Genomic DNA, 144,179 nt, shown 5'->3' on the forward strand with positions numbered 1-144,179 from the left:
CGACGCCGGCTCGCCGGACCCGCGGAACCGGAACGACACCGTGCTGGACGTCCGGCCGGCCCTGGACTCGCTCGGGGCCGTCTGGGACCGCATGAGGGTGGCCTGGTGGAGGTGGACACATTAACCCCCTTGACCTTTCACCTCTATTGTACATCCGCAATAACATGTAGGAATTCTGAATCGGGTGGGAAACGAGGCCTGGGGTCGAATCACTTTCAGATCAATCCGCTCCATATGTAAATAGAAACTGTAATTCATCTCTTAGTGACCAAGTGTTCTTTATTATTTCATCATAAGACAGATATGACAGCTGTTTCAGGTTTCCAGTATTCCTGCCATAGGAATCAGCAATGTCCCAGTAGTTCCCAAAGCTTCTCTGTAAAATTGTTAAATAAGATAAATATGAACTGGCAAAATAAACTCCAGCCAATACGCATTCTTCGGTAATATTGAGTAAAATTGGATCCAGAAGGTAAAAAAAAAAAGGTAACACTTTATAATAACCATCATTAATAAATGGTAAATTGATAGTTAATTAAACTGTAGTTAATAGTTATTTTACTGTTAACAAACAATGAAATGATCATTAATAATGTTTACTAATTATTAGTAATGCTATAATTTATGTTATTTTATCATTAGTTTGTGTAATATAAAATTTGTTTATAAATGATATATTGTATCATAGCTGATGAGACGGTAAAAAGGGTAAAAAGCTATGATACAATATATAATTTATAAACAAATGATTTTATATTACACAGATGAAAGATAAAATAACATAAATTATAGCATTACTAATAATTAGTAAACATTATTAATGATCATTTCATTGTTTGTTAACAGTAAAATAACTATTAACTAAAGTTTATTTAACTATCAATTTACCATTTATTAGTGATGGTTATTATAAAGTGTTACCCAAAAAAAAGAAAGCGATGGGATAGGTGGGAATGAAGGAGGACCTGCACACACACACACACACACACACACACACACACACACACACACACACACACACACACACACACAGAGCTGCTTTTAGTGTCAGATTGCACATTCTTCTTTACTGTAAAGAGTCTTGTTAACTATGATAGTGATGCTATGATGCTTCCAGTGATTAAATATATTTATTTTGGCGTCTCTGGTGTCTGAGTGGTTTATTTACTTTGGAGCAGTGGTTCTCAACGTGGGGTCCGGGGACCACAAGAGGTCCTTGAGGGGGTTCCAGGCGGTCCCCAGCAAATTGATGAATTGTTAAACTTCAGCATTATTTCATTTACAAGAAGTTAACACAATTAAAGAATGTAGAAGAATGACTGTTTTGATCATAGTTACTCTGTTATCTCTCTACCTACAATACAGATAGTCATGGGATTCTGGACAAAATCATATCTAACAATAAAAATATTCTCAGATTTGGATCCGAGTGACAAAATCTCATCAAACGGGGGTCTGTGGCTCTAATGTGGACTAAATTAGGGGACCTTGATATGAAAAAGTTTGAGAATCACTGCTCTGGAGCATACATTCTCGATTATTTCTTACTATGAATTAAATGGCAACACTTGAATAAAACCCACTCACTGAATTGACGGATTTTAACTTCTGTCTTAGTTGTAGTAGTCTCTTGAGTTTCTATACACAGTTCAGAAAAGCATATCTGTGTATTTCAAGGGTGAGGCAGATCGATAGCAAAGTTATCATTGAATAGATGTTTTTTTTTCAAGATTGTTTTAATTCTGTCTTTCGCTATATCATCTGAGATCAGGTTTCTATAATACATTTCACGGTGTTGATGAGCTGAATTTTGCCTCAGAAATTGTTTTTTATTTGATTAATATAATAATATTTGGCCACTCTTCTGATTTTACTATGGAAGATAATGGATAAATTAGGCAGCAAACCACTGGAAAGCACAGGCTCTATATTTCCACATAGAGTAGAGCAGTGGTTACTTAATGTGGGGTCCGGGGACCACCAGGGGTCCTTGAGGGGGTTCCAGGGGGTCTCCAGCAAATTGACGAATTGTTAAACTTCAACATTATTTCATTTACAAGAAGTTAACACAATTAGAGAATGTAGAAGAATGATTGTTTTGATCATAGTGTCACTGTTAACTGGAGTAGAGGAATAAAAAAGAGGAGGAACTGTCGAGCGGAACTAATGTGCCAGACGCGAAGCTAGTCGGACGTGTCAACGACAGCACACGTTGGTAATGAAATGCAGTAATGACAGAAAGTTGAAAGAAGTGAAATGTCACTTGTTTAAAGCTCCAGTAGAGTGGGTAACAGTATAATGTTGGTTCATACAGAATGTCTGAAGCGGCTTTAGAGGAGGTTTCAGTTTTATCCTCCATTTACTGCGGAGAGGGAGAGTTCCAGCTGATACAACAGTCCGGTAGGAAGGTTTTATTTTTTTTTATTATTCGCTACCATTGTGGCAAAGACTCATAAACGTACAGCGAATTGTGTGAACATAAATATAAGCTTTATAAACCATTAGTCACAACTGACAAGAAACTTTTCGCTCTCGTGTGCTAGTTGCTTCGATATGTGCAGTTATTGTATGGGGAGAGGATTGCACCGAATTCCATTAAAAATCTGGCAGTGTAATGATTCCTTTCTAATTGCAAAACGTTACATAATTAATAAAAAATGACTTAAGACTTTTACTGTCTCTATAGTTGCCACTCTTCAATTCGGCATACATTTGATCCACTAAGCAGTACTATTTTCAGTCAGATTTCACCGTTTAGGTTTGGTTCCCACATCATCTTCTCCCACAGAAATGAAGTGGAAGGTAATAGAGCGGTGTGAATCAATAGTTGAAATTTCATTGTAATAAGCGCTGCGTTGAGGATCAGATGTATGCCGAATTTACTGGTAGATCTTAACGATTCAATCGATGTCTTTAGTCATGTTTTTACGAGCTGTGTAGCTCTTCTCGATCAAGGAATCACTAAATTGACACATTTTTGAATGACGTTTGGCTACGACGTCACATTTTAGAACGACCAGCGGCTCGCTGAAGCTTTTGGTGCGTTTGATCTATAACCTAGGTCCGCCCGGGTGGGAGTAGAGTTTACTACACTTCTGTGACTAATGTTACAATGAATATATGTTTATTTTGCCTGTAAAGTGAATATTAAGTTCAATATATCTTTGCACTATAGTCCAGTATCTAATGCTGTCCAAAATTATTAGCAGTATTACAGTCAGTCTATATTGGGAGGACTGGTGTGTCCACATCCATACCACATACTGTCTGTAAATGCCATAGGACTGGACTGTTGTAACATCAGCCTGTTTGCCTTGCAGCTGAGGATGGCTTAGTGGTCCAGATCAAGACCGCCGTAGGAGGAGACAGAGGGGTGGAGGTCAGCCTGTTGTTCCGCCTGCCCCCCGGCTACCCCTCCTGCCCCCCCGACATCTCCGTCTCCTCCCCCGGTCTCTCCAGAGGTCGGTGTCACGGCATCAGGCTGAAGCTGCTGGAGCAAGCTGCGGCCTTACAACAGGAACCCATGGTGCATCAGCTGGTTGCCTGGTTACAGGTAAATAACTGACTGACTAGAGCTAGCTTGAGTGACAGGTGTTGGGGCGGGAGCTCGGCCAGCTGAGGGGGAAGAGGGCGGGGACTACCGATACACTTCCTGTGTAAAATGAATGAAAAGTATGGAAACTATTTCGGAATATAAAGATAAACAAGTATGTGAATTTATATACATAATGACTGTGCAGAATGTGTTTTCTTATTCATAATAGGAGTCTGGGGAGGTGACAGAGGAGGAGGAGGAGGTGAAGGAGGGAGGAGAGGAGGAGGAGGAGGAGGGGGAGGAGTGGACCGCAGTGCTGCTGTTGGACCACATCAGATCCAGAAACCGCTACGTCAAGCTGCTGGAGCGCTGGACCCAGCAGCTGCAGCTCACTGGGAGGTTACTACTGGGACGGCCCATACTGGTTCTCCTCCAGGGGGCCAGACCTAACATCAAGGTATACGGGCCTGTGTGTGTGTATGACACTGCTTCACAGGAAATAATTCCGCTAGTGTTCTTTTTTTTTTAAGATTTTATGATATTTTATTTCATAATGTTTTTCGGGTTGTCCGTCCGTCCCATTCTCATGAACGCGATATCTCAGGAACGCCTTGAGGGAATTTCTTCAAATTTGGCACAAACGTCCACTTGGACTCAAGGATGAATTTGGTGGTCAAAGGTCAAAGGTCAAGGTCACTGTGACCTCACAAAAGACGTTTTTTGGCCATAACTCAAGAATTCATACGCTAATTATGACAAGATTTCACACAAATGTCTAATAGGATAAAATGATGAAGTGATGACATTTTTATATCCAAAAGTTCAAAGGTCAGCTTCACTGTGACATCATAATGTTTTGCTTACCACTGTAGCTGAGAAAACGATCTTGGGTCATTCTACAAAAACAGTGGAAGTGCTGTCACTTACTTTTAACAGCAAAATCCTTTAAGTTGACCTAATAATCACATTAATTATATATGTTCAATAAATAAAGACTGTCCTTGCAATGATAAAACAAAGTTTATTGGTGGAGGCATACAACCGCGAAGCGGTTATTTCTAGTTGTATTTAAATTTAAGATTATTGAGGTTTTTCACCATATAGTGACAGGTTGGGACGAGTTTGTAGCGTTTGAATGAGGCCACGAAAATATCCTGAAAACAACAGATCCTGCTTTTAAGACAACAAAGCAGTGATTGGTCGGTCGTCATGTTGCATTTCTATTCTTGCTTTACACTAAAATTAGTATTTAAAAATAAAAGTAGATCCGGTCACCCAAACAGGAACTATCTCTCCTAAATGGTATCCCTCCGCTATGTTCTCTTCTATCAAGAAAAATGATAATTTTTATGTTTTATGTTCTCAAACGTTGGACCCACAGTCAGTTGAAAACCACAGCAGCAGGATCTGTTGTTGAATCTGTTCACCAACGTGTTAAATGTCAGTTCTCAGGCTATTAGCTTGGTCTCATTCAAATGAATGGGAAGTAAAAACCTGAACGCTACAAACTCATCCAGCTGCATCTGATCTTGGTGAATAGTTTATATTCTGGTTTTCATGGCGGTCAAGTGCCTGGGTCAAGGATTTTTTAGCTGACCGCCCACAAAGAGTCAGTATTAAAGAAGTACTTTCTGACGAGTTTTATCTCCAGTACTATTCTCTGTGTACACCAATGAAATGACACTATACAACAGCAATTTCAAGCTATTTCAAGCTATAGTGGGTCTTTTCCATAAAAATGATGATGCCTCTGATTATTTTGCTCAGGTTTCCAGGTTTGAACAGTGGTGTAAGTCCAGCTCATTGTTAACGAATGTTGGAAAAACAAAGGAACTTATTCTAAGCAAAGCAGATCCACTCTCATCACTGATACTGTGTGACCAAACTTCTTCTATCCCAAATGCAATTAATGTGGTCAACAAACTACAGTAAACTTAAATACGGGAGTGTAGGCTGTACACCAAGGGTATGAGCGCACTGTTGTCATACAGTTGAGAGATCTTTGTTCTGTTAATGTGATGTTTTGTTGATGTTTTTATCTTGTGGACATGTTTGTGTTTATATTTTCCTATTCTATTCTATTCTATTCTATAAGCCCCATGTTAAAACTAAGTGGAATATTCCTTTAACTTTAATTTCTTGGTGTCCCTTTTCTTGTTCTGCCCATTCACAACTTTCTGTTCTGTTCTAGTTCTGTTATGCTCAACCAGAAACGGGCTGGTTCGGACAGCTTTGTTTATTCACATCGATTTCAAATCTCTCTCAGTTCTTAAAAAACTAGATATCAATGCGTCATCTCATAACTGTAGTACATATTTCTGCCTGTAGTGGGTGCTGATTCTTCTCCCTCTAATAATGTCTCTGGTCAGGAGTTCTGCCACCTCCTGAAGACAGTGAAGGTGGATGTTGATTCTTCAGGCAGGAAGTGCAAAGAGAGGATGATGAAGATTCTCAGTGAAACCCCTTCATCATCATCCTCCTCTAAACATTGGTATGGATCACAGACACATGATGCTGAGTAGATGTAGCAGAAAAACAGATTTAACGGTAACACTTTACAATAAGGGTACACCAAGTTAAGGGTTAGTTAATGCTTAATGAGGGTTAGTTAATGCTTGATAAGAGTTAGTTAATGCTTAATGAGGGTTAGTTAATGCTTAAAAAGGGTTAGTATATGCTTAATAAGAGTTAATGCTTAAGGAGGGTACGTTAATGCTTAATAAGAGTTAGTTAATGCTTAATGAGGGTTAGTTAATGCTTAATAAGAGTTAGTTAATGCTTAATGAGGGTTAGTTAATGCTTAAGGGTTAGTTAATGCTTAATAAGAGTTAGTTAATGCTTAATGAGGGTTAGTTAATGCTTAATAAGGGTTAGTTAATGCTTAATGAGGTTTAGTTAATGCTTAATAAGAGTTAGTTAATTCTTAATAAGCATTAACTAACCCTTAATTAACAGTTAACTAATGTGTAATTTACTAATGGTGTTCATATTAACGAAGGTATTAATTTATACATTATTTAATAGTTTATAAAGATGACTATTAAATAATGTATAAATTAATACCTTAGTTAGCATGAACACCATTAGTAAATGATTACCAGACACATTAGTTAACTGTTAATTAAGGGTTAGTTAATGCTTATTAAGCATTAACTAACCCTTAATTAATGTACCCTTATTGTAAAGTGTTACTGATTTTACTTCAGTATTCTGAACCTGTTTTAATCATCAATCTTGGATCGCACTATGATAATACTGCATTTCTTATGGTCCCTCTCTCTCTCCCTCTCTCTCTCTCTCTCTCTCTCTCTCTCTCTCTCTCTCTCTCTCTCTCTCTCTCTCTCTCTCTCTCTCTCTCTCTCTCTCTCTATCTCTATCTCCTCATGTCTCCCTGTCAGTCCACCAGGTTTCCTAGTGAAGGAGTACCAGTCGGTATCAGAGCTGAAAGCAGCCTTCCAGGACATCAACATGACTGAGCTTTACCAGGAGATACTGCCGTCGCTGACCGACTGACAGACTGGTCTACTGACGGGGCTGAAGTAAAGCTTTTCAGGAGCTATTGCTGCTATCTGTATCTACAAGTATCTATCTGTAACGGTGCGTTCATGTCCTACGAAAAAAAAAAACCCCGTCGGAAAGATCGGACGGTTCAACTGCGACGACTCGGGAAGCGTCGACGTGTTTGAACTCGTTTTGAGTTTGTCACGATGCCACGACTGATTTATATCACTTAGTTTATGACTTAGTGAGTGATACATTTGAGTTTGTGTTTTTCAGCAGAACAGACATGGCGACAAACCAAGCCTCCAGCAAGCTTGGGTCCTGTCACGGCATTTGTGATGACTTATGGGATGAAAATCGTTCGGTCTTGCACATGCGTAGGCTGTACCGGGGCTGGATTTGAACACTCACACACACACTACGCACACACACCAATAGAAGGGCTGGAATGGGCTGTCGTGAAAGCGGAAGTGAAACTTAACATTCTTCAGTTCGCTCCAAACAGTAACTTGACACTGTTTATTTGGAGATGTGTACAACTGCCCGACACGTAACTTGAACAAAAACTGGCATATTGCCCCTGTTCACCAGCTGGATTCCACCAGACACACTGCTGCCAATGTAGGTAAGGACAAGTAAGTGTTACATTTGTAACTTCAGTCTTCTGAGACAGAGGGTTTCATCCACCCTCTGTAATGTAGGCTGCTGTAAAGAAGTAAGTTGTCAGCCTGCGGGAAACACTGTTGTTCATTTGGTTGGCTTTATTCCAAATGAATATATCCCTACACTTGATCTGATTCTTGATCCTACTTACTGTAATACTTTGCATGGATTGGTGCCAGTTTACACTGCAGATCTCTCAGCTCCTTGTGAGCAAAGGCGTTGCCTAAGATCGACAGAAGGAAGTTTTATTATCCATTGGAATCTAGATTAGAAAGCAGAAGTGATCGGACCTTTGCAATCAAAGCCCTGACACTCTGGAATATCCTGCCAATTGATATTAGACAGGCAGACTCATTTCATAAAATGTTTACACTGTAAATGTGCATTTGATGGGTATTGATGTGCATCTAAACTGTTACATATCTTGTTCATATCATGTGTACAACACTTACTGTGTATTTTCTTTGCTGCTTATTATTGTTTCTCAGTTCTTGGTAACGCCTTACGAGAGTTAGGGTTAAGATACTGTACATTTCTAAGGGTTAGGGTTAAGATACTGTACATTTCTAAGGGTTAGGGTTAAGATACTGTACATTTCTAAGGGTTAGGGTTAAGATACTGTACATTTCTAAGGGTTAGGGTTAAGATAATGTACATTTCTAAGGGTTAGGGTTAAGATACTGTACATTTCTAAGGGTTAGGGTTAAGATACTGTACATTTCTAAGGGTTAGGGTTAAGATAATGTACATTTCTAAGGGTTAGGGTTAAGATACTGTACATTTCTAAGGGTTAGGGTTAAGATAATGTACATTTCTAAGGGTTAGGGTTAAGATACTGTACATTTCTAAGGGTTAGGGTTAAGATACTGTACATTTCTAAGGGTTAGGGTTAAGATACTGTACATTTCTAAGGGTTAGGGTTAGGGTTTTCTGAGTTTAGAGTTAAGAGTTTTCTGGAAAGAACTGCAAAACTATAAACTACTAAACTTATAATAATCAGAGGTCAATTTGGTAACCCATGTCATTATTCCTATAATTATATATATATAGTGTTAAATTCCTTCCTCTAATTTCTAATTATCTATATAACTACTACATCATTTCATGGTGCTGTCTTGAAATCCACCATCTACCATTGAAATCATTCATTTTCCCAATAATTAGTACATAATGTAATGGTTCTTTTCAGGAAACTCCCTAAGAAATTAAGTTCCTCACTAGGAAATTATTAGTAATTGCAGATCCAGAAAACAAAACATTACCCAGTTCTTTTGTTATTTTTTTCTTTTAATAATTTGAGTGTATCAATGACTGTGTGTAGCAGTTTGCAACATTATAGCACTTTGTAACTTAATTTTGAAAAGTGTTCTACAAGTAAGTTATTATTAGCTACAAGTGTTTTGTTGTTGACGACAGAATTCGGGAAGTAGGACACTAATAATTCATGCTAAAATACAGGAAATCACACCAAGCAGTGTGTATGTTGGATTTGTACACAGCTGTTTTACTATTGCTTCATATTATATTGAAATGTTTAATATTGATCGTATAAAAACTTTTAAAAGGTGCTGACAAAGTTAAGATAAATGTGAATCCAAAGGTGTGAATTGCGTGAAAGGACCTTAAAGTTGAAATGAAAAGGTTTTTGTTTTTCTTCTTTTTTTCTCAAACACTTGAGTAGCCGGCTAAACTATAATACTTTAATCATTAATCATGCAGCTACAGTCAAGTCTTATATTCTATTTTATTCTTTTATTTTATTTTTTGAAAATGCACAATATTTTTTTTGGGGGTATTTTCTGTGTTTATTAGCAGGGGAAGTGAAATAGATTTATATCAGTGGTGACAATTCTGTGCATGTGTGTGTGTGTTTGCTTTCTGTTTGTGTGTGTGTGTGTGTTTGCTTTCTGCGGACTGCAATCACAGCTCCTGCACGTGGCCTTACACAACTGGCCTTCAGTCACACACACACTGACAAAAACACATACTGTACATTTGCCTCCATATCCTACAGTATGATGATAATAGACAGTGGGTTAGATGATGATGAGAACGTATAGACAAAGATGTAATGTTGCCCACCTTTCTAAGCCTGACATAAGTCTTTATGAGGTAAATTCATAGTCTACATCAGTAGTATCAAAGTGATGTAAGTTATGCAAGGATAGGGTCTTTTAAGCAGGAAATAAAATATATATTTTTATGAAATGATTTTTGTTCATGTTGGTGGCTGTTTGCCTTAATCATCACCAACAGGTCGTAGTTTACCTCCATTTTTATTTACGGCCTATAGCAGTGATTCTCAACCTTTTTCATATCAAGGACCCCTAATTTAGTCCACATTAGACCCCCGTTTGATAAGATTTTGTCTCTCGGACCCAAATCTGAGAATATTTTTATTGTTAGATATGATTTTGTCCGGAATTCCATGACTGTCTGTATTGTAGGTAGAGAGAAATCAAACAAACTATAATCAAAACAGTCATTCTTCTACATTCTTTAATTATGTTAACTTCTTCTAAATGAAATAATGGTGAAGTTTACAATTCATCAGTTTGCTGGGGACCCCCTGGAACCCCCTCAGGGACCCCTGGTGGTCCCCGGACCCCACGTTGAGAACCACTGGCCTATAGCACTATACTACAAAACTGTCATACAATGCTTTAAAGCAATGAGCAAAAGTCTTCAAAGCAGTAGAAGATAGACTTTAAGTTAAAAAAAAAAAAAAAAAATTAATCTCCACTGAAAGTAACATTAATTCTTGCAAAGATCAAGAAACATTTGCTAGGAGCCTGATTGGAAGCAGTATCTAAAACATATCAGGGAGCATTCAGGGCCAGTGTTCCCTCTAAATGGTCCATTGGTAACACTTTACAATAAGGGTCACTAAGTTAAGGGTTAGTAATGCTTAATAAGCATTAACTAACCCTTAATTAAAAATGAACTAATGTGTCTGGTAATCATTTACTAATGGTGTTCATGTTAACTAAGGTATTAATTTATACATTATTTAATAGTCATCTTTATAAACTATTAAATAATGTATAAATTAATACCTTAGTTAACATTAACACCATTAGTAAATTACACATTAGGTAACTGTTAATTAACAGAGAGATAACAGAGAAACTATGATCAAAACAGTCATTCTTCTACATTCTCTAATTATGTTAACTTCTTGTAAATGAACCACTGGCCTATAGCACTATACTACAAAACTGTCATACAATGCTTTAATCAAGAAGCAAAAGTCTTCAAAGCAGTAGAAGATAGACTTTAAGTTTAAAAAAAAAACAAAAAAAACAATCTCCACTGCAAGTAACATTAATTCTTGCAAAGATCAAGATAAATTTGCTAGGAGCCTGATTGGAAGCAGTATCTAAAACATATCAGGGAGCATTCAGGGCCAGTGTTCCCTCTATTAAGCATTAACTAACCCTTAACTTAGTGTACCCTTATTGTAAAGTGTTACCGGTCCATCTATCAAATTGACCAAATAGTAGTATCTGCTGCTGGGTTTAGTGAATTAACTCCCCTTTAGAATTCTTGGTGTATCAGCCCCCCTTGGGTAAAATCTGTCCATGGAGTGGAGTTTGGACCTAAAAGTTAACCACGGTCAGTGTTTGATTCACCCAGAGGTGAAGTGCAATGCCCCAACGCCAGTGAACTTCAACCCTCAAACAGCACTATCAGCTCGCTCTGTCTGCATATCTTACCGACAGATAACAGTCAGAGAGAGACGAGAGAACCGGTCGGCCCGGGCCTCATAAGATCGGTCAGCTGTCGGCCTGATATTTCCACTTGGGTGCGGAGCCGTCCCGGACAGTGCTTCGGACCTCCTGATCCAGAAAACCTACTTTGAAGTTGCAGAAGCTCATCGGGAACTGTCTGAAAACCTTTTACCCTGCAGAACCATGTTGAGTAAAGATCTTCCTGACATCGAGGTAACCTTTTGTATTTCCTGTCTTACTTTTAGCAGGACAGCCAACTGTCTTAGTAAGTTACCCTACAATGTATCTACAGGTAACTAAGACGCCTATAGGAAGGGAAGTATCTGATGGTTCTGATGGTAATGCAGTTATTTAGTTTACCTTTAGTTAGTTTAGTCACCTCAAAGCTGCCATTACGAAAGTTACATCTCATCAGCTGTTAGTTTAAAGTTGGAGTTAAAATTTAACTCCAGGTTAACTTAAAGGAGGTTTAAGTGAATCTAGGTTTGAAGTACAAACTAAACGGGCATGTAAAAGAAGGTTTATATTTAAACTAGTTTATCCTTCAACTAGGTTTAACGATTGGTGCAACAAAATGTATTGCTGATTATTGCAGGCTTAGAGCCAGTCTTGGTAATCTGTTTAATTTTCTGTTGAGATGTTCTCACAGATGTTACCCACAGATATGGTTCAATAGGTGTAAAGTACTTGCCTATAAACTACCAATGGGAAAGCTGCTGTTTTTACTTGGCCATATGAGCTTATTCTCTGTGGGTTTAATTTAGGGCTTGAATGAATTCACTTTAGGGCTGGGCAATAATTCAATATTATCGTTTATCATCTTTCAGTGGAATCATATCGTGATGATATGAAGATATTTTAATATCGTGACACACATTTCTGCTGTCTGAATTGATGATGACAAGCAAATTTTACTTAAAAACTCTCATAAAATGAGGTATGGTAGGAATATTATTTGAATATTTCTGTTTTGTTTGACATCACACCTAACATTACCATTCGGTTCAATGAGATGAACATGAATTTGATTATTTAACGTGATTTTGCATACATGAACCGTATCGTGATATATACTGATATCAAGATATATCCTTATGATTATCATGATATTGATTTCAACCATATCGCCCAGCCCTAATTCACTTTCACTCTAATCAATCCAGGAAGTGTTTTTTCTTTCATATACAAATACTGAAGAGGCACCAGACTCTCATCAGACACTTTTGAAGTAGTAATCACAGGTTAATGTAACAATATTATGTTATTTATTACTATTTAGTAACTTTTTTTACATTTTCAGTGGATTTAAAGGGACATTTCTATCAGTCATCGTTACATTTCCTGCAGATACAACATTATCTTACATTATCTTTTTTTTTTACACAAGTGAAGTAGTTGTAAGTTTCTTCCACCACTGATATGTTTTCATACTACAGGTCACATCAGCTCAGCACATTGACCTGGCAGCCGGTCGGTATCTTATCACCTTGACCCCCAACCACAAACAACCGCACTTCCTAGAATGTTCCATAACATCATAGCATGTTTTTGTCAGCAGACCCCTATGTGTGTGTGTGTGTGTGTGTGTATGCTATACTGTATGTTATAGAGAGAGAGATAACAGTTAACCTGTTGGAACCTGTTACCGGTGAAAAGCAACAGGTTCCTCTAGGGATGGGACAATATGCTTATCTGATTCACAATTCGATACAACCGCAATAACAACAAAATTATGTTTATTTCTGAGCCACCAATCTTTCTAGCAATTTGGACAGAGAGCTTAATTCTGCCCCACGATACGTATTGTCACATTTTTGTATTGCGATATATTGAATTTCACTTATTAGCACTGGTCAGATGAGCCCCTAGTCCCCTAGTGGTATATCTAATTTTTGTTCTGTCCTGTCCTATCCCCCTGTCCTGTACTGTTCTATCTTATACTGTCCCGATCTGTCTTGTCCTGTCCTATACTCAGTGGTGGAAGAAGTACTGAGATCTTTTACTTCAGTAAAAGTAGCAATACAACAATGTAAAGATACTCCATTACAAGTAAAAGTCCTGCATTCAAAATCTTACTTAAGTAAAAGTACATAAGTATCAGCAGCAAAATGTACTTAGAGTATCAAAGTAAACGTACTCATTATGCAAACTGTCCCCATTTAGAGTTATATTTTTCATAAATTATTGGAATATTAATACTGATTTATTGACATACATGTACATGTAAGCAGCATTTTAAAGTTGTCAACGTGAAGCTAATCTTAACAATTTAGCTATACTTTTGGGTAGTCTAATCTATAACAATGCTATTTTATAGTTATTTTATAAAGATGATCAACTGTTTTAAATATAAAATATTGATCTGAAAAGTAACTAGTAACTATAGCTGTGAAATAAATGTAATGGAGTAAAAAGTACAATATTTCCCTCTAAAATGTAGTGGAGTATAAGTACAAAGTAGCATAAAATGGAAATACTCAAATAAAGTACAAGTACCTCAAAATTGTACTTTAGTGCAATACTTGAGTAAATGTACTTAGTTACTTTCCACCACTGCCTATACTGTCCTGTTCTGTTGTTATTTATCTGCTAATCTATTTCCCTTCATTTTCATATAGAGCATCCTGGCTCTAAATCCCAGAGTGAAGACTCACGCCCAGATCGTCTCCACAGCAGCCAAGAAGAAAGAGAAAAAACACTGGAAGAGGAACCCCGAGAAGGGCTGTGACGTAAGACACGCAACACACACACACACACACACACACACACACTTGGCTTTTGTCAAGTTAGAGCGTTCAGCTATTCAATTCTCCTTTACACCATCCTCATCTCCCCCTGTTTCCCTTCCTGTCCTCTTCCCTTCCTGTTTCCCTTCATCTCTGCCTCATCTGCCTCTTCATCCTTCTCCTCCCTCCTCTATCTCTTTCTTTCAGTCTTGTGTGAAGTTGGAGAACAACTTTGACGACATCAAACACACGACGCTGAGCGAGCGCGGAGCTCTACGAGAATCGCTGAGGTGAGAGAGAGAATGAACAGTGCACACTATTGTGGATATTTTTATTTTTTTTTACCTTAATACCACATCCTGGATAGTATCTTGAAACATAATTCACTATAATCAAACCGTGTGCCATTATGCTGCCCCCTGGTGGAGGCTTGACCTCTCTATAGGGCATTACATTAGAAATATGGCATCCATGTAGCAGCATGATTTCCATATAAAAACTATGTTCATGAATTGTAATTACATATGGGCTGCTTAAGAAAAAATTGACTTTTCACAAAGTTTTATTGCAACAAATTTTTATTAAGGATATAGTTTGTAACCTTATCTATTAAAACATGCTTGTTCTAGTAAAGTTCATGCGGTTAATTATTCATCAGAAATTATTTTGCATTCTGTCTCCATTGACCAAAAGATTATTTAATATAACAATAAAACACAGTATTATGATTGCAATGATTTAGAACTTTGACTACTGCTTTCTGAGTACGCAATTCAATTATGTGACTTTTTATGTGATTTTAATCGTGGTTTTGCTTTTGTACGCTGTTGGATTTTTCATTTCAATGGCTGTGCTTGTGTCAAACCATCAAACGAATGTTACATTTACAATAAAATCTGTGCCCAGGTGTCTAAAATGTGCCGATGCTCCCTGCCAGAAGAGCTGTCCCACTAACCTGGATATCAAGTCATTCATTACTAGTATCTCCAGTAAGGTACTGTAAAATATACACACACACATACACCGAATGCCAGTGTTGTGAGGCTGTTTTAGAAAAGTTCTGTACTGCAATAAATCACACATCACATTCAGTGAATTGTAAAGCTAGGTAACATACACAGGGGCGGACTTAGTGATTTGGGGGCCCTGGGCAAAGGCAAACATGGGGCCCCCTGAATCCCAACATTCCCCCTTTTTTTTTTTATAATTTATTCTCTCCTCTTATACACTTTACAGTATTATCTGTTTAATCGTTTTTTAATTTATTATCCTGTATTTCTTATCTAATGTCTTATATACCTTCTATTTTCCACCACTTGCTAAGTTCTTTGCATCTCGCAGAAAATGGTGCAGTGGCAAAGCAAAATAAGGTTAAAGTCAAGAGGCAATATTGCGCTAGAAGTTAAGTGGAATAGCCCATTACCACTATAACCTGACATAAGATTAAAACATTTTTATTGTAATGAAAAGAGGGGTTCTTTTTAGTGTGTCTGTTTCTTTTAAACTGATGAGAAATATGTTTATTTAAGTTGTATTCTAGTATATTGTGGGGCCCTCTGGCTGCTGGGGCCTAAGGTAGTCGCCTACCTTTGCCTAATGGTAAGACCTCTGAACAGCTAGTACACAATGCATTCTCTTCTATGTGTGTGTGTGTGTGTTAACCAGAACTACTATGGGGCAGCGCGGGCCATCCTATCTGACAACCCCCTGGGTCTGACCTGTGGAATGGTTTGCCCCACCTCAGAGCTGTGTGTAGGGGGCTGCAACCTGTACGCCTCTGAGGAAGGACCCATTAACATAGGGGGGTTACAACAGTTTGCCACCGAGGTACAGTATTTATCTGTCCATCTGTCTAGTAGTCTACCAGACACATATAACACACAGGGAAATGGCACTGACATGGTCTTATTTGAGCATTTGTGTAGAAAAGCGAAAGTTTCTAATATATATAAAGCAGAGTTTATAATCCACCAGCCAACCCACAGTACTCAGTTACAGGTAGGGATGGGACGATACAATACACTTATCTCATGATACAATTCGATACGCGATATTGAGTTCACGATTCAATACAATCACTATATGATGTAATAAATAAACGTTCAATGACAACAAAGCATGACTGTGCAGAATTATGTTTGTTTCTGAGACACAAATCTTTCTAGCGATGACATTGGCTCACTCGAATGTAAACAACAATTTCAAAATGTCATTACAAAGAGCAAATAATATAATTTGATTGGAGAGCTTGTGAAATTTTGATGGGTATGCCGTCTCATTTGCGATTAATACAGCAGAATAAAACGGAGCTAATATTGCAATTTTCTGCCCCACGATACGTATTGTCACATTTTTGTATTGCCATAAGGCCTATTGAATTTCAATATGCCGTCCCATCTCTGTTGAGTGATAGTACACTCCATGCTAACGCTTTAGCATACACTATTGTGAGTGATACTAGGCTCCATGCTAACGCTTTAGCATACACTATTCTGAATGATACTAGGCTCCATGCTAACGCTTTAGCATACACTATTCTGAGTGATAGTACGCTCCAGGCTAACACTAAGTATACACTATGTTGAGCGACAGTATGCTCCAGGCTAACACTTTAGCATACACTATTCTGAGTGATAGGCTAGTAGGCTCCAGGCTAACAAAAGCATACACTATTTTTGTGCTATTAAGCCACTAGCATTATCCAAAGTATTAGGACTATGACCTTGTGGAAATAAAAAGTTGAGTTTTTTTATTATATGGCCTGTAGATTCAGAAATTGTAGAAATATATCACTGACTCAATATAGCTGATGTAGCCAGGTTTATTTTTACAATTTCAGGTGAGCAACCATGAATTCAGCCACTGCACAGTGATTCTGTAGTTGTACACAGTCACCCATCGCTCACCACCTTTATTTCCTATAGAAACAGGAAAAGTAGCCCAGGTAGTTCAAAGCAGTAAATTTGACCAGTCTCCAACACAAAGCAGCCAGACTTAGCTGCATACCATGTCAGGTTGCTTACTGTTTAGCTTTAGAACTTCTACAAATGATCATTTTCTTCTTTTGACATAATGCTAGTGTCCTAATATCACTTAACATAGTTTATGCACATAGTGTATGCATACAGTATCTATGTTCTCATCACTTAACGGCTAAGTTGACCAATGGGACAGTGTGCCAGAAACTTGGTATAGTTCCTTAAAGGTTAGTTTAGGATTAGGATGGGTTTAGGGTTAAGATTAGAATTAGGATAAAGTTTAGTTTAGGTTAAGGGTTAAGGTTAGGCATGTAGTTAGGTTAGGGTAGGCGTTAGGAAATGAATGTACTCAATAAAAGGTCTTCACAAGTATAGTAATTCAAATGTGTATGTTTCTTTCTCAGGTGTTTGGTAAGATGGGCATCCCTCAGATCAGGAACCCTGAGCTCCCACCAGCCAATGAGATGCCAGAGTCTTACCATGCCCCTATTGCTCTGATTGGCTGCGGCCCTGCGTCAATCAGCTGCGCTTCTTTCCTGGCCCGCCTCGGATACGATGACATCACCATCTTTGAGAAACAGAAGTACATTGGAGGGCTGAGGTAATATTTTTTTTAATTTACTGGTATAATGTCAGTAACAGTGGGTTATCATATATCATATATTGTATTGCACTGTATCATATTGTATTGTATCATACTGTACCATAATGTGTTATACACCGTATCATATCATATTGTATCAAATCATAATCATATCATATCGTGACATATTGCATTATATTGTATTGCATTGAATCATATTGATACATACTGTATCGTAGCGTATTGTATCGTATCGTATTGTATCATATTGTATCGCATCGTATGGTAGTGTATTGCATCGGAATGTATTGTATCGTATCGTATCGTATCGTATAGTAGTGCATTGCATCGGAATGTATCGTATTCTATTGTATTGTATTGTATTGTATCGTATCTTATCTTATCTTATCTTATCTTATCTTATCGTATTGTATCGTATCGTATCGTATTGCATCGGAATGTATTGTATCGTATCGTATCGTATCGCATTGTATAGTAGTGCATTGCATCGGAATGTATCGTATTGCATTGTATTGTATCGTATCTTATCGTATCGGATTGTATCGTATCGTAGTGTATTGCATCGGAATGTATTGTATTGTATCGTATCGTAGTGCATTGCATCGGAATGTATCGTATTGTATTGTATTGTATCGTATCGTAGTGCATTGCATCGGAATGTATCGTATTGTATCGTATCGTAGTGCATTGCATCGGAATGTATCGTATTGTATCGTATCGTGTTATATCATATCGTATCGTATCGTATAGTAGTGTATTGCATCGGAATGTATTGTATCGTATTGTATCGTATCGCATCGCATTGTATAGTAGTGCATTGCATCGGAATGTATCGTATTGCATTGTATTGTATCGTATCTTATCGTATCGGATTGTATCGTATCGTAGTGTATTGCATCGGAATGTATTGTATTGTATCGTATCGTAGTGCATTGCATCGGAATGTATCGTATTGTATTGTATTGTATCGTATCATAGTGTATTGCATCTGAATGTATTGTATTGTATCGTATCATAGTGCATTGCATCGGAATGTATCGTATTGTATTGTATTGTATCGTATTGTAGTGCATTGCATCGGAATGTATCGTATTGTATCGTATCGTAGTGCATTGCATCGGAATGTATTGTATTGTATTGTATCGTATCGTATCGTATCATCGTACATTGCATCGGAATGTATCGTATTGTATCGTATCGTATCGTAGTGCATTGCATCGGAATGTATCGTATTGTATTGTATCGTATCGTATCGTATAGTGTAGTAGTGTATTGCATCGGTATGTATCGTATTGTATTGTATCGTATTGTATAGTGGTATATTGCATCAGAATGTATTGTGTTGTATTGCATCGAATCATATTGTATCATATCGTATCGTAGTATATTGTATTGTATTGCAGTGCATCACATCACGTGATCATACTGTATCATATATCATATCATATATTGTGTAGTATCATATTGTATCAAATCATGTCATATCATATATCACATCATATTATTTATCTCATCATGTCATATCATATTGTATAATATCATATCCTATCTAAATGTTTTGATAATGATGCTCATAATATTGCCCATACCTTTGTGTTGATACCATTTCTAAGGCAGTGTTTTACTCATCTGCTTCCCTGCAGCACATCAGAAATCCCTCAGTTCCGGCTTCCCCATGAGGTCGTCCAGTTCGAAACCAACCTTATGAAGGACCTGGGAGTCAAGGTAATGGCTGTAGCAACTCATAATGTCACAGCAGAGCATATTTTATTAAAAACAAAAACTTAATGAAAAAATGTAATGAAGTGTCCATAATGTTGTAATGCTGGAATACATTACATAATAATCTTCTGGCGGATAACGTATACATTATTACGTTTTATGTTGGTTATTTTTATATTATTGCATTCTTTTGGTGACAAATGGTAGTACCAGCCTAATGGGTACCTGTCAGATTTATTTTGAGTTCCATATTTGAGGGACATTTTTTCATTAATTGTTTAGATTATAGACCGATGTTACACCAAAATTAATAGCAAATATTGAACAGGTGATTAAAAGTTTTCCACCAAAACAAGTAAATATATCCTGCTAAATGCCCTTGAATTTTATTTAGAAATTAATTTGTGGCTTTTTACTAATATGTTTATTGATTCAGGAATTATTAACATAGCTTTTCATTGTGATCGAATGAAAGAAAATCAGAAAAGGAAGAATCATAGTATTGCAGTGTTGTTTCATCATATTGAGGATATTGCAGAATAATAAGAATCACAATAATATTATATTAAGAGCTCACCTACACTGTCCTGTTTAAACATGCTTTCCGTGTGTGTGTGTGTGTGTGTGTGTGTGTGTGTGTGTGTGTGAGCCAGGTGGTGTGTGAGAAGGGTCTAGGCGTTAACGACATGACAATGAAGTCCCTGAAAGAAGATGGATTCAAGGCTGTCTTCATCGGGATTGGTCAGTGCCACTTGTCAATCAAAAGTGAAAAACACTTGCATCTCCAACATGTCAAACTTTGTGTGTCAGGCCCATTTTTTTTATCCTAGTTAACCACTGGGGTTTCATTGGCACCAAGGATCATTGAATTTTCTCCAACCATGGAGGAATGATGTAATCCTTCAGTTAAAACATGAAAAACACCAAAAATTAGAGTTACTAGGTTTCCACACGACAACAGCTTTGAGGTTTTTCTCTCTCTAACTCCCTATCTTTCTTCTATCTTTCTTCTCAAACTGAGTCAAAATGGATTTACCCTCCACTACATCCCTGCTTAGAGGTCTAATGCAATGCAAAAAGGCTGGGAAGGACTTGACAATACAATGTCAACAGTCTAATGATCTTTATGGGTTTCAAATTTTTAGAAGGCATTGTACATAATGCATTTGACAGCATACAACAGAAGACTGCTCAATGAATAATCATAATCTGTCCAAATAATTGTAGAACTCCCTTTCTCTCATCTCTCTCTCTCTCTTTTGTGTGTGTGTGTGTGTGTGTATCCAGGTCTCCCTCAGGCCAACAGAGCTAAAATCTTCAAGGGTTTAACCATGGAACAAGGCTTCTATACCTCCAAAGACTTTCTGCCCATGGTGGCGGCTGCCAGCAAACCAGGTAATACTCACACACACACACGCACACACACACACACACACACAAATATGTACCCATAAACTCTAACAACTTTCTACCTAAACGTGGTTGGTTTTTGAAAAATTGTAAGAAAATAATTACATTTTGTAAATTGCTTTGGAAATATTGTCTCTGATAAACAGTAATGTAATAATGTAACTAAGTTGATACACACATACACATACACAACTGTTTTTAAAGGTGCATTCACATAATTTCTCCCAATTACAGGTAGAAAATCAGAGAATGGCAAAAATTCCCCAACCTGCCACCCTCAGTCAAATCACTCTCCCTCTCTCTCTGTCTCTCTCTCTCTCCCTCTCTCTCTCTCTCTCTCTCTCCCTCTCTCTCCCCAGGTATGTGCCGGTGTCGTTCGTCCCTGCCCGTGCTGAGTGGGGTGGTGATCGTGCTGGGGGCCGGCGACACCGCGTTCGACTGCGCCACCTCGGCCCTTCGCTGCGGAGCCAGGAGAGTCTTCGTCTGCTTCAGGAAGGGGTTCACCAACATCAGGGCCGTTCCCGAGGAGGTACGGAGGGAGGGAGGGGTGGCTGGATGGATGGGTATATAGAAAGACGGATGGATAGGTAAATCGATCGTTTTTCCCTCTGTCAGATGGAGCTGGCTAAGGAGGAGCAGTGCGAGTTCCTGCCCTTCTTGTCTCCTCGTGAGGTCATCATGAAGAACGGCCGCATCGCCGCCTTACAGTTCTGTCGCACCGAGCAGACCGAGGAAGGGGATTGGCTGGAAGACAATGAGCAAATCGTCAGGCTGAAGGCCGATTACATCATCAGCGCCTTTGGTTCCATGCTTAACGAGCCGCAAGGTAATTAACTAATCAACTGACTAGCGGGCTAACGTACTAACAATCTACCCGTCTAGCTGTCTGTTGGGGTTCACCTGGTATGACGTACGTACATCCGTCCGTCCGTCCCATTCACGTGAACACGATTATCTCAGGAACGCCTCGAGGGAACTTCTTCAAATTTGGCACAAACGTCCACTCGGACTCAAGGATGAACTGATTCGATTTTGGTGGTCAAAGGTCAAAGGTCAAGGTCACTGTGACCTCACGTCCATCCCATTCTCGTGAACGCGATATCTCAGGAACGCCTGGAGGGAATTTCATTACGTCTGGTACAAACGTCCACTTGGACTCAGGGATGAACTGATTAGAATTTGGTGGTCAAAGGTCAAAGGTCAAGGTCACTGTGACCTCACAAAAGACGTTTTTGGCCATAACTCAAGAATTTATACGCTAATTATGACAAAATTTCACACAAATGTCTAATAGGATAAAATGATGAAGTGATGACATTTTATATCCAAAAGTTCAAAGGTCAACGTCACTGTGACATCATAAAGTTTTCCTTTAAATTGACCTAATAATCACATTAATTATATATGTTCAATAAATAAAGACTGTCCTTGCAATGATAAAACAAAGTTTATTGGCGGAGGCATATAACCGCGAGGCGGTTATTTCTAGTTTTTTTCTTGTCAGGAAAAGCCAGTCAGTGTCCACTCATTTGTTTGTCTGTCTCTCATGTGATATCTCAGATACCACTGATGAGCTTTTGATTAAACTTGGGGAAATTATGCATCTACCACTGCATTCTGACATTTTTGGTTCACATATCCAGCTATCCTTGCTCTACAAATTGCCCATATAACCATCAATGCACGCCATATTGGATTTTCCACTATTTTTAGTTTCTTGAAAATAGGGGGCTCCACAATTGCCAAAAAGAAAGGATGGGCAGACAATGCAAACTGCTGTACAAAATGTATTTGCATGGTTACCTAACAGACTTGAAACTTTTTCACGTTTGTAGGACGGTATTGATTGACCCAGAGGGTGACTGCATTGTTGGTGTGGGACAACATGTTTACTACTGCCTTGTATTTCTAACTTCTTCTTTCTAATTAACTTTAATCTGATCCACGTGTTGTCTGTTTATAGTGACTCAGGCCATGGCTCCTATAAAGCTGACCCGCTGGGGTACTCCAGAAGTGAACACAGACACCATGCAGACCAGTGAACCCTGGGTGTTTGCAGGGGGAGACATTGCTGGTCTGGCTAACACCACTGTGGAATCAGTTAATGATGGCAAACAGGCCTCCTGGCATATTCACAGATACATACAGGTAAATCTGGATAGCCAAAGTTTTGGGACATTGAACGAAAGTGGGTCTTTATAATGCTTGAGTACTGCAACAATGAGTTAAAGTTGGTCTTTTTAAAGCTTAAGTATTGGGTCAGTGAGCTAAAACGTATAGCATTTTAACATCAAAAAGCATTTTCCTTTTGAGATATTAGTATAATTACTATGAACAAGCAAAACCAATGACAAGAAGATTTGTGTGCCACTGGGTCAAATTTGGAGGGAAATCTGCTGGATTGCTTTACGGCACAAGACAGGAAGAGGGCGCTGTTCTTCCAGAGCAAACAGAGCTAAAGCTTTCAGAGTTTCTGGCAACGGCAAAAATCACGTCCAACATGTTTATTCTCTTCAGTAAAGACAAAGAGAAAAGCTTTGACCGAAGAAGCAACATCTTTTTTGCTAGCTAGTTAGCTAGCTAGTCGGCCGACTTCCTTCCTCACTCTCTGACGGATCATCTGGTGTAAAGTTAGGGGGTAAAGGGGATATGACGCCATTGACAGGCGACCAAATGAAACGCACTGTAACCTTGAATAAAATTACAGATTTCTCTGGGTTTGAACATTGTTGGAAACATTTGGGATAATGTTAAGTACACTATTCAACAAAATATATAACATAGGTCTAGTCGTTTTTAGATATTTTAATGCGGGAATGTTACATATTATACCTTTAAAGAAACTCCGTAAGTTCAATATCTGTCCCCTCCTCTTTCCTCCTCTAGTCCCTGTATGGCCAGACGGTGGACTCGGTTCCCAAGCTGCCCTTGTTTTACAGTGCTATAGATCAGGTGGACATCAGCGTCGAGGTTTGTGGGATAAAGTTTCCCAACCCGTTTGGCCTGGCGTCCGCCCCTCCCACCACCAGCACGGCTATGATCAGAAGAGCATTTGAACAGGGATGGGGCTTTGCTCTGACCAAGACATTTGGACTGGACAAGGTACACACACACACACACACACATGCAGGCTTACCTAGGCATGCCTATGCACACATACATACACCTGTTTGCACAAATGTGGAAACAAGTGGGGGATTTGCACTGGTCAGGCTGTTTACATTGGTCACACGGGCGTCAGTTGGGTATGGTAAGGTGTGGCCCTGATGGAGTCATTCCCATGTTCCCAGGGTCCTATGTTCCCAGGGTCCTATGTTCCCCAGATTTATATGGCACGTAATGGGAACATGACAAAGGGTCCTATGTTCCTAGGGTCCTATGTTCCCCAGTTCTAGGGTTTAGGGTTAGGGTTAGAGACCTTCAAAATCAAATAAAATGATAACCATTGGTTTTGTTGTGTTTATATGGCTGATTTGAAGCCTTGTTCCAATGAAAAAAAACTGGATAATATTTATGAAATATTTTAACGGTTCAAATTTGACACGAACACAATAGGAGGGTTAATGTGTGTTAACAGAATATTGAACTGGGGAACATAGGACCCTGGGAACATAGGACCCTGGGAACTTAGGACCTTGGGAACAAAGGACCCTGGGAACATAGGACCCTGGGAACTTAGGATCCTGGGAACATAGGACCCTGGGAACATAGGACCCTGGGAACTTAAGACCTTGGGAACATAGGACCCTGGGAACTATGGGGTCGGATACAGTTTCTTCTTCTTCTTTCTTATTATTTTAACATGCAACTGCTATCCGCTACTCGCTAGTAGCTACGTATCGTTAGCTAGTGTGCAAATCAGATATGTTTACAACAAGAGTGTGGGCTGACCAGATACTATGGTTAGCTAGCTAACAAGCTGACATTGTCTAAATACAACAATGATCCTATATATTTATTTCCAGTCAAAAACAGCACAGACGTTTACTATTTATATTCCATACTGTTCCAAGTCAAAAGCCAAGTCATGAGGTTAGAAAAGCACTCAGCTGTTCACAGCCATTGTTGGCGAGAGTTGTTGACCTCCAATATGGCCGCCAGAGAGCATGCCACATCACCTGAAAGCCCTCTATACATCTGTCTCTCCGCAGGACCTGGTGACCAATGTGTCTCCTCGTATTGTGCGCGGCACCACCTCAGGTCACGTGTTCGGACCGGGCCAGGGCTCCTTCCTCAACATTGAACTCATCAGTGAGAAAACGGCGGCCTACTGGTGTCAGTCGGTCGCCGAGCTCAAGAAGGACTTCCCCAACAATGTAAGTTATACATCTGGGGCCGGATTCACCAATGTGTTCTTAAGATAGATCTTAAGAAATGACATAAGAGGAAATTTTAGGAAGTTCTTAAGAAGGCTCTTAAGTGCAATTCCTCAATATTTTCTTAGTAACAGTCTCATTTCTTACACATTTCTTGAATTTTCCTACTTAAGAACTTCTCAAAATAGGGCCTGAATTAATTCTGGTTAATAAACTAGGCTTACTGCCATTGAGGCTAGGAGACAAGGCTAGGAGGCTAGGAGACAAGGCTAGGAGGCTAGGAGACAAGGCTAGGAGGCAACCCAAAGTGCTTCCATCTACAAAGCAATTGGGGAAAAACCTATTTAGAGCAACTAGAGCAAAGATTTAAACATTGGTTGCTGTTGGTAACTGTAAAATTTGCAGCTTATTTTCAATAAACATGAGACAGAGGCCTACCTGGCCCTACACCAAATAAAGCTTTACAATAAATGTTCATCTTAATGTTAGGTGTAGGGGAACCTATGAAGACTTTGAACTATAACCTACTTGTCTAAAATGTGTTTAAATATATGATATTAGAGGCTTACCTTTTCACTGTAGGAGTTTTAAGACAGGTGAAGGGCTGTCTTAAAGTTAAGAAAAAAATAAAGAACAAATTTGAGAACTTTCATTTCAAGAATACCATTCATTCGTAAGTTTTTTCTTAGGAAGAAACATAAGAATAAAGTTAAGAAAATATATAAGAACTGTTTTTGAGAATAGCATTTTTCCCTATTTTTTTTCTTAAGACTAAAGTTAAGAGAAAAAAAAAAGGGTTTTGTGAATCGGGCCCCTGGTCTATTCTGGTCTGGTCCGGTCTAACATGAAAAAGCGGGTCAGACGCTGTACTCAGCTGTCGACGGTATGCAACATTTTATTCCCATTGCAAAAAGACGATGTAAATGTAGGTTTCATAAATGATCAATAGATACATTTACCACTGTTTTGGGTTTGTGGCAGAGAAGACTGGTTTTGTTTGGTCCACCTTGCAGCCGCTGGCCATTATCATTAATGATAAACAAGGCAATAGTAAACATGTTGACCTCCGCCAATGATACAGTCCCCTTTTGGGCCAATCAGTAACCAGTTCAACAAATGTGAAAGGGGTCAAAGACTCTTTCTCAATGTACATTCTTGCTTCTCTGTGCTTGTGTTCATGAGAAGTTTGTTTTTGGTATTTGTGGCGCCCCCTGTTGGTTGGTTGTACAAATTATGCAGTCCTCCCCCCCCCCGGGCCGATCGCTAAATAAATGAAAAAGCCTTGTGTGAGATGTGGCTGGTTATTAAATTCCAGTCCAGTGTAATGTTGGAAATGCTGGAACCCAGTGGTGAGATGCATCATTCTCCCAAGTTTTGTTAAAATCTATATTGTCTGAGATATTATTTGTGATGGATGAGGGACGGGTGGAGACCAATCCATCATCCCACCTCTTGCTTTCCTTCCATTAACCTTAATGCCCCCCCCCCCCCGTCTATCTGTCAGGTGGTGATCTCCAGTATAATGTGTGCTTACAACATGGCTGACTGGACAGAACTGGCCAAGATGGCTGAGGTGAGAACGTGTTAAGCAGCTTTTAACATTCCAACAACCGTACACACACACTTCATAACCATCACTGGTGATATAACCTCATACATACAGAGGTTAAAAATTCTGCTTTTTGGGGAAGAAATAATGGGAAAAAAAAAACGTGTGTGTTTAGGAATCGGGAGCAGATGCATTGGAGCTGAATCTGTCTTGTCCCCATGGGATGGGGGAGAGAGGCATGGGACTGGCCTGTGGACAGGTACACACACACACACACACACACACAGATACATAAATACATCCATATACATGCACAGAGGTAACATGTACAGTATACTGGCAGAGGTTAATATCTTGGAAAACTACTCTCAGTTGGAACCTTATTACAGTCTCATAAAAGTACACAATTTAATATGCTAAATGTTGTGTGTGTGTGTGTGTGTGTGTGTGTGTGTGTGTGTGTGTGTCATTAGGACCCAGAGTTGGTGCGTAACATCTGTCGCTGGGTGCGGGCAGCCACCTCCATCCCGTTCTTTGCCAAGCTGACACCAAACGTCACCAACATCGTCGACATCGCCACGGCTGCTTATGAAGGTAAACCCACTTCCTCTTGACGTTTTCTTTCCCTTTTCCTCTCCATCAATTCTATCGTTTTTCATTATCTGTGGTTGTTGTTGTTGTTGTTGTTGTCTTGTATTGTAGGCGGGGCAGACGGAGTAACGGCCACCAACACGGTGTCAGGCATGATGGGACTGAAGGCCGACGGCTCCCCCTGGCCGGGCGTGGGGAAGGGCAAACGCACCACGTACGGAGGGGTGTCTGGTCGGTACACACACACACACACACACACACACACACACACACACACTTAATTTACTGGAGAATTCACCCAATCCTCATTCTAAGAGCCATTTGTAACAAGTCAGAAATCAAAGCAAAATGACTTGATTATCCAACTTGTTCTGTGATTGATTTTCATTTCGGGCCCCAAGGCAATAAAAAGTACACATTTTTAAAGGTTGTGTAGCCTTTTGTTATGCACTGTGCATCTGTGCATCCCCACTATCCATCCATCCCGTCAGTTAATTGCAGTCAATTGTATTCACCTGGGATGCCACGTGAATACATTATGTGCTATATAGAGCTGGGGAACATAGGACCCTGGGAACATAGGACCCTGGTAACATAGGACCCTGGTAACATAGGACCCTGGGAGAGCACATATGTAGAACTGGGGAACATAGGACCCTTTGTCATGTTCCCATTATGTGCCATATAAATCTGGGGAACATAGGACCCTGGGAACATAGGATCCTGGGAACATAGGATCCTGGGAACATAGGATCCTGGGAACATAGGATCCTGGGAACATAGGAATGACTCCTTGATTTTACGTTGATTTTAATGGGAAAGACCGTTCAATCGATTCAAGTTTTGTGCTGCTACTACTACTTCTTCCATACTAGTGATAAAAATAACAGCATTATTTATCTATGCAGGTAATGCCATCAGACCCATTGCTCTTAAAGCAGTGTCGGCCATCGGCAGAGCGCTGCCTGGTTTTCCTATTCTGGCCACTGGGGGCATCGACTCAGCAGAGACCGGACTACAGTTCCTCCATGCCGGAGCCTCGGTTTTACAGGTGACAAAAATACTACTGTTACTACTAAAAATGCTACTATTACAAATGATTAGGGCCAGACTGATGTAATGGTTGGCCGATATATGGGGCCATTCTTCGCCTTTGGTTAAAAATCAGATATCAGCCAGTCAGTGTTGATATGATGCATTTATTACATACCGTATTTCCTCTAATATTGGCCCGGGCCTTTATTTACCTCAACTGCAGAGGGTACCAGGCCTTTATTGGAAGCAGACTTATATTAGAGACAGGCCTTTATGTCTAATTCCCTCTGTTTGATAAGTATATTTGCTCATATTTTAGTACGAAGCCTCCTTGTTTTCTGATCTGCTTCTGTTGGGGTTCGTTAGGTAGACGTTTTTTTGTTACTGCAATGCATTACCGATAATTATGGTAATCGACAACAGCATGCTCCAGAGAATGTAGCTACTGCCATCTTGTGGCACTTGTACGTTACTACAAACTACAGTTACATTATATAACAGGCACCAGGAGTTTACCGGTATCCACCGTTGTTTTTTCCTTTGTTTTTTTCCCCGGCCTGTATTTGGGGCCGGCCTTTATTTGTTCGTGTCGACCACGGCCCCGGACATTATCAGAGACCCGGCTTTTAATTGACTATCGGCCACTATTAGAGGAAATATGGTATTCTATAATTGTTCGATACCACTGTGAAGCCCTTTACCTGAATTGATTCTAACGAGACATTTTGAGTGGATTCCACTCCAGTAGTAGAATATGCTTTATTATAATTAGTAGTAGTAGTAACATTCTGGGGGGAAAAATACAATTCTGTTGGAAACACTGAATACTTGTAATTTACCAAAAAAATTGGAATCAAAATGGTCAAATTTCAAGATATTGAGTATTGGCTCAAAAATATTGGCTATTGGCTGCTTCAAAACAAAAATATCGCCATTCATATCATCCTTCAAAGACCCATATCACATCAGTCAAACCCTAATTACTACTACTAGTACTACATTGTTATGGTTCAGTTGAAGTCAATCAGTGTGACAGGGTAAAGAAGACCAAAGAAGGGGTTCTGATTACCAGAGACTTGAACACGGCTAGAATAAATAAGAATTATGCCATTATGTCAAACATCATTCATTCATCCATTAAATGGAAATTTGAACCATCAGAGGCAGCGACAAGCTGAGATTTTGGACAAAAATATACAGCAATTTAGTCATATCTGCACAATGATGTCAGGGTTTTGAACAAGTCTGATGTCTTTCATTGATTGGTGTTGATTCTGTCTCTGTGTCTCTCTACTTTAGGTGTGTAGTGCGGTGCAGAACCAGGACTTCACAGTGATTGAGGATTACTGCGTGGGTATGTGTCTCTCAATGTGTGTTTCTACAAACCCAAGTCGAAATCAATGACTGTCGGTCCAGTCATCACAAAACTTTGTAGATAGATTTAAGAAAAGGGATGAACCATGTCTTTTTTACATTGACCAATAAAACGCGTGAACACAGCGGTGAGATGCATCATTCCCACAAGTTTGGGCAAAATTCAATCAGTAGACTATACAATGCACACTAAAGTTAACAGACTACTAACTATCAACCTGCTCAGCTAAACAGGCCTTTCTAACCCTCCCTATCTATCTACATCTTAAAGGAATAGTTCACCCAAAAATGAAGATTCTGTCATCATCTACTCCCCCTCATGCCAAATGAAACACAGGTGAAATTTGTTAGTCCATATAACACACAGGGAGGTTGCCAGCACAACTTGGTAGCAGCCTTCTCCAAAACAACTGAAGTCAGTGGGGACCTGTTCTTTAGAGTTCCAAAACAAAAACAGCCAAACAATCACACTGTGAATAGAAAGACCTATACACCATTATTTGTTGCAAAATCAATCAGCTGTAGTTAAGATTTGCACTAAATGATGGTGTAAATATACTGTAGGTCTTTTTGGAACTCTGAAGAACTGGTCCCCACTGACTTCAGTTGTTTTGGAGAAGGCTGCTATGGAGTTGTGCTGGCATCCTCCCTGTGTGTTATATGGACAAACTTCACCTGTGTTTCAGCTGGCATGAGGGGGAGTAGATGATGACAGAATTTTCATTTTTGGGTGAACTATTCCTTTAAGTCATTATTGGAACCCATTCTCCATGCCCTAAACCCTGCATAAACCCTAACCCAAACCTTAAACCCAACCCTACACCTAACCCTAACCCAAAAATCAGCCGGTGAGCCCAGACCTTAAAGCTTTGTTCTGTTTAAAGAGCTTGCAAGGGTAACACGATGGATAATATCATTGATATATACAATGATAATGTCATTATGAATAGTTTAATCATGTATCTATCTGTTCAGGTCTGAAGGCCTTGTTGTATCTGAAGAGCCTGGAGTTGAACGGCTGGGATGGCCAGTCTCCTCCAACAGAGAAACATCAGAAAGGAAAACCAGTTCCCAGACTGGCGGAACTAGTGGGAAAGGTACTGCTACTACTACTACTACTAATGCTAATACTACTAATACTAATGCTACTACTGCTACTATGACTACTACTATTTTTTATCACCGAAAACAACATTCAATTCAATGTTTTAACTTTGAATTCCTTTTGTGCAACTGCTAAAATATGAATTTGTGTGCACTAATGCGTTTATGTATGTATGTGCATGTGTGTGTATGTGTGTGTGTGTGTGTGTGTAGAGCCTACCTAGCTTCGGCCCCTTCCTCCAGGAGAAGACGGAGGCCATCGCCAAGTACAAGAAACGCCTGAGAGACACCGGTGGCAACGATATCACGGAAGCCAACGGCACCAGGGTCGCCACATCCAAGAAACCTGTTCCAGCCGTCAAGGTGTGGCAGACACACACACACAGACACACACAGACACACACACACACACAGATTCATATAGTGTCATTGTTCCAAAGGCCACATGATGCATCTTTACTTACGACTTAAGTAAATGTGTTTTCCTGTGTGTGTAGGAAGTGATAGCCAGAGCGCTGCGCCACATTGGAGCGTACCAGGACCTTGACAACAAGGAGCAGGTACACATGGCTTTCTCTCTTTTTTTTTGCATTTTTATTATTTTGGAGCCTAAAAGTCATAGAAGCAGACTTCTAAGTGTCCAGTACTGTGACGTCTTTTTCCTTGGATTTTGTGTTAATGAGTTTCTCTTTTCTTTGTCTGTTCAGCCATGGTGGCTATCACTGCTCATGCTAACTACCCAGTTCTTCTTCTATTTGTTCCAAACGGGAAACATAAAACGCATCACTTTCTGTGCGCCAGAGGATTTTTCCCAGGAAAGAGCGACCAGACACCGGCTGCTTAGAACAGCAAATGGAAAAGCTTTCATGAACTGACTATAGGTTGAATCGCTATTGTGTTATAGCAATCAGATAAAGTAGAAAACTGGATATTTAATTATATGAAAATGTCACAGACTGTTACTTTAAAATTCAATAAACTTAAATCGATTCTAACCTTGGCCTTCCTCTGTGTTCTCAGGTCCAGGCTCTGATAGATGAGGAGATGTGTATCAACTGTGGTAAATGTTACATGACCTGTAATGACTCTGGATACCAGGTACATCTATCTATCTATACATCTATCTATCTATCTATCTATCTATCTATCTATCTATTTATCTATATCTGTCTGCGGCTTCATTAGTGTGACAACATAGACCATAGCAGACTATCAGCAGCCTCAGTCAAAAAAAATGTTGGTATCAGCCTTATCCTTTTATGTTGTGGTCCCTTTACATTTTTGATGATGATCTGAGCATATTTTTATTGTTAGATATGACTTTGTCCAGAATTCCATGACTATCTGTATTGTAGGTAGAGCGATAACAGAGAAACTATGATCAAAACAGTCATACTTCTACATTCTCTAACTGTGTTAACTTCTTGTAAATGAAATAATGGTGAAATTTAACAATTCATCAATTCGCTGGGGACCCCCTGGAACCCCTTCAAGGACCCCTGGTGGTCCCCGGACCCCACGTTGAGAACCACTGCTCTAATGTGACTTGGTCTCTGTCCTTTTCCAGGCTATAACTTTCGATCCAGAGACCCACCTTCCTTTAGTGACTGACAGCTGCACCGGCTGCACCCTGTGCCTCAGTGTCTGTCCAATCATCGACTGCATCACGATGGTTACCAGGACGACGGCCTATAAACCCAAGAGGGGCGTGCCCATCAGCCCCGTCTGCTAGAGGCAACCGTCCAATCGAAACCCTTCACCTGTTGAAGTTACATGTTAGTCCAGATTAACGCTGCGTTATCGTTTACCTCAGCTTCCAGATGCTAAATATTACCCAAATCTGGGTCAGATCAGAGACGGTTTAGAAACAAGATGGTGCAACTGCGAGTCACTTCCTGTATCTGTGTCACGTGGGTTTCTCCACTGCCCCGCCCCCTTTAGGAGACCAGCGGCAGGTCCTGAGTCTGTTCACTCCAATGGGAGAAGTGAACGTGAGCACAGATTATGACCGATTCTTTCGCCCCATAGTCACCGAAGTAAATATTGGACCCATTTTTCACAAGCCGCGTATCTTCCGAACATTCTGACACTAAAATGGCATTTTTCAGTCGGAGAAAATTAACTTTGTTCGAGACCTGTCTCTGTCTCAGCAACACACTCTCGCGAGATCTGGCGACATCATCATATAGAGCATCTTTGTCTAGCGTTAAAATGTGTTAAAACGTTAAGCTAACGTCAACGAACGTTCGCAAACGCCCTAGCTAACTAATTTTCGTAATGCTAAATATGGCTGTTGGCTGTGTAAATATCTAATGTTAGCGAAAGAAAATATAAATACATTATGCAAATATAACCTAGATACATATAAATTCCGACATTTACTTACTTGTAAGCCCATAACATTAACCCAATCACTTACGAGACAGGAAGTGTATACCATTTCATACCATTGGCGCAGCTTGTAATGTGTCATCTTGTGTGTATAGAGCATCTTTGGTCAGATTTGGAGGGAAATCTGCTGGATTGCTTTATGGCACAAAACAGGAAGAGGGCGCTGTTCTTCCAGAGCAAACTGTGTGAAATGTTTTTTTTACTTTGCCAGGACGACACAAACTGTCTCCCAGTTCCACTCTTCTAACTGCAGAGTTTCAACTTCATGTCCTTCATCTTGCGGAGCGACGCCAGGGAGGTGGAGCGGCAGGGTTTATGGGAAATGTAGTCTTAATTTTGAGAAACACACGCTACACACAGCGCTTTTAATCTCCGATAGAGCAGATCGTAGATGCTCGTTTGGCTCTGCGATAAAAGTAACGTTGATTGATGCGATCGCTGAAACAAGTTTCCGGAATTGTGAAGGTTAGATAATGGTTAGATAATGGTTTTGAACAGCTGTGATTAGTGTTACTAATCAGAGTGCCATATTTGCCGCAAACTAGCAAACTTTAGCACTACATATTCCCAGAAGTTTGCCCCTTTTTGTCACTAGGAGCAAAATCTACAACAAATGTGGTAGTAGCGTAATGGCTGGAATGGGAAGCTCAACAAAAGATTAAGACAAAATTAAAGTCACATGTAAAAATTAATTGCTGCAAAAAAAAATTAGCAGACTTTTCTCCGAGAGCTGTAAGTGTAGGTCTGATTCACATTGGGATTTTAATTGTGGATTGTGCCTTGTTCTCACTCTGTACACGATTTACATTTAATATGAATGATAGGCTACATATTCTTCAAATGGAATATATGTTTTACGTTGGACTGATTATTGTGAAAGACAAAGCGTCTCTATGGTCTGTGATTTAAATAAAGGTTTTCTGATGCAGCAAGCCTTGTGTGTCCTTTACACTGGAAGACAAATGGACTGACATGTGATTCCTGTAATAATCGGATATAAAATATAAAGATATAAAATAAAAACTAAATAATATCTAATACCATGCCACTCTTAAATGGACGTGGATCCAGATTATGTTAATGAGGAAAGGTTGCATGACTTAGTTATGGCAAAAGATTAATTTCTGGACATCCAAACATAGACTTAGACTCTAAGATCACCTTTCTAAATTGACTAAAAGCAAAAATATAGCTATTTCCTGGTTTCAGCCTAATTATTACATAATTTATGCAAATTATGCTAATGAAGATAAGTTGCATGATTTAGTTATGGCAAGAGATGAATTTCTGGACATCAAAACATAGACTTAGACTCTAAGATCATCTTTCTAAGTTGACTAAAAGCGAAAAATATAGCCATTTCCTGATTTTGACCAAATTTCTACATAATTTATGCAAATTATGCTAATGAGGAAAGGTTGCATGACTGCACCATGGTAATAGATTAATTTCTGGACATCACAAACATGGACTTAGACTCTTAGATCACCTTTCTAAGTTAACTAGAGGCAAAATTATAGCCATTTCCAGTTTTTGGCGATTAATTAGCTCATTATGCTAATTGCTCAAATTGCCCAACATGCAACTCTTAGCAACCAAGCTTAATCTCATTCTGCTAAGCCTATAGATGACATTTTAATCATAAAAGTTCATAGGAAACAACATTGCTGGGTTTCATATAGGCCATATAGGGGTTTCCAGCAGACTAATACAGTAACGAGTTTCCCAAGCAATGAACCAGGAAAAAAAACTGCTCCAAAATGCAATAATAACAGGCGGAGCAGCAAAAATTTAATCAAATCTAATCTACAGGTTAATGTGAACATGTTATTAAAAGATGAAAGATGTCTCAGAGAAAGGAATGATGACAGCAGAGTGGAGTGAACGTGGTGTTAAATGAATTTTACCCACTAACTACTAAATTTAGATTTTTTAAGATTTTTTTCTGTTAGAGGTAAAAACACACAATTTGCAGAGAGAACTGTCAAGGCATGTGGCTATACATACCAAAATCAAAAATTTTGATTTCACATATTCTTCATGCCTTTACAGACAAATTTAGATTTCTTTTTAGAAATGCAAAAAAATCTCAAAAATTAGTTTAACATTAATTTAACATACTAAATATCAGATTTATACAAAGCACATATTCTTGAAGTTGAAATTCAACTTGTTCTGAATCCAACGGTATAGCATTTGATAAAACTCCTTGTAGTTCTTTAGATACAGCCATTTCTGTATCATACTATTTTTAGTAGTTAGTCACAAGGGGTCTCTGATTTTATCAGTTTTCACAAAAAACTAGTGTAAATATAGGTTCCCATGATCACATGTTCAAGATTTGTTTTGCACGTAGGGGCCAAATGGACTCAAATAAAAATCAATTATAAAAATGATTCTCCAATGTGTTTTCAGGGAGAAATGATGAGAAAACTAGCTCAATACCCATGCGTTTGATTTGTGTGAAATGGCATGATTTTTTTTAAATTTTCAATACAAAACACCTCTTGAAAAATAGGTTAGGAATTTCAGATCTTAATAATTTTTTCTACACACATGATCTGGGCTCTGGCAATATAGATTCACACACACAAAGTGTTAGAGATGTTGAGTTGGGGTGAAAAGGTGGAGATTTAAAATAGACATTTTATTGATTTTGGAATTCCCATAGGAATACTATATAAATGGCCCTAAAGTCTGATCAATCTCAATACTGTACCAAGATAAAGCAACAGATAATTTCAAATCTTCATCATTTTTTCTACACACATGATCTGGGCTCTGACAATATAGATTCCACAAGAAAAAACAATTATCTGTTGCTTTATAATGGTAGGCTACAGTATTAGCTTGGCTATTACTTTAAGTGCTGCAAAGGAAATTTTAAATTTCCACCGCGGACATTAATGGGTTAAGTTAAATAACATTTTGGAATCAATTGTCAGTGGATGTTGTCAAGGATTTTTGTTTTATTTAATGTAAGAAACAGCTTATGCAGGTAGCCCATCGTCTACGGTTCACACTCCGAAGCAGTAGGTGGCGCTATTGCATGTTAACGTTGGATTCCAGGTGGAAGAAAACGACACGAAAAGTGGTTCCGCCCATTTTGCTCAGACTGTCGAGGCGAACTGTGCTCAAATAACAACAGACAGAAGTGGACAAAGAGTTGCAATGGACGGGTAAATTCTATTTTATTATGCTGCTGGGTGCATTTGGCAGAATTATGCCTGTTAAATAATCAGGCTTTTGCTAACAGACCTCGTTTGACCGGCTGCCGTGCTCATCATTGATTCACGCTAGCCCCAATGAGGTCCTTGTAATGGAGAGAAGATAACGTCAAACTCCATTCAGAAATCTGGCAGTGAAAGGGTTGACTTGCTTGTCTATAAACGCACATACCTGGCAGAACATGTCTTAAGGCATTGTACGAATCGTTAGGGTCTTCTGCTAAGTGCGGCATCATAATAATGCACCATGCAATATTATGAACTGGTTCACATTGCATGCTACCACCCTCCACGGTGTATTTTGGTCGAAGACGATTGTAGGGTTGACGGGAGGACCAATTCTCAAAGTTGAACTTTTCTTGAAATAAACGCTGCTTGGTGTATTTGCTGTATGCCGAATTTAAGAGTTACAGTTAACGATTCATTAAAGGTCTTACGTTTTGTTCCACGACGTGTAAGTTTGTAGAAATAGGAGGCAACATTAAATTGTAGGTTTTTTTTTGGCGTAACCTTCTCACCATACGCTCGAATAGAGCATACCCGGGTTGTTGACACTGCGTTTGCGTGAGCTAGCAAACGTTAGCTGCAGCCAGGTTGCTGTCCGGCAGGCTTTCAGGCAGGCTTTCAATTCAGATTAATTTAGCCGAGTGCTTGTATAATAAAATGACGTCGATTATTGAATAGCTTACTAAACCTGTCCTACGAGTTGCCGTTGCCAGCCGGGTAACCAAGCCTTTATCCACAGCCCATCTGTCACCTCTTTTGTTAATGCCATTGCTAACTGTTGCAAGGTTCTTTTGTCTGACTCGGAAGCTACATGCTACCCCTGTCGGCCGGCCTGCTATAACGCACTCATTTTTTTAGCTTCCATGCTATCGTGAGCACAGCTGCCAGATGACTTTACCGGTTATTTAAGTTAAATAATACACGGCGTACGAAAATGCGCAAACGGCGAAGTGAACGGGGTAAACGTACTGTTGAAAACGGAGCAGCCAGCTTTAGCTAGCTAACGGAGGATACGTTCTGTAGTCTCGTATGGGAAGACAGTCGAGTCCAACGTCTCTCCAGGTGGTGCCAATCATTTAGTGACTGTATTCAACCCAGTCACTAAATAATTGGCACTACAAATAATTCATAATAATGATAATGCATTGTATTTATGGGCGCCTTTCAAAGCACTCAAGGACACCGTACAAGACACAGTTAAAAACAAGCAACAATGTATCATGACATCATAAAATCAAAATGTATCAAAATTACAGAAGGCGAAAGGAGCCCATTCAGAACCAAAGAAAGTTTGAAATATTTTCGAATTAATTCATTAATTCATCTTAATTGATGCACTCATTTGCATAACTGGTCATTGTTTAATATATTATTGTGATTATGGCAGCTCAAGTGCCTCTTGTTTTTATCTCAATTCTATAAATGTTAAGATTAGGGCTGGGCGATAATTCAATATTATCGTTTAATCGTCTTTCAGTGGAATCATATCGTGATGATATGAAGATATTTTGATATCGTGACACACATTTCTGCTGTCTGAATTGATGATGACAAGCAAATTTTACTTAAAAACTCATAAAATGAGGTATGGTAGGAATATTATTTGAATATTTCAGTTTTGTTTGACATCACACCTAACATCACCATTCGGTTCAATGAGAAGAACGTTCATTCGATTATTTAACGTGATTTTGCATACATGAACCATATCGTGATTATGATATCGAGAAAAATCCTTATGATTATCATGATATTGATTTCAACCATGTCGCCCAGCCCTATGATATAGCCTACAGTATTTAATGATCCATTCTAACTCCTGGGACCCCCCCCCCCCCCCACTCCCTTGCTGATGCTTGTCCTGAATACATAACAGAATCTGCTGTATGAACGTGAATAAGAATAATGCATAAGCCAGCTGTTCAGTTGGTCGCAGCAACAATTGCCCCTATGCAGTAATGGATTTACAAAATAAATGCTGACTTAGTATGGTGTACCTCACATGATTTGCAACATTTAGGCTCAATTCTGTACAGTACCAGAATACTTTTACATCGGAGTAAAATAATGGCAGTTCCTTGCAATTTGGAATTTGCAGTAGGCAGTATTGCAATTTCAATTTTTGTCCCAATTGTAAGTTGCTTTGGATAATAATTTCCTTTTGTTTTCCTTGTCTTTCCTCTCTTTCCTCCATTCTTTCCATTGGCAGCGATGTTGCGGTCGGTGTGAAGGTAAGCAGTCTTAACTTCTACCTGGCAATAGTAAAATACCAGTATGATAGTAGGAACAATACGGTAGGTGTTGGATGTAAGTGGCACAACATATTGGTGAAATATGTGAACTAAAAGTGAGCTCATAAAAGTGATTTAAAATGAGTTTCCAGGTGTTTTGCCTTGCTGTGTTGTGAAGCCATATACGGGTTCATAGGTGTTTGGTAGTAAAATGTCAGTGTAATTGTTGATTTTTTTTGAAAAATGAGGAGAAGTGAATGAAAGAATTGAATGTCTTGTCCCTTTTCAGAGAGGCTCAGATGAGCTCAACATGTACGGCAGCAGCCCCAACTCCATGACTGGTGAGTTCAGCTTTACACTGGATGGGATTGTCAAGTAGAACACACTCAGAGAAAAATGAATGGAAAAATGTCAAAATCGGGCACCGTATGTTAATATATGAAGATAAATTAAAATCTAAAGATACTTATGATCTGTATGAAATGAGAAAATACGCGAATATTTTAAAAAAATTGAATTTACAGCATGTATACAGGATTTTCAATATGTGCGTCATATTCAGAAGGTTTACAGAAGGCCATACATATGTATACATACATACATATACACATATATATATACACATTTTTAAGATGGGAGGCAAACATTTCAGTCACGCCATAAAAATTTGAATTTGAATCTAAGTTTCTTAAATTTATTTTGGAAAAAATAATTGCTACAAACCATTACAAAGTAGCACAACACAATATGAAATGGGGAAAAAAATTTGCTATAATGAAGAGTGGGACTATATAAAACACTATATACGCTCTACCTGTCATATGTATATTTCAGTTTCCAAATGTACTGGTACTGTCAATCTAATTATTTGAATTACTGAAGGGATCCTATTATTTTTATTTCGTCTTTTTTTATTTTTATTTACTTTTTTACTACTTTTTTTTTTCCTTTTCTTTTTTTTGTAAGGATATATTGTCATGTCATCATATTGTCGTGTGTGTTATGTGTATTATTTGCCTGTAATTAAAAAAAAAAAAAATCTTAAGATACTGATGAAATGAGAAAATATGTGAAAAAAAATATGAATTTACAGCATGTATACAGAATTTTCAATATGTGCGTCATATTCAGAAGGGCCATACATATGTACAGAAAGTGACATGCATTGTTAAAAAATATTCACCTCTGCAAATTTCTCTCCGATTTACAGATGTAGTGACGAGTAGTTTAATTTTTAAGATGGGAAACATTTCACAGTCACGCCATAAACATATGAGCTGTTGAGTGGGAATTTCAAGCTCTGGTTTTTTAATGTGTGTGTGTGTGTGTGTGTGTGTGTGTGTGTTCAGCGAACGGCAGCGACAGCAAGAAACAGCGCCTGGACGAGTCCCCCCCCTCCAGAGTCCTGCACATCCGGAAGCTTCCCAACGAAGTGTCAGAGACCGAAGTCATCGCCCTGGGGCTGCCCTTCGGAAAAGTCACCAACATACTGATGCTGAAGGGGAAGAACCAGGTAAACAGTTTAAAAAAAAAAAAAAAAAAAAAAAAAGACTCTGCTTCTGGGCCAGCCGACATGCTGGAGCGAAAGTCTGAGAAAGTCTTCAAAGATCTAAATTGAAGAAAAAGAGGGATGAAGGGATGAATAGAGAGAATTTGAAATCTTGAATATATTGTGTTTCAGGCGTTTCTGGAGTTGGGCACGGAGGAAGCAGCCATCACTATGGTGAACTACTACACAGCTGTCACACCCCAGGTTCGAAAACAACCCCGGTTTCATGTTCCGTGTTTCATATTATGCATTCTACATATTCGCATGTTTGTTAAATATGACAGGAAACAAACACGTGTCTCAACCCTCAGGTCAGAAACACTCCTGTCTTCATCCAGTACTCGAACCATAAGGAACTGAAGACTGACTCCGCTCTGAACCAGGTATATTCACAGATACACCAAACATTATACTTCACCCCACACTAGGACCAGACTAATATGGGTTTTTGAAGGCCAAAAAAAAATCAAGTATTCAGTGTTTCACCCAGAATTTTACTATTGCAACGGTGGAAAAGCCTCTGAAACAGCATCTAGATTATGGGACTAAGGTTTTCCCCATTGAGAGTAATTTACAACTGAATTTTGTCCATATTTGCCCCTTCCCATGATCCATTCGGTGCGTTTGCTCTCCCCCCCCCCCAGAGGGCCCAGGCAGTGCTGCAGGCGGTGTCGGCGGTCCAGGACGGAAGCTCTCCCTCCTCCGACCCCGGAGTCCTGGACCTAGCGCCGCCCCCCAGCCCCGTCTTGCGCATTATAATCGACAACATGTTCTATCCCGTGACACTGGACGTGCTACAACAGGTAAAACTCGGAACGCCTCATTTGAATCCACCGATTCAGATTGGTAGGTTCAAGTAGTCCCACAGTCGAGTCAGACAGTCCGCTACGTCCTGACCTGGATCCCAGTCCACCTAAACTGGTTGAGAAACTGGTACCGAGAGCCAAATATGGAACTGATTCACTTACAGAGCTGACAAAGACTACAAATCAATATAAACACTGTGTAACAGTTGTAAGATGTGCAAGTCAATGCATTAACACAAGTGGCTGTTCTTCTGTGGCATTGCTTGATGTTTTTCCTTGTTTGCAGTAGTAGTATTGAATTTTTAGTATTGGTCAAAATTAGGGCTGAACGATTTTGAAAAAAAAATATCGAATTGCAATTATTTTGACTGATACTGCAATTGCGATATGATTTGCGATATAAGAGAGAATGATAATTTTTACATCATTATTCTCATTTTCATTGAAAAACGTATTAAAATGATTAAGGTGTGATTTTTGTGGGGATCTGTACCAAACAAAGATGTTTTCTTAAGTCTGTAGAATATGATGTGTAGGCCGGGACATCTCTGCAGCACCACAATATTTACTTTAAAATGCTATTTTGACACATTTCACCTTTAACAAATATTGCGCCTCCTGCGATTTGAAAATTGCAGTAGGCCATATTGCCTATAAAATTTCGTTCATTATCATTATGCTCTACTGTGTCACATTGTGTATATACTATAACAGTGTTATACATATTAAAACAAACAAAACTGTAGATTTTGGGCAAGCTTGGCATCCGTCATCATCACCTCTCTGCGTAGCCATGTCTTAAGATGTTAAAGTTAGGATTGGTGAACTATATTTGGTTTTGACTAATATGTTTCAATCTCTTTCTGTCCCTATTCACCAAACCCCACAGATCTTCAGTAAGTTCGGGACGGTGATGAAGATTATCACCTTCACCAAGAACAACCAGTTTCAGGCTCTGCTGCAGTTCAGCGACCCCGTCAATGCACAGCAAGCTAAACTGGTAGGATCACATACGTCTGAAATGTATTAAAACCGAGCCCTTTCCCCTTTAAATTAAAAACATCATTTTGATTCTCTCCCTCTTTCCCGCCCCTTCCTCCCCAGTCGCTGGATGGGCAGAACATCTATAATTCGTGCTGTACTCTGCGGATAGACTTTAGTAAACTGGTCAGCCTCAACGTCAAGTACAACAACGATAAGAGCCGAGATTACACCAGACCTGACCTGCCAGCTGGAGACGGAGACTCGGCCAACAAGGATCATTCTTCTTTACTGGGTAAATATGCAGTTATCTGTCTACCCAGCGCTCTATCCATTCCTCCCTCCAGGGTATCTGCAGTACCTTGACAAGCTGAAAAAGTGTTTCATTTTGAAATAATTACAAATGTTTGAATAATTGAAAAAGTATGGAAATGTCTTAAATACAGTTTTTAGACATCTTAATTTTTTCATCTTGTAATGACTGGTTTATTTTTTTCATTTTTATCTTGATGCAAATGTGAAATTAGATCAATATATCTAGTCAAAGCAGGGATGAAAAATAAGGCAAAAGAAAAAAGGCAAATGTCATGTAGTTTCACCAAAAGATGTGAATAGTGAGATATAGAATCAGAAATAGGTTGATTTGCCAGCTGAAAGGATAAGGCTGGTGTTTTTTAATGCATTGCTTACCGTCAACAAATCCTATGAAAATAACAAAATCAGCAATGATTTTGTTTTGCCGGTGCCCAATGCAGCCATGTCCCAGCAGCCATAGAACTCCATTGTATTAAAAAAACGATTAAAAACACGTCACAGAGCCATGCTGCTGCTCTGGGCAGCATATTTCATCATCACAATGCACCGGGTCAGCCGACTTTTTCCTCAAACAACTTAATAAGCCGACTGTAAACACGTTTGCGATCTCAGGAAAGTAGTTCCGTAGCACCGAAAATAGTCCCCGGCGTAATGAAGAATTTGTCCCCATTTGAATTTGATTTGGTAATAACTACAACAGCCTGACTTTTCGTGGTAACAGTTAGCGCTTTTTAAAATGTAAACTATGTCTTTGTGAGCTGTATTTCAAGGTTTTTAGCTTACAATTGGAGCCAATGACTTCCGGGTTGACGGCTAAAAACGGTACGTGGGAAGTCAGAAAGTAACGGGAGTAGAGCAAACACATTGTTGATTTTGTTATTTTCATAGGATTTGTTGACGGTAAGAAATGCATTAAAAAACACCAGCCTTATCCTTTAAGCTTTAAGTGTCTTAAATTTAATTACAGGTAGCATGAAGATCTTACAAAGTCTTAAATTTGGCTTTCTGAATCCTGCAGATACCCTACACCGTCACTTGGTCAGTAAGCAGTAAGGTTGCACAGATTTCAGTAATGTTATATTATGTAAGGCGTAATGTACAGCGAGACAAAATAAGCTCTTACCGGGTGATTCAAGAACCTGAATCCAGGTAAACTAGTTGCAAAAGTTACATCATCCGGCTTGTTACACAGATACTTACCAAACTCACAAAATATTGATTTAAAATGATTTTATTAGAAGCTGAAGTAATTTAAAATTTCTTCCAAACTAGTCCAGCAGGACTGTCTGCACTAACCAACTAATAACAATGTTTTGGCGCAAGGTGTCACCAGTTAATTTGCTTAGAAATCAAAGAAATGGACCGGACTTCTTGACTGCTGATTGATATGATTAGATGCACAGAACTTGAATGGATACAACGGTCATTCCCATTCAAATCAATGTTCCTGGATAGTCGGCGCAGTGGCCATTTTTATGTGAACCATTGGGCTAGCTTCTGTATAAACCGACTGCTGGCACGTTGCTGAGGCGAGAGGTTTTGCAGCAAGGAACAAAGTAGCTTCTGTCTCCTTGCTGCCATGGATTGCTAATACCGTATTTCCTCTAATAGTGGCCAGTAGTCAATTAAAAGCCGGGTCTCTGATAATGGCCGGGTCCGTGGTCGACACAAACAAATAAAGGCCCCAAATACAGGCCGGGGAAAAAAACGAAGGAAAAAACAACGGTGGATACCGGTAAACTCCTGGTGCCTGTTATATAATGTAACTGTAGTTTGTAGTAACGTACAAGTCCCACAAGATGGCAGTATGCCACAAGACGGCTCGGCCGGCGGAAGTCTCTAGAGCGTGCCGTCGTCGATTACCGTAATTATCATAATGCATTGCAGTAACAAAAAAACAGCTACCTAATGAACCCCAACAGAAGCAGATCAGAAAACAAGGAGGCTTCGTACTAAAATATGAGCAAATATACTTATCAAACAGAGGGAATTAGAAATCAAGGCCTGTCTCTAATATAAGCCTGCTTCCAATAAAGGCCTGGTACCCTCTGCAGTTGAGGTAAATAAAGGCCGGGGCCAATATTAGAGGAAATACAGTATGCTAATGTTGACAAGAAGAGCTAGCGAGAGAAGTCCAATCTCTGATAATGCTACGTTAACCTCGTCGCTAACGTCAGCTTCAGTTGAGTTTTGACAGTTTGCTAAGCACTCAGACTCATCTGCACAGTTCTCAAGCAAGTGTGACACACTTTACGGCCTTCATGCTCAGACTTGCATTGTCACCATAGCAACTAACCCTTAATATAACAGTCGCATTTTATGCTGTACTAGCCAAATTACCATGGCAAACTGTGAGGACCGTTCTATCCATTCAAGTTCTGTGATTAAATGTGAAACAGCGGTCGATTATTCAGAATTAACAGACCACACAATGCCTTCATTGGCCAATCAGAATTGAGGAATCAAAGCTGTGTAATAAAATAAGGGCAGACATTACACAAAACCTGATTTACCAGCCTGAGATAGAGACACTGGCAACAACAGCTATTCTCCTTTTATTAGCTAAATATAACTCTTGTCTATTCTTTTATCCCTCCATTCTTCCCTTGCTTCCTCTCTATCCCTCTCTTCCCTCCTCCACTGGGTCAGTTAGCAGTAAGTTAGTACTGGGTTAATTAGTCTAGACCTCAATAAACTGGTTAGTCATAATGTGAAGCATAATGTAATGGTATAATAGAAAAAAAGATAAGAACCAGGCCAGATTAACCAGCTGGAAATCGAGGCAAAGGCAAGGAGGATCATTTGTTTTTTATGGGGTACTATTCCTCTATTCATCCCTTCATCCCTCTTCTCTCTCTCTTCCCTACCTACTAGCTACCTCTACATCCCTTCATCTCTATCTACCTGTGTTTCCATGTTTTTTCTCTTCTTTATTTCCCTGTTCACAGTACAGAAATGAACCAAACCAATCTAGACTGGACTGGCCTGGCCTCTATTAGGCCTGTTTTCCCTATGGCTACAGAACAGAACCAAGTGTTTTGCATGGGTTCCTCCTGTGAAAGCATGGCAGTGGTATATTTCTGCCTTTAGCTCATTACTAACATCAGTTTACACAGGTAGAAAAGCATCGGTGACTTTGATCATACTGTCTTTGTTTCTGCACGTCTTCCATCGTTGCTTCCCATTATATTTCTCGCAGCATCAAAAACGACTGGCAGAGATGAACAGCTTGCTTGAAAGGCGTGATCCATGGTGGGCAAAGAAGAAGCAGAGAATGAATCTCTCAAACATTGTTTTAGAATGCTAATATTAGCTCTTCCATTGGGACTACTACTATTCTGGTGGCTGAGAGTAGGCAAAACAAAACTTTAAGGTGCTATCAAGAAATCATTACAACATTAATTTTGAGACATTAGTATAATTAGCGTAAACAATGTGGACAATCACTGAGAAGATCGGCAGCCTTTACCAGCCTCAACACCGCATTTTACATTATGTGCCACCAGGTCGGATTTGGTGGGAAATTTGTCGGATTGCTTTACGGCACAAAACGGGGCATGGGCAAGCAAATGTGGCGCAAATGTAGATATAAAGTTTCTTGCAATGCCCGATGGAAGTGTTGGATCTTTACATGGCCATGCTGAGGCAGTGAACACCAGCTTGCCTAGATTCACTGTGCAATTTTTGTGGAGGTAACATGGCTTCCACCTAAAACTGAAATGGACTGTTTTCTGTTCTATCTCTGGCCAAGTCCCACCCCAGTCCAGTCCAGTCCAGTCCAGTCCAGATCACTTCTTTCAGGTTTGGGGTCAGTAGTGTGAACAGGTTGTGGGTTCCTCCTCACATTGAAGCCACACCTTTTTATTCTAGTTAAATAGTCCAGTACCTGGTTTCTTAAACTGTGTGTCGGGAATCAATATGGATCATGGGTCTCCACATGACAACACTTAACGTTTTCATTAGATTTGGTCCCATTAGGGCATTTATGTCCAATTATCACCTAGTTTTACTCGTTACATAGTCTAATCCGATAAGTTGCTTGTAGTTAGTAGAGAGTCAGTTGGTTAGTTGAACTCGGTATAAATGAGTGTCTCTCTGCTACCCAGTCTATAACACCAGCTTCATACATAAGTGTAGTTTAGACTGATATTTGAAGTATTGACAGTATTTAGTCCCATCTTGATTGCGAGCATCATACTGTTTAAGTTTTAACATTCAGTCTGGTTTGGTTTCCTGTGACACTTGTGCTTTTCGGAGCTAGTTCAGATTAGCATTCTGTGGTATAAATCTAGTTGTTATATTGTCTTATAGGTACCCCGTCCGGAGCGCTAGCTTCCTACTCTAGTGGAGGAGGTTACTCGTCTTCTCTCTCCCTCTCGCAGGGTGGAGGTACCTATCCTTTCCTTTTTCTTGTTTCTTTTTGTCCCTTCACTCTGTCTCTGCCTTTTTTCTGTCCTGCTGCTGTCCTGTCTCTTGTCTTGTCCTGATATGGCTGTTATCTGAATGCACCAGGGCTAGAAACTAACTTTCCATCACCCAGCCTCAGAGGTTGGTTGATACTACGGTTAGTCAATATATTGTGCTGATATTACTTTACGACATACTTTCATTAATAATCGACCAGTCAGTGTCGCCCATCTCCGATAGGATGGATATAACGCAGTTTGTTTGATTACATATTTATTATATAGGTGATCAATATTGCACTGGTTGTCTATGGGAAGCCGTTCACCTGGATTGATTCTAATTAAACATTTTGATCGGATTCCACAAGTACGCTTCAATCTGTTGCATACCGTGAGTCATATTAACGTCAGTATGTCCCATGGTCTAAACACAGAGGCTTTTCCATCCTGACAAGACTCAAATTCTTGGAAACACTGAATACTTGAATTTTAGGATTGTTTTTGGCATGAAATCGATCAAATTCATGAATATTCAGTGCCTGCATAGGCCTTGAAATAGCCTGTAAACCAGTTGGTTTCTTGAGTGTATAAATTTACCAGCCACAATCAAACATTTCCCAACATTTGGTTGGTGGCTGGTGGTAATTTCCCCCAGTACAGGCACTCCAGGTTTGCCTTGGGAGTTTGGGATTGTTGTGGCCACACACACTTGTTTTAGCCATAGCTTCAATGAAACAATTTGCTGTGTTTTCTGTGCAAAGTTGCATGAAATGTATAATTATCTCAATGAGATAAATGAGTTTAGCCTACTTCTTTGGAAGTGCTTTGATTAAAGTGGTAATCATATTGCAATTAGTTAGTCCAGAACAGTAGTTGATCAAATTTGCAAGCCTTGAAAAAGACAACAACTGGTGATTGCAAAAACTCAGATCTCCAGGAGGAGAGCAGTAGGCAGTGAATGAGTGTTTTCTATGTGAATGGGAAGTTATTGTTGGTTGTATTAATGTTTATTGCCTTGGTTTTGTTGTTTGAGCATGGCCACTCCTTTAACATCAGACTTATTTATTAGTAATTAGGGATGGGACGATATATCAAAATTCAATATTTTGCAATATAAAAATGTGACAATACGTTTGGGGGGCAGACAAATGAATCGCAATATTAGCAATATTTTATTCTGCTGTACTAAGGAATAGAGTCCCGCACACTGTCTATACTTGCATGTTAATTTAATACGAGGTTTCTGTCATCGGACCATTCATTGTCCCCCACATTGTATGATAACTTTAACTGTATGACCTGCTTTACCACTGAGTCCCCATTCATTGTCAATACCGCCCCCTAGCGGCACAAAGTCAACATTACAGTGTGACTAACAAACTAACGAACGAACGAACGGACGGAGACCGATCCATAGTCCCCCCTTTGGTGGGGGACAATTACTCTGAGGCAGTATAGGGTGCATGGTTTGGATATATGAGAAGAAGTTAACAAGAGTTTGATTTGTCAGTCCAGTTCTGAACTATCACGCTCAAGCTGCTGAGCCCTAAGGAGTGGCTTGTACATTATTGTGTGACATTTTCATTACTGGAGCGACTTCTGGATCCCTGTTTGTTGACACTATCAGTATATATACGTCTTTTTCAACATTGTGTCTGTAAACGGTAATTTGTGTGTTAATGAAGTCACAATAGCTTAGGGTTTCCTTGCAAAATGATGCCGAAAAGCTAGCCAACTCTCTAGCTAGTTGGCTACCCTAGCTTGAATAACACTTGCCATACTACTATGGTGTCAAGCACATCAGCTTGCGTGATTGGGAGGATTTTTTTTTGTGTGGGTGTGTGTGTTCGAGTTTTCATGCACGCCAGTTCCTGCTGTGATTAACGGTATTTAATGTACTTGAGGATTTGAGGTACTAATTGCTTCTCGAGGTCTTTGAGAGGAAGATAATATCGGTTGATCGTAAAATACCTTATAATAACAAGAAGCACCACAATTAACTTTATGATCGGCATCTTGAATATGGGCCTTCCAACGAGTTAAGCGTGAACACTTGTAAGTTGTAGCAACAAGATCCTGTTCTTCCTCATCTTTTGATATGACTTGAACGCGGCATGAGTCAGAGTTTTTTTTTTCTTCTTCTTCTTACACACTTGGGATTGGGCTTGGTGCAGCAATGTTGAATATGTAGGGATAAGGGATAATGCCCGACGAGGTGTCCTTTATCAGGAATTAATGGACGACGGGGAGGCCAGAACCGTCCGACGCGCAGTGGAGGACGGTTGTCTCCGGAGTCCATTGGTATAATCGGGATAATGCCTCGAAGGGCATTATCCCAATTATACCATGGTCACTGAAGACCATTAATTTATATTTTCATGCGTTTTATAATCAAAATCTTAAGTTTTTCACAAGCCATAACTCAGTTTCCCTGGTAACACCTGAAGGTTTGACTAATACCTGGAACAATCATTACCATAAGGTTCTTATGCAATGGAAACGTTGTTCACAACTATCCAGCGATGTCATTGTCCCCAAATCAATATCAAGATTTTCACAAACAAATGAACAGAGTAAATGGAGGCTTTGACTGCGTCCCTGTTGCTATGGTTACTCATTTTTGATACAAGCTGATACTATGTAGCCAGCGCATTAATTTAGAACGGTGAACAGACAGTTTCACTGGAACTACTTAGGTGTCCATTATCAGGAATTAATGGACACCCTGCAGCCAGTCAGAATCGAGTATTCACCCAGGCCATGGTATAAGCAAAACTAATCAATTTATGTAATCAGTGATGTTGATGAATTGTCGCAGCCCTAATGACATTGATACAAAAGCCATCAGTCCTGAGTGTTGTGCTTGTAAACTAATCTAGATTTATGTTGTGGTATTTTTTATTTGATCCTGATGTATTTATTATCTTATGCTTTCTTAACAGGAGCCATCAGTCCTCTGAGTGCGGCGGCGGCAGCGGCGGCGGCTGCTGGTCGTGTCGCTCTGTCTGGGTCCGGAGTGTCAGGAGTCCTGCTGGCATCCAACCTTAACGACGAGGTACACTAACCCGACTATGACTAGAACCAAAAACCCTTAACCATAACCTAGCTGTGTGTGAGTGTCTCAGGGCTTGGCTCCGCTCACTTCCATTCACTCAGTTCAAATAAGTAAGTAGAAACTGTGCTTCATTTGAATTTATTGAATGGAAAGTGAAGTAAGTGAATCCCTGACGCGGGTGTGTGTGTGTGTGTTTAGTCTTTACACCTGGCATTATCATGCATCTCACATCCAGATGGTGTCTCAATGTAAAATGTAGCCGGATAAAATGTACAGGGCATCTAAGACCAAGCTGTATCTAAGGCTTTAAGAAATATGAAATGTCTTAAATATGGCTATTAGGTCTTATTTTTCACCATGTGATGACAGGTTTCTTTTCCCTGCATGTCCACTCTTAGATTACTACAGAACAGGATTAGTAGTACAATATGCATCTTATCTGCTAAATTCACTAAACTCAATTGGAGTCCTTCCTGGTGTCCTTTTCCTTATACTGCCCATTTATATTTTAACAACTTTCATTAGCTAAATTCGATCAGACAAAGGCTGGTTTTGACAGCTTTGTTTCTTTCTTTGGTTTTTTAAATTGGTCTTGAATTCAACTCCAGGTACCAAATTTAAACCATTTAAAAAAGTCTTCAATTTGACTTTCTGAAATGTACCCTGACCCTTTTATCAAAATGCATCTCCCTCATCCACATTGAAATCAGATTGTTCTTTTTGTCATAAAACGCAGATTTCCACGCAGCACATCACTTCCCTTCGGATTACTTGCATCCTATAGAAAGATGGCAAGCACGTGCAAAATTGCCTTGTTAGATGTGCTTTTTATTTTTCCATACGGTGGAAGCGATTCTGAACACCTGGGGATGCATGATAGAGCCAGGGGGATGTAGGGTGTGTGTGGTCAGGACTGGTTTCAGCTTTCAATTCAGCGACTGTCTTTTCTTCAAAACTGAAATTCTGAATAGTCAGATATAACTGAGATTGATTGCTCTGTCATTTGCGAATGAATGTCACCATTTTGAATTGTCCTGTCCTTGTGTGTGTGTGTGTGTGTAGATGCTCCTTCTGTTGTCCATGGACTGTCACAGGTCCTAAACTCTGCTGTTTTAATCTCTGTTCTACATCTTTCTGTTGGAGCACATTATATGTCTATGTTGGATCTAAATTCCCAGACCTGTATGTATTCTGTCATGTGTATTTGTAGACTTGTGTTTTTCTACATACGGTCTTCTGTTTCTACACCTTTTTACCTTAGATCTCTGAATCTGTGTATATTCTGTCGTCTTTCTATTTAATCTATATTTGTCAAATCTATTCTATCGTCTGTATTTCTAGACCTATCTGTAGTCTGTTTCTATTTCTGTTTAATCTCCATCTCTCTATCAGCGCCCCTCTCTCTCTCTCTCTCTCTCCCTCTCCCTCTCTTTTTGAGATGGGCTCCATCGTGTAGTGGTGGTTTTCACGGCTCTGTCCCCTTGTGGTGATCTCTTGCTGCTACAGCTGAATCCTGGCTGCCACATAATAACACACAGCAGTCCCCTCCATCTCCTTGGGAGGATGCTCAGTATCATCCAGTGGCTGGCAAGCCAGACACATAGAGCTTAGTTCTGGCAGAAAAAGTGTATCCACTCTTCCCATACAAAAAGTAAAAAGCCTTTATTATTTATTGGCTAAAACACCTACAAAAAGTATTGATGTTTGTGTATTGTACTCATCTCCAACTCCGTTCTCGTGTCTCAAGTTGCTAATCGGACTGTAAACAATGACCGGCGCACGGAAGAGGAAGTCTTGGCCCAGATGTCCGCTGGCTACACCGGAAACCCCCGAAATATTGGCCGTCACCCCCAGAGTCTAATCGTTGTCAGACCGATAGACGATGGGTTCTGAGATTGCTCACGTCCTAAAAGGGTGTCGGTTTGCCTTCCAGTCTGAGGGAAGTTTTGTTTTTTATTGTCACTCTGGAACCTAGCCTGGTTCCAGATTCCTGAATCGTGTCCCGCCCACTAACAATCGAGCCAATATGCTTGAACCGTTCGTGCAACAGTTTTTCATTGCCGTTTCAGCAGAGTAGATTTGTTGAAATCACCCCTTAACCAACATACCGTATTTCCTCTAATAGTGGCCGGTAGTTAATTAAAAGCCGGGTCTCCGATAATGGCCGGGGGCCGTGGTCGACACGAACAAATAAAGGCCGGCCCCAAATACAGGCCGGGGAAAAAAACAAAGGAAAAAACAACGGTGGATACCGGTAAACTCCTGGTGCCTGTTATATAATGTAACTGTAGTTTGTAGTAACATACAAGTGCCACAAGATGGCAGTATGCCACAAGATGTCTCGGCCGGCGGAAGTCTCTGGAGCGTGCCGTCGTCGATTACCGTAATTATCAGTAATGCATTGCAGTAACAAAAAGAACAGCTACCTAACGAACCCCAACAGAAGCAGATTAGAAAACAAGGAGGCTTCGTACTAAAATATGAGCAAATATACTTGGGTGGAATTTTACCTTTAAATAACCGGTACAGTCAGTGTCGTCCAGCTCTGATATAATGGATATATATTGCAGTTTGTTTGATTATATATTTATTGTAGAATTGATCAATACTACACTGGTTGTCTAGCCTGAATTGCTTTTAGTGTAACGTTTTGATTGGATTCCGAATGAAGATATGATCTGGGGCTTTGAGTTTTAGTGTCTCATGAAGGTCTAAATTCTGTTTCAGAGGCTTTTCCACCCTGACAAGAATAAAAATCTTGTAAATTTTTCGGAATTAAAGCAGTCAAATTTCAAGTCCAGGCCCCTGTTAGGTTCTTGTTTAAATACAGCGCCTCAGTATCTGTATCCATAAGTCTGACTGGCCTATTACTGAGTGGTCATTTTGGCACCAGTTATCTCACCTGACCATAAACTGTCTCTAACCCAGCGCCTGCTATCATTTTCTCGGGGCTGAAGCTACATCTGATCTGATTGGCCATCTGCTGCATGGTACCACCCCTTCTGGTTTGAGGTTGATTACCACTCACTCTTTTATTCACTCAATTATTTCCTGCTTTTTTTTTTTTTTTTTTTTTTTTACTCTGTCATTCTTTAGATTTTTCTTTTCTACCCACCTCCCATCCTTCCCTCATTGATAAATGCATCCAGCAGGGAGTGTGTGTGTGTGTTAACAGGACTGGAGGAGGTGTGTGTGTGTGTGTGTGTGTGTGTGTGTGTGTTGGGGGAATCGAACCAACGATCATTCAGACTCCGTTAATGTTCCACTGATGCTCTGTTTACTGACCTCTGCTTTGGTTTTTGTCCTCCTTTCTCCCTTCCTTCCCTCCTCTGCTCCTCCCTTCTCCCATTTATTTCCTTTCCATCTGTCAATCTCCATTACTACTCCTCCCTCCCTTCCCCTATACAATCCTTTAATGTCGGTACACCTTTCCCAATATCATCCAACCCTCCTCTACCTCTCCCCTCCTTGCTCCTTTCCTCTTTTCTCTCCTCTCCTTCCCTTCTCTGTAACGTGATTGGTCTAACCTGACTTTGGCTTTGCCGTTTTGACCCCTCCCTACCCCCACCCCCCACCCTCCATCTTTGCTCCATCCCTCCATCGTCATGGAAACCACCACCTCCCCTCTCCGTCGCTGGCCGGTCTGATCTCTACCTCCGTCTCTCCTCCTCTTCCTCCTCTGCTCCTCCTCCTCTTCCTGTCCTCCTCTGCTCTGCGGTCTCTCTCTCTAAAGATGGTCACGCCTCAAAGTCTCTTTACCCTCTTCGGTATGTTCAACCTCTACTATTCTATCTATTTACCTCTATCTGTCTATCCAGCTCTCTTCAGTGTCGTCGACCTCTCAGTACCTCTATTTCTTTCTCTCTCAGTCTATCTCTATGCCTCTCTCTATCATGGTTTACACCTCTACCTACCTCTGTCTCTACCTTAAAAGAATACATTGAGTTTTTGGTAGATTGTCCAGTTGGTGAACTTGGCCATCAAGTGATGAGGACATAGACACCAAAATTATCCAGGTGTCCCTGCTAGATCGTTGGCTCTGTTGGTCCATGCTAAGACTTTAGCATACACTATGTTGAGTGGTAGTAGGCTCCATGCTAAAACTTTAGCATACACTATGTTGAGTGACAGTAGGCCCCATGCTAACACTTTAGCATACACTATGTTGAGTGATAGTAGGCTCCATGCTAACACTTTAGCATACACTATGTTGAGTGACACCAGGCTCCATGCTAATACTTTAGCATACACTATGTTGAGTGACACCAGACTCCATGCTAACACTTTAGCATACACTATGTTGAGTTATAGTACGCTCCATGCTAACACTTTAGCATACACTATGTTGAGTGATAGTAGGCTCCATGCTAACACTTTAGCATACACTATGTTGAGTGACACCAGGCTCCATGCTAACACTTTAGCATACACTATGTTGAGTGACACCAGGCTCCATGCTAACACTTTAGCATACACTATGTTGAGTGATAGTGGGCCACTAGCATTATCCAAAGTATGAAGACCGAGCTTTTAGTAATAAAAAGTTGTCGGTGGTTTTTATTATATGGCCTGCAGATTCATGTTTTTTACATGAAATGTCAAGTCAGTATCAGTGATATAGCCAACTTTGTTTTTGGAATTATTTCATATGAGCAGCGTATTCATCCACTGCACAATGATTTTTAGCTGTACACAGTCTCCCATGGCCCACCACCTTCACTTCCTATGGATGCAGTAGTCCCTGGTAGTTCAAAACAGTACATTATTCTTATATCATATTTTGTGTAAATTTTACCAATCTCCCACACAAAACAGCCAGACTTAGTTGCCTATCATTAAGATCACTTTGACTTCAGAGCTGCTACAAGTTCCCATTTTCTCACTGTTTAGATGGTGCTAGTGGCCTACTACCATTTGACATAATGTATGCTAAAGCGTTAGCATTAATCACTGGATCTACTAGGGACACATGGATGATTTTGGTGTCTACATTGTCATTACTTAACAGCAATGTTTGCCAACAGGACAATCTACCAAAAACTCAGTGAATTCTGTTAAAAACTCACTCTAGCTCTCTATATATCTCTCTACAGCTTCTCTTTCTCCTCCTATCTCTCTCTCTCTAGACTTGTAAATATCCAGTACAGCCAAAGTGCACCTATTCACTTTATAGACGAGTTCAAATGGTTAGATATTTACAGTTTGGGTTACTTGCCTCTCAGTCATTCAACAAACTAGTCAGGTCAGCAAGAGTCAAATCAGATGGTCAGCCAGTCATTTAGTCCGTTTTTTAGTCATTTAGTGGACCAGTCGGATTGTTAAGCAGTCCAGGGTATCCATGGATCCTTGAAAAAGTAGTATAATATGCATCTTATCTGCTTTACTAAACTCATTTGGACTTCATGTCCCTTAACAATTAATTTCCTGGTATCCCTTTTTATTATTCTGTGCAACCAGAATTAGAAATCGTTTATTTATTTTGGTTTTGGAACTGGTTTTGAATTAATTTCTTGGTAGTGTTAAAAAAAAAGTCTTAAATTTGGCTTTCTGAAATGCCGTGCAGTCAAAACACCAACCGTTCAGCCAGACAGGCGTTCAGTTTGTCAGTAGGTCAGTCAGTTTGAGGTGTCAGCTAAAGCTAGGGTGTCTGAAAATTTCTCACAACACAAAGCTACTCGGCCACATAGAAGAACCTGATTTAGTTTCTAGTAAAAGTACCATGGGAAGGTTCCATCTTTTCTTTTCGTTTGTCTCTCCAGCACTAACTTTGTTCCTTCCATCCTTCACACCTCTCCTTTTTTTTCTTCGTCGGCTCCATCTCTCCTGCTCTGTCTGTCCTGTCCTCCTCCTCATCTCCTCCTCCACCCTGCTCTGCCTCTCTCTCTCTCTCTCTCTCTCTCTCTCTCTCTCTCTCTCTCTCTCTCTCTTGCTCTCGCTCTCTCCCTGTCTCTGTCTATCTTCAGGAGTCTATGGTGATGTCCAGAGGGTGAAGATCCTCTACAACAAGAAGGACAGCGCTCTGATCCAGTTGTCAGACGGCAACCAGGCTCAGCTGGGTGAGTTATGACGGTATCTGGGCGATAAAACGATAATATCATGATAAAATTTCCCACATTGACATTCCCACATTGAAGATGATAAACGATTATTTTCGCAAAAATAATTTTCTGCGTCTGTTTTTTCTCAATCTACTCAATCTAGACAAACATAAAAGAAAAAACATGTAAAAAGTAAGCTTGCATGTTGCTGAGGTTCACACCCACTCACTGTAACAGCACCATACAGAGTGACCTCGCTTGTTGAGTTACCGGAGAAGATAATATAATAAGTGGTGATAAGTAGATCTACACATAAAAATTAGTGGACCGGAGAAGAAAAGCAACAGTGATAGCGACCACAACAGAGTAGTAGCATACACAACCTCTATCATATGGAAATGGTTTGGCTATCTCAAGTCTGACAAACCACAGAGCAACAGTCTATGCTAAATATTAGGGGTGAGACGCTACACTCACGATATTCTCACTATATCGTACTCCTTTTTAGAAAAATGATGTTGGATTAAGAACAAGCAATACATATATACATAAACACATAATTGGACATTTATTTTTAATAGTTGCCCTAAGAGTTGGAGAGCCATTCAAATGGAATTTTTTTTTTTTTTTGAGTTTTCCAGTTCCTAGTTGTCATGAACGTAGCATGATACGGCACTTGCTATCCTAGAAACAGTAGCTATAAAGAAGAACAGTGCCGTGTGTGTACAATGAGCAATGAAAAGTAGGCTACTAAATCAAGTCAGCATTGTTCATATGATCCAAAAAAAAAAGCCTGACCTGTAGAGCTGCAACGATTAATCGATTAATCGATTAATCGATTAGTTGTCAACTATTAAATTAATCGCCAACTATTTTGATAATCGATTAATCGGTTTGAGTAATTTTTTAAGAATAATAAGTCAAAATTCTCTGATTCCAGCTTCTTAAATGTGAATATTTTCTAGTTTCTTTACTCCTCTATGACAGTAAACTGAATATCTTTGGGTTGTGGACAAAACAAGACATTTGAGGACGTCATCTTGGGCTTTGGGAAACACTGATCCACATTTTTCACCATTTTCTGACATTTTATAGATAAACAACTAATCGATTAATCGAGAAAATAATCGACAGATTAATCAACAATGAAAATAATCGTTTGTTTCAGCCCTACTGACCTGGTTATCTGCTATTGGCTGGTCTTTGGTGACAGGTGATGTCACCTTCAGGTGATGACATCACCTGGCACCAAAGACCAGCCAATAGCAGAAGGCCAGTTCAGTACCCTACTTTTCACCATTAGGCGTCAGGCTTCACCACAAATTTGGGTTTGGGGTTCAGTTACTCTTTAAATCTCAGTCACATGGTAATTTAATTGTGCGATACAGGGTCACGAGTCAATTCGATACAATATGCATGCATACGCATGTTTACAGGATCAAGAAATCAATTCAACTTCAAATTTAAATGACAGGAATGATGTCTTTGGGTGTAACTGTCTTCAATGTTCTACTCCAACAAACATAAGAGAGGTAGATATATCGGCAATGCAATAAATCAGTCTAACCTTAAGTATATAATTTATAATAGTGTAGTTATAAATTCAAGAACAAAAAATCCAGTTTTTGTGACAGTGGAAAGGTTGTTGGGCTTGTAGACTTCTGACCTGCCATTACCTCCCTCTCTCTCTCTCTCATCTCTAGCTATGAGCCATCTGAATGGTCAGAAGGTGTTTGGGAAAGTGATGAGAGTGACGCTGTCTAAACACCAAACTGTTGCTCTGCCTAGAGAAGGACTGGATGACCAGCTTCTCACTAAAGGTAAGCCGGGATTTGTTATATAACCTAGTACTATAAAGGCTTCTATAATATTGTGTAAAAGCTTTTATGAAATTTCATAAATGTCCGGACAAGTGCCTGCCTAAAGGTAACTACTCGGTATCTTTGAAATCACTTATGATGCACTGAAGTTTAGATGTTGCCTGTTAGATTGTTATGTTAATGATTTACAGTATTTGAAAGGCAAGACCAGAGTATCCTTAAAAAAATCTTATCCTATATAGGGCCTTAAAAAGTATTAAAATATCTGCTTTGCTAAACACAGTTGGACTTCATGTCCCTTAACAATTAATTTCCTGTTGTCCTTTTTCTAATACTGACCATTTATAATTTCACAGCTTTCATCAGAAATATTTTTTACCAGCTTTGTTTCTTTATTTTGGTTGTACATGGAAATTCAATTCCATGTAGCACTGAAAAGGTCTTAAAGTCTTGAATTTGGCTTTTTCAAACCTGCAAAATCATATTAAAGCATGTTCATGAATGTTAGCACTAAAATAATTTGATCTAGCACATGCTCACTTTTATTTGTTGAAATCACCTTGTTAATCACTTTCACAAATTTGCGTTAATACTATGGTTTGAAGATGCTACAGTATGGAATTTGCTCTTGTTATTATTGGATAGATTTCTCTGGCTCACCACTCCATCGCTTCAAGAAGCCAGGATCCAAGAACTTTCAGAACATCTTTCCTCCCTCAGCAACGCTTCACCTCTCTAATGTACCGTAAGTCACACATTCTCTGTATTATACAAATAAAGTCTCTTCTTTTCTTCTCTCAGTCAAGCATATTGTTTTATTAGTGTAGAGATTTCTCCGGCTCCCTGCTGCTTTGCTTCAAGCCAATACTAATAGTTTGTCTTTGGATGTCCAGGGAGGGAGTAACGGAGGAGGATCTCCGTCTTCTCTTCTCTAACAACGGAGGAACCGTCAAGGCCTTCAAGTTCTTCCAGTAAGAAAGACTTTGCTTTCTGTATATATGACTGTTAATCCGTTCTCCGTGACTCCAAGGTGTCTGCAGGTCCTGAAAAGTCTTAAAATGTCTTTGTCACTTTGACATTAAACGCAATTCCTTAACTGACCTTGAACCCGTTTAATGTAGGGTTGAGACAGAGAAGAGCGTCCCATCCCCAGTAATTGAGACACTATAGATTCACCCCGATTGACCAAATAAATTTCTGTTGCCAGTATGGACACTAGTAAGAAGTCTTCTCCACACAGGAAGTGATGAATCAAAACTTAAAGCTAGAGAGGGGTACCTTCTATGGATTTGCATTTATTTAGAAATAATAAAAGCAAATCGCCACGTTTGGCGTCCAAAGACGAGCAGGATAATATGTCAGAATCTCAGAAACAGAAACTCTGTTGTTCTCATTTCAAAAGTGAAATGTGTGGAAACCCATCCGACCAATGAGAAGAAGTCTGAGGCAGGAGGCGTGACTCCGTCCTGCCAATCACTGCTCCTGTCACTCACTAGGAGGAGTAGGACAAATAGGACAATCACAAAACAATCATGACAGCATAAGAGATACTGCTCGTCTGCAACTATAATTGAAAATGCAAAAAAACAAACAAAAGAAACACTACACTTGCAAAGGTGTTTGTTTTTTAGGTGCATTTTTCTGTTGTTTTTAGTACCAAGGTCTTAACAAGTCTGAAATCTAACTGGATGAAACTTGCAGACACCTTGGACTTGATTATTTTGTGCAAAATATCTTGGGATAACTTGGATGTATGAAAGAATCTTGCCATTTGATTTCTCTCAAATCTACCTCATTTAGAGTGTTTGGCTAAAAATGTTTTTTTCAGTTTTGGGAGTAAAAGTAATGTTTTTTGTTTTTTACGGAAGAGGATTAGGGCCACGTGAAAAATGTATTTGAGTTCTGAGATTAAAGTCAGAATTCTGAGTTTGTCAGAATTCTGACTTCAATCTCAAAATTCAGATTTTAAACTCAGATCTCAAATGAATTTTTCACGTGGCCATAATCCTCTTCCGCAGTTTTTACTGAGGGAAGTGATAGCTCATCAATTATCAACGAGGCCAACCAGTACTTTGTCTTGATGCTAAGATAAGTCTCTTTGTTCTAATACATAATGCATGTTTGAGACAAGACGGCCATGTCAAATAAATCTGTAAGTTCTCAAATGAGTCAGATTATTATGAGAAATGCCCCATGAATAGACAGATGCTTCACTGTTAAATTGCTGCATATAATTAGGTCGACAAGTAGAAAATGGTTCTTTGAAGTGAACACAACTGTAGAGGTATTTTTTTTTTTTGTCCTACAAATTGATTGCCTAAAAACGTTTTTAAGAGGCAGAGATTACTTTGGGAAAATTTAGGAAATCTGGCAAATCCCTGTAATAAAATACATAAAATAGCAGGGGTTGGAAATAAAATTAGCTGGGGGGGGGGGGGAAAGCTCAAAGCAAATCACAGGTAATAGACACTTGATCTACAACATTAAACTGCTGTGTTTCTTGAATCCAGAGTATAACCAATCAACTTTTTCTCCCTCCTCTTCCCTCCACCAGAGACCACAAGATGGCGCTGATCCAGATGTCGTCAGTAGAGGAAGCGATCCAGGGCCTAATCGATCTTCACAACTACGACATGGGAGGGAATCACCATCTTAAAGTTTCCTTTTCCAAGTCTACCATCTAACCCTCACGCCCAACTTCTAACCCTGAAAATCTACAACGTGGGAGGATATGACTACCTTTTCTAAATCTACCATTTTCTTCCATAACCCCTAGTGTATCCCCCTCACCTTAAGTTAATACTGTAGTGTCCAAAACAGCCATATTTTATTACCGAAACTTGCGTCAGTGTCTGAACATTTAAATTGAAAGTACAAAATTCAGATTTTGGTTTTGCAAATTCAAATATTACAAAAAGAAAATCCTAATTCCCCAGAATCCTAAATGACCCATATGACTCTCTTAAAGTAGTAATCCGTGAGATTCTTCATTTTTTTCATTTTGTCTCCATTTTTGATGCTGAGTGGTCATTGCTGTGGTGGTGTTTTTTTGTTTTTTGTTTTTTTTAATTAGTCTCCATCTTTTGGTGCTCAGCGCTCATTGCTGTGGTGTTTCTGCACTGCACTTCCCAGAGATCACCTGTCAATCAAACAGTGTGGGCGGAGCTTGGATTTTCTGTCGATGAAGTTTGTGTTTCTCTTTTCTTTGTCTGTTCAGCCGTGGTGGCTATCACTGCTCATGCGAACTACCCAGTTCTTCTTCTGTTTGTTCTTAACAAACCGCTGTTGCTGCTGCCTGAAATGGAAAACGCATCACTTCCTGTGCGCCAGAGAATTTTTCCCATGTTTAGTACAGCAAATGTAAAGGCTTTCATGAACTGGCTATAGCTTGAATCACTATTGTGTTATAGCAATCATATAGAGAGGAGCAAAATGGACATTTATTTATATGAAAATGTTGCGGATTATTACTTTAAATCCAAGGAAGTCCAATTAACTTTTTAACTCTCCAAACACCCTCCAAAATGTCATGTTGATTTACCTTTGTGGGCTCTCTTGATTAGTAGCAGTCATATTCTCAGTTGTTTTATGACCTTTTGTGTCTCTTCTAGAAAACGACATTCTTTCAAAACTGGTGGAGGAAAAATGGAAATGTTATTACTTGGGACACAGATTCCAGGCTCAGTTACAATTCACATTTGACACAAAACCCCATAGGAACTCCTAATCTTTCCAAAATGACACCCTGAATCAAGGTAGCAGCCATCAAGCCTCTAGAAAGTGTTTTCTTGTGCTGATGCATAATGAAGAGTATTAAGTGCGGCAAGGGAGAAAACCAGGCTGTTAATTCTCCTGGAGAGCCACCATTTAACCCCCTCCAACGACCTGTCTCTCCTCATAATCACCCTTATCACCACCGTCATCACTTACGCGACCCCGTCTTTCCTTTAGAGCCTTTCGATAGGCAGTCATCGACCGCCCTCATTTGACGACATCTGTCGGACGGTGCGACATAGGCCCCGCCCTCTGTTTCGCTGTGTTGATTCTAGGGCTGCAACTAACGATTACTTTCAGTCGATTAATCTGTTGATGATTTTCTCGATTAATCCATTAGTTGTTTGGTCTATAAAATGTCAGAAAACGGTGAAAAATGTGGATCAGTGTTTCCCAAAGCCCAAGATGACGTCCTCAAATGTCTTGTTTTGTCCACAACCCAAAGATATTCAGTTTACTGTCATAGAGGAGGAAAGAAACCAGAAAATATTCACATTTAAGAAGCTGGAATCAGAGAATTTTGACTTTTTTTCTTAAAATACTCAAACCGATTAATCGATTATCAAAATAGCTGGCGATTAATTTAATAGTTGACAACTAATCGATCAATCGTTGCAGCTCTAGTCGATTCACTCCCTCGTCGTCACTTCTCGTTAAGCGGAGCGCGACGGCGCGTTCGAGAACGCTCTGAACTTGGACGTTCCTTACCTCCAAGCTACAAGGATAAAGACGGTCAGAACGTGCCTCGCTCCTCGGCCCCCGGCACAAGGCAGGGCCGAGGCACACTCTGTCACTGTCGATACCGTTTATGTTCCATGTTGTATTCTGGTGTTTATCACTCTGTGGAGCAGTGGTGGTCAGACTTTTCCCGGGAACCCACATTTTCAACGATACTCGCTGACATTTGTGCAGGTTAGGTAACGGAATATCCCGTTTTTTTTTTAGATTACTAACCTACCAGCGTATGTTACTTTGCAGGGTTTTTTTTTTTTCTTTGCACAACCTAACAGCTGGTACCAATTTAAAGCGGCACAAGGCAACTTGGCATGTCAGCAGCCCCACATGGCAGCAGAGGTAACTAATTTTGAAGACTTCCATTACCCAGAAAATCCTGTAAAGTGACACCAGTAAACTAAATGTCATCTTCTTAGGGCGTGGCGGGGGTGGAGGTGGTGAAGAGGTTCAGCTGTCGTCGGTGAGTCCAGCTTTCCTGCTCACTGCTCTTTAGGAAACACTTTTGGATTTTACTCTTTAAGTTTCATTTCGCCACTTCACATGTGGAGAAGATTTCCCACCAGTGAACATAACCAACGCCAAACTTTCATTTGGATAAACAGGGTGAATCTACAGCATGTCAGCTCCTGGGAATGGGACACTCTTCACTGTTGCAGCCCCACTATGTGATTTAGGAGGGCTGAATTTTCACCTAAAAATATTACCTAGTGCAGCTTTAATGAAAAAATACACCCCCAAAACACCCTAAAATAGCTATTGGTGAGGCACCTTGCATTTCTGTGTCCATTTTGTTATTTGATGGCGTATTGTTCTTTATTCCTGTAGGTAACTGGTCAAATGTAGATGATGTAATGTCAAGTAAAGATATTTCCAGCAGTTTACAATGGAGTCTAATGGTAGAAAAAACATTTCAGCGGTAAACGTCAGGTTTTGGTGTCAGTCCCTCAGAATCAAAGAGCGAGGGCGTCTTTCTAGAGCCGCCATTTTGCACCAAGAGACGTTCAACAATCATACAGGGAGAAACAGAAGAGGCAGAGACCAATTTCTGCATCAACAGCAGCAATAGACCATAATGCAACGCAGCCACAAAACGGCGCTTTTTTTTTTGTCACGCTTTCTTGCTCTTCCAATGCTAATGCTCTCTCTACCTACACCTATAACCCACAGCTGAATGATCACACTTTCAACCTTTTGATTTAAAGCAAACGAGTTCACGCTCCTTCTCTTTGTCGAAAGGCATTGTGGGAAACATAGGAAATCACTAACTGAGCTAGAAGAGAGACAGGTTGAGGGGGAAAGTGGGTACACCAAAAAAGTAAATTACATCACAAAATAACTCCTGGAATGCTTTGAACATCACAGATTGATGATGTACATCGGTGTAAGAGTATACGAGGTGGGGGTTCCTTTTAAGAAAATATGTAGGCGGTGCTCCTATGATTCACATTTGCATCCCTACCCAGTCTTTGAAAACCACTGCTCTCACAAACGTGCGCAAACACACACACACACACACACAGAATGCATGCTAATGACGTATGTTTGGACAAGGTTTGAACATGTGATTATGGTCTTGGTATCTGATTGGCTTAGAGAGGAGACCTGTTGGGACCAAAGTACATGTGCCTTTAGTCTATAGTCTGATTTTACTATTGAATTTTTTTTTTCTACACTTTATTTTACTGGCATCTCCTCATGTAGAATGCAGCATTTTAACCCCGTAGAAACAGATTATTTTGCTATTTCTGAACTTTTTTTTTTTTTTTTTTTATTATTGATATGATCCGGTTCACCCCAGTCCTCTGTTTCTCTAATAAAATAAGCTCATTTACCAAGTACAGATGCACAGAAAACTGGGTTGCTGTTTCAAACAGAGGACAACTGCAAACAGGTTTTTATTTTTACACACGTCTGGTTCTTACTGCAGCTACAGAGATTGATTTTTTTCTTTTGGGACATTGTTGTATATTTTCTATTTGATTTCAGTTTCTTTTGTGACAAGAGTTCAGATTGGCACAAATTAAAAATGTCTTTTCTACCGACAAGTCCATGTTTGATGGTTTCTGTGTGTGTGTGTGTGTGTGTGTGTATTGTCAGACCTCTGCTCTCATCTGTATCTGTCTTTCAATAAACTTCTCTATCACTCTGTTCACTCCTCTCTCTGCTCTCGCTTCTTTCTTTCTCTCCACTCCCCTCCTTTAGCTTTTCTGTTCTTTACTCTTCATTCCTGCTGTCGTTCTGCTGTCCTCTCTGATGAGACATGAAAGCAGACGAGACATTCAGACCATACAGACAGGATCACAAGCCAGTTGTTTTAACCTTGTTGCAGAACTGATCTTCAAATGATCATTGTGAGAACGCAGTGTGTTGCTTCCCGTTTAAACAGACACAAGATGAATTTGTACAGCCTCCAAAAAATATTTTTTACTTATCTCTTGCTGTCTTCGGGTGCTCCTCGTAAACCCCTACTTCCAAGTTCAGAAGTTTTAAATGCATCTTGTTCCGCCTTCAAGTGGTTTTAGTCATAAATGGCAAAATGGATTCTGTAAAAAAAAATTAGCTTTGTTTTTAGTGGCACAGCTATTTTGTACTGCAGCAGCAGAATGAAGAGAACATTAAACATCATGTAATTGATGTTTGATTGATGTGTTTTAATCTGTCAAAGATTGTAATGTATGTAAATTAAAAGTTCAACAGTGAAAATAGAAACATACTAGACTGTGTAACCTACATGGTATGATAAACAATGACATAATAAAATATAGCCACAAGCGGCAATTGCGGCGTCCAAGCACAATTTGAAAAGACAGACAAAACATTACAGAAGGTAGAAAGACACACAAATAGACAAGTTGTGAAGATCGGACACGCAGTCTATTAGTTATGGCTTAGTATATGCTTTTGTGTTGGACGGTGACTTCTGTCAAGTTCATCATTTCATTGCAACCACATTGTTGAAGTTTTTCACAGTGGCCAAACTTATTAGAAAACATGCCCCTTGTTCTTGATGACTAATGACTTCAGAAAGGACAAGCCTGGATTTGAATCCACAATCTACCACATGAAAAGCTGATATTTTACCTACTGAGCCAAACACCTGTTATGGAGTAGAAACTAAAGTATGAAGTATTGTGATACTGCAGCCTATGATTCACAGTGCTAATCACTTTATAGAACATTGTAGTGCTCTCCATTAACTAATAAAATAATACTAAGTCACATGGGCCAGAAAACTGCTGCTGCACTGCTCTCGATGGGTTGAAACGTTTGACCACACCCCACGATGCCAATCAAGTGTTTTGCCATTGACAGATGATGCCAAACACCTGCTTTGAGTTTTCTGCACTGTGTGATTTAGGCCCAGCCAACCCAACCTTCAACCCATTTTGAAAGCCTCAGAAAGAATATTAGAACTGTATTAGTGCCCCACATTAATCAATTTACACATTTGTCTTTAGTTTGATTGATCAAACTATCTTGAACATATCACATTGTATCAATGTATCTATTTGCAGCTGCACATTTCAATCTACCGTACACCCAGTTTTCAAGATATAACATTTTTTTGGCTGTTTACTAATTAAGGTATGATGATTTTAAAAAATCATGTGTTTTTTTCCTGTAACGTACGGTTTAGGAGAACCTAGAAGATTGAAAGTAGCTAATGGACTAATGGACTACCCATTGTTGAAAGTCACGCAAGAAGTGATGTCAAGACCTGCACAGTTATGGTGGCATACGTGATATCGCGTTGTTTGCACTGTGAAGGCTCATTCACCCCTAGAGCGACAACTATAAAGATAACTTCAATGCTCCAGCATTCACACAACAATATTGACGGTGCTGAATATTCAGAGAAAGTATGGAGCATGATGACTTAATGACTTTATGATGACTTTTTTAGCATGATGACGAATCACTAAGGGGCCGTGTCCACCAAGCGACCTCTTGAGCGCTTGAAGCACTGGTGCTGAGCGCTTTGGCAGGTGAGCGCTGGAGCGGGGAGCGTTAAGACGATTTCTCCGGGTGGTGTTGCTATGATAAACGTTAGCCTAGCTAACGTTAGCTACAAAACGACAGGATACCAGCTCTTGGTCCCGCCCCTACTTCATCCGCATTGGTTGGTAGAACTCTGAAGTGACATTGATGAGCGGTGCGCTTCAGACAAAGTTGAAATCCAGTGCTCACAGTCGCTGTTGCTATAAACAGAGGGGGGGGGGGCAACTTCAGAATCGGGGGTAGGTACCGGTTTACGAAAGATTTATCTCACTGCAACTGATATGTCCTGAAAATTTAAGCTCTCTAGGATATACGGCAGATTGTAATTTGACTTTAATATCTATGAAGATTTGGTTATTATGCAATAAGCCATGCCCACTTTCATCAATCATGACCAAATTTCATGGATCGACTTGGACATCATCCTAGAACATGTACAAAATTTCATAAAAATCTATGCAGTCAATTATGAGATAGTAACATTTTGCATTTGTAGCCAAAACATAAAGTTGCTTGTTGTAGCGCCACCATCTGGCCAATGTGTGTGGGCTGCCTTGCCTGAGTAGTGGGGGGGCATAGGAGCCCACCTGCCAAATATGGTTTCTGTAGGACTTGCGGTTTCTGAGCTGCAGACACTTATCGCAAAGGAAGAAGAAATATAGCCACATACAGCAATTGGCGGGGTCCAAGCACAATATGGTAATTTATCCAAAAATGAGAAACCTAAGACCTTATGATTAGTTACAAGTGCATGGCTTGAAAAGCTGATGCATTTTAGAGATCTTTGTTGGTCTAATGTCCAAGAATATCTTTTGCCCCTGAATCTGCTTGAACAGAGGAGGCCATGAAGAAGCTTTACAATTAAATTGAACTCATTTTGTCAAAATGGTAACCTGCAATACTATTTTCTGGTAACTGATTTATAACTATCTACGGCAAACTTACAAACTCCATACAGAGAAGACCAGAGAGAGAGTTACTGTGAGGATCCAGGGTTACACATGGGATTTGAACTCACAATCTTTTGCACTGCAGACCTATTCATTAACCACTAAGCTACTGAGTCTACTGGGTGGTAATGGAGGGAACACAAAGAAATAGGGCCAAGTTATGGGATTGTCCAACCTATATTTAAAGCCTTAGAAAGAGTATTTTAACTGTATTAGTGCACTCCATTAATCAATTCAAACACAGCTCTACCGATATCATCTGCAGACCACAGTATACCACAGTATCTCCTTGTATCCCCCTGATGTCAGAATTAAAATTGAATTTTTCTATTTTGATTTTAGGTCATTAAGCCTCATTAAGCCCTCGTCTTTGCCTAAATTCAAACTTTGATGATTTTTTAAAAATGTTTCCCTATTTCTTCTAGACTCTAAGCTCTAGTGAAGTGTTATGGTTTCTAATTAATGGTTTTTCATTTCAATATTAGCTCATTAAGCCACATTAAGCCCCCTTTTTTGGCCATTTTTTCACTATATTTGTAGGAGCCTAAATACAGTTCATTGATGTTTGACTAATTAGGATGCAATAATTTAAGTTCATATGTAAAACAGCAGTAATTTACATGGTTCACTGATATATAAGGAATTGGAAGAAATATTTACAGTATTTACAGGTTGATGTATTTTGCGGCCATATGAGAAAAAGGACATTGTTCGGCTGAATGACGAAGTGGAACGCATTTTATGTGTAAAGCTCAATCTACGGTGCTTTGACATTTTTACTAATCAAGTGTGGAAAATTTATCTTGCTATGGATGAACAAGACAGTGAAAAACGAACAGTAAAAAAAAAACTAGCATGGTAAAGCAAATTGAGCAATTAATGGAAGACGATGCAAATGTCGACATTGTTAAAAATAAGTTGCGTGTTGACTGTAGTTGTCTGCATCAAGAATTTTTCCGACCTAAATTCTTGTTTGCAATGATTCATGGCTGAGGACAAATTTTTGGATAATCAAAAGAATTGGTATGATCATAAAAATAAATCAATGAACGATTTCTAATGGAAATGTGAGGAATGGATGAAAGAGGTCATGAAACTCTCTGAGGAGGAACACTGAAGAGTGTGATAGACAAGCAATGCACACAGATAGTAGGTCTACATCATCAAAATCGACCACTAAACGCCCAAGTAGACCCGGATCACAATGTGGAAGCGTATTGTCGTCATCTTCCTCAGTTAGAATAAAGGCAGAAATGGAGCGCGCATCATTAAAGAGTAACTAAACCCCACCCAAATCTTTAGTGAAGCCTGACACCTAATGGTGAAAAGTAGGGTACTGCACTGGCCGTCTGCTATTGGCTGGTGTTTGTGCCAGGTGATGTCACCTTCCATCGAGTACAACAGGTGGTGACATCACCTGACACAAAGACCAGCCAATAACAGATGAGCAGTGTAGTACCCTACTTTTCACCATTAGGTGCAGCTTTAAGGGAGAAGTTGGCCATAGAAAAGGAAGAAGCAGAATGTCATGCAGAAAAAAGATGCAGGGAGGCTCAACTGCAAGCGGAAGAGAAACGGCGAGAGGCGGAGTTTGAGGCTGAGCAAAAAAGAATAGAAGCTGCAATAAACGCAAGAAAGGAAAATGCATGCAATGCAGACTGCTTTTGCTGAGTCGGATGCAAAAATGGAAGTTTTGCAATAATATCAATACTGTAATAAACCTTACTGGATATAAGAGCAGCTAACTGCTGCCACCACCTGGGAGGAACCGGTATGGTTTAGTGTCAGAGGCTTTAAATAATCCCACAAAGGAAACAGGAAATAAATACAAAATCCACTTTATTTAAATATTCAACTCATAAGGAACGGGGATCAAGATGAGGAGGTGCTACCAGGAGGGCAGGTATGGCCTATCGGGCCCGAGAACAGCAGGATCTCCCTGAAAGTTATGGACACCACTACAAAAGAGCTAGATATGAATTCGACTAGCTTAACCACTGCCACACAGCACGCTAATGCACAGCACACCACTGCACTACAAACTTCACTGCAAGCTTAAAGCCCGTGAGCTAAATAGGAAGAAACCACACACCCTCCACCGCAGGTTTTCCCCTACAGGCTCCCCACGCAACCTAAAACCGCTAAAAACTGATCTGAGAAACAATAAGACAGAGACAGGACCATACGAACAACAAACATAGAACGTGTATGAAGTACTCAACTCACCCGATTGGCGAGACTAGAATCACGGCTTCGTCAGGCAGCGCAGGACAGGATTACAGGACCAGAGGACCACAAGTCAACAGCATACAGTGACGTGCCGCTGCTGGAAACAAAGCTGGATAGCGGCGGCCGGTACACTCCTAAGCCCCAGCCCTCACTAGCTAAAGGAGGCAACAGACCTCCCCTCCTAGTACCGGAACCAGCTTCCCCCCTACCTAGCTGTCTTCGTCACTGGCAGCTCTAAACAGCTGCGAACGACCACCTCCCCTCCCAAGAGAGTACCAAGCCGCACGGACATACAAAACGCTCCCACAGCCAACCTCGCTGCCCAAGACCGTCTCTCTTTCTCTCACCCTGCTTGTCATCCATCGCAGCTGTAGGCAATAGTCTCTGATTAATCTGCCCATTGCAGGGAGACAGCACCCCCTGCTGCCTCACTACAATACACACAAGCGGACATGAGCATCATTGAAGGTGATGAACAGGTTGGCGAAACAGAGGTGAAAACTACCTTTCAACCACCATCACAGCACGCCTCACCTACACCCAATGTTAAACACAATGTTCAGCCAGCAATGCCTCAAAAAGCCTTGCCTGCGCCGAACATGGAATTCAATGATGGATCAGTGCTTGATAATCTATGCAAGGCCATCTCTCAGCAAGCCAACGTCACAGAGTACCTTGTGAAGAATCATAAAGCACCATTCCTGATCTCACCATTCCAACATTCAAGGGTGACCCGATTGAATATAAATCCTTTATCAGATCTATTGAACATGGAGTTGAATGCCGCACTGGTGACAATCGTGATCGCCTAAAATTTTTTCTGCAGTACACAAGTGGACACTCGCATGAATTGGTTAAGAGCTGCATCCACATGGAACCTTCAGCAGGTTATGCTAAAGCAAAACAAATGCTAAAGGAGTTTTTCGGCGATGACTACAAGATAGCAGAAGCCTACATAAAGGAAGCTTTGGATTGGCAGACAATCAAACCAGAACATGGCGCTGTGCTACAGTCCTTCACATTATTCCTCACAGGCTGCTCCAACACAATGACATATATTAGCTACATGGAAGACTTGGACAACACAGCTAACATAAAGGCACTGGCTAACAAGCTTCCATACAAACCTACAAGTAAAAACAAAGGCTGAAATTCAAGGATTTTGTCGACTTTGTCAACAAGCAAGTTAGGTATATATTACACCCGCTCTCTGGAAACATAAAAGAAACCACCACAAGCACAGGAGACCTAGTCCGACAGAAACCAAAACCACAGTATGCAGAGACACAAATCAAAGAAAGTATTCACAACAGCCATTGTCCTCCCCAGAACCGAAAACAAGGTTGAGACGGAAAACGACAAACAAGCAACATCAAAACACAAACTGTGAATGCAAACAGCAAGCCTTGTGTTTATTGCAAAGGAGAGCAACACAGCCTCACAGCCTGCAGAAAACTCGAGAGCAAGCCACACAAAGAAAAGATTGACTTCCTGAGAAGCAAAGGTCTGTGTTTTGCATGTTTGAAACATGGTCACATGAGTAGCAGCTGCAAAAAGAAAGTTCAATGTCAAAAATGCTTTCGACTGCATCCCACGCTGCTGCACATGAACACTAAAGACTCGCGAGAAAAAACAGCAAAAGAAAGTTGTGAACAACTATCCGTATCAAGTGCCTTTATACAAACGACAGAAACTTTTGGCATCACTGGGGCCGGTAAGGAAGATTGTGTTCTTTCTATTGTTCCAGTGTGTGTCAAGGCACAAAAGGGAACCAAGGTAGTGACAACGTATGCATTTTTGGATCCCGGTAGCTCAGCTACTTTCGCTACAGAGTCACTGATAAACCAACTTAACATGAATGGACGAAATACTAGCATCTCGTTGCGAACAACAGGAAATGAATCTGTTGTGAACACCCGCATGGTGATTGGACTGGAAGTCAGTAGCCTGGATGGCAACCAGTTTATCGAACTTTCAGAGGTGCATTCACAAAAAACCATCCCTGTAACCAAAGATAATATCCCCTGCCAAGAGGATGCTAACAGTTGGCCTCACCTAAAGGAGGTGAAACTTCCCACTATCCAAGCAGAGGTTGGATTACTCATAGGAGCAAATGTTCCCAAGGCGATGGAGCCACTACAAGTGGTCAGCAGCGTTGACGATGGACCATACGCCATGAGAACAATATTAGGCTGGGCGGTAAATGGACCACTCAGAGGGGGAACCGATATAATGGAGACAAACAAATTGACAGAAGTCATTGCAAATCTAATCTCAGTAGCCAAGCTAGAAGAGCTCTGGCAACTGCAGTTCAAGCAGGACTTTCCTGATGCTGGACAAAATGAAGACATCGAAATGTCCAAGGATGATCACCAGTTCATTACCATGGTGTCTCAATCCTCAAAACTTGCGGGTGGTCATTACAGTGTTTGCCTTCCGGTGAGGAACAAGTCATTGCGCTACATCATCGCCAAGTGTTGCAACCTTTGCGCTTCAGAAATGTGCAATTTTTGACGATTTTTGAAGATGAATTCGGTCAAGAAGCTGCTAAAACAGTCAAGAAAAATTTTTATGTAGACGACTGTCTTAAGTCAACTACTGATGAAGACACAGCAATCACCCTTTGCGCTGACTTGAAGAGCATGTTGGCGAAAGGTGGATTTCGACTAACAAAATGGTCGAGCAACAGCCGGAAGTTGCTCAACTCAATTTCTGAAGAGGAAAGAGCACAAAGGTTTCAAGATCTGGACTTGGATGAAGACAACTTGCCAATGGAGAGAGCATTGGGAATCCAGTGGTGTGCTGAATCAGATCAGTTCAAGTTCAAGATCAACCTCAAAGATCGACCACACACTAGGAGAGGCCTGCTTTCCCTCATCAGTTCCATCTTTGATCCGTTGGGCTTTCTCCCTCCAGTAGTACTGTCAGCCAAAAGAATCCTGCAAGATTTATGCCGGCAGAAGTATAGCTGGGACGAAGACCTGCCAGACAATGTCGTTAAGAGGTGGAAAAAGTGGATCTCAGGTCAGCAACAGCTTGAGAATTTTGGAGTTGACAGATGCGTCAAGACACAGCAGTTTGGTGCACCAGTCTTCACACAGCTACATCACTTCGCCGACACGAGCGAAGACACCTACGGAACAACAAGCTACCTACTGCTGTGCACTGCAACTGGTGAAGCTCAATCTACCCTGATAATGGCAAAGGCAAGGGTTACGCCCTTGAAGTCTCCAACCATACCAAGAATGGAACTGACCGCGGCCACAGTTGCAATCAAGATGGACAAGCTTCTGAAGAAAGAGCTTGAACTGGAACTTTGCAATTCAATCTTTTGGATGGATAGCACGGATGTGCTAAAGTACTTGAACAGTGAAAGCACAAGGTTCAAGACTTCAGTTGCGAACAGAATCTCTGCAATCCTGGAGCACTCTCAGACTTCACAGTGGACATATGTCAATACCACTTTGAATCCCGCTGATCATGTCTCGAAAGGACAGACTGTCGAAGCATTCTTGAAAAGCGGAAGCTGGCTTTCAGGACCAGGTTTCTTGCTCTGTGCTCAAGACCAGTGACCCAAGAATCCAGATCCTGGAATTCTGGACATCGACGACCCAGAGGTCAAAAGAGTACCTCAAATGAATGTCATCCAGGTGCAAGAGCCCAAAGATACAATGGACCAGTGGATGATCCACTACTCATCCTGGACAAAGCTAAAACGTGCTGTTGCCTGGTTTCTGAAATTGAAAGATTTGCTTAAGGAACTGAAAGCAAAGAGAAAGGAACCAAACACATTAAGCGTAGAAAGCAGAATGAATCAGTTCAAGAAAGCTTTCAAAGGAACACACCTAATCTGTGAAGGTTTGACCAAAGCAGAAACAGAAATTGTGCAGTACTGTCAAAAACAAAGATTCAAAGAAGACTTGGCAATGCTAAAGGAACATCAAAGGGTGAAGAAAAGTAGCTCACTCTATAAGCTGAATCCAGTACTTCAAGACGGAGTCATGAGTGTTGGAGGAAGGTTGAGCTGAGTGGCTATGCCAGATGATTCTAAGCAGCAAGCCATCTTGCCAAAAGATTCGCACATCACAAAGCTCGTGCTGAGGCACATTTATGATTTCACAGCTCACGCCGGAAGGAATCACATGTTGGCTCAACTGCGTCAAAGATTCTGGATCCCTGGAGCGAACGGAGCCATCAGAAAGTTCTCATGGCGGATCTACCAAAATGCAGGGTCCTGTCTGACGATCCGCCATTCACAAGAGTTGGCGTTGACTACTTCGGCCCATTCCTGGTGAAAAGAGGAAGAGGGCAAGCGAAGAGATACGGTGTCATCTTTACGTGTCTTGCCATACGAGCCGTACATCTAGAAGTCGCCTCTTCACTTGACACTGATGGGTGCCTCAACGCAATTAGAAGATTCTTTGGCAGAAGAGGACAAGTCAAAGAGCTGTACTCAGATAATGGAACCAACTTCCGGTCGGCTGACAGTGAGTTGAAGAAATCAATCAAAGAATGGACCACCAGCAAGATCGCAAAAAACTTGCAACAGAGGGGTGTCCAATGGCACTTCAATCCTCCAGCAGGTTCTCACCATGGAGGAAACTGGGAATGGCTGATCCGCTCAGTGAGAAAAATTCTGAACATCACAGTGAAGGAACAACTTTTGGATGAAGGAGGTCTCCATACCTTGCTGTGTGAAGCTGAGTCCGTCATAAACAGCAGGCCCATCACAAAGGCATCTTCAGACCTCAATAATTTAGAGGCCTTAACGCCCAACCACCTGTTGTTACTCAAGGTCAAGCCCGAGTTACCACCAGGAGTATTCAACAAGGATGACCAGTACGCTATCCGCAGATGGAGACAAATCCAGTACCTCGTGGACGTCTTCTGGAAACGCTGGTGCAAAGAATACCTCACGCAGCTCCAAGAACGTCAACAATGGTCCACGCCTGGAAGAAACTTCCGTGTCGGTGAGGTGGTGCTGATTGTGGACGACACGTCACCCAGAAATCCATGGCCGCTTGGAAGAATTGTGGAGACTTTTCCTGACAAGAAAGGCCTTGTTCGTCAGGTGAAAGTCAAGACCAAGACCAATGAGCTTTGGTCACCCAGTAACAAAGCTATGTCTTCTTCAAGAATCTGAGGATAATTGATGAACTGTTCTGATCATTTGGGATGGGGAGAAGACAATGATGGACTAAATCCGGAGGCCAGTACCCGTTTCGGACGGACGGGGCGAAGAACGAGAAGATGATTTCTCTAGATAGTTGAACTTAAACTAAGTAACATAGCATGTAGGCTCCTTTAATTTAAGTTAAAAAATTTTTTGAGGTAATCGGACATTCAAGGACATTGATAACAATTAGGGGCCGGTAATGTAGGAGCCTAAATGCAGTTTATTGATGTTTACAATTTACAATTTCTCATTTGGCAGATGCTTTTATCCAAAGCGACGTACACATGAGATTTTAATACAACACAAGGAAGGTTCTAGTCAGGAGAGAACAACGAGAGTAAGTGCCATAAAGCTAAGTTCTGGTCCAACAGGACATAGGTGCTACGAGGCAGTGCTATGAGGCAATGCATAGAGTGCATAGAAGCAGATGAAGAGGTTTGTTTTTTGTTTTTTTTGGTTACACAGTCCATTAGGTGAGTTTGTGTGTGTTTGACTAATTAGCATGCAATAATTTAAGTTCATATGTAAAACAGCCGATTTTTTTTGATGTGGATAAGGACGAGGGGAATCGTTGGAGCGTAAAGCTAAGGCTTCCTTCATTGCCTACAATATTCATAAAAAATCTAATTGATGTAAATTTTCTTTTTCTTTTCACCATTGCTAGTTCTTATGTTGCTGTATACCTGGGAAAAAATCTAATTTTTTCATCAATGTTAAATATTTTTTTGCCTCGTTAAGCCTTTTTCACATTAAGCCTTTTAGAATGTCCCCGATTTGGTTCCCTAGTCACTAACTAGTCCATTATTGTATTCGTCAGGCACTTTTGCTTAGTCTCCGATTGCACAGTGAAAATTCTTGATGTTTATTTCAATGTGATTTGTTCTTCCATTAGAAGAAGAAAACTACAAGCAATGACATCATGGCAGTATCAGATTTCCATCAGATTTTCAACCTGCAAAAAGATGTATGAGGTATGTTCAGCATTGTCCACTAGATGTCGCATTAATCCCAATAAATGTATCAAGCAAAGCTGATGTAGTGATGCTTTACAGTTGATCACAACTCAGCCACAGGATCAGCTTTATAGTAACAGTAAACAGTTAAAGTTACCTGATTGATAAAGAGTCACTGATTGTACTGTTATAAAACTTACTGTTCGTCATACTCCACGTCAGTGGGCCAACAGATCATAGTGCAGCAATCTCTGTGTCTGCCTTGAGGCATTTTTTCATTCGTTCATTATTCCCAGCTATACTCTAAGAGGAGTCATCTTTGAGAAAGTATCCTCGCTAGCTAAAGCTAATAGGTAAGCTTGATGGTTTAAACAGTTGCTCTGAGCAAAACCAACTAGTTACTTAGATACCATTAGTTAACATAAATACTGTCCGCATGAGATAAATAGTAAAGCAACGGTCACTGCATCCATTCATCTCAAAATGTTTATTAATCTTGTGAAATGTAAATGCTTTTCTTACACTGAAAACTGAATGCAGCAGCTTGTCATGTAGGTAGATATATTTATGTGACAGCTGGACGCAGACTGATGACAATAGAATAGTGTCCTTAGTGCCCTATCTAGGATCTCCTATCTAGGGAAACGCTAATTAGTGACTAGGGATTCAAATTGGTCACAGCCACTAGCAGCTCCCGACCCTGACCTCTGACCTCCCAAGAGAAAAGACAGTTTCCCTACAGGGGTCGATAGAGGATCACTTTATTATTATCATTACTGTTTACAACTTACTCAACTCTTTCTTAACATATGACATAAAGGAAGGTTTTGCCCTTTTGGAGGTTTTGAATTGTGCCAAGTGTATATACAGCATGTATACAAATAAACAAAGATGAATCATGAACAAACATCTGAGTCAGAGGGTATATTGCATGTCCTGTTCTCCATATACCCCATGAAGATATGTGTTGTTGAAGGGCAATCTGTTTCTCCCATAATAAATACCTTACCAAGTCAACCTCATTAAAATACTGTCACGTCATCTCCCTCTCTCTTTCCCAATGTTTCCTGTCTCTCTACTTTCACTTATAAAATAAAGGCAACAATTCCACAAAAAATAATCTTGACAAGAACAAAATACTGTCATGTTAGTACTTGTTAGTAACTTAAAACCTGGGTACATTTTGCTAGATCACCCTGTGGTATAGACTGAAAATGAAGGTCTGAAAGCCAAAGTTGCACTGGGCTTATAAAAAGGGGAACAGAGACATTCCTTGGACTTCAAAAGAGGACAACTTTAATGAAGCGAGACACAAACATCACCAAGACTCGTTTCAATGCTGATATACATCTTCAGAAGAAGGGAATCAGCTTCCAGTTGACTGTCTTTTCTGTCGCTTCAGCCTATGCTGCCTCCTCGGCCTTTGCTGCCTCTTCGGCCTTTGCTGCCTCCTCGGCCTTTGCTGCCTCCTCGGCTAACCGTGCGTCTAATAACGCCTTTGCTGCCTCTTCTGCCTTTGCTGCCTCCTCGGCTAACCCTGCGTCTAATAACGCCTTTGCTGCCTCCTCGGCTAACCCTGCGTCTAATAACGCCTTTGCTGCCGCCTCGGCCTTTGCTGCCTCCTCGGCTAACCCTACGTCTAATATCGCCTTTGCTGCTGCTTCGGCCTTTGCTGCCTCTTCAATCTTCTCCAGGTGATCACAGGTACATGAAAGGTCACTGTCTGTCCCGTTGGATTCAACAGTTTTGAAGCCTGGCTGGTCGGTGGTGATGATGCTGTTGATCCAGTCCTCGTACTCTGACACTCTGGTGTACACGCCTGGGAAGTTGTAATTAAATATAAATTATGGTTATTAAATATACTGGTGTGCTCTATTAGAAAATTACATTCATATAATTTAATTATGTTTAAATATGCACTCCAAGAAACCGGGAAAGGTAAAAAAGAAACACTCAATAGCCATCATTGTTTCAGAGCTCACATGAAGTCCCATTCAATCCCAGCACTGTGGTGCACTTGGGCTGTATGTATCAACCATAACAGAAAAGGAGTGCATAATAGAAGTTCTTTGAAATGTACATACTTGTAGTTTCTTTGTTCAATATAAACAGCTGTTTAATTGCCATTTTCAAAATGTCTTGTGTGACATTCCCACCTGGATGATGAGGCAAGCCACAGCCTTTACCAAAGCTCACCACTCCAGCCTGGATCCAGCGCTTGTCATGTTTGACCACTATAGGACCTCCTGAGTCTCCCTGTGGGTGAAATATTCTCTGTTACACAGGACATATGATGATAATAATAATACGAATAATAAGAATAACAACAATAATAATAACAATAAGAGGAACAACAACAATTAGAAGAATAACATTTTCCCTGTCAGATTAACAGTCACTTGCATGACATGAGTCCTTAAATTCTCTTAGTTTGCAGCTTTAGGTCTCTGTAGAAGATCTATAGTAGCCTATAATGGTCTTAACTTACTATAATGTAAAATGTAACTTAATACAGCACTTCTGGCTTTCATTGGAGTTCTTGCCAACCAGAGATTTTTTTATAGTGTAGAGAGGCATAACATGGCTTCAAATCTACCTTTGGTCCATTATCTACCAGCCGTACGTCAATTCACTAAACCCAAAAATATGATTAAGTCACAGCATCTAATATTATTGCATCTAATATTATTTACCACCAGTACTTTCTGGGTACAAAGTGGAGTGATGACTGATCACTGACAAGATATTATTTGGTCAGTGTGATAAATTATTAGACATAGGTCACAAAACTATCAGCTAAGATGGAACAACGCTGCCTGATGTGTTTTCTTTTTATATATACTGTATATTTGGCCTCAAAATAAATCTCTGCCAATTTACTTTTTCCATTACACGACAGCATCAAATTTGGACTCAGGCTTAGGCCACACCTTGCCCTACCATTTATTCCCCATGCAGCTATGAAAGTGGCAGCCTAAAGCTAGCCTTAAAGCCACATTCATTTACATTATAAAATGTCTCTCTTCTGTGTCAGAAATTACTAGAAATCACTATTTCCTAAAAAGAAAGAGGAACATCTATGTTGGCTAAAGAGAGAGCAATGGACCTGGCATGTATCCACTCCTCCCTCCATCAGTCCAGCACACATCATGCCTTCAGTGATGTCGAATATCGTGTTCAGACAGGTACACTCTCTGTTGCCCACGATGGGAACCTTTGCTTCCTGGAGAGTCCCTGGATAAGGGAGGGAAATGGAGAAAATACCTGGAGGGGGGGAGATCTAGACATTAATGACACATACTTACAAATCAGTGTTAGACCTGTTTGCCAATATATGAGGCCGGCACTGGCCTTTTATTAAATTGAATCAGATATCGGCCAGCTGCGTTTACATGGAGCCTTATCAGAATAGTAGCCCAATCAGAATAAAAATGCCTCATATAAAAGCCTCAATCAGAATAAACTGGAACGATCTGAATGAAATTTCATTCTGTTTGAGAGGGGTGGTTTAACCCTTTCATAATCCGGTCAATAGATAAAATTTCGTCATGTTAACACTCATTCCGATCACTTTCTTTATCTCGCCTCTTTCTGCACACGCTCGCGCATTTAACGTAAGTATCGTCAATTACGTTTCCCTTTTTTCCGGGAGGATTGGAATGGATGTGTTTGTTATTTAACCCCGGGGCACTCGGGCTTAATGTAGGCGGCACAGCCCATCTTTATATCAAGTCCTGACTCCGCCTCTCCAGGCCAGTTTCGGTTTATAGCGGTGAAAATTACAAATGGAGCCAATCATTGCGGGGGCAAAACAAAACAAAACGTCTTTTTCTGACACTTATGGAGATGAATGTTTTGATAAAACTGTTGCTTCATCAGAAAGAACAGCAGTAAAGAAATAACCGACGCAGGTCCATCTTTTAAAAAACGTAAGCCCATGTTAGAGTGCTGGATTCGGTGTTTTGCGCATGTCAGAAACTTTTATTCTGATTACATACTGTGGAGCATGTAAACGCACATCTTAATGCGATCGTTATATTTAGCACTCATGTAAACACTTGCGTGGCAATCTTTAGAGTTCCAAAAATAACAAAAGTAATTTTATGGCTATTTTTGGAATTCGAAAGATTGGTCCTCAAAGACTTCAGTTGTTTTGGAGTAGGCTGCTACGGAGTTGTGCTGGGAAGCTCCGGGAGTGTTATATCGACTAACAAACTTCACCAGAGTTTCATGGGGGTGAGTTGGGTAAACTATTCCTTTAAGGAGCTGCTGAAAGAATTTCATTAGTCTGACTTTCAATGGAGAGTTGTAGTGTCCCTTGATGGTCTAAAGGCTGTTTCAGTCCAAGCCTACTTAAAATTGATCAAACAACTGAGAACATTTTTGTTCAAGAGCAGGAGAGTAGGTTTGCAGGACATACAAATAAACATTGAAGCAATTTCTGCAGTGCTACAGGACCAGATATTCAGGGTTCTAAAATTTAAGGCAAGAGGCCATTGACCTGTAAATTGCTGATATGTTTAGCAGCCAATGGGCCCAAGGTCAAAAATAGATAAAACTTAGTCTGTCCCCTGGGGCTGAAAATAGTAATATTTTATTAAGATACATCTAAACAAAATTATCTTCTATCTGAAGAAAGTTCTCTAGAAACCTCTATGTACAATTCGTCGTTCAACATAAGATCTTGGAATTTTATTGTGATTGATTGATTGCAAACTTTCAAGTAATACATTTGTAAAAGATCTAGCAGTGAGCTATTTGTTTGTTACTGTGCTATCTTTCTGTTTTAGTTAAATCTGTGTTTAATTTGAACTGTTTGGGGACTAGTTTAGCTGAAACTAGTTTAGGTGAATCTATTTAAATTTCAAAGTGTTTGGCTGGGGGAAGGAAGACTGCGGGTGCACAAAGACAAGGGAGAATAGGGACACATGGCTAGGGTTGTTAGGAATAATCTTGTAACTTCCACTACCTTTCCTACTTCTTGCTTTCCTGTCTACTACGTAATGTGTCTCTCCCCCATCCCTGTCTTAACATCAGCTCATAGGGCCCGTAGACATGGTACTACTTTCAAGTGTAGGAACCCATCTAACTCGATTTACTCGCTCCAGCTGTCCTTATCATACTATTGCTGGAGGACTCTCGAACTGCCAGTTGACAGTTAAGAAAACTGAGACCATCTCAGCCTATGCCCTGTCTGTATCCCTCCACTTTCTGGCCCTCACAGAGACTTGGTTTGGTTTGGTTCCCAGCAGGGACGCTTCCACAAAATTCAATGTTGCGGGGCTGTTAGACTCTTAATCTTTTTTTGCTTCTATTGAAGGATTGCATGGGTTCTCTTTGGGTTGAGAAAATACTCTGACCTCTTGTGAAACCCTTTCAGACCCCATTGGATAATGTCAAAACTGCTTTGTCATCAAGCTAAAAAACAGTTTTTGTTACTTCCTGAAAAATTTGACATTTTGGAGATTTTCGGCTGACAGTGACGATATGAAAACTAGAAAAATATAAACTTTTGGATTAATATAAACTTGTCTTACACTATTACACTCAAGGTGTATAAATATTTTCTTAGCTCAGAGCTCTTGGCTAAATAAGTTTGAGTCTCTGCTCACCAAAATTCTTGATGTTCCCCCAGCCGGTGATCCAGGCCAGAGTGCCGTTGTAGAAAGTGCTATTGGTTGCTGCCAGGCAGGCTGGGCAGATGTATTCAGTGAAGGTGACTGGCTCAGACAGTTTCAGAAGACAGATATCATTGTTGTTATCAACAGGCTTCTTATAGTCAGGATGGCAGATGATCTCGGAGATGCCTCTCTCAACCTCATTGGGGTTGATACCCGATTGGTTCTGACGGCCCAGATAGATTAGGAAATCAGACGCGTTCAGACTGGGGAGGAAAAAAGTGAAAATTACTGATTTAGGAACACTTCTCATTAAGACACAAAGGGTTGGAGTAGAAAGAGGTTACATGTCATTAGTTTACAGTCTAATCAGACAAAGCTATTTTTGACCAGTGACTATACTTATCTGTTGAAGAAATAGAAAAGAAAAAACAGCATGATTATTATTATTATTATTATTATTGTTGTTGTTATGAGAGTATTCAAGCAATTTCTGCATCAGATAGTCGACCAAATGTGCTTATAATCCCCAAAATATACCAAATCTAAAACCCATTCAAACTGTCTCACTACAAATATAGCCACAAGCGGCATCCAAGCACACTTCGAAAAGACAGACAGACAAAACATTACAGAAGGAAGACAAGTTAGACAGACACACACACACAGACAAGTTTTCTGAAGTCTATTAGTATTATGGCTACTTTTGTGTTAGCCCTTGACTTTTGTCAAATTCATCATTTAATAGCATCCATATAGTTCATCGCACATTGGTCACAATGGCTAAACTTTCTATTGGGAAATATGACCCTTGTTTTTGGCAGTTTATGATTTCAGAAAAGACAAGCCTGGATTTGAACCCACAAACTTCCACATGAATGGCTGGTGCTTTACCTGCTGAGCCAAACTCCTAATGTAGTTTTAAGTTGAAAAAAAGGGAGAAGTATTGTCATACTGCAGCCTATGATTGACGGTGCTAACCACTTAACCACATACAACAATATTGTGCTCTCCGGTAACAAATAAATCGATACTAAATCACATGGGGGAGAAAATTGCTGCTGCACTGCTCTCTATGCTCTCCAATCAGTGATGTCTGCACTATGTGATTCAGTGTTTATTTACTTATTTTATGAAAATTATCCATATTAACCAACAAGGTCTTACCGTCCACCTGGGAACAAGTCTCTGAAAGAGAATAGGAGAAAAACAATCATTTCAGCAAACATGCTACTGTTGATATTAACAGATATGTGAATGCACTGTTGGAAAGAGAGTCGCCCAGATCTTCACGATTAAGGTTTGAATCCAAGAAAACAGCTGTCCCTGTGTTTTTAGACAGACTGAACTAAAACATCATTCAGGTTCTCTGTTTCTATTTAAAGCAGCATTTGCCATGAAGAGTGAGACAAAACCATTTGCATTTTAGTGCTCTTAAATCCTGACAGTGCTACCTGTTTTTAATTGGTTATTCATGACTTAGTGACAGTAGGTCGTGGACTCAAACTCCCAATCCTGTATTCAGAAAACCCATGCCTTTGCCTTACCCACTATACCAGCTATACTGACTATCACAGTCAGTTTTTGCTATAAACAGAGGGGGGGCGACTTCAGAATCGGAGGTAGGTACCAGCGTATGAAAGATTTATCTCACTTCAGCCGTCATGTCCTGAAAATTGCAGGTCTTTAGACCAAAGTGTTAAGATTTCATACACGTTATCAATTTTTGCAGCTTTGATTTTGGAAAGCAATTATAGTGCCACCTTTTGACTCACCAATTATTTGGTATTGACTCATGCCTGTTGGATGCATGATGAGTTGAGGTTCGGAGCACTAGCTTTAGCAAGCTCACAGGAATTTCTTAAAAAAAAAGATTGTGGGGCCCCCTTTTGACTGTTTTTGATGATTGTTTTTAATTAAACTTGAATATATGGGTTAAACCGCTTAGATTAACATCCAACTACCAAGTTTCACAATGACTGAAGAAACTACCATTGAGTTCTGGCCAATTATGTAGTTCGACATGATTTTTTGGGGTTTTGGGTTTGTTTATCTCATTGGATTTGTGTATCTCAGTCCCCTGAAGCTGTCTACCAAGTTTGGCATTAATAGGATTTATTTACAAAACATAAATATGTGTGCTCTAGCGCCACCATCTGGCCAATATGTGTGGGCTGCCTTGGCTGAGTAGTAGGGGGCATAGGAGCCCACCTGCCAAATATGGTCACTGTAGGGCTTACGGTTTCTGAGCTGCAGACACTTTTAGTGGAGAAAAAGGAAGAAAGAAAGAAAGAATACAGCAAATACAATAGAGTTCCAGCACTACATGCTTGGATCCCTTACTATTGCTAGGAAGGGGAACACAAAGACAAACACTACCCGTGGTTCCTTACAAACCTGCAGTACATGGAATAAAGAGAACTCCTCTTTATTTTTAGCATGAAATCATGTAAATGACATATTATCAAAAGATATTGTACAATCTGGAAAGAGACGTATATAAAACATGCACCTTTCTTACTGTTGCATTATGGGGCACTATCTCAGTGATAGTACAGTATGTATTGCTCAAATGGTCATTCAGCATCATTTCCAAGTTGGTACACTTAAAATAATCAACAATTCTGCGGTTACTTACCTGGCATGATGAGTACATGCACTGCTGTCAATCATATTAGTACTATTTTCTAAAATCTTTTCATTGATATAATGTCAAAAAACACAGTTTTTGAACTTGAAAGACTCACTTGTTAAAGCAGTGAGCAGCTGACATCACCCATTCTTTGTTGATGAGGGAGCCGCCACAGAAGTGTTTAGAATGAAAATGAATACTGGCCTGCCAGCACCAGTTCCCTTCTGGAGCGTCCTCTCCATTCGTTATCCTGTCATTGAAAAATGGCTGGCCACACTCTGAGGCAGATGAGACTGGGGGAAAGGAGTAGGAGGCCAGAGAAGGAGACAAGGATATAGGATATAGGAAGGAAGAGAGAGAGGAAATAACAAAGGCAATAAAAGAATAATAAGTGTCCTAACTATTGTAATATTGGTGCTGCAGCACTTCGCCAATGTTAATAGCACCAGCATGTCCATTTACCAACCCTCCAATCTACTATTGGTCACTTCAACAAAAATATCTTTTGATATCATGTGTTTAGAATATAATTATTATTATTGTTGTTGTTGTAGCAGTAGTAGGAGTCATAGCAGTAGTAGTAGTAGCAGTAGTTGTAGTAATAGCAGCAGCAGTAGTTGTAGCAGCAGTAGTAGCAGTAGTTGTAATAGTAGCAGTAGTTGTAGCAGTAGTAGCAGTAGTTGTAATAGTAGCCGTAGTTGTAGCAGTAGTAGTTGTAGTTGTAGCAGTAGTAGCAGTAGTAGTAGCAATACTAGTAGTAGTAGTAGTAGTAACAGTAGTTGTAGTAGTTATAAACTACTACAACAGCAGTAGTATTGTTTCATATAATCACCACCTCAGCAGCATCAGGTCAGTGACTCTAGATTAACCAACAAGGTCTTACCCTCGGCCTGGGCCTCTGAAAGAGAACAGGAGAAAAACATTAAATCATTCATTTCAGCAAACATGCTACTGTTGATTTTTAACAAATATGTGAATGCGCAGTTAGAAAGAGAGTCTCTGCAGACAGACTGAACTAAAACACCATTCAAGTTCTCTGTTTCTTTTTAAAGCAGCATTTTCACATTTGTCATGAAGAGTGGGGGGAATCTATTTGCATTCTTGTGTTCTTAATACATAATAAAGCACAATATCCAGTGTCTTCAATAAGGTTTGTGTGCAGTCTACCATACAATTTAGGGCAAATCTAGTGTTAAACACAATCTGTTACATTTCCTATGTACTCTTTCAACTTCAACCTTATTTCACCAATAAATATGCAATCAAACAAACTGCATCATGTCCACTGACTGGCCAACATCTGATTTTCAATAAAAGACCAATATCAGCCCCACATACTGGATCAGTCTAATTCTAGTAGAAATGGTGTAAACTCACCACTGAGGAGCAGCAGGACTGACAGCAGACAGAAACCTTGGTGGATGGACATCTTTCCCTCTGGAGACTCTCAGGAAAGCCGGCTTAAATAAGCCAAATGCACCAGACCATCCTCGCCTACGTACACTCACTCGTCCAATGTCACATAGACTCACACAATAACTCTTCCACCCACAACACACACAAACACCCACACACACAAACACTCACTCACCTGCCAAGCACATCCCACCCACATGCACTATGATGCCACTATGATGTAATGTGTTTGCGTTATAAACAAATAAATATATAAATGTAAGATATGGTAAACATCTTTAAAGTCTCATAACCTGCTCATAATCATGATGCATTACAGTGCATTATGACATTTTCTGATGCAGTTATGTGTGTGTTACCAAACTGTACAGAATCATGTCTTCCACTTGTTCCACTGCCCTATTAAGACAGTGATAAGCTAGTAAAGCTTTATAGTTTCATTTTAAACCCAAAAACCATTAGCCATACCTACCACATACTGATTATGGTGATGTTTTATACATTATATTAGGCAAAAGGGCTTTAACTCCTGTGAAACTCACTGTAAAAAATCTGAAAGAGCTGGTCTCTCTTGGTGTCTTTAAACTGACAATAAAGGATATAAAGGATATTGAGGCAGGCACAGTAAGGCTCTGTCTTACTTTATTTCATTAAATAAGTTTGGCTGATGAGCCTGCTGGATTGATTTTGGACTATTGCCTGTGGAAAGGTTAATATAGAAGGTTTTGGTTTTGCTTTGTTCTCTCTTTTTCTGTGATTTTGACTATTTTTTTTTATCTTTATACATCGTTCTATGTTGTTGATCTGTAACTTTTGTGTCTGTCATGATGCTGCTTTCCTTCAGAGATTTTTAATTTCTAACTAATCTGGTTAAATAACAGTTAGCCTAAATATAATGAACCAACTCTGTTTGATTTGCTTGTTTGTTCTTGATTTCCTCTGTTTGCCATCCGTTTTATCATTTAGAATAGACTGGACCTGAAAGTCAAAGTCTGAGCCACAAATTATTTGTTTTTGTTGGATGAAAACCTTTTCATATTTCATAATATTTTCATCCAGACAAAGTCAGTGTAGAGAATGTGTGGTGTAGATGTTGTAGAAAACAGAGCTATAAGTATCTTCTCAGGGTTAGGGTTATTCTTTGCTGCTCCGGCTAACATCCGTTAGAAGTCATGGACGTTTGAATTTAGTTTGTATAACAATATTTTTTTCAGGGACTATTTTCTGGTGGATTCTGTTGTGTTGGTTTACAAGTTTGACAGAGAGAAATAGCATTGCATTCACCAATCCAGAAAAAAATAATAATATCCTTGTTGGTAGTTAGCCAGACTGTCCTAACTTTTTTAAAGCAAGAAGCCAAATCCACATCGTCCTTTTCACGATGCCTTTGTTTCCTTATCATTCGTCTTCTGGGTTTGATTTTCCCACCAAATAGCATGTGAATGCAATGCTGTTTGGCAGCAGACAATATCGTTCCAGACAGTCTATTCCCATTTACAGACTGTATTATTAGCCACAACCACTCAGCTATAATTTCAAGATGCATAAAATGATGTGACAGTCAAAATGCCTTTTTTTATTCAAACACATAAAAAGTATATTTAATTGTATTGCAATATACTTGTCATTTAAAATCCCTGGTCTCATTCCAGATCAAACATGGACCCTCAAACAGCCTTATCAGACAGGACTGGTCTCTGCTGTCCAGTGACACAGGAATCAACAGATAAAAGAAGTAAATTGAGGTGAGCAGGAGTCCAGCCAGTGTTAACGCCAACGCACAGAACAAGAAAACATCCACAGGCTTCCAAACCCTACTCACGCCTACGCCCAATGATCACTACCCACCGTCCACAAGGCCAGTAGAATAATCTAGAATCATGTTTTTGATGGAAAAATACCCCATGAGTTTCTCAGTTTTTCACAATTGCTTACACACATTTTCTGAAACTAGGGCTCATTTTCTCAAAACTCTAAACACAAAACCACTAACACAAAATGCAAAACTCCACAAATCACTGGCAAAATGAAGCACTACATTCAAAATATGGATGTCTATGGTTAACCGTTAATCGGTTAACCACCGAGTATATTTTTGACCGGTTACGCATGTCGGTCTATAGGTTAATTTGCACACACACTCCGCTCAACTAGCACTCTGAGCAGGGCTGCCAACTCTCACGCATTGACCGAGAGACTCACGCAATTGACACTTTTCACACGCTGTAATGCCACAAGTCCATTTTCTCATGCAGTGAAAAACAAATTCATAACTGATAACGGTGCTCAGAGTAATCAGGACGTCTGCGTCGCTCCCTCTCCTCTCATGCCGTGCGCACGCAGGCAGGAGTGAGAGTGAGTTGCTATGGTTACGGGGACGCTCTGTGTCTCTGTCGCTCTGAAACTTTCTCGCGGTTCCCAATAATAGGTTTTTAGGTTAGTATGCCTATGCAAAATCATGAATACAACACAACCTGTCAGCTCCGCTGCTCAAACTGTCTGTCGTTGGATTGTGCGTTTGTTTAATGTTGCCCGGCTTCTCGGTTGGGTGGAGTTTTCCATTTTTAAGAACTGTGATTGACCTGAACGTCTAAACACCGCCCAGCTGGCAAACGTTGGTGGTAAAACTGAACTGAACCAGTTGTCTCAGCGCTCAAAACAGGTGCAAACAAGGGACTCTCTATATTTATTTTTCAGAACCGGAACATCAGTGACGCCCCTGGATATAACCTAGAAGTGTTTCCTCTGTCAAAAGATTCAGGGAGACAAATATTCCCAGATAAAGCCCCAGAAGCTGCTGGTGACGCCCGTATTCATAGTGGCTGGAGGCTGTGTGGAGGGGGGCTGGGGGGGGGTGGCAAAAATCTTGGGGGGGGGTATCCGGCCTCGCGGCGTAAACAAACTGTTAACCTCCCAGTGATCCCAGAGATTGTGAGATCCGTCGAAAAGGAGAACGAATCCTCTGCTGTCTCAAAATATGATATCGGCTGTTGTGGCAGTGTGTCCTGGACAATTAAACAGTCAGCTATGTCAACAAGGCTGTCCTCGGCCAGAGATACAGTATGTTTGCTCCAGCCACCCAAATATCGGGGTCTTCTGCACCAAGCGCCTGGTCAATACTCTGCAGGTATACTGCAGCTGTTGGAGCGGCTACCGCCTGGGAAGCACCTTTACGGGGTTCAGACGCCTTCTGTTTTCGTTGCACAAGGGTCCCATTGTTATTCACGCCGGGGCGCACGGGCCTGACGTAGGCGGAGTTCGCTGCTAAAATCACGTGCAAAATGCACCCAGCGGGTGTTGCTTGTATATTTTACAACAACAATCCTTACTTCAGCAGCTATGTGTGGTGGCCATAACAACTTTCATTCATTACATCTCCCCCTCTAAGACGATTATCTCAAATTTCTCTGAACATTTACTGTAAACAATGTTAACTTCACAGCTTAGTAATCCATATGGCTTTTATACTCTGTAACTTTTCCAGTATTTCAAAACTAACTAAAAATAATAAACATTTTCTTTCTTTTACTGACTCTTTAACAGAAATAGCAAAGACAACAGGACATCTTTGTATCACGCTGTTCTCTGTCCAACCTACTCCTGACAGATATAGGGCATAAGATTTCTATTTAACAACTCAACTGAAACATTTTGTGCTATTGTTAACAGTACACCTGTCATATCATTCCCCCTTTTTTTCTTTAAAAAAAAAAAAAAAAGTCTCTTACAGTCCATAGACTTCACAAATCCAGCCTGATTGCTGGTTTACTCACTCTGCCAAAGCAAGTAAGCTTATTAGTCCCCTCTGTGAGAGTGACATGTGTCTCTGTAGCTTAGGTCACCTCAGTGTTCCTATCCTCTTCTGGAGTGGCCCGGTCAGGACCTTGCTGACGGATGTGGGTGTTTTGGGTGTGGCCAACAGATGGCGCCTATTCCTTCTGTAGCGCTCACCTTGAGCTGTCTCCACTATGTAAGACCTGGGAGTGGAGCTGGGACTGTGGACAACGGCTGGCATTGTCCATTGTTTTTGACCGTCCACTTTTGTGAGCACAGTGTCCCCTGGGCTCAGTGGGGGTAGAATCCTCACTCCGTTCCTGCGGTTGTAGTAGTACGCCTGCTTCTGTTTGGCTGTGGTGTCGGCCTGTTTAATTTCATCCTTGTTGGGCCAGTTCGGTTTCAGATGCAAGGTGGGTAAGGTAGTTCTGAGTTTTCTGCCCATTAGCAGTTCGGCTGGCTCCAGTAGAAGAGGAGGGTGTGGCTCTGTATGTCATCAGAACGAGGAGAGGGTCTTCCTGTCTTAGTATCCCTTTTGCTATCTGGACAGCCCTCTCTGCATGTCCATTGCTGTGAGGGTAGTGTGGGCTCGACGTCACATGGAGAAAGTCATAGTCCCTACTAAACTTCCTCATCTCTGCTGAGGCTAGCTGGGGCTCATTATCACTCACCAACACTTCAGGGATGCCATAACGTGCAAATGTAGCTTTCAGCCTAGCCACTACCTGACTGCTAGTAGTTGTTGGCAGATTTAGGATCTCTAAGTATCTAGAGTAATAGTCAGACACTATCAAGTAGTTTTGCTTTTTTAACTCACATAGGTCTATGGCGACTTTCTGCCATGATCTGGATGGGAGCTCACTTGACATTAATGGCTCTTTTCTCTGTGTGTTCTTGTTTTCTCTACAGAATGTACACTGCTGTACTTTTGTTGTGATGACTTCTGACATTTTGGGCCACCAAACAGACTGGCTAGCTCTTTCTCTGCACTTAACTAGACCCTGGTCATGGAGGAATGACAATGGAACTCCCTCTAATGACTAAGCCATCTAGCTCAGATAACTCCCCTCTCACCTGGTAGAAGTTTCTGACTGTCTCAGGCACCTTCCCTATATACTCAGGCCATCCGTGCCTGATGAAGCCCAAGACTGTCTGGAACTGCAGATCATCTTCTGTGCTTTGTTTTATCTCTTTCATCCTCTGGGGGGTGGCTGGCACATGGCACACGACAGCATCAATATGTGCCACCACATCATCATGGGAAGCTCCATCTCCATAGCACTGCTCTGGGCCCCTGGAGAGAGCGTCGGCCACGGCTAACGTTTTGCCCGGTGCTTATTCAGCTATGGCGTTGAAATGCATGAGCCTCATCAACAACCTCTGGCATCTGATGGGAACATTGTCCAAGTCTTTGCTGTTCATGAGAGGTACCAGAGGTTTATGATCGGTGATCAGTCTGAAGTTATCAAGCCCAAACAGGTACTTCTCGAACCATTCACAGGCCCATACACTGGCCAAGCACTCTTGGGCGTACCTTGTCTCCGTGTCGCTCAGACGTCTGGAACCATAGGCCACAGGCTTCCAGTGGTCCCCATGCTGCTGGAGCAGGACGCCTCCCAGCCTGTAGCTGCTGGCGTCTGCTGACACTACAGTAGGCTTGGTAACGTCGTAGAAGGTGAGTACGGGGGCAGTGGCTAGTGCAGCTTTAAGTTTGTGGAACGCTGTATGCTGTGCGGGCCCCCACAACCACTCTGCCTTTGCCTTCAGCAGCTCATAGAATGGCTGACCCACAGTGGAAAGCTCCGGAACATACTTTGCCAGATAATTCACCATCCCCAGGAACCTCCGGAAAGTTCTCTATTCTGGTCACTTTGTCCAGGTCGGGTCTGATGCCTGTCTCGTCGATGACATGACCGAGGAAGCGGACCTGTTTCTGTTTGAACTTGCACTTGGCTTTGTTCAGTTTGAGACCTGCTGCTTCGATGACCCTCAGTGCCTCTGCTAGGCGCTGGTCGTGGATTTCCTCAGTTACTCCATGTATGAGTATATCATCCATGTAGACCTCTGTACCCTCAAGTCCTGTCAAGGTTTCCGCCATTTTCCTTTGGAAAATTTCAGGAGCGCTCGTTATCCCAAATGGGAGACGACGGAAGGCGTACCTCCCAAATGGGGTGATAAACGTAGTGAGCCTCCTGCTGTCCTCATGCAGGGGGATCTGGTAGAACCCGCTTGCTGCATCCAATGATGTGAACACCTTTGACCCGGCAATCCTTGGCATTATTTCCTCCACAGTGGGTACTTTTCATGTTTCACTGCTCAGTTCAGCCTCCTGAGGTCTGCGCAGCAACGAAACTCCCTCTTGTTGGGTTTGAGCACCGGCACCATGGCAGCGCACCATTCTGTTGGCTGAGTAACCTTCTCAATTATGCCTTAATTTTCCATGAGCTGCAGTTCTTTCTTAACCAGTGGTACAAGTGGCAAAGGTATCCGCCTGGCTGTCTGCACTGCGTACGGCTGGGCCTCCTCTTGTAGGGCTATTCTCACCGGCTCCATTTTCAGCAATCCACTTGATCCGAAAACGCCACTGACCTCGTCCACCCGCTTCACCAGACCCATCTCTACAGCCTCAGGGTGGCCTAGGAGGCAGTTGCCCTTCCCTCTTATCACATACACCGGAAAGGAATACTGTTTCTCCTTGTAGCTGGTGGTGGCCTGGAACAGGCCTATGCATCTGAGGTTAGGAGGCATGCTCGTTCCCAATGTCCCTTTTTGTGACATTTATTGCACTTACTTTTCAATGCAGGGCACTTTCTCTCGTCGGAGTGCTGGGCCTTACCACATCTCCCACATTACTCCATTTTGTGGGTTGCAGGGCTGCTGCTTCTATGTCGCTGCCCACCCTTTTTCTTTTGTTGGCCTTCACGTCGTCGAACAACATTAAAGTTAGCCAGCTGGGCTTCTGGTTGGTTGGACTGGAGACTAACCTGCTTCGTTATCTCCTCCGCCTGGCACACCTGTTCGATGACTTGCGCCAGTATTAAGTCTGCCATGAGCTGGAACCGCCGGGAGAGCTCTTTGTCCTTTATGCCCACCACAAGGCGATCTCTGATATGCTCATCCCTTTTGTCCCCGAACTCACAGTGTTCAGCCAACTCGTCCAACGTCCTGATGTACGTCTCCGCCGTTTCCCCTGGTTGCTGGTAAAAACACGTCCGCTCGTGTATAATGTTGCGCAGAGGAACAAAGTAGTCGTCGAACTTTTTCAGAAATGAAGCATCGCGTTAGTTCAGGCAGGGCACGGACGTCACGCGTTGCTAGTCATCTACCAGCTGATCACCATGCGCACCAATCATAATCCATTCTCATAACAAGGCGGTCTATTTAAATGGCCTCCTCCTACACTGATTCCTGCTTCACAACTGCTGCACACTCTGCTGCTTGGTAAAGCTTTACCTCCACCTCCCCAGCCTCCACCTGTTATAGTCTATGCAATCGAGCCACGGTGGCTCTCAAATGTCAACACTACTGATTGTTGCTGCTCCGGCTCTGCTCTGTCCACTCCCATGGGGGGATTTGCATGGCGCCCCTGCTATACCTTCAGCATGCTTGCCAGGTAAGCAGGGAGCTGCTCGAGCAGGGCAATATCCGCCAAATATAACTGTATTACCATTAGTTGCAATTAATGGTTTCATCTGTGACTAAAGTGTTCCTGACTGAACATCATAGTGTTTTTTCTGTGCCTCTGCCATGAATTCGAAAGAACTGAATATCTTTTCAGCCTCACTTCCCATCGCATAAATCAGGAAACTCACTTGAATCTCCCCGTCATCTTTATTAAGCGTAGTGGCTGGAGGCTGTGTGGAGGGGGGCTGGGGGGGCGTGGCAAAAATCTGGGGGGGGCATAGCCCGACCCAGCGCCCTGCTGGATCCGGCCTCGAGGTGTTAACAAATTGTTAACCTCCCAGTGATCCCAGAGATTGTCAGATCGGTCAAAAAGGAGAACAAATCCTCTGCCATCTCAAAATAAGATATCGGCTGTTGTGGCAGTGTGTCCTGGACAATAAAACAGTCAGCTTTGCAACAAGGCTGTCCTCGGCCAGAGATTTGTTTGCTCCAGCCACCCAAATATTGGGGTGTTCTGCACCAAGCGCCTGGTCAATACTCTGCAGGTATACTGCGGCTGTTGGAGCGCCTGCTGCCTGGGAATCACCTTTACGGGGTTCAGACGCCTTCTCTTTTCGTTGCACAAGGGTCCACTTGTTATTCACACCGGGGCGCACGGGCCTGACGTAGGCGGAGTTCGCTGCTAAAATCAAGTGCAAAATGCACCCGGCGTAGGCTGCATTCGCTGCTAAAATCAAGTGCAAAATGCACCCGGCGGGTGTTGCTTGTATATTTTACAGCAACAATCCTTATTTCAGCAGCTATGCATGGTGTAAACACAAAACATGTTGGCACAAGGACAGAAAAGCATTATATGCTAAATTAGGCTACATCTTGCAAGAGAAAACCTTTACCTCATAATGCTTGTTTTTTGTCATAACATCCACTGGCAGTCTGGGAATCCGTCCATACATTAGATAAAAGGGAGCATACCCAGTCGACTCATGAGCTGTACAGTTATAAGCAAAGGTCAGCGTCTGCAGCATCTGCGGCCATCTCTGCTTATCCCTGGGGGGTAAAGCCCTGATCATGTTCCCTAAGGTTCTGTTTGAACCTCTCGGTGTGGCCATTCCCCATGGGATGATAAGGTGTTGTTCTTGACTTTTTCACGCCAGCAATCTGCAACAGCTCCTGAATCAACCTGCTTTCAAAATTTGCACCCTGGTCTGAATGGATTCTTTGCGGGAATCCGTAGACGCAAAAGTATCTATCACATAATCTCTGATATCGCGCTCCATATCAGCCCAAAAGAATCTCTGCTTTGCCAGGTACAAGGTCCTACTCTGACCCTGATAGCCAGCATCATCATGGACACCATGCAGAACATGGCTGACCAAGGAGGAGAGTGCCATGTACTGATGGCGTTTTTTACCAGTTAGTGAGTCCTTACACACTCTGTAGAGGATGCCATCAAGCATTTTCAGTTTCTGCCATTGTTTCAGGGTTTTAAGCACCTTTAATGACAGTCCAGCTCTCTCTCTTCTTGACGGCCATCTCCCACGGGTGACAAACGAGATGACCTGTGACAGTGTGGCATCCCTTCTCTGTTCATCCTGGAGGTCTTGGAGTGAAAAGACAGGCAGAGCGCCTTGAACTGGTGGGACTAGCTTCTCCAGGTCTTGAGCAAGCCAAGAGACCACCCTTTGCCTGGAACCTTGATCCCACTCAACATGGCCCGCCAAGACTGCAGACACGTCGGTTAGAGAGAGATGCTCCAAGTTCTCTGGTTAAAGTGGGCATTCAACACTCTGGTGGTTGGTACTGACTCTGAACACCTCCTGGACTATACCCTCTTGGACTTGTTGCGACTCATCCAACAGCACTTCATATGGCTCCTTCATGAGCCTCTGGCAGACACGATTTTGGATAAAAGGCCGCCTGCTCAAGGCGTCAGCAACAATGTTCTTACTGCCAGGTATGTACTTGATGCTGAAGTTGTATGGTGACGACTTGGCTACCCATCTTTGCTCACACACATCGAGTTTGGGTTTTGTGAGGATGTAGGTTAGTGGATTATTGTCCATCCAAACAGTGAAGGTGTGTCCCTTTAGCCAATGGCTAAATTTGTCGCAAACAGACCACTGTAATGAATGGTCGGCTGAAATCAGGATGCGCGAGTACGACAGACTCCAGGAGTGCAGTTTTCAACTGTTCGAATGAGCTGTGATGCTCCTCTCTCCAATCATTTGGATGTAACTTCCTGAATGCAGCAGCACCTCGTGCATTTCCTCTCTTTCCCTTTGGTGCAGCAGTCAGTGCGAACAGTGGCTTGGCTATGCGGGAACAATCGTGTATGAACTGCTGATAGTACATGACCATGCCCAGGAACGACTTGATCTTCTTCTGAGAGGGTGTAACGCCATCCTCCATCATAAGATCGTGCTCTGCTATGGAAGCAATGGCCTTGACCTTGTCAGGGTCAGTTAACACACCGTTTTCATCCACAACATGCCCCAAAAATCTCAAACTTCTCCTGAGTAGCTGGGCCAACTTTAATCCATGTGTACGCAGCCTGCTGAAAACTGTTTCAAGCCTCCTGAGGGCTTCAGCTTCATTGGGAGCATACACAAGTATATCGTCCAAGTAGCAGAGCAGGGTCAAGAAGTTCTGGTCACCAAATATACCCATCATGAGGCGCACGAAGCTTGCAGAGTCTGTTGAACTCATAGAGCCCCATAGGTGTGGTGAAGGCTGTCAGCTTTTTGTCTTCCTTTGCCATGGTGATGTTATAGAAGCCACAGGTGAGATCCATGGCACTGAATATGGCGTTACCTCCCAAAGCTGCCAGACAGTCTGATTGGTGGGGCAAAGGATGTGCATCCTTGACTGTGTGTGCATTTAACCAGCGGTAGTCCACGCATATCCTGAGATCCCCATTCTTCTTCCATACAAGCACTAGTAGGGGTGCCCACTCACTGTTGGACTTGCAAATGATCTCACGTTCCTCCATCTCTGTAAGAACCTGTCAGAGCTTGTGGTACTGCCCTGGTGGGACACACCGGTATGGGAGTATGAATGGCCCCTCATCAGACAAATGGATGCGGTGGACAAAATCCTTAGCCAGCCCACAATCAAGCTTACTCCTTGAGAAGACATCCTCATACTTGTGGATCAGTTATAGCAGTTGTGATTTCCAGTGGTCGGACACCTCACATGAATCAATATCCAGATCATCCAATCCCAGGTTATGTAGACTGTCATGAAAACTGGGGCAAGGAGGGGGACCAGGGCTGCTGGCCGCTTCACCACACACTGTCTGATTCTGCACTCTGACTTTTGCGGCTGGCATTTGCTCAGGGGTCATATCTAGGTCCTCAATGGCTATGCAAGTGGACACATCTGCCACCTTGGTGTGACGCTTTAAAGTGACAATCTTGTCAGAGGTGTTCAAAATCCTGACTGGGATCCATCTGTCACCGTTCATGGAGGCTACCGACCTGCAGACAATGATGTCTTTCTTGTGGGTTTGTGCTTTTGATGGCTCAACCAGAATGGCACTGCCTTCAGAAAGGGGTGAGGTTGCAGGCAACTTGCCCCAAACCAGCTGTTCTTGCTTTGGGAGAAGAGTTACTGCCTGGACCAGTTTGACAGTCCCAATAAAATCTGGTATTGTCTCACCCCTCAATCTGTTGATGCCAGACATTTTAAAGCTGGGGTTGGCAACTTTGGAGAAAAGAGCAAGACAGAGGTAAAATTTGAACATACACAGCCACTCTCTCCTTCTCTGCTCCCTCCCTCTGCCCCGTAACCCCTCCCACTCGTTCATAAGGCCTCCCCCCAAAGGAGCCTCATGCGCGTTCATGAGTTCGCCTGTCAACTGAACTGAGCTACTGATCAATGTGTGATTCCCAGGTAAGAAGAAACACTGGTATTAATTCCCAGTTCTTTTAGTGTGGGAATTGCGTCCACCAGGGTTTCAAACACCTTCTCTCTTGAATCCGTAGTCATCCTGAGTTGTGCCGGGAAGGGACACTTGGCACGTATTCCCTTTCCCTTCAGCTGTTTAATGACCTGGTGCACCTGTCCCCTCTTCTTTTGCAGGTCTGGGGAATAGTCATGGTCAAAGTAGATATTTCCCCTGGGAATTAATGTCCAAATCGACGAGAGAGAGAGAGACTACAGAGAGAACTGACAAGAGATAGATGGCGAATACAAAGAAGCGGGCGTGACCAGCGAAAGAAACAAGCCATGATGTCACTATCCGGCGCAGATTTGAAAACACTCATGAATGACGAAGATGAGTAAACCAGTTAGGTACAGACTCACTTAATGTTTACAGCATGTTGAACATGAGAACTAATTGTTATGCTACTGATTATGCTTTATTTTGAGTAACATACTGAGTTCCTGGTAAATTTAAATGTTTTGAACCTATTTGAGTTTATATGCAGTGCGTTTTGAGGTCAGAGACTGGGCCTTAGGTGGATCACACGTAGCCTGTGTTTTAAGGCAAAGGCTTTCCCTAAAAGTGATGATAATTTTGTGGTTAGCTACACTTGCACTTAGTGCAATACTCCCTGACAGTGACAGCTATGACAGTATTAGTTATAATATAAATGGTCTTAATAATCCAATTAAGAGAAAAAACTTTTTGGACAATAACAGAAAATGCAATGTTCCATAGCATTTATTCAAGAAACTCACTTATCAATAATCGAACACAGGAAACTGAAAAGGGAATGGGTGGACCAGGTACTGTATGTAGTGCCTCTTGTCAAAAGGGAAAGAAGAGAGGAGTGGCTATTTTATTTAATAAATATGTCTATTTTGCCAAAGAAAAGGAAATTGCAGAGGACCAGGGCAGATACGTCATTGTTTTGGGGTCAATTGGAGGAGTAGATTTAACTTTTCTAAATACTGTATATATGCACCAAATGAAGACTGTCCTAACTTCTTTAAACACATAGCCTCACTTTTGGCTGGTAATACCAAAGGAATTATTATTATGGCTGGAGATTTTAACTGTGTACTACACTCAAAATTAGATAAACTCCCTGCAGATAGTGGACCTATCTCTAAAAAATCTAGGTCACTGAAAGCAATAATAAAAGAATTTGGACTTATAGATGCGTGGCGTATCCATCACCCCAGGCAGAAAGACTTCACATTTAGATCAGGGGTCAACGTGATCTAAATGTGTTTCCAAGCAAGATATTGACATGGTTGAATCCAGTAATATTGAATCAATGACCATCTTAGATCACGGACTCATAACTCTTCAACTTAACCTTGGAACTAATAAGACTTTTAAATATTGGTGGCTCAATGTATCCATGCTGTCTGATTCTCTCGTACGGGAGAGGATAAGTCGAGAACTGAAGAGTTATTTTGATTCTAACAATAATGGGGATGTTTCACCCTCAAATTTGTGGTATGCGGCAAAGGCAGTAATGAGAGGTAACATCATTTCAATGTTAACAGCCTTAAAGAAACAGCGACTTGAAAAACAGCAGAATCTAGAAAATGAGATTAAAATACTAGAAAGGAAACATAAACCGTATAGAGATGAAGAAGACCTAAAAGTTCTACAAAAATGTAGACAAAAACTAGATGAGCTGTTGACATATAAAGCGGAAGGGGCCCTCAGACCATCTTGTTTGTGTTTGATTCCATCTTTCAGCTTGGTCAAGAAGTGGAGATCTTCCTGAGAGACAGTTGTCTCTTCTCCAACTCTTTCACTGAAATCGGATTCCAACACCTTAATTATCTCATCTGGAGTGATCATTTCTTTGATCCGAGTCTTGCAAACATAGTGAACTTCAGCTTTGAGCTTGACTGTTGGTTCGGGTTCAGGTGTCACTTGCCTTACAATGATGCAATGACTTACTCCAATTGCATCACCTTCGTGTTCGTATGGGTCACCATAACTCACTATGCTCCAACCTAGATCGGTTTTCTGTGCAAAGGGTTGGTTTTCCTCCCCACATACAACTTCTCTAGGCATTAGAGCTTGTGGGCAATTGTACCCGATCAGCAGACCAATTTCACATTCCATTTGCGGAGCAATGTGTTCTGCAAGATGCTCCAAATGAGACCATGCCTTGGCGGTCTCCGGAGTCGGGATGTGTGTCCAATTAGCAGGGATGAATTCACGAGTAAGCTGTTGGCACTGTGAACTTCTTAGAGGAGAATAGCCCTCTTATTTGTAGGCCTTTGAGTCTTTTACAGGGTACAATTGTCCTTTTTGACGACATTGTAGATAGTTTCAGCTTCACTTGTTCTGTGTTCGTATCTAGAACATCTGCCACTTCCTCAAGAATTAATGAAGAGTCGCTTTGTGAATCTAGCAGAGCGTAGACGAGAACTTCCTTGCTTGAATCACTTGGCGTTGACACATAGACAGGTATTATTGTTGAAGTTTGGGTACTATTGCCATCTTGCACAACTCTGTTGGATGTGGTTTCCTTGATGACGTCTTGTAGTTGTCTTGACTGTGGCTTTCTTTCCTTACTGTTACTTATTTCCTTAGATTGTTCTCTCTTTGGTTCTTGTTCTTGTTTTGAGCGATCTTCATGTAGGCATGTGGGGTGACGTTTTGAGCAGGTGTCACAGACCATCCGGTTACTGCAGCTCTTGGATTGATGGCCAGGACTCAAGCAGCCGAAGGACAATCTCTCACTCTGAACAAATTTGACTCGGTCAGCGACTGGCTTTTCAAAGAATTTGCGACACTTGTGTAAGCCGTGTCCTATTTTCTTACAAAACACACATGTGACAATGTTCCTTTCACTGGTGTTAGTTGTGAAGATCTTGGCACCTACAGTTTGGTTCTTGGAGGCCACTACGTTTTGATTCTTGACTTTTGCTTAATCAGTTTCACTTTGCCGTAATGCATGGAAAGATGTTATAGGGTTACACGCGATACTAGCTTCCATTGTTAGGAATGTCACAAAATAATGGAAGCCTGGAAACCTTCTGTGTTCCAGTTGGTATCGTGTGGCCTTTCGGTTCCATCTGGTACTTAACCAGTCGGGTAGTTTGGCAGTAAGTTTTTGATTCTCAATTCTATCATTAAGAATGTTTAGACTCTCATTGTGAGCCATGGCAGATTCACAACTGCGTAAAAAGTCCACAAATTTTCTTAACTCAGCACTCTCCCTTGAGGCTATTTTTGGCCAGGCATGTAATTTGTCTCGGAAGGCTTTGGCAATTACAAAAGGCTCGCCATATTGTTCATTGAGCAGGTCCCATGCTGCGTAATATGAATCTTCTGAATCAGTCAGAAAATGACCTTCTAAGGCCTCTTTAGCTGCTCCTCCGACATATTTCTGAAGGAAGAAGATTTTCTCTGTCGGAATATTTTTCCTCTCAATTAGTGTCTGAAAGGACGACTTCCAATGATTAAACTTGAGTGGATCCCCACTAAAGATTGTAGGCTCTGGAATGGGTAGCCTATTTGCTGATATAGCCTTAGCCAAAACTTTCACAAGCTCTCCCGTGTCATCTTGAAGCACATTTCTGGGAGCATCTCTTAGTGGTTGTGTGTGCTGATACACAGGGTTCACCTGATTAATTGCTTGCACAACTGTAGGCAGTTCAGAATTCTGTGGTTTAAGTCCTTGGTCTGGATAGAACTCATTTTCTTCATAGACTTGAAGACTTGCTCTGGCTGCATTCAGCCTTTTCAGCTCCTCCAAATGCTTAAGCTCTCTTTTCAAGTCTTCTACAGACTTTTTTCTCGCAGCATTCTCTTCTTGCTGTTTCTTTAAGAGAGCAGCCTCTTATCTTTCCTTTTCTATCCTACGTTCAGTCTCTTCCGTTTTCTCCTTGTAGACGGCAAGTTAATGCAGCTGCTTCTTGGTCTGCAACTATTAGCTTATCCTCAGTTTCAAGTCTTTGCAGTCCCTCTTGGTTGTGTGCAGCCAGCGAGTTCGACTATCACTCCCTCCAGGAAATACATGACACCATGGTTCTCCCGTTACAGATGGATTTATTCCTCTTAACTGCACTTCATCACCGTCATCAAATCCACTGTCGAACTGTTCAAATACATAATATACAGAATAAAGACACCTTTGTATCACACACAAACTGTAAACCTAACTATAAATATGCACGACGAAACATAAACACGTAAATAAACATACCTCGCTGGCTGCACACAACCAAGAGGGAATGAGTCCACTTGAGCGAACATAACTCTTCACAAACCCAAACATAAATCTTCAAAAAATGAGCAATTCAATGTCACTGTTAAACTCTTAACTTCTAAGGGGAGTATGCTTCATGTCTTCTTGGAGGAGATTGCAACAACTAAAAGTGTCCCCGCACAACACGGAACGTAAAAGTACTTCCTACGTAGTGTTACAAAACAAATCAATATTCATGAAAATAAATCATGTAAATAATATATGTAACAACATATCAAATAATGACATAAATAATATTTATGGCAGTTAAATACAGTATATTATTAAATAAAGTATTTTAACAATATGATCTTTTGGCTTTGACAGTAATCTGAATGAAAGTATGGAACTTACTGTATGCAATTTCTTTCCCGAGTTCTTTGACCTGTGCCAGATGTGTAAGGTGTGTAGAACTCCACAGTCCTTGTACTTCCCCTTGGCTGGGTCTGCATGGAAGGAGGACAAAAAGACATCTATGTAAGATGAAGGCTATATAAACTATGACAAAGATCTATCATAAAGACATGTCAAGTGTGCCTACATAGGTATCCTAAACCTGAGATACTCTGATAGTCTGGACTCTACAAACACAGCACACAGCACTGAGTGCCTGGGTGTATACAGGGTCAAAAATGTGAAACGTGGCTAACAACAAATGTATTTGCCTTTTTGATCTCTGAAATGTGAACTTACAGTATTCATGGAAACCCCATAACAATCAAAAGCATGACTAAAATTGTTACTGTGTTAAAAAAAATGATAAATAAAAACACTTGTCCCTCCAAACAATTTATGAGCAGTCTATTATCAGACAGGCACAGAAAATAGTGTCTGATCCAGCTCACATTCTCCACCCAGAGTTCCAGCTCTTACCTTCCGGTAGAAGATTCAGGGTTCCCAAGAGCAGGCTGAACCGTTATAAACATTCATTCCTGCCTATGTCCATTAAGCTTCTCAACACTAACATGTAATGTAGATGTTGGCCATGAGGGTTGTGTAATATGTCGCCATTGTCAGTAGGTGTGTATGTGTATATGTGTATAGGCAAACTGTTGAATATGTGTATGTGCAAACTGTGTATGTGCATGGAAGCCATGTGTTGTTAAGATGTTGACGTTTTTTACTATGTAGTATGTATGATTTTATCTTCTGTGGAACTGAAGAACGGAGTCCAGAACAAATTTCCCTACGGGGACATTAAAGTATATCTTATCTTATGGTATGACATATTGCAAATCAAATTAAAGAAAAAGTACATATCAGTACAAACATGGGCACTAACACATGTAAGCATAGTTTCCAAAGCTATGTAAGAAGCCATGCAATGCAGTGGTAGGGCTAGAAAAGCTTAGCCTGCCAGTTATGCTCACCTGTCAGAGAGACTCTGAAGGGATAGAGGAAGCAAGAGGCGGAGCCATGGTCTGCAATCCAGGTTTCCGGGGAATGGATGTTATTAGGTGATCAGCGATCTTTCTCGTAACTGCAAAAAACACGTAGTTCGTTAAAAAAAACTCTAAAGCATCGTAACAGCAGTTGTGTTACTGTAACCTAAATTGGTTTCCTTGAAATTACAACTGTGCTAGTGAGCTAACGTTAGATCTATATCGCTACCTAGACACAGGATGGCATTAGCATCCCGGCTAATAATCACCTCTAATCACCTCGCCGCATCGAAGGCGATTATTGATGTAGAGGCCAAACTTGGAGTTTCCAGTAACGACTACCATGCAAAATAGTATAAAACATCAGGCTGTACTGTAACGGCAGGAACCTACAGACAGCAACATTCACCCTTCAGGCTGAGTGAATGTAGCGTTAGCTCGGAAAGCCATTGGAATCTCAGCAGTTTCCCTCACCAATATCGTTTAGACCCAGGACAGCTCAAGAAGGCTCAAATGTGTATTCTAACGTCTTGGAACCCCCTCCTTTACGTACTCACAATGTAGCTACTCAAACCCGCTTCCAACTGGTACATATCGGTTTGTCTTTGCTTTTGCTTCTAACCGGCTATGGTGCTAGCTCTGCTAGCTTTGTCTCTACCAGCAGGCTACTACATCGACTAGCTGTTACGTAACTAGCACAGCTGCTTACCTATTAGAACGTACTGTTTACATTATTAAAAATGGAGCACAGTCACTCAAAATAAAAGCAAAAACCAATGCTACTGTGCTGATGTACAAACGTGCTACCGGGCTACTTGCTAACACTTGCGCCCGTTTATGCAGTTTCCACTTATTATTACCAAAGTATATAAGTCACACCACAAGATAAAATAGCTAGATAATATAGCAAAATAACATAACTAGTTACCTGTCCAGAAGAAATTCAGCAAGCTGGGTGTCTTCAAAACTTTCAAATCCCTCAGCTCTCGCCATCTTTGAAAAGCCACACCGATGTTGATTCTGCTTTTATTCCTCGATCGGTCAGCCTCCTTCTTGTATGACTGCTTTTCTTGGTCAGTCTTTCACTTTTTTGGTAGTTTTGCTGTATACGCTGTGGTTGGCAACGGTTGAATCGGAAATTTCGACACTGCCGGCTTCTCCGCCATTGTTGAACTTATAGCTTAGCACGTCGGCCTTTAAGCAACAGCTGGGAACGTGCATGAGGGGCAGTAATGACACCCACCCCGGAAGAGCTCTCCTGATTGGTTGAGGCTTACCGTGAGCTGTGAGATTTTGGCCAATGGCTCTGATTTTGGCAATTCAGAAAACAGAGGCGGAGACAAACACAGAGGCCTGATTTTCTCTCAGAGCGCTTGAATTATAGATAGAGGGAGGTATATGACATAATGATATGACATTTTGGCCAAATAACAGTAAAAGAAAGTTTCCTACCCTAGCTTTAACGAACTGTATTATCTCAGGTGTGTATGTAGACTCAGGTTTGCTCAGAACTCGCCAGAAGTGGGTAGACTGCTTTGGGAGGTGTTTAATGACATTTGTGCCCAGAATCAACTGATCTTTCTGCCCAGGAACCACTAAGGTAGGCACATAGAATGTGCATCCGTACACTTCCATCTTCAGGTTGTGAATGCATTTGGGCCTGACTTGGATTCCACCACTGCCAACAAGCACGATATCAGTGTGGACACAGTTGGGCTCTGATGCTGATCCGACATCCTTAAGCACCTGCTCAGCCTCTTCACTAATGGTGCAGACCATGGAGCCAGTATCTAGCAGAGCTTGCAATGAAACTTTATCATCCACCTGTGCATTGGTGTAAAACAGATTTATCGAGCTTGGTTATGTTCTGGAACAATACAACAGGTGGGGCAGATTTTAGGCTTTCTGCATACACAGATTGCATGTCTTCACTGAAGTTGAGGGTCTCACCACTGTCACTCACACTATCCCCTCCCAGGTGTGAGTGATTTAGTTTCCCTGATCAGGTGAGCTGCCATCTCGCTGGATAACAATGGCTTTAGGGCAGTCTTTTCGCTGATGTCCTAATTCTAGGCAGCCTAGACATCTCCTTTCTCTCATGCAGTGTATTCGTGTCGAGTGAGAGCTGTTACCACAGACTCGGCATGGGGTGAAACAATCTGATGGGGAAAATTGAGGTCTAGCAGCATCAGCAGGCTGGCTGGTACGCTCTAACACTCTATCATACTTAGCACATGCTCCAGAGCACTTGGTTCTGAAGCAGCTGCTTCACTTGACTTGGTTGGGTTAGTCGAGGTGCACTTGGCTGTGTTCACTTGGGCATAATCAGCTTCAGGTTCTGGAGAACTAATAGCTGTTACAGCAGTAGCTACCTGGGGGACATGTGCTTTGGCAGTGTTCGCGTGTGATTTCTTCACTTGGTACTCCCTTTGGTGTTCATCGATAGCCTCCTGCACCTCTGTGAGTGACCACTTACTTATGGGCTTACACTTGAAAACACAGGCGAGACTAGGATCAGGACAGTTTCTGATGAACATCATAGCTATTTCTGCATCCATAATGTCCATTTTGCTTCCCTGGCGCTTCAAGTGTCTGTCGGCTGCTTCAGCAGCTGTATTCAGCCTAACCCAGTAATCTATTAGTGTTTCCTTTGCTGTTGGCTGGGTAGCATAGAATTCGGCCAGTGGTAAACAGGACCCAGGCGTTTCGCTAAAATAGCGTCTCTATAGATTGTCTCAGGATTAACAACTGTGCCAGATGATGAGCTGCTTTTCAATCCTACTTTGACAATACTTTTTGCTCTGCCAAGAAGATGGCTCAGAATCTCATCTCTCTGTTCATCGGTTGAGAAACTTCTCTTGTACAAATACACCTCCATCATATCAATCCACTCTGAATATTTGTCGTTCCCATCACCACGATACATGGGAGGCTCCTTGATATCAGGTCTGACTACCAGGCGCACTTTGGAAAGGTCAATGGTTGTGTCCGGCGCTTCAACTCTAACTGATTTAGCTGGTGGAGGCTGCCTTGGAGTGAGTGGGGACTGACTGGCTAGCAAGCAGCTGGCTATTGACTCACCTATCTGACTCCCTAACTCACCGATGAGATCACGTAACTGTTGGGTGGTGTTCTCATTGCTGACAACAGGGATGGAAAACTGAGGCTCAAGTGGAGGGATGTCAGTGATATCGTCTGGTTCTAATGGCTCCTCACTAGTTAACACTGTAGTCATACTCCGAACTACTCCATCTGTGTTAAACAAACCCCTGCCTCTCCCAACAACTGGTGTGAAAATACTAAAAGTATCCTGACCTCTGCCTGCCATATCTCACACAATATATAGACATATAAAGGTGTAGCAAGCAAACCAAATTAAAACAGTTTTACAGATCTCACAGAAAATTATAATTTGTACCACTATGATTCCTTTTGCAAAGTTAATTGATTATTCTGAACGCCTGTGTTTATACAGAATACTATCAATCAGTTCAGCAGCTAACAGAGTCCACAGGTTCACCAACTTGGCATCCCGGACGTCACAGGCACACAGTTGAACCTCGGCGATCGGCGGTGGCTGACCAATGGATCCGGGTCACGGCACCAGTTCTATGTAGCGGCTGTAGAATGGTTGCTCACAGGCTGAAGAACACCAGTCACACCAGGCTTCAGGATCTGCACCTTTATTCTCTATAAGAGCAGCACGGGGCACAATCAGTACACACACACAATAGCAGGCTCTCTCCCAGTGCCCAGCGCAAAAGCTGTCCAACTTTTTTTTGTTAAAATAAACAAAATACTGCTAAATAAAATATGTGCACACTAACAAAATGTATGCCATTATAATGGTTACACGTGTATTTGAAATCAGTAGTTACAGTAAAAGCAAAAACGAAAATAATCGGTGAGTAAAATTAATATCCACTGAAACACAAGTGAATTTGTTTTCACTAGATGTCTCACCCTTTAGTTTACATGTCAACATAAACATCTCTGCAGAAGAAAAATAAAAAATGCATATTTAAAAAAAGAGCTTATTTTCATGTTGTTAGGCTACTCATTCAATGCAGTCCTTCCATAAAAGAACACAAGAATATTACAGATAACAATTTAACACCATAACGTACCTATAAGAGCAGCACGGGGCACAATCACTACACACACACAGTAGCAGGCTCTCTCCCAGTCCCCTGCAGCGACTCAGAAAATATGCAAATGAGGGAAAATAGACGTTTTTCTGACCCAAAGCCAATGGCAAAACTCAGGAACACGTTAGCAATGAACTATCGTTACATCTCCATGCAATTTAAGCCAGGATAAATGACTTTTAAACGTGCTAGCTTAACCAAGGGAAAGAGAGCATCACAACACATCTTACCAGCACAAAAGCTGTCCAACTTTTGCCGGGAGTTTGCAGCTACGTCACTCATGTGTCTTTTGAGTGTCATTAATTAAAACCCCCCTGCTACAACAGGTAAACCGGAAATACTAAGACATATTCATTCATTCAATATAAAGTTGGCGATACACAAAAAATTTGACTTTATGGCAGAAAATATTACACACTAGTTTTGAGAATGTTCACCAAAATAAAAATAACATGAACAACATATTGACTCAGCTACACTATCTAAAGGCAGCTAGCTGCCTTTAGACTTTAAATGAATAAAATCTCCTTCCTCATTATCCTCAGTATTTGGAGATTGTGTTGTGACCGCAGCAATATGAGTTTTTCACATGTTTACAATATCAAAGATATTTGACTTAACAGACCCTTTGTGGTACTAAGAAATGAAACAGGTAGTGTTAAGGGGTCTTCATGGATATATGATGTGTTTTCTTGATTTAATTGCAGAAACTGAGGAATCAGTGTGCAGAGTTTAAGAATAAACCCCTGCCTTGCCGCAGTGTCCTTCAGGAAGACACTGGCTGTGACCAATTTGGATCCCTAGTCAATAACTAGTCCATTGTTGTGTGCGTTGTGCGCCATTACTTCAACCTGCAAAAAGATGTATAAGGTATGATGTATGAGGTATGTTCAGGATTGTCCACTAGATGTCGCATTAATCCCAAAAAATTTATCAAACAAAGCTGATACGTGATGCTTTACAGCTGATCACAACTCAGCCACAGGATCAGCTTTACAGTAACATCGTAAACAGTTGACGTTAGCTGATTGATAAAGTGTCAGTGATTGTACTGTTATAATAAACCTTACTGTTCGTCATAATCCACGTCAGTCGGCCAACAGACCATAGTGCAGCAATCTCTGTCTGCCTTGAGGCATTTTCACAGAAGCAGCAAGTTTATTATTCCCAGCAATACTCTCAGAGGTGTCATCTTTGAGAAAGTATCCTCGCTAGCTAAAGCTAAAGCTAAAGCTATCTTGATGGCTAAAACAGTTGCTCTGAGCAAAACCAACTAGTTACTTAGATACCATTAGTTAACATAAATAATGTACGCATGAGAAAAATAGTAAAGCAACGGTCACAGCATCCATTCATCTCAAAATGTTTATTAGCCTTGTGCAATGTAAATGCTTTTCTTACACTGAAAACTGAATGGCGCAGCTTGTCATGTACGTAGATATATTATTTGACAGCTGGATGCAGACTGATGACAATAGAATAGTGTCCTTAGTGCCCTATCTAGGATCTCCTATCTAGGGAAACACTAATTAGTGACTAGGGATCCAAATCGGTCACAGCCCCTGAATCCCTAGCAGCTCCCGACCCTGACCTCTGATCTCCCAAGAGAAAAGACAGTTTCCCTACAGGGATCGATAGAGGATAATTTTATTATCATTATTGTTTACAACTTACTAATTTCTTTCATTACATGTCCTGTTCTCCACGTTTCTAATCAAGATATGTGTTGTTGAAGTGCAATCTGTTTCTCCCATAATAAATACCTTACCAAGTCAACCTCACTAAAATACTGTTGTCATATTGTCATGTCATATTCCTCTCTCTTTCCCAATGTTTCCTGTCTCTCTACTTTCACCTATCAAATAAAGGCAACAATTCCACAAAAAATAATCTTGAAAAGAACAAAATACTGTCACGTTAGCACTTGTTAGTAACTTAAAACCTGGGTACATTTTGCTAGATCACCCTGTGGTATAGACTGAAAATTAAGGTTTGGTTTACGAGAGAGTTTTGAAAATCTGGGCTGCAGAGGAATAAGTCTGAAAGCCAAAGTTGCACTGGGCTTGTAAAAAGGGGAACAGAGACATTCCTTGGGTTTCAAAAGAAGACAACTTTAATGAAGCGAGACACAAACATCACCAAGACTCGTTTCAATGCTGATATACATCTGCAGAAGAAGGGAATCAGCTTCCAGTTGACTGTCTTTTCTGTCTATGCTGCCTCCTCGGCCTTTGCTGCCTCTTCAGTCTTTACTGCCTCTTCGGCCTTTGCTGCCTCCTCGGCTAACCCTACGTCTAATAACGCCTTTGCTGCCTCTTCGGCCTTTGCTGCCTCCTCGGCTAACCCTACGTCTAATAACGCCTTTGCTGCCTCCTCGGCCTTTGCTGCCTCTTCAATCTTCTCCAGGTGATCACAGGTCCATGAAAGGTCACTGTCTGTCCCGTTGGATTCGATAGTTACGAAGCCTGGCTGGTTGGTGGTGATGATGCTGTTGATCCAGTCCTCGTACTCTGACACTCGGGTGTACACGCCTGGGAAGTTGTAATTAAATATAAATTATGGTTATTAAATATACTGGTGTGCTCTATCAGAAAATTACATTCATATAATTTAATTATGTTTAATTAAATATGCACTCCAAGAAACCAGGGAAAGGTAAAAAAAAGCACTCAACAGCCATCGTTGTTTCAGAGCTCATATGAAGTCTCATTCAATCCGGTGCATGTATCAAGTTCTTTGAAATGTACGTACTTGTAGTTTCTTTCTTAGCAATATTTGTTCAATATAAACAGCTGTTTAATTGCCATTTTCAAAATGTCATTTACAAATGTGTTTTTGTGACATTCCCACCTGGCAGATGGGACCAGCCACAGCCTTTACCAAAGCTCACCACTCCACACTGGATCCAGCGGTCGTCATGTTTGACCACTATAGGACCGCCTGAGTCTCCCTGTGGGTGAAATATTTTCCTTTACACAGGACATATGATAATAATGATAATAATGATAATAATAATAATAATGATAATAATAATAATAATAATAATAATAATGATAATAATAATAATGATAATAATAATAAGAACAACAACAATTAGAAGAATAACTCCATCATTTTCCCTATCAGAGAAACAGTCACTTGCATGACATGAGTCCTTAAATTCTCTTAGGTTTGCAGCTTTAGGTCTCTATAGAAGATCTGTAGTAGCCTATAATGGTCTTAACTTACTATAATGTAAAATGTAACTGAATACAGCACTTCTGGCTTTCATTCTAGTTCTTGCCAACCAGAGATTTTTTTTTTTTGTAGTGTAGAGAGGCATAATATGGTTTCAAATCTACCTTTGGTCCATTATCTACCAGCCGTACAGGGGTGTCAATTCACTAAACCCAAAAATATGATTAAGTCACAGCATCTAATATTACTGCATCTAATATTATTTACCATCAGTACTTCCAAATCTTATTTCAACTAGATTAACTTATGTCAGTGAAATTTCTGGGGACAAAGTGGAGTGATGGCTTATAACTGACAAGATATTATTTGGTCTGTGTGATAAATTATTAGACGTAGGGTTAGGGTTACCAAACTATCAGCTAAGAGGGAACATTGGTCCTGAATGCTGCCTGATGTGATTTTTTTTATATATATATACTGTATATTTGGCCAATTTACTTGATCTTTGCTCTCCATTACACTACAGCATCAAATTTGGACTCAGGCTTAGGCCACACCTTGCCCTACCATTTATTCCCCATGCAGCTATGGAAGTGGCAGCCTAAAGCCAGCCTTAAAGCCACATTCATTTACATTATAAAATGCTTCTCTTCTGTATCAGAAATTACTATTTCCTAAAAAAAAGAGGTGAATCCATGTTGGCTAAAGAGAGAGCAATGAACCTGGCATGTATCCACTCCTCCCTTCATCAGTCCAGCACACATCATGTTTTCAGTGATGAACATTGTGTTCAGACAGGTACACTGTCTGTTGCCCACGATGGGAACCTTTGCTTCCCGGAGAGTCCCTGGATAAGGGAGGGAAATGGAGACAATACCTGGAGGGGGGGGAGATGGACAGAAACAGATTAGACAGAAACAGAGTAGACATTAATGAAACATACTTACAACCAGGGTTAGACCTGTTTATCAGTTTGCTAATCTATGGGGCCGACATTGGACTTTTATTAAATCGAATCAGATATCGGCCAGCCAGTGTTGCCCACCTCCGATATGATGAAAATTCCTTGTATTTTTACTCCAGCTTGGGGAATGGTAGTCTGTAAGACTTGTAATGAAACCGTCCTCACCTTGCCTTAAAGGAATAGTTCACCCAAAAATGAAAACTCAGTCATTAACTACTCACCCCCACCAGTTGTAACTCTGGTGAAGTTTGTTAGTCCATATAACACTCCTGGAGCTTCCCAGCACAACTCCGTAGCAGCCTTCTACAAAACAACTCAAGTCTTTGAGGACCAATCTTTAGATTTCCAAAAATAACAAAAAATAACTATAAAATTACACCATACAGCTCTTGAAGTATCAATTTTAAGTCAAAAGATTGGTCCTCAAAGACTTCAGTTGTTTTTGAGAAGGCTGCTATGGAGTTGTGCTGGGAAGCTCCGGGAGTGTTACATGGACAAACTTCACCAGAGTTTCAGCTGCCATGGGGATGAGTATAGTTAATGACAGGATTTTCATTTTTGGGTGAGTTATTCCTTTAAGGGCTGCTGAAAGAATTTCATTAGTCTGGCTTTCAATGGAGAGTTGTAGTGTCCCATGATGGTCTAAATGCTGTTTCAGTCTAAGCCTACTTAAATTGATCAAACAACTGAGAACATTTTTGATCAAGAGCAGGAGAGTAGGTTTGCAGGACATAAAAATAAACAATGAAGCAATTTCTGCAGTGCTACAGGACCAGATATTCAGGCTTCTAAAATTTAAGGCAAGAGGCCACTGACCTATAAATTGATGAAATGTTTAGCAGCCAATGGGCCCAAGGTCAAAAATAGATAAAACTTAGTCTGCCCCCTGGGGTTGAAATTAGTAATATTTTATTAAGATATATCTCAGGAAGATCTGAAGAAAGTTCTGAAGAAACCTTGTACAATTTGTCATTATTGACCTAAGATCTTGGAATATTATTGTGATTGATTGATTTTATTGAAAATTATTCTTTTTTTTTTTTTTTTACTTGTCATTAGAATCAAAACCTTCAAGTAATACATTTGTTAAAAAAAAATTGAGGCTTTGTATTTTAAAAAAAATAATTATGAGATTTACATTTTGTAATCCTTTGACCCAAAGTGTTGTGCTTCTTCTGTAAGGTAACTTAGGGAATTTGAGATCCCAGCAATCCCATTTATCGTTTTTTTTTTTAAGAAGAAACATATTGTGGACACACGTGTACACATTTTATCAGCAGTGAAGAATCTTCTGTTTTATATCAGGCTTGGTTCAGTAGAGCACTTTTGCTGGGATCTAGCAGCACTCGGTGAGCTATTTGTTACTGTGCTATCTTTCTGTTTTAGTTAAATCTGTGTTTAATTTGAACTGTTTGGGGACTAGTTTAGCTGAAACTAGTTTAGGTGAAACTATTTGAATTACAAAGTGTTTGGCTGGGGGAAGGAAGACTGCAGGCACAAGACAAGGGCGTCTATCAGCGGGAGTCCATCGAAGGAAGGCCAGAGAATAGGGACACATGGCTAGGGTTGTTAGGAATAATCTTGTAACTTCCACTACCTTTTCTACTTCTTGCTTTCCTGTCTACTACGTAATGTGTCTCTCTCCCATCCCTGTCTTAACATCAGCTCATAGGGCCCGTAGACATGGTACTACTTTCAAGTGTAGGAACCCATCTAAACTGATTTACCTGACTCGCTCCAGCTGGCCTTACCTTACTATTGCTTGAGGACTCTCGAACTGCCAGTCGGCAGTTAAGAAAACTGAGACCATCTCAGCCTATGCCTTGTCTCTATCCCTCCACTTTCTGGCTCAGAGCTCTTGACTAAATAAGTTTGAGTCTCTGCTCACCCAAATTCAAGATCTTCCCCCAGCCAGTGATCCAGGCAAGAGTGCCGTTGTAGAAAGTGCTATTTGTTGCTGCCAGGCAGGCTGGGCAGATGTATTCAGTGAAGGTGACTGGCTCAGACAGTTTCAAGAGACAGATATCATTGTCGTGATTAACAGGCTTGTTGTATTCAGGATGGCAGATGATCTCGGAGATGCCTCGCTCGACCTCGTTGGGGTTGATACCCGATTGGTTCTGACGGCCCAGATAGATTAAGAAATCAGACGCGTTCAGACTGGGGAGGAAAAAAGTGAAAGTTGCTGATTTAGGAACACTTCTCATTAAGACACAAAGGGTTGGAGTAGAAAGAGGTTACATGTCATTAGTTTACAGTCTAATCAGACAAAGCTATTTTTGACCAGTGAGTATACTTATAAGAAATAGAAAAGAAAAAACAGCATAATTACCGTATTCAAGCAATTTCTGTATCAGATAGTTGACCAAATGTGCTTATAATCCCCAAAATATACCAAATCTAAAACCCATTCAAACTATCTCAACTACAAATATAGCCGCAAGCAGCGATTGCGGAATCCAAGCACACTTCAAAAAGACAGACAGACAAAACATTACAGAAGGAAGACAAGTTAGACAGACACACACACAGACAAGTTTTGTGAAGTCTATTAGTTATGGCTAATTTTGTGTTAGTCCTTTGTCAAATTCATCATTTAATTGCAACCATATAGTTCATCGCACATTGGTCAAGTTATTCACAATGGCTAAACTTTCTATTGGGAAATATGACCCTTGTTCTTGGCAGTTTATGATTTCAGAAAAGACAAGCATGAATTTGAACCCACAAACTTCCACATGAATGGCTGGTGCTTTACCTGCTGAGCCAAACTCCTAATGTAGTTTTAAGTTGAAAAAAAGGGAGAAGTATTGTCATACTGCAGCCTATGATTGACAGTGCTAACCACTTAACCACATACAACTTTATTGTGCTCTCCAGTAACAAATAAATCTATACTAAATCACATGGGGCAGAAAATTGCTGCTGCACTGCTCTCTATGCTCTCCAATCAGTGATGTCAAATCAGGTATTTTGTCTTTGACAGATGATGCCAAACACCTGCTGTGACATCACTGATTAGGGTGTGGCCAGAAGTGCAATATGCTTAAAAGTTTCAACATATTTTGAGTTGAGAGTGTTCTGCGCTATGTGATTCAGTGTTTGTTTACTTTTTGTGAAACTTCAAAATTATCCATATTAACCAACAAGGTCTTACCGTCCACCTGGGAACAAGTCTCTGAAAGAGAATAGGAGAAAAACAATCATTTCAGCAAACATGCTACCAATGCTAAACCAATACTCCTGCAGCATTTCAAAGGTGGAGGAGCTTAGACTCTGAAAACAAGATCGATGCGGAGTTGGCCTTACATTTACTGGACAAGTAAGCAACCTATGATGTAGCTAAAGTTAGCCACACACACTACATAGCAAACGTTAGCTCCAGTGTTTCCCCTGTATTTTTTTCTGACAGCGCAGGGGGGTTGACACTTTTTCCAGGCCCACATAAAGATGCGTCCCGGCAGAAATCCCTTTGATAAAAAAAAAAATCTAGTGGATTTACAGCAGCGGCTCTGTTACTGAATGACTTCACTGAATAATAAATAAATATCTGTTAAGCAAAATGATAACAAACAACCTGTTGCTAGTAAGCGGCTAAAGGATATGGTTAGCGTTAGCTAGGCCTAAAGCTTGAGCTGCTAGACCTCTGGGTTAGATGATAACAGAGCATCGCTAGCTATTGATTCCATCTGTTTCATGATAGTTCTGTAACTCTGTGCGATGTTTTAAACATTTAACAGTTTGCAATGGGATATGTTTCCTCTTCACTTGACACGCTGAACTGTAACACTACTTGGCTAGGTGGTGTCTGCCATGAGAACACCGGTTCATACTTTCTGTCAGTTTCAGACCACCGTAGCTCAGTGGGATGGGAGGAGTGAGAGAGGTTGGGTGGAGTGCTGGGGGCTGTGTGACTGGGACACACGTTTGCCGATGATGTTGTAGTTTCTATGGCTGCCATTAGCTATGTCCATATTACTGATCCATTAACCTAATTACTTTTTTGAATTCCTAAAAAAACATCTGTACATGAATTGTGATTTATTATAGTCAGTAATTAGTGTGTGTCTGTGTTGGCATACCGTAGGCTATGTGGAACCTTATAATTCTGACAGACTGATTCAGGCCGGAACAAAATTGATGCATCCTTACTGGCTGCTTGGGAACTTTAGAGTAAAATGAGTGTGAGAAACAACTGGGAAAGTCAGTGCAGACATGTGCACAGGAGATAGCAAGCTAATCCAGAGATGGGAAAATGCACATTTTTGCAAAAATAGCTGGAAGAGAAAGATTTTCAGGCATGGTTGCGCCTGAAAATAATAAGAAATTATTTAAGCTATGCACTATGGGCATCATGCTAGTGATTTGTTCCCACTCCATTCTTTTTCATCACTACAGTGGCCCTGCCATTGTTCAAACACTAACTATGACAAACAATAACAAACACTCTTCTCAAGACTGTGCTTGGCTGCTTGCTTGACTTTGCTTTCATATACTACTTTTGTGTAACCTTCATGGTGGAACCAGTTAGGGCTCAGTGTGGCATTAAAATGTCTTAAAAGTGGCATTAAAAAGGTCTTAAAAAGCATTAAATTCAATTTGCTGATACCTGCAGATACCCTGCATGGAGTTCTGGTCATATCATGGAGTTCTGGCCAATTATGTACTGTAGCTTGACATGATTTTTTTGGAAATTGCGTTTGTGTATCTCAATCCCCTGACGCTGTCTATCAATTTTGGTGCAAATAGGACAGAAAGAGGCTATTGGAAAAAAACTTTTTGTATAATGTACAAAATGGCAAAAAAAATCAAAATGGCTGACATTAGTGGTCCCAATGGCAAAGTTATGCGTTACGTGCACGGATATGTGTACAAAGTTTGGCATCAATTGGACTTATTTACAAAACATATATATGTGTGCCCTAGTGCCACCATCTGGCCAATATGTGTGGGCTGCCTTGGCTGAGTAGTAGGGGGCAAAGGAGCCCACCTGCCAAATATGGTCACTGTAGGGCTTACGGTTTCTGAGCTGCAGACACTTTTAGTCGAGAAAAAGAAAGAAAGAAAGAATACAGCAAATACAATAGGGTTCCAGCACTATGTGCTCGGACCCCTAACTATTGCTAGGAAGGGGAACACAAGTAGCCACTCCCAAAGACTAACACTACCCGTGGTTCCTTACAAACCTGAAGTACATGGAATAAAGAGAACTCCTCTTTATTTTTAGCATGAAATCATGTAAATAACATATTATCAAAAGACACTGTACAATTTGGAAAGAGAGGTATATAAACTTTCTTACTGTTGCATTATGGGGCACTATCTCAGTGATAGTACAATATGTATTGTTACTGATTCTGACGAACAAGACTTAAAATAATCAACAATTCTGCGGTTACTTACCTGGCATGATGAGTACATGCACTGCTGTCAAACATAAAAATGTCTAATCATATTAGTACTATTTTCTAAAATCTTTTCATTAAAATAATGTCAAAAAACACTGTTTTTGAACTTGAAAGACTCACTTGTTAAAGCAGTGAGCAGCTGACATCACCCATTCTTTGTTGATGAGGGAGCCGCCACAGAAGTGTCTAGAATGAAAATGAATACTGGCCTGCCAGCACCAGTTCCCTTCTGGGGCGCTCTTTCCCCCCACTATCCTGTCATTGAAAAATGGCTGGCCACACTCTGAGGCAGATGAGACTGGGGGAAAGGAGTAGGAGGCCAGAGAAGGAGACAAGGATATAGGATATAGGAAGGAAGAGAGAGAGGAAATAACAAAGGCAATAAAAGAATAATAAGTGTCCTAACTATTGTAATATTGGTGCTGCAGCACTTCGCCAATGTTAATAGCACCAGCATGTCCATTTACCAACCCTCCAATCTACTATTGGTCACTTCAACAAAATATCTTTTGATATCATGTGTTTAGAACAGAATTATTATTAGCATTGTTGTTGTTGTTGTTGTTGTTGTTGTTGTTGTTGTAGTAGCAGTAGCAGTAGTAGGAGTCATAGCAGTAGCAGTTACAGTAGTAGTAGCAGTAGTAGTAGTAGTAGTAGTAGTAGCAGTAGCCTAGTTGCAGTAGTAGCAGTAGTAGTAGTAGTAGTAGTAGTAGCAGCAGTAGTAGTAGCAGTAGTCGTAGTAGTAGCAGTAGTAGTAGTAGTAGCAGCAGCAGTAGCAGTAGTTGCAGTAGTAGTAGCAGTAGTTGTAGTAGTAGCAGCAGTAGTTGTAGTAGTAGTAGCAGCAGTAGTTGTAGTAGTAGCAGTGGTAGCAGTAATAGTAGTAGCAATACTAGTAGTAGTAATAGTAGTAGTAACAGTAGTTGTAGTAGTTATAGACTACTACAACAGCAGTAGTATAGTTTCATATAATCACCACCTCAGCAGCATCAGGTCAGTGACTCTAGATTAACCAACAAGGTCTTACCCTCGGCCTGGGCCTCTGAAAGAGAACAGGAGAAAAACATTAAATCATTCATTTCAGCAAACATGCTACTGTTGATTTTTAACAAATATGTGAATGCGCAGTTAGAAAGAGAGTCTCTGCAGACAGACTGAACTAAAACACCATTCAAGTTCTCTGTTTCTTTTTAAAGCAGCAATTTCACATTTGTCATGAAGAGTGGGGCGGAATCTGTTTGCATTCTTGTGCTGTTAATACAAAATAAAGCACAATATCCAGTGTCTTCAATAAGGTTTGTGTGCAGTCTACCATACAATTTAGGGCAAATCTAGTGTTAAACACAATCTGTTACATTTCCTATGTACTCTTTCAACTCCAACCTTATTTCACTAATAAATATGCAATCAAACAAACTGCATCATGTCCACTGACTGGCCAACATCTGATTTTCAATAAAAGACCAATATCAGCCCCACATACTGTATCAGTCTAACTCTAGTAGAAATGGTGTAAACTCACCACTGAGGAGCAGCAGGACTGACAGCAGACAGAAACCTTGGTGCATGGACATCTTTTGTTCTGTGGAGACTCTCAGGAAAGCCGGCTTAAATAAGCCAAATGCACCAGACCATCCTCGCCTACGTACACTCACTTGTCCAATGTCACATAGACTCACACAAACACCCACACACACAAACACTCACTCACCCGCCAAGCACATCCCACCCACAAGACAGTGATAAGCTAGTAAAGCTTTACAGTTTCATTTTAAACCCAAAAACCATCAGCCATACCTACCACATACTGATTATGGTGATGTTTTATACATTATATTAGGCAAAAGGGCTTTAATTCCTCTCCATCTCCATGAAACTCACTGTAAAAGATCTGAAAGAGCTGGTCTCTCTTGGTGTCTTTAAACTGACAATAAAGGATATAAAGGATAATGAGGCAGGCTCTGTCTTCACTTTATTTCATCAACATTAGAATAAGTTTGGCTGATGAGCCTGCTGGATTGATTTTGGTTTTGCTTTGTTCTCTCTTTTTCTGTGATTTTGACTATTCTTTCTCTTTATACATTGTTGTATGTTGTTGATCTGTAACTTTTGTGTCTGTCATGATGCTGCTTTCCTTCAGAGATTTTTAATTTCTGACTAATCTGGTTAAATAACAGTTAAATATAATGAACCAACTGTTTGATTTGCTTGTTTGTTCATGATTTCCTCTGTTTGCCATCCGTTTTATCATTTAGAATAGACTGGACCTGAAGGTCAAAGTCTGAGCCACAAATTATTTGTTTTTGTTGGATGAAAACCTTTTCATATTTCATAATATTTTCATCCAGAAAAAGTCAGTGTAGAGAATGTGTGGTGTAGATGTTGTAGAAAACAGAGCTATAAGTATCTTTTCAGGGTTAGGGTTATTCTTTGCTGCTCCGGCTAACATTCGTTAGAAGTCATGGACGTTTGAATTTAGTTTGTATAACAATATCTTCTTCAGGGACTATTTTTTGGTGGAGACGCAAATTCTGTTGTGTTGGTTTCCAAGTTTGACAGAGAGAAATAGTGCATTCACCAATCCAGAAAAAAAATAATATCCTTGTTGGTAGTTAGCCAGACTGTCCTAACTTTTTTAAAGCAAGAAGAAGCATCGTCCTTTTCACGATGCTTATGTTTCCTTATCATTCGTCTTCTGGGTTTGATTTTCCCACCAAATAGCATGTGAATGCAATGCTGTTTGGCCGACTTTGAAGTCCTGCATGTTAGAATAGTTATGTATTCTAACTCTAGTTCTATGATCACAGGCAGAGCCCTCTAACAGGGCTCTATTGGCTTAGCCACTCATCTAGTCGCCTCAGCGCACTGAAAATTTGCATGCACGTGCTCAACCAATCAGGATGAGCCTATACACCCGCTATGGGGCCTCGCGCTATAAATGGCCTATTAGGTCATTTCTTCACAGGTCTCATGTACCAGTACTGAGTACAGAACCGGAGAAAGACCCAGACACATCCAACAGAGAACCTGATGAATGGACAGGGCGTCGACCAGGACGCCGCTGTGCAGATCTCCTCCACACCTGTTCCACTGAACAGTGCCGTCGACGCAACCATACTCTGTATCGAGAGCGCGCGATTGGCTGCAAGAGGGTCCCTACCCACCAGCACATAAGCCTGTGATATTCCCTCACAGAGCCAGTGGGTGACTCTCTGCTTTGACAGGGGCTTGCCTACTACACTGTCTGCATAGCACACAAAAAGCTGCTGTGTGCGCCTCACCGTGGCTGTGCGTTCCATATAACATGCCCAGGGCAGAAACGGTGCAGTCTCTCCTCTCTCTCCTCACCATGAAGAGGAGGATAGAATGCTTCCAGCTGAATCGTCCTAAGATGCCTAAGAACGCAAGGGGGGTAAAAATGACCCCTTGGCGGTTCTAGTGTTAATAGTGGACTGCGCCAACCCCCTTTCCAGCAGGCACTGGAGGAAAGAGAGAACAGATCCAATTGAACAGTTCAAAGGATCGATGTTCCTATGAGTGCCTATCGCTCCGTTTGCCTGAGACAATGCCCCCCAAAACTGGGGAACTGTCCAGGGCGGAGCCACCAGCAGCTGTCTCATTTCTGTGTAACACAGTGCCGTCGTGCGGTCCGGGGCCACCAGAATGAGCGACAGTCTCTCCACTCTCACTCTCGCCAGCAGGGGAGGGATGAGATGGAGGGGCCCGTGTCCGAATGCGTCCACCCCCAATGGGGGAGCGTCTCGGGGGAAACAGAGAGACAGTGGGCATTCTGCCGGGTGGCGAACAGGTCCACTTCCGCCTTCTCGAATCGGGACCAAATCTGGTCCACTATATTGGGATGTAACCTCCATTCGTCCTCCAGGGGCCCGCCCCTCGACAGGTCAGCCCCCGTATTCTGCAGGCCTGCAATATGCAGCGCCTTGAGAGAACGCAGGTGCTCTGTGGCCCAGCGCCACAGGTTCTCGGCAGCCTTCAACAACGGTGCGGATCGTACTCCTGTTGATGTAGGCCACCTTCGAACGGTTGTCGGTCCTCACTAGCACATCCTTCCCCTGTAACGAAGGCAGGAAGTGTTGTAAGTAGTGATGGCACAGGGGTTCGAGCACCGTGTCCACACACTTCGAAAATGTGTGGGGAGCCAGTGTGTAGCCGAATGGTTGTCTCGTAAGCTACCCCCTGAAAGGCAAAACGCAGGAATTTCCTGTGTCTCGGCACCACTGGGACATTAAAGTAAGCATCTTTCAAATCCACTGTGGTGAACCAATTGCCTGGCTGTACCAATTCCAGCATCTTTTTCACAGTAAGCATGCGAAATGGTCTCTGAGTAATGCATGTGTTGAGCAGGTGGAGATCCAGAATAGGTCTCATATCTCCGGTTTTCTTGGGGACCAGGAAGTAACCAGAATACCTTTCTCTCTGTCTTCCTGGGGAACCACAGAAATTGCTCCCTTCTGGAATTGTTCCTGTATCTCCCTGGAGAGGGCGCTCATGCCTTCCTGAGAAGTTATGATCGACTCTCTCACTCCTGTGAATGAGGGTGGCACGCACTGAAACTGGAGTGAAGAACCCAGTCATAACGTCCTGTGCATCCATTCTGTTAACACACACTGGGTTCGCCATTCCTGATAAAATTCTGTCAGGGGGTGAGCAGTCAGCTGTGGAGTGGAGGAGAGAAATTCTCTGTATGCAGTCTCGGCCCTCACCGCTTCCTGTGTGGTAAGCGAGCAGAGAGCAAAATGATGGCTGTGATCGCTGTTCTGGCCAGTTTCCCTTCCCGGTGGGAGGAGGACAGAGAGAAATCGGCCATAAGGGTGGTAGGAATAGGCTTTTCTTGGAAGAAGTAGTTTGTTTTATTACAAACAAACAAATTCACATCATTCACACAAGGCACAATGGGAACATTTCCAGGAACATTGTGGGGGGATGCGAGGACAACGCCACTAACACGCAGCTGGGGCTGAACAGAAGCGGAAGAGGAAGCCACATTATGCTGTCCACACCTCTTGGACGCTGTCATATGCCCTTCCCTCGAGTCCTGCAAGGAAGTCTTCTGCTTGGTGGAAGAAGACGCCAACGGCACATGACGGCGCAGCTGAGCCTTTTACTCCTCTAAGCGTTGGAAACGCTGTGTAGCCAAGGAGACAGATGCGCCAAAGGTCCTCCTGTCAGACCGAGCCACATGTGCCGAGCCCCAATGGTAGACAGAGCCATGACGCGTCCAGCGGCAGCGGCGACTCCCCTGGTTAAATTGTTAATCTGTCCCGCAATACAGGACACATGATCCAAATCAGAAGCGGAGAGGGAGGCTTTCCCTGTTGAAACGGTGGATAGGGACACCCCCAGCAGCCCCGGGTTATTGGCCACGGCTGCCGTCTGAGCCGCCAGGTGCTGAAGAGTTCGACTGTCTTCTTGTCTCTGGATTGAGGAGGAGCATGTTTCCTATGGAGAGCCATTTCATTCAAAACCCCACCCAAACTGCACACCAACTATCCAGTTATCCAGTCATCCTGCACCGCCACCCAGTGGACATCGCGCGCGACCCAGTCGACAGCGTGCGCTGCCGAGCCGAGGTTCACAAATAATATTATTTTGCACCATTACTTCAAAAGATAAAAAACAATCTGGATAAGTGGAAGTTCACTCCATCACCTCTCCATTCAGATTGGTAGGCTATCTGTTCAGCTACACTCCTGCCTCGACAAATTTTCGAGAGTCTCTGTATTCTGCCACATTTCTTTGACTGACTTGTTCATGATTGAAGTGAATTCTGACAGTCCATATTGTAGGGCAATTTCTACTCTATCCTCATGAGCAGCGTTCTTTGCCAAGTAATCTGCTTCCTTGTTTCCCTCCACACCCATGTGTGCTGGTACCCAAATAAAACCCACCTCACACCCTGCCTTGTGAATTCTGTATAATGTTTGATAAATCTCTGTCAATATATCAGGTCTGGACTTGGATTTGATTTCTCTTATTGTAGTTAAAGCTGATGCTGAATCACTGCATAAAACTGAGTTGTCTGGTTTATTGTCCTCTACCCACCAAAGTGCCCATGATATTGCCAGCATCTCTGCTGTGAATTCTGACATCTGATCTGAAATTCTATGTCTGTTTTTAATTCTTAATTCAGGAGTGGTTTCTCCAAATGCCACTTTCCCACTCTCTGGATCCTTTGATCCATCTGAATAAATCTGTAAATATGAACTCCATTCTTATTGCAGATGAGACTTAACTTCCTTGACTATATCTCCTGATTTATTTCTTTTGTTATTATTCAGTATGCATAGATCAACTTCATGTTCTGGGATTAGCCATGATGGTACAATTGACCAACAGACTGGAGGGCACACATTAATATTAATAATACCAATTTCCTCCGCCCTAAATTTTAGTGTATTTCCAAAGTTTGTTTTGGCCTTTCTAGCTCTACTTCTGTTTTAAGAGAGGTGATTGAATTTCTGTCCAATTGGCGCTATCCATGCGATGTCGAATTGGATATCGCGCGCTACCTGGCTGAGTGGCACGCGCTGTCAATTGGGTGGAGCGTGATGTCCAATTGGGTCGCTCTGCACTGTCAACTGGGTCGCGTGTGATGTCCACTTGGTGGCAGCGCAGGATGACTGGATAGGTGGTGTGCAGTTTGGGTGGTGGGTGTCTGGTAACTGGATAGGTGGTGTGCAGTTTGGGTGGTGGGTGTCTGGTAACTGGATTGGTGGTGTGCAGTTTGGGTGGTGGGTGTCTGGTAACTGGATAGGTGGTGTGCAGTTTGGGTGGTGGGTGTCTGGTAACTGGATTGGTGGTGTGCAGTTCGGGTGGTGGGTGTCTGGTAACTGGATAGGTGGTGTGCAGTTTGTGGGTGTCTGGTAACTGGATAGGTGGTGTGCAGTTTGGGTGGTGGGTGTCTGGTAACTCGATAGGTGGTGTGCAGTTTGGGTGGTGGGTGTCTGGTAACTGGATAGGTGGTGTGCAGTTTGGGTGGTGGGTGTCTGGTAAGTGGATAGGTGGTGTGCAAATCAGGTGGTGGGTGTCTGGTAACTGGATAGGTGGTGTGCAGATTGGGTGGGGTTTTGAATGAAATGACTAGATGAGTGGCTAAGCCAATAGAGCCGTGTTAGAGGGTGAAGCCTGTGTGAAATAGAACTTCCTACCAGCATATGAACAAGGCAGAAGATACTTTTCAAATGAATGTGGGCATTGAACTAAATTACGACACAATGGTAAAGTAACTTCGACAAAAATGAAGTCTGACGGGATGTTCACTGTGAACAACAACAACAAATTTCAGGTCTCTGCAAGTTGATTTTCGTACCGTACTGAAATAAATGGGAACAAAAGGCCGGAAGGAAAAATGCAGTGAAACATCTAAACAAGTACGCTTTGGAAATGGTCGCCAGTAATGTAACGACAATAAGGACAGAAGAAATATAACACACAGGTGTGCTCAGGCCGGTTTTTCAAATAAATCACATCTTTTCTCATAATTCTGAGAAAAGATCTCATAATTCTGACATAATTATCTCAGAATGTATAGTACCTCTGCATATAGCTCATCTTCCTCATTGGTTCCCTGCTCTGAGTCTGATGAGCCATCAGACAATATGAGTTCTGTTCCATTTACAAACTGTATTATTAGCCACAACCATTCAAGATGCATAAATATATATGACATAAATATGACAGTCAAAATGCCTTTTTTTATTCAAACACATTTCAAAAGTATATTTAATAGTATTGCAATATACTTTTCATTTAAAATCCCTGGTCTCAGGGGCACCCTAGTGGCTCACCGAGTAGGGCGCGTACCATTTGGCTCAGGCCTTCCCACAGCGACCTGGGTTCGAATCCAACCCGTGGTCCTTTGCTGCATGTCCTCCCCTCACTCTCTCTCCCATACCTTCCTGTCTCTCAAATAAAGCATAAAATGCCAAAAATAAATCTTTAAAAAAAAAAAAAATCCCTGGTCTCATTCCAGATCAAACATGGACCCTCAAATAGGAGTCCAGCCAGTGTTAACGCCAACACACAGAACAAGAAAACATCCACAGGCTTCCAAACCCTACTCACGCCTATGCCCAATGATTACTACCCACTGTCCACAATGCCAGTAGAATAATCTATAATCATGTTTTTGATGGAAAATACCCCATGAGTGATGTTATTACATGCAGATCAACATCCAGCTCTCTGAAACAAAGTATTATGTGATTGATGATGGTCTTCATTGCTTCATTGCTGTGCCTCATTCATTTTGGCTCTGATTCTGTAAAAACCTGAAGGTCTGTTGACTGAAATTTTCTCCACATAGAGATGTTGTAGCAAGAATACCAATGTACTTGAGAAATTATTTTTCACATTTCAGCAATTCTAACAAGACCACAAAGGTCAGTATCAGCAATTTCAGTGATGAGGACGGTACATGATGAAGATCGTAGCAGTGAAACATTATATCTGCTCTTCTTGGAATTATTCAAGAGTCTCTTTCCTCCTTTTATCTGATTTTGTTTTCCATTTCACTTGTCTTCCAAGTCTTGTCTCCTAGCTGGATAATAGTTATGGGCTTATTTGAAATAGAATGTTTCCTGTAAAATGTGGAAAAGCACAGCATTCTTTCTTAGTAGTTAGCAGTATTAAAGGTGTTATCTGTATCATTTTCAAACATCAATATATCATTGTCAAATTAATTGTCAAATTAATTTTGGAGGATTTTTTTTACAATGTCATTTTACATGTTGAATATGGACACACATGCAAACATCTTTTGTATTACGACTTTTATTTATTTTGTTATCAACATATTAAAGTTAGCTAACATTAAGTTAGAGCACCTTTTCTCAATACATAACGTCAGAGTTCATTTTGCTGTTTCGTTCAGGTAAATAACTAAATAGTTGCTAATTTACAGAAATATTTTTGTTTTTGTTTACAAATTTTAATATTTGCAAAATATGTACTATATATGATACAAATCTAATCTGTAAATTCTCTACAGTAGTAGAGACTCTGGGATACATTACTGCCTTTAAAGGAAGAATTGAATTAGAAAAAACATTATTGAATTAAATGAATAAATAGAATATGCAAAGAAACTAAAATGTCACTGCAGGTTGTACAGACTATTTTTTTTACAGACCTCCACTATATCAGCAGTGGATGATATTTAATAAAAGCTCAATATTGGCCTAACCTTAGTATGCAAGCCAGATAGATAGAGTGAGTCAGACAGAGAGACAGCCACCCACACACCAAAGTAAACTGAACCAGAACCACCCAGATGTTGGTGGTTTTTCCTATTTACAAAAGTCCTTGGTGGACTGATATATAATTAACTACGTCCATTGTCTGTGATCACATTACATTTTCATCCAGACTACAACTGGTCTCTACACTAGACAAAAAGGCAGTTGGCATTTTTACATTGGGCTAATAGTTTTTGATTGTTTCTTTTATCTGCTGAAGAAAATCACAATCACTTCAAAGGTTTAGTCAGGGGTTAGGTGAGGATTTAACCCTCAAAACAGGTTATTAGGCTGCATGAAATGGTAGTGTGTGTCTCCAGTGAGGTACAGATGTCGGTGCGCAGACTCCTCTTTCTCCTTGTTGCCCTCCTACTCCTGGAAGGTGAGTAGATCAGTTTCCATTTGACCGATATAAGAAGAGTTAGTTTGTGTTCATATGGGAACAGAAAGCCCCTTCCAGCCCCAGTATAGTAACTAGTATGATCTAAAAAGGAAAATAATCAGATTCTTTGTGGGTCCTGTTCACTCAGCCTTGGAATTAGAAGTTATATGAGGACATTATGAATGAGACATAATGAGACCGTATAGAGCCACAGATTAGCATGGGTGGAAGTAACAAATTACATTTGCTGTCTGTAACTTACTTTACTGTAATCAAAGAGCTTTTTTGTGCACTTGAACTTTTTCAGCATTTGTTAAAGTCAGTCATTTCACTTTTACTGAAGTATGTTTTGACTGAAGTATTGCACCTTGCTACATTTTAAATCCCATCCCTTACAGAGGACACCATTTGTAAGCTCTCCACTGGTGATTGAATGGTGTTGACTCATGCTTTACTGTATTTATTTTGCAACGTTTTTTTTTCTTCAATTAAAATAATCTAATTTGTCCTCTCATCATTTTTGCATTGCATGGGCAAGATCACATGTAACAACATTTTCCTATTTACAAAAGTATAACTTTCAGTCTGAGTTCATTTGGAGTGAACTACCTTTTATACCTTTACTCCAGATTTTTTACACCAGTAATTTTACTTTTGCTTAAATAGGATTTCAGCAAAGCAGCACTGTTCTACTTGTTATTTCCACTCTTGGAGATTGGTATCTAAAGAGGTTTCTAACAAAAACTTTTTTAAACCCCAAGTGACTCAATTTTGATTTAAATTTTGTTGCCTGCATCAGTGGATCAACTCAGGGACTAGCACATTGGAAACAAGAACATCTAAAGTCTACACTAAAAGCTACATTTGAGTAGCAGCACTATTTCTGCACTCTGAATGGTTTAACAGGTTTTCTTGTTACTTTGCAGAGGCTCGCCCCCAGCTGGATGGTAAGTTCTTCACTTGGCATTACAGTTGCCTCTTTTCTTTTTCTCTCACCTGCCATCCTCTTTATATCCTTGTTCCCTTTCCTCGAACTTTCCTCGAATTTTTTTAGTGTTGCAATTAAAATTGCCAATAGGAAGCCATACCTATATTGACTGAATACTGTGGTAGTAGGCAGCATGCTAATGGAAATTATTTTACCCCTTGTACCCTGATTACTACCTCTGCCAAGGACATAATGTTTTTGCCCGCGTCTGTGTGTTTGTCTGTCCGTCTTTTAGCAGGATATCTAAAAAAGTTGGGCACGAATTTGCACAAAACTTGGTATGAAGGTTGGTTATGGGCCAAGGAAGAACTGATTAACTTTTCATGTCGACTGGCCAAAAGGGGGCGTGGTGGTGGGCGTGGCATATCACCAAAAGGAGCATAACTGCCTTACGGGGTGTTATCAGACATGGCAGGGGTCTGTGCTCTACTGAGCACATTTTCTAGTTTTCACCGTTGACAAGAAATCGCGTGACCTCAACAGCAGAAGTGGCTCTTCTTTGTATTTTTTTTTTTTATATGAAGGCCGGCATTCAGTGCATGCATGTAATCTGCAAACAGCAAAGAAGCACATGGATTTTACAGAGGTAATATACAAAGTTTATTAAAAATCTTTTAAAAAGTCCATCGACTTTTCTAAGAATTTATTCAATGTTTTCAATCAAAAGTTTACAGTATATCAAACAGTCCAGCAAGAGTAGGCTATCTTGTTATGGAGATAATGAATTTGAGAATGCCAAATGGCTCTAAGCAATTAACGTTAGCTAACTTACTTTAGTCTTGTTGTTGCAGGTCCTGTAATATGTATTGATTAATAGCTACTGTAATAGATAGTGTTTTTTACCAGCCAAATCTTTTTACATTATATGTGGTAAAGATTTCCTCCAAGGTTTTGCTCTGGTTGCACTTGGAATCAAGATGTGAGTAAATACATAACTAATTTCAGCAGTTTCCTGTAGCTAGTTAATCTGTCCACTACCACAACATTCAACCGGTATAGGTATTGTGTTGTTTTGTTATAGTACTTGGCATTTTATGGTTTCTGAAGTAAGCATTAATTTTAATGCTATGGGTTGCTTTCACTTGTGCCATTTTGCATCCCTAACTATATTGAACAGAATTCCAACAGGGGGATACAAAATGTCTGCAGCAAAAAGGTCACAGGTGGCAAATGGGACACCCAATGCATGCAAAGGTTTAGGCAAACAAAATAGTGCAGTGAAAGCCACTGCCATTTTGAACCCAGTAACATACCAGACAGTACCAGACACACACACACACACTTTCCAGTTTCCAATGTTTTAGCGCAAACGTAACTCATGAAAAGGCAAATGAGATTAAATTTAAAAATTGAAAATTAAATATATCAGAGTATGTGTGTTGGATCTGGCTAATGGTGTCCAGAAATGGCCACCAGTATGTTACATGCACATGAAGAAACCACACCACAGTTCCAGTTTGGTCTCCAGGGTCCATATGCCTCAAGCACACTGGCACTGTGGTGTGACTTGTATTTGCATTGTGTCTTTGCATTGTGCATGAATTGAGTTCAAACCTTAAAGCAAAATATGCATTGCTGTTTTCCCTGTCAGTGTGTGGCCAGCCATTTCTCACCTTTAGGATAGTTGGTGGAGACAAAGCTTGTGAAAAGAACTGGTGCTGGCAGGTCAGTCTGCACAGTGACGAAGGCCATTACTGTGGTGGCTCCCTCATCAACAAAGAATGGGTGCTGACCGCTGCACACTGCTTCCGTCCATCTTTGTGAGTCAGCTCAACTTACACTCAGTGTTTATTGAATCATTAACCATCTAATTAAATACAAATTACATTCTAATTACTATGATGCCACGTTATTACTAAGTACTTTCATGGTATTTCAGTAGTGTAGTTTGCTTAATTTACTGTATGTTCTACTTGTTAGTTATCCATGATTTATAGTGATTACTGTGATGATACAATAACACAATACAATCACAATGCAAAATACTGGAATAATAATAATAATAACACTGTTTGGTTATTTGCTTTATTGACTTGAGAATGAGGCTTTTTAGCCTTCATAACTCAAATGTGTTGCGGTCCCTGTCGTTTGCTGATAGCACTGTCCTCCATCGCTGAGAAGTTGAAAATGCCATTTGGGAGGGGTGTCTTGAAACTCTTAAAAGTGGGGAATTTTTGTTCCAAAACAGAGTTCAGACCAGAAGCTGATTTTTGAAAGTCAGAAATCTCAGCAGCTGGTCAAGTAATTGTTGAGTCACTGGTATTGTCAACCCATGGATATATTAAAACCTTACTTATTGCCCCTTTAACTGGTGTCATTCTGTGTGATGTATATCACAGGTATCTACAAATTCTCAGACACATCTACCTGGGTCGTCAGAGTCAGCATGGCAGCAACCCTAATGAGGTGATGAGGAACGTCACAGAGATCATCTGTCACCCCAACTTTGATAACTTAACAAGCAATCATGACAATGATATCTGTCTTCTGAAACTGTCTGAGCCGGTCAGCTTCAGTGAATACATCTGTCCAGTCTGCCTGGCAGCAGCCAACAGCACTTTCTACAACGGTACTCTGGTCTGGGTGACCGGCTGGGGTGAGAGGTCCCAAAAATGTACGTAACAAAGACTTGCAGTTTGACACAAAAGTGAAGGAAGTAATAACTGGTTGTATTTTTATGGGGTTACAGCAAGTTCAATCTCGGAACCCATTGTCTATCAGTCTGACGACGATTAGACACTCAGGGTGACGGCCAATATTTTGAGGTTTCCGGTGTAGCCAGCGACATCCGGGCCAAGACTTCCTCTTCCGTACGCCGGTCATTGTTTACAGTCCGATTAGCAACTTGAGACGTGAGAGTCGAACGTTTCTCCATACAATACACAAACATTGATACTTTTTGTAGGTGTTTTAGGTCCAGACGACATTTCGGCTAATCTCTATAAACAAATATCTGCATATGAGACGTCGTCTCTCAACTCCAACTCCATTCTCGCATCTCAACAGTTCTCTCCAGTAGAATTGGCTGATCCAGAGTCTCATGTTACAATGATGGTTTCGTTGGAGCTTGGAAAGGCAAACTCCAACACTAATAGCAATTAAAAGTGAATGTTTTACCACAAAAAAGATATCACATAGAGCTTTAAAAGCATTACTAGAAAACTAGCATAGGCCTAGTGTAGTGCCAGTTAAGAGAACAATATCTGGTTTTAGACAACTGTACAACTGTATGTGCTGTCTGTGTGTCTCCACAGCTGGACCCATCCAAAACAATCTCCAAAAGGTGGAGCTTCCCATCATCGGCAACAGACAGTGTGTCTGTCAGAATAATTACTTCACCATCACTGACAACATGATGTGTGCTGGTCTGTCGGAGGGGACAAAGGATTCCTGTCAGGTCACATTGCTCTTTATTTTCAACCTTCTCAATATCATCAGTATCCTGCACAAACCTTTTATCTCCAAAACCTTGTCTGGAATTGATTAAAAAAAAGAGTGTAATTATTGATTTTCCCATTGATAACCATCCATTTTTGGATGAAATTGGCAATATACCTTGGTGTTCCCTCACAGCCTGAGCTAATGGTTCCATTTCATTTTTTTTTCACAATAAGTTATGGTCTCAGTAGCTAACTTCACTTCTTTGAATGTGTCTCCTATGGTGATTTTCAAAATAATTGCGCAACTAAGACGATATGTATATAATACATGGATGTTGTGAGTTGTTTACAGAGTGATTGACAGGTCACCTATCCAGTGATCGACAGCTTGCCCATGCATCGCCAATTATGGGCCAATAGTAAGCAGCACTGTGGCTCTGCAGACAATCCAAACTTCACCTTTTGCCTCACTTTGGCTGTGCCAGCTCCAAAAAATGTCAACACGGCGGAAACCATACACCCAATCTCCAGGCTTCAAAACAGCCCTTCAGAAGCCAATGTGTGACTTCACACTCAGCCTATGTTGCAATGCACCTTCTTTTCATATGTTAACTATGCTGTGTCAATGTGGACAGGTGCCCTTTAAAGTGTACAAACAAGCTACGTAATTAGCTACTGATAAATAGCATCTAGGACCAGTTGCAGAACCCATATTACCCCCATATTGACGTCCTTACACTGGCTGCCATTCCGATGTAGGATTCAATTTAAAATACTCAGCCATACACCAGTGGTTCTCAACATGGGGTCCGGGGACCACCAGGGGTCCTTCAGGGGGTTCCAGGGGATCCGCAGCAAATTGATGAATTGTTAAACTTCAATTCATTTCATTTACAAGAAGTGAACACTTAGAGAATGTAGGAGAATGACTGTTTTGATCATAGTTTCTCTGTTATCTCTCTACCTACAATACAGATAGTCATGGAATTCTGGACAAAATCATATTTAACAATAAAAATATTCTCAGATTTGGGTCAGAGAAACAAAATCTCATCAAATGGGGGTCCGTGGCCCAAATGTGGACTAAATTAAGGGTCCTTGATATGAAAAAGGTCGAGAATCACTGCTGTACACCACAGTAAGGCCACTCAGGTCCTCAGACCAAGGACTCTTACTTATCCCCATTTTTAATACAACATAAGAAATTAGTAGCCTTTTGTTACCTTGATTTTGCTGGTTACTATATCCATATGAAAGTGAAAAAATGTAAAGAAATGGGTTGGTTTTCATTGCAGGCCTCAAGGCATTTAAACTAGTAGTGGGACTAGTCGTAGCAGTAACAGTAGTGGTAGTTCCTCTGTACTGACTTATTGCCTGCGTTTCCCCAAAGGGAGACTCAGGAGGCCCTCTGCTGGTCGAACATGGCTTCCGCTGGGTGCAGTCTGGAGTGGTGAGCTTTGGCCACGGTTGTGCAAGGCCCAAAGAACCAGGTAGGGACTGACAAAATGTATTACTGTGACTCCAACTTTAGGTTATAGGATGTCATATTTGTTCTTGTTCATTCATGATTAAAATCTACTATCAGGTCATTGTCCAGGGAAGTTTTGCACACATGTACTTTTTCAGCAATTCATTCATTCATTTATTCATCCATTTCAGAAATTGGATGTAGAGCGTTACTCACTCACTCCACCTTAATTTTTCTCAGATAGCCCAGGGATTCAAACCAGCAAAGTGTAGTATATATGGTTCTAATGCAAAATAAATCAGATTTTAAATCATTTTTAGAAGTAGTATGTAAGTAAATAGAATGTATGAATGGAAAGTATGGGGAAAAGTATGGTTAACAGCATTATGAGAGTGTGCAAAATAGACAATACACACACAGGATATACACATGTTGTGTTCACAGTAACAAGTTTACAGTGATGTATAATAAATGTAATTTCCCAGGCGTGTACACCAGAGTGTCAGAGTACCAGGACTGGATCAACAGCATCATCACCACCGACCAGCCAGGCTTCGTAACCATTGAATCCAACGGGACAGACAGTGACCTCTCATATACCTGTGATCACCTGGAGAAGACTGAAGAGGCAGCAAAGACCGAAGAGGCAGCAAAGACCGAGGAGGCAGCAAAGACCGAAGAGGCAGCAAAGACAGAGGAGGCAGCAAAGGCCGAAGAGGCAGCAAAGGCTGAGGAGGCAGCAAAGACAGAGGAGGCAGCAAAGGCCGAAGAGGCAGCAAAGGCTGAGGAGGCAGCAAAGGCCGAAGAGGCAGCAAAGGCTGAGGAGGCAGCAAAGACAGAGGAGGCAGCAAAGGCCGAAGAGGCAGCAAAGACAGAGGAGACAGCAAAGGCCGAAGAGGCAGCAAAGGCCGAGGAGGCAGCAAAGGCAGACAACTGAAGGCAATATATATTTATAAAGATATATAAATATATCTATATATACAGATATATATCTGAGTTGATTGAAAAGTATGTAAAACTTTTCCCAACATCCGTGATAATTACTGAGCCAGAGTTTCCGCCCAAATCAGTTTGTTAACATGCTGTGAAATTCTGTTAAAGAGGATTATTATTTTGTCCACGTCTTAAAGGTCCCATATCATGGAAAACAGGATTTCCCTTGCCTCTTTGATTATAAAGGAGTTGGATGGTCTATCTAAACATGGTGAAAGTATCAAAACGCACGGTCACCAACTAAATCCACATCATCCATATTAGAAAAGCGAGCCTCTAAACGAGCCGTTTGGACTTCCGTAACTTTGTGGGGTCACAAAGGTTCGCTCATTATCATTTTTGTAAGAAATAATAGACTAACAAAGTGTTTTTTTCAAAGCGGTTGAGCGATTGTCATTGTTTTTTTTACTGGAGAGTTTTCCCTACCTCTAGCTGCCAGGGCTGTGGTGTGGTGTGATTGGTGGTAGCCAATGAGAACAGAGGGTCATTAATATTAATGAGCCTTAGAGACACAGCAACAAAAACAGCTTGTTCTTGGTAAGGCTCAAAGAGATGCTTAACACTGGAAAGTGTAGAATATGGGACCTTTAAAGCTTGCTTAAAAACTAAAATGCTAATTGGCTAACTATAACTAAAAAAAAAGCTGGTTGCATATCATGACCGACATATATTCTGGTTTCGAATAAAAAAATAAATGATTTTGTGTATTTGAAGTGCAAAAATTGTTTCAAGCCCTTACTGTTGATTTGTGCTCATTCAGCTGGAATAAATGTTTTCCTTGGAATAAACTTTGCCTAAGGCACTTCCAGTCTCTTTATTTTGTATTTTTAGTGTAAAAATGACACAGTTATTCTTCGGCATCTTCAAAATTTGCTACAAGAAGGAGACAGAAACCCATACTGGCTGCTAATGTTAGCAGCTATCATTTAGCTATCATTACCTAGCTATTCCTGGCCTGTTAGCATTTTGTGACCTGGTATCACATCTCTTGTAATGGTAATGCAGAAAGATATCCAATCACAATGCTTGTGTTCTTGTTATAGGTTTTATTGGAACTCAAGTGATGACAGACTGAGGTGGAGGTGAGGGAAAGTAGGAACCCCTTCCTGTCCCCTCGCTTCCATGTTTCAACTTTTCCATGTCCAAAGTTTTTAAGTATTTGAACTCTGAATTCAAACCCTGACTTGATTTGACTTGAGAATGAAGGGAACCTACTTGTGTATGGAAGCCCATTTCCTACACCTGTAAAAAAAAAAAATCTGGCACATAACAAATCTCACTTGATGATGGGAAAAAAATCCTGAATGATTATAGAAGTATAAAAGGTATGCTGGTATGTTGTGTTTATGTTATGTATGTTTATGCAAGGGGGGTGGGGGGGTTGCTTAGCTGGTAGGGTGGTTGGGTGGGAGTGAGGGAGGGGGATGTGGGGGGGCCCCCAGATACAGTGACAGCCGGCCTCCCCAGCCCCGAACCCCGACCACAGGGCGGGCGGCCCCGAAGCACAAGCGGAGGAGAAAGCAAGACAAGGGGGACAGAGGTCAGGGGACCAGCATTCATGGGTGCATCCATCCGAGGCAACCCCCAGACCCTTAGGAGGGAGTATGCCCATCACGGTCATCCATGTTGTGCTCTATGGTCATCTTGGTCAGATTTTTTTATTTATTTATTTTTTCCCTCCTGTACTTTTCTTTTTGTATATATTTTGTATTTATTTATTTATTATTATAATTTTTATTATCGTTATCGTCGTTATTATTTTACGCATTTATTTATTTTCCCCTTTTCTATGATGTGGGGATATTTCCCAGAGAGACCCTAGTTCCCCTCGTATCATCTTACAACACTCATACTCCGTGGCCCAGGGAGCCCCTGCCAACATCCCTGGTCGTGAAGGAGGGGAAAGAGGCAGGAAAAAATAAGTAATAAAAAAAAAAAAAAAAAAGGAAAGTAATAACTAATACTAGCTAGATGTAACGAAATAAGTAAATGAGTGAATGAATAAATAAATAAACAATGAGGGGGAGGAAAAAAAAAGAAATAAAAAATATATACATACAAAAAAAAAAGGGAGGGGGGGTGGGGTAGTGTTTGTGTGTGTCTGTGTGTAAGATATCAGGTAAGATTATTAATGAGTGTGATGGCAGCTGTGCATTCGTTCATGTACTTGTGTGCTTGAGAAAATGAACATGTGTCCGAGTCTATGAGCCCCATTTTGTATATTTTGTGTTGGGTGAGGTGAGCTCTATGGATTACCTTGTATTGTATCAATCGTGTGTTCATATTTTTGGTCATTGTGAAAGTGTTATGACAGATTTGTGTCCAGAGCTCTGCATTGGGACAGATTTTTCCCATTTTTTGATTGGAAGTGATACTGTTGTGTCTATGCTTAGCAGAAGTTTATATAATTTAGAAAGAATTTTCTTTGTGTCTTTGATCTTAAATAAATCTTCTGTCAGATCTGGAGAGTTAGTTTTTATTTGTGATATTGATTTTGGATTTAAGAACAGATTTTAACTGGAGATATTGATCCGTCCCAATGCCGTACATTCGGAGAAGATCATCGAAGGAGATTAGGTTATTGTTATGGAAGATGTGGTGTAAGTGTGTGATTCCCTTTTCTTTACAAGTGACGAAATTGAGGGGTAAGTTGTTTAGTGTAAAGTGCGGATTGTGCCAGATGGGGGTGTATTTACAAGAGGTTAATGTGGATTTGGAGATTTTGTTGATTTTCCACCAAGCTGTCAGTGTTGTTGAGATGACACTATTTTTGAAGCTGTTGTGATATTTTATACTTGTGTTAAGGAATGGTAAGTCAGATAGTGAGATATGTTTACATTGTGCTTGTTCTATTTCTGTCCATGAATAGTTCTGTGGTGTGTGGTTAATCCATTTGGTAATATATTGTAGTTGGTAGAGGTGAAAACTTGGTGCTTCTAGTCCTCCTAAGGTTTTACTTTTTTGTAGTGTTGCTAGTTTAATCCTTGGTTTTTTATTCTTCCAATAAAATTTGTTTGTTATGGAGTCCAGTGATTGAAACCAGTTGGCAGTGGGTTGGGTTGGGATCATTGTAAAGAGATAGTTGATTTTGGGTAATATTATCATTTTAACTGATGCTATTCTACCTGTAATGTAGAGGGGAAGATTCATCCAGCGGTTTAGGTCATCCTCAATGTTTTTCAGTAGTGTGGTGAAATTTAATTTGAACAACTCTGACAGCTTGGTGGAGATGTTTATACCTAAATATTTAATATTACCAACAGATATAGGAGGGGGTGCATTTGGGGATTGTCCTGTCCTCTTCACACGCCTTGCATGAATTGACAGGCAGATAAACTCCATCCCCAATTACTACACAGACAAAGATGTTCCAAGTTGACCTTCCTTAATGTAGCAACTGGCAGTAGGTTAAAACTGACAGAAAGAAAAACATACAGTCAAAAAGTATTAAGTATACCACAAATGATACAAAATAATACGCAAGTTATACAAATAAGTTCCAAATGTATCATAAAGAGAGGCTACTGGTAAGCATGATGTTGCTACATACAATGTATCTCGTGTACATTTTCTCACTACAAGCTAGCCAGAACATGTTGCCAACATGAATACACCATCTGAATTGTATCTGCACACAAACCATTCAAATATCTCTGATTTGTGAAAATATGCATATACATCAATAAATGATAAACCCAAAGGTTACTTTTACATACCGACGATGCTTTCAAAGACCTGAACGTCAGGATGATGTCAGATGAAAAGGCATGAGCTTTCCCTCGGCTCTGATATGGAGAACTGTCTAGGTGCCTACTGATGATGTCATCCACTAGAGACACAGATCACATGACTTAAATGACTACTATACAAAACCACCAGCAGGGGGTGCTAAATGACAAAATAAAAATAACTGACTAACAAGGCAGCACACTCCCCGCCTGGTATCCCTAGATACCACAATTTAACACCTTCATGGTTCACCTCTGAATGAGGAAGTCACTCGTTCCTAGTCCTCAGAGGAGAGCAGCAGGACCACTTCAGCTACAGGCCTGAGAAACAGCTTTGTTCCATCCCGTCTGTTGATCTTCACCTCAACCTTACGGACTCTTCCGTCCTTGCTGGGAAATACCTGAGTTATGACTCCTAAAGGCCAGTCATTTCTCTTGGACTGACAATCCCTCATGAGCACCACAGATCCTGGTGAGATGTTTGGCCTACTGGACATCCATTTCCTTCGTGACTGCAGGGTAGACAAGTATTGTTTGCGCCATCTGTCCCAGAAGGTACTGGCGAGGCTTTGCACTTGCCGCCACTGTCGCTTGTACAGGTCCTTGCTGACGAACTCACCTGGAGGAATGGGATGAGGGCCGCTTTTCTGTGTGAGCAGTGTGGCCGGAGTGAGGATGAATGGATCTTCTGCATCTGTAGACACGGGCACTAGAGGTCTATTGTTCACAATGGCCATCACCTCGGCCATAAAGGTGGTGAGCACCTCATGAGTGAGTCTAGAAGGCCCTGACTGGAGAAACATGGAGTCCAGGATTTTGCGTGTGATGCCGATCATTCTCTCCCATGCCCCTCCCATATGGGAGGAATGAGGCGGATTGAATGTCCCGGTACAGCCCTTTTCTGAGAGGTACCTCTTCACCGCATCTTCGTCAACATTGGAGGAGATTTCTAGATCCTTGCACGCTCCGATGAAATTCGTTCCCCGGTCAGAACGGATTTGCTTGACTGGCCCACGGACCGCCAGGAACCTTCTCAGGGCATTTATAAAACTTGAGCTGTCCATGGACTCTATGACCTCGAGATGGATGGCTCTGATGCTTAAACAGATAAATAAGACTGCCCATCTTTTACTTTCGGCATGGCCACCCCTCATACGGCGCGCCAAGATGGTCCAGGGTCCAAATACGTCAACACCAACATGCGTGAAAGGCAGTTCCATGCTGAGTCTATCAGGAGGTAAGTCAGCCATTTTCTGGACTTCACATGTCCCCCGAAGCTTACGGCAGGTGATGCACTTGAAGATGAAACTGCTTACACACCTTTTAGCACCCACAATCCAGTAGCCAGCTGAGTGGACAGTGCCCTCAGTAAAGTGGCGTCCTTGATGTTGTGATTCCACATGGTAATGTTGCACAAGGAGGGTTGCAACATGATGCCGTCCAGGAATTATTAGGGGCCTTTTCTCTTCATGTCCCAACTGTGATTCCTGTATACATCCTCCGACTCTCAATAAGCCATCCTCGCCAATGAATGGATCTAGCATCCTCAGAGGACTGGGATATCTCTTTGGGTCCTGATGCATTCCATTTCTTCAGCATAAGTTTCCTGCTGCACAGATCGGATGATGACGTTCTTGCTCTGACTGAGTTCCTCCACTGTGTATGGTGTCTCGCAATGATGCCATCCCTTGCAGCTCCTTGTAGACTCTTCTGAGGTCTTCTTGAAGAGGCATGCAATATGTCTGAGACAAGATATGGCATGATTAAGAGCCCTCCAGGTAGAAAAGCGCTCAAAGCACTGAGATCCAAGTCGGCTATCATGGGTGGTGGAAGTGAGCGCTGTCACTTGTGTGCAAATTTCTTTATCTTGTTCTGGGTCCACTAGTTCAAAGACGGCTGTCTTGAGAGAAGTTTTGTCCGGCTGAGATAAGAACGCAGGCCCGGTAAACCAGGTGGTGTCTTTCAGACGGGCTGCAGGGATGGACCTTGTGGCATGGTCTGCAAGGTTGTGTTCAGTGGACACATAATGCCATTGTTGTGGCTGTGTGCTCCTCCAGATCCTCTGGATCTGATTGTTGACATAAACGTAGAATCTCCGCTTTTCATTGTAAATGTAGCCCAGAACTAGCTTGCTGTCTATATAGAAGGTGACTGCCTCACACTAAATGTCAATCTCAGAGGTAATGAGCTCCGCCATGTCCACAGCCATCACCGCAGCGCACAACTCTAACCGAGGTATGGTTTGTTCTGGACGTGGAGCTAATCTTGCCTTGCCTAATACAAAACCTGTGTGGCAGTTCCCTTCTGCATCTGAGATCTTTAGATAGGCAACTGCAGCTATTGCCTTATCTGAAGCATCCGCAAAGACACAGAGTTATTTGTGCTGGGCCTCTGTTGGAGACACATTTGTATATGAACTTGGGATCTTCAGGTGCTGAAGCTCTTTTAAGGATTCTCTCCACTTTTCCCATAGTTCTTCTTTGTCTGGAGGTAATGGAGCATCCCAATCACTCGTCTCCATTGAGAGTTCTCGAAGTAAGGCCTTGCCTTGTATAGTGACAGGTGCAACGAATCCCAACGGGTCATACAAGCTGTTCACTGTTGATAATACTCCCCGGCGAGTGAAAGGCTTCCTTTCTTCTGCCACCTGGAATAGGAAAGTGTCTGTCTTCAAGTCCCAGCAGAGTCCAAGGCTGCGCTGTATGGGTAGGGAGTCGACACCAAGATCTAGATCTTTAAGGTCATTGGCGTGATCCTAAGTGGGGAATGCCTCCATGACCTCTCTGCTGTTTGAGGCTATTTTATGTAGCCTGAGGTTGGAGCAAGCCAGCATGTTCTGCGTTCTTTTGAGCAAGTCGATAGCAGCACCTGTTGTGGGCAGGGACTTAAGTCCATCATCAACATAAAAGTCTCTTTCAACGAACGGCCTTGCATCCTTGCCAAACTCTCTCTCCCCTTCTTCAGCGGCTCGTCTGAGACAGTGAATGGCGACTGCTGGCGATGGACTATTCCCGAAGACATGCACTTTCATGCGATACTCCGTGATTTTTACTCTGTGATTTTCCAAGTTGTTGTCTCCATACCAAAGAAATCTCAGGAAATTTCTGTCTTCCGGCCTGATGACAAAACAGTGAAACATCTGTTGTATGTCCACTGGGATGGCAATGGAGTCCTTACAAAAGCGGATAAGTACCCCAAGAAGACTGTTGTTGAGGTCCGGGCCAGTCAGGAGGACCTGATTCAGTGAGACTCCCTTACCACTTTTCCTTTACAACGTAGCGATTAGGGCATGGTTCAAAGACAGAGTGGCGACCATTTTCCAGAGTGTTGGTATAGTAGGTGCTCACAGTGGCCGGTTTGTGAATATTTCCTAGACAGACGTTGCCAACAATTACCCATCCCAAGTCCAGTTTTTGAGCACAGGGGGAGTCATGTGGCCCATTTATCTGTTTCCGTACTTTGTGGATCCTTATGATGTCTCTGCCAAGCAGGATCATGATAGGAGCCTGAGGGTCAAGCTCTGGGATCTTTTGCGCCAGAGGTTTCAGATGTGCCTGATGCAGTGCTGCTTCCGGTGTGGGAATTTCAGAGCGATTATTCTGAATCGCGTTACACTCAATCAGTGTTGGTAGAGAGAGGATAACTTGCCCGTCCATGGATTCCACCTGAAAGCCATGTGCTCTTCTGCCGGCTGTCTCTACTACACCAGCACACGTCTTGAGGGAGTAAGGAGAGTTGTGGCCTTTGATGTTGAAGAGGTCAAAGAACTCAGACCTTACTAACGAACGATTACTCTGATCGTCCAATATCGCATATAACCGGATTGCCTTTTCCTGCTGGCCAGCTGGGTAGACTTTCACAATCTTTGAGCACGATTTTTCAGTGAGGTCTCCCCCACAGACCTGTGTACAGCTTGAGGAAACAGTAGCTTCTTCAATATTGTTCCCTTCCTCCCCGCCATGCTCACATGCAGGGGTTTGGGCCTCTGAGGACCAAGGAGCAGGTCCAGGATGCAGGGCTGAGGTGTGACTCTCGCTTCCACATTCAGCACACTTTATGCTGCTATCACAACTCTTGGCTAGGTGTGCTGATGACGCACAGCATTTGTAGCAGATCCTATGTTGCTTTAAAAAGGCTTTCCTATTCTCGATGGACTTGATGGACATTTTTGGAGAGGGTGCGGTTTGTTGTGTAGGGGGCATTGCTTAGCAGGATCCACTTTAATCTTGCGTGTTGTGTCAGCCCAAGAGGAGGTGTAAGTAGACACTTCAGTCTTGTGGACTGAAATTGGAGGCCTCTGACTACTGTACTTAGGAGCTGACTTTCCTATCACTGGAGGGTCAGTACTGCCTGGAATGAGGAAGAAGCTAGGATCATTTCGCATCTTGGCTTGCTGGCAAATGAAATCCACGAAGTAGGCAAACGGTGGGAAAGGAACATTGTACTCTTCCTTGAACTTAGAACCGTGCGAGAGCCATCTCTCCTGCAAATTGTAAGGCAGCTTCTGCACAATAGGGTTGATACCACGGGCTGTGTCTAAGTAGGTGAGTCCCGGCAGGTCCCCATCAGATTTAGCGGCTTCAAGCTCCATTAACAAGTCACCTAGCTCTCTTAACTTCCTGTGGTCCTTGTTAGAGATCTTAGGGAAGCTATCCACTCTCTTGAACAGCGAATTCTCAATGACCTCTGACGACCCATAACACTTGTCAAGTCTGTCCCAACTCATTTTGAGCCCTCTCTGTGGGTGGTGGACATGTACAGCTCTTATCCTTCTCACATGTTCAGCTAGCCACTTCACCAAGAGGTCCATCTCTTCACTGTCTGTAAGGTTTAGACCTCTTATGGCATTCAGGAATGATGCTTTCCAAGCCCTGTAACTCTCAGGACGATCACTGAACTGCAGAAGCCCTGAGGACACAAGTTCACGTGTTGCAAAAAACCTGACATGCTCTGACTGTCAGCAGGATTAGCCTGTTGAGCCTCTGCATACTGGTGAGCTTGAGGATGATTTCTGTCATTAAATACCTCTGTGTGACTCATGCGATCCATGGTTCTCCTTGAACTCCACACTTTCTGGGGCTTTCTACCTGAAGGGTGTGACGTGTGAGCGTCAGTGTGCCATACCTGACTTCCAACCAATGAAATATGCTCCTGAGGATGACGGTCATGACTGGTTTTATCATCCTGAATGTGACACTGCACAGTAGCTTTGGGTACACGCTGTACAACAGTGGCTGGTTGACTAACACTGTCAGTAGAGACGCCTTCTAATGCAGGTGTTGACTGATTAGTAGCATGCTTTGCCTGCTCTTCCACATACTCTTTTGTGCGCTCTGCTGGATCATGGGTTTGGAGATCAAGTCTGGAGCTGAGGTCCTCATTTTGCTCTTCCATGGCTGCCTCTAATGCTTCAGCTTTAGCTACCGCAGCTGCAGCTCTTTTCTCCAGTTGAGAGCATCAAGTGATACCTCTAAACGTGTCTTCTCTACCTTTAAAGATGCCTCTAAACGTGCTTGTTCCATTTTGATTTGGCTTTCCTTTTCTGCAAATGCTGCCTCTGTTTTAGCAGCTTGGGCTTCAGCATGGGCTGCGGCTGCGGCTGCACTGGCGGAGGAGCCATGTGATCGTTTGAATGAAGATGAACATGAGGCATGAGACCTTGTCCGTAATGACTGAGATCCTGATGATTTTTGGTCTGACATTTTGGAAAGAGAATTGCGTTCGTATTCAGTGTGTCATGGCACTTCGTTGTCCTGTTCATCGCAGTTCAGTCCGCCAGAAAACATCGTTTTACTGTCCTGTCCTCTTCACACGCCTTGCATGAATTGACAGGCAGATAAACTCCATCCCCAATTACTACACAGACAAAGATGTTCCAAGTTGACCTTCTTTAATGTAGCAACTGGCAGTAGGGTAAAACTGACAGAAAGAAAAACATGTAGTCAAAAAGTGTCCAAATTCCCATTATGGTAAGTACAAGGTAAGTATTAAGTATACAACAAATGATACAAAATAATACGCAAGTTATACAAATAAGTTCCAAATGTATCATAAAGATAGGCTATTGGTAAGCATGATGTTGCTACATACAATGTATCTCGTGCACATTTTCTCACTACAAGCTAGCCAGAACATGTGGCCGACATGAATACACCATCTGAATTGTATCTGCACACAAACCATTCAAATATCTCCGATTTGTGAAAATATGCATATACATCAATAAATGATAAACCCAAAGGTTACTTTTACATACCGACGATGCTTTCAAAGACCTGAATGTCAGGATGATGTCAGATGAAAAGGCATGAGCTTTCCCTCGGCTCTGACATGGAGAACTGTCTAGATGCCTACTGATGATGTCATCAACTAGAGACACAGATCACATGACTTAAATGACTACTATACAAAACCACCAGCAGGGGGTGCTAAATGACAAAATAAAAATAACTGACTAACCAGGCAGCACAGGGATGCAGCATTCCAATCCCCCTCACATAATGGCAGAATTGTGGATTTGGTCCAGTTTATTGAGTAGTCCGATATCTTGGAGAATTGGTTAATGAGCTTAATGGATTCTTGCAATGAGTTTGATGTGGTCTGGAGGTACAGTAATACGACATTTCCATAAAGACTTATCTTGTGATGGTTGTTGGAGACATGGATGCCTTTGATGTTGTCATTTTGGCGGATTGCAGCTGCAACAGGTTCAATGAATATGGCGAAGAGTGATGGTGAGAGTGGGCATCCTTGTCTTCTTCCCCTGTGTAAGGTGAATGTCTTAAGGGGAAGCCTTGTTTCAACGATGGCGGAGGTGAAGGATGCAGCCGTAACGGAGACGGAGGAGATGTTGTCATCGCTGTCTCCCGGCGGAGGCATCTCTTCTTCTTCCTCCACTACCAAGGGAGGAGCCGGCAGGGGAAGCGCTGCGACAGGGCAGAGGAGCTGTCATCACAGCGGAGCTCGATCTCAGGAGAACGCTGACGCTGATAGCATTTGAAATGAGCCCAATGCTGCTGGCATCTCACCATGGAAAGAGCCCTGCAGCTGCTGCAATCCGACGAGACGGCGTCAGTGGCATGTTCCGGGCCGAGGCACTCAAAACATGCCTCATGTGGATCTGTCGTCACGATCAATCTGGCAGTCTGGGCAGTATTTAGCGATGTTGGTCTCAGCCGATGCCATCCTAGGCAAACTTGTACGTCAGGCGCTGAAGAAAAAGTGGATGCTGAATGAGGGGCCGCTTGCCATTTATACCGCGAGGCCCCATAGGGGGTGTATAGGCGCATCCTGATTGGCTGAGCACATGCATGCAAATTTTCAGTGCGCTGAGGCGACTAGATGAGTGGCTAAGCCAATAGAGCCCTGTTAGAGGGCGAAGCCTGTGTGAAATAGAACTTCCTACCAGCATATGAACAAGGCAGAAGAGACTTTTCAAATGAATGTGGGCATTGAACTAAATTACGACACAATGGTAAAGTAACTTCGACAAAAATTAAGTCTGACGGGATGTTCACTGTGATGGATTACCTAGCTCAAGCAAGTTTCAGGTCTCTGCAAGTTGATTTTCGTACCGTACTGAAATAAATGGGAACAAAAGGCAGCCTGGAAGGTAGGAAAAATGCAGTCAAACATCTAAACAAGTACGCTTTGGAAATGGTCGCCAGTAATGTAACGACAATAAGGACAGAATAAATATAACACACAGGTGTGCTCAGGCCGGTTTTTCAAATAAATGACATCTTTTCTCATAATTCTGAGAAAAGATCTCATAATTCTGACATAATTATCTCAGAATGTATAGTACCTCTGCATATAGCTCATCTTCCTCATTGGTTCCCTGCTCTGAGTCTGATGAGCCATCAGACAATATGAGTTCTGTTCCATTTACAAACTGTATTATTAGCCACAACCATTCAAGATGCATAAAATAATGTGACAGTCAAAATGCCTTTTTTTATTCAAACAAATTTCAAAATTGTATTGCAATATACTTTTCATTTAAAATCCCTGGTCTCATTCCAGATCAAACATGGACCCTCAAATAGTCTTATCAGAGAGGACTGGTCTCTGCTGTTCAGTGACACAGGAATCAACAGATAAAAGAAGTAAACTTAAGGTCAGCAGGAGTCCAGCCAGTGTCAACGCCAACGCACAGAACAAGAAAACATCCACAGGCTTCCAAACCCTACTCA

General features: G+C 41.2%; 6 protein-coding genes across 7 annotated transcripts in view; 5 read left to right on the forward strand and 1 right to left on the reverse strand.

The window, feature by feature from the left end:
• The first annotated feature begins 2,293 nt into the window (after positions 1-2,293).
• On the forward strand, positions 2,294-7,129 carry rwdd3 (RWD domain containing 3). Its single transcript, XM_071524658.1, has 5 exons — positions 2,294-2,400; positions 3,321-3,553; positions 3,765-3,992; positions 5,905-6,026; positions 6,934-7,129. Exons 1-5 carry the CDS (start codon positions 2,316-2,318, stop codon positions 7,046-7,048), a joined length of 783 nt encoding a protein of 260 aa, XP_071380759.1. The 5' UTR covers positions 2,294-2,315; the 3' UTR covers positions 7,049-7,129.
• Positions 7,130-7,254: 125 nt separating this feature from the next.
• Positions 7,255-34,149, forward strand: dpydb (dihydropyrimidine dehydrogenase b). Its single transcript, XM_071524648.1, has 26 exons — positions 7,255-7,661; positions 11,422-11,643; positions 14,049-14,159; positions 14,364-14,446; positions 15,063-15,150; positions 15,822-15,983; positions 17,539-17,735; positions 19,382-19,463; positions 20,114-20,201; positions 20,748-20,855; positions 21,230-21,399; positions 21,486-21,696; positions 22,834-23,018; positions 23,757-23,972; positions 25,022-25,186; positions 26,691-26,759; positions 26,911-26,994; positions 27,209-27,329; positions 27,438-27,557; positions 28,235-28,377; positions 29,661-29,715; positions 30,711-30,832; positions 31,053-31,202; positions 31,337-31,399; positions 31,860-31,937; positions 32,407-34,149. The coding sequence occupies exons 2-26, from the start codon at positions 11,614-11,616 to the stop codon at positions 32,569-32,571; spliced, it is 3,066 nt and encodes a 1,021-aa protein (XP_071380749.1). The 5' UTR covers positions 7,255-7,661; positions 11,422-11,613; the 3' UTR covers positions 32,572-34,149.
• Positions 34,150-36,344: 2,195 nt separating this feature from the next.
• On the forward strand, positions 36,345-64,218 carry LOC139648486 (polypyrimidine tract-binding protein 2-like). 2 transcript variants are annotated; one of them, XM_071524634.1, is made up of 17 exons: positions 36,345-36,409; positions 38,673-38,694; positions 38,984-39,035; positions 40,044-40,207; positions 40,376-40,447; positions 40,555-40,626; positions 40,888-41,046; positions 41,939-42,049; positions 42,154-42,325; positions 49,694-49,806; positions 53,540-53,573; positions 55,770-55,862; positions 57,548-57,664; positions 58,310-58,409; positions 58,558-58,635; positions 58,905-58,907; positions 60,219-64,218. In XM_071524634.1, the coding sequence occupies exons 1-17, from the start codon at positions 36,402-36,404 to the stop codon at positions 60,346-60,348; spliced, it is 1,500 nt and encodes a 499-aa protein (XP_071380735.1). In that variant the 5' UTR covers positions 36,345-36,401; the 3' UTR covers positions 60,349-64,218. The 2 variants fall into 2 exon arrangements, with proteins under 2 accessions (XP_071380735.1, XP_071380728.1); XM_071524627.1 differs by lacking the exon at positions 58,905-58,907.
• Positions 64,219-76,313: 12,095 nt separating this feature from the next.
• On the reverse strand, positions 76,314-85,229 carry LOC139648518 (tryptase-2-like). The gene is made up of 8 exons (XM_071524669.1): positions 85,108-85,229; positions 84,614-84,628; positions 83,846-84,023; positions 82,266-82,286; positions 81,093-81,364; positions 78,587-78,744; positions 77,637-77,736; positions 76,314-77,299 (listed from the first exon to the last, which is right to left on the reverse strand). Exons 1-8 carry the CDS (start codon positions 85,157-85,159, stop codon positions 76,884-76,886), a joined length of 1,212 nt encoding a protein of 403 aa, XP_071380770.1. The 5' UTR covers positions 85,160-85,229; the 3' UTR covers positions 76,314-76,883.
• A 40,146-nt stretch (positions 85,230-125,375) lies between these two features.
• On the forward strand, positions 125,376-132,200 carry LOC139648526 (serine protease 27-like). Its single transcript, XM_071524681.1, has 7 exons — positions 125,376-125,427; positions 126,354-126,374; positions 128,007-128,175; positions 128,755-129,029; positions 129,670-129,812; positions 131,186-131,285; positions 131,749-132,200. The coding sequence occupies exons 1-7, from the start codon at positions 125,376-125,378 to the stop codon at positions 132,198-132,200; spliced, it is 1,212 nt and encodes a 403-aa protein (XP_071380782.1).
• Positions 132,201-142,789: 10,589 nt separating this feature from the next.
• Positions 142,790-144,179, forward strand: part of LOC139648531 (tryptase-like) — a gene marked incomplete at its 3' end in the record, with an annotated part of 8,844 nt that continues 7,454 nt past the window's right edge. Inside the window, exon 1 of the mRNA XM_071524694.1 lies at positions 142,790-142,920. Coding sequence (XP_071380795.1) covers positions 142,790-142,920 — 131 coding nt within the window. The remainder of the gene's footprint in view (positions 142,921-144,179) is intronic.

This window comes from Centroberyx affinis, unplaced genomic scaffold, assembly GCF_046629955.1.
Source record: "Centroberyx affinis isolate AG114_WGS23_722 - 3 ecotype Tasmania unplaced genomic scaffold, CSIRO-AGI_Caff_v1 ptg000107l_1, whole genome shotgun sequence".
In the NCBI taxonomy this organism is placed as follows: domain Eukaryota; kingdom Metazoa; phylum Chordata; class Actinopteri; order Beryciformes; family Berycidae; genus Centroberyx; species Centroberyx affinis.

What these genes read in the sequence shown, in the direction of transcription:
- dpydb (XM_071524648.1), top strand. Translation starts at nt 11,614, where the DNA reads ATGTTGAGTAAAGATCTTCCTGACATCGAG. An exon ending in AAGTACATTGGAGGGCTGAG is followed by an intron (nt 17,736 to 19,381) that starts GTAATATTTTTT and finishes GCTTCCCTGCAG; the next exon opens with CACATCAGAAATCCCTCAGT. An exon ending in TGGGACTGGCCTGTGGACAG is followed by an intron (nt 26,995 to 27,208) that starts GTACACACACAC and finishes GTGTGTCATTAG; the next exon opens with GACCCAGAGTTGGTGCGTAA.
- LOC139648486 (XM_071524634.1), top strand. An exon ending in ACACAGCTGTCACACCCCAG is followed by an intron (nt 40,448 to 40,554) that starts GTTCGAAAACAA and finishes CTCAACCCTCAG; the next exon opens with GTCAGAAACACTCCTGTCTT. An exon ending in CACTGGACGTGCTACAACAG is followed by an intron (nt 41,047 to 41,938) that starts GTAAAACTCGGA and finishes CAAACCCCACAG; the next exon opens with ATCTTCAGTAAGTTCGGGAC.
- LOC139648526 (XM_071524681.1), top strand. Translation starts at nt 125,376, where the DNA reads ATGTCGGTGCGCAGACTCCTCTTTCTCCTTGTTGCCCTCCTACTCCTG. An exon ending in CACTGCTTCCGTCCATCTTT is followed by an intron (nt 128,176 to 128,754) that starts GTGAGTCAGCTC and finishes TGTATATCACAG; the next exon opens with GTATCTACAAATTCTCAGAC. An exon ending in TGCAAGGCCCAAAGAACCAG is followed by an intron (nt 131,286 to 131,748) that starts GTAGGGACTGAC and finishes GTAATTTCCCAG; the next exon opens with GCGTGTACACCAGAGTGTCA.
- rwdd3 (XM_071524658.1), top strand. Translation starts at nt 2,316, where the DNA reads ATGTCTGAAGCGGCTTTAGAGGAGGTTTCAGTTTTATCCTCCATTTAC. An exon ending in GGGCCAGACCTAACATCAAG is followed by an intron (nt 3,993 to 5,904) that starts GTATACGGGCCT and finishes GTCTCTGGTCAG; the next exon opens with GAGTTCTGCCACCTCCTGAA. An exon ending in TCATCCTCCTCTAAACATTG is followed by an intron (nt 6,027 to 6,933) that starts GTATGGATCACA and finishes TCTCCCTGTCAG; the next exon opens with TCCACCAGGTTTCCTAGTGA.
- LOC139648518 (XM_071524669.1), bottom strand. Translation starts at nt 85,159, where the DNA reads ATGTCCATCCACCAAGGTTTCTGTCTGCTGTCAGTCCTGCTGCTCCTC. An exon ending in GACTTGTTCCCAGGTGGACG is followed by an intron (nt 81,365 to 82,265) that starts GTAAGACCTTGT and finishes TTTCCTCCCCAG; the next exon opens with TCTGAACGCGTCTGATTTCC. An exon ending in TGGCTTGCCTCATCATCCAG is followed by an intron (nt 77,300 to 77,636) that starts GTGGGAATGTCA and finishes ACAACTTCCCAG; the next exon opens with GCGTGTACACCAGAGTGTCA.